Genomic DNA, 132,600 nt, shown 5'->3' on the forward strand with positions numbered 1-132,600 from the left:
CGACAACTCAAACATATAATCCAACATTCACATCTAGTTTCACATATACGTTCACATTCATATTTACTTATAAATCTTCATTCTTTCAATTAAATATTCACAACTACGTTTACATTCACCAAGATAAGTCTGTAGTATGCACGGCTAGCAGGAAAGAGTTGGTTTTTAGAATTTTGAGACAATTTCGTGCTTACGTCGGACGACCTGGGGGCCATTGTAAACAAAATCCAAATCCGCTACCACCGTATTCTTGTTATTCAGGAGCTAGCCATATATCATTTCTTGTCTCTGTACGTTCCCAGGCCTTAACACCGGCACGAGCGGCAACTTGATGGTTTTTTCTCAAGCAAACAAAGGCTATCTCGCTCGCGCGCACCACACACATCCATCCCATGCGCGTGTTTTCCTCTTCCGCAGAAACCGAAGTCGATCCGTTTCTTCGCCCCAAAGCAGCAGAAGCAGCAGCAGTAAAAGCAGCTCTGCAACAGTAGCAGCAGAAGCCGCAAAACCCCTGCCCGTCTCTGATCGGGCTTAGAATGAAGGAATAAGAGAGAGAGAGAGAGAGAGAGAGAGAGAGAGAGAGAGAGAGAGATGGGGGCGACCCTGTCGAGTCTGACGGAAGGGGTAGGGAACGGAGGATCATCGACGTCGTTGATGGGGCCAGGTCTGGGAGACATCCCGGAGAGCTGCGTGGCGTGTGTGTTCATGTACCTGACCCCTCCCGAGATATGCAACCTTGCTCGCCTCAACCGTGCCTTCCGTGGGGCCGCCTCCTCCGACTCTGTCTGGGAATCCAAGCTCCCCTCCAATTACCAAGATCTGCTCCAACTCCTCCCTCCTGATGACGTCCACCGCTCCAAGAAGGACATCTTCGCCCTCTTCGCCCGCTCCGTACCCTTAGACGATGGCACCAAGGTTCTCCCTCTCCTCTTCAGTATCCCCTTGGCGAATCTGCTTTTGGGGTTTCTTCTTCCTTTTTCAATTCTTCCAGTTTTCATGCTTTTCTTCCTCAATTCTAGAGAACAAAGATGATGGCTTTATAGATCCTCAATTTACAAGAATAAGGCAACTGATATATACATAACTTCAGAGAGGGAGAGTTGAATATCTATCTTCTGCCCTGCTCTTCACTATCTCTATTCATTTTGCTCCATTTGAATTATTCCATATTCTACTTTTTGTTTCGACAATGGAATTAGGGTTTTCTTTGTCCAGGCACCTTAGTTCTGTTATTAGTGTTTAATTCACCCTTTATTTGATTCCCACCAGAGAACAAAATATAAAGGGATTACAAACATTGTAATTTGTGAAAGGTTTGCTCAGGATCCTACCTACAGTTGGCTGCTTACTCCTTTCTCGAACCTCCACCATATACTTGGCAAATGGCTGCAATGGTCGTGACCATTGATCTTGTTAGTCACTACAATGATTGGCCAATGCATGAAAATCATGCATGATCAGGCTATGATAGGCAGCCTTCTCAGACTCACATTATTGCCATGTAAGTGGATAGGCACATAATTTGAGCAATGGCCCAGATTCAAATGGCATACTCTGCAACAGTGGCATCTTCTAATATGCTTCAGGTACCATGGTTTTGGAATATTATGGCCCTAACAATTTTTTGTCTGTCAGATCAACGGTCCTGATCCACTTACACTCCATCTGTGTGGACTGTATACATGCAAGGAAAACACACATGATTTTCTAGGCTTGTGGCCAAGCACTTTTATTTATTTATTTATTTTTATTTTCTGAATTTATAATCACTGATTTACAAGTCTTGTTTGGCAGTTTCATCTTTGTCGATCCTTATTTATGATGTGACTGCTTCTCCAGGAGGTTTGGCTGGACAGAGTTACAGGTGGAGTTTGCATGTCGATTTCGGCAAAAGCTATGTCAATCACAGGGATTGAAGATCGGAGATACTGGAGTTGGATCCCTACTGAAGAATCCAGGTTTGCTTCTGTCTCTCAAATAGTAACCATCTCTTCTAAGTAATGGGCCGGTATTTGAACTGCATAGTTCTTTGCTCCTGGTGTTACTTTCTGAGTCTGCAGGCTGCAGCACTTGATTGGACTTGGATATGTATACAGATAATGTGAAAGTTTGATATTGGAGCATCCGTATTTTGTTTCTTGTTACATTCTAATTTCAATTGTCTGTAACTATTGCTTGGGGAGACCTATGCCTGGTCAAAATGATGTTAGATAGTTTGTCTTCATCCATTGAATATGCCTTGCACAGGACCACAATACTTTAGCTGAATTGTATAATATGTTTTGTGGATTGCTTTACTTGATTACTAATATATATATATATATATATATATATATATATATATATATATATATATATATATATATATATATATATATATATATTTCGTGAGTATCATTTGGCCAGTTTTACCCCTGCAATTAATCAGAGGGACGGGCACCTTTTGATTTTGAAATGGAAAATGGGACGTGTGTGGCCCTTCAACTGAGGGCATTTTTGTCATTTCAATCCTTTCATGCGAGTGGTACGCTCCAGCCTTCCTCTTTGCATGTAGCCCACACATACTACGTCATATTAGGGAGTTCATGCAACAAAGGCTCTGTGGGGTCTGCTGTGATGACTTTGTCAGTCTATCTTGATTCTTTTGAGGCCTTTATTTATTAAAGATTTTAAATGATCTTTAAATAATTATGAAGTCATTAATGGTTTTCCATTTTGTGAGATTTAAGCCTTAGTAGATATTTAATAGGATATAAAAATTTCTTGGGGGATCTTTAATAAGATATATTAATATCTTGGGAGAATAAAAAGAAGGCAGAGATTAGGTCCATATATGTTTTTTTTTTTTTTTTGGGATTCTTTTTCTTAATTTAGGATAATTGAGTTGTAGATGCTACAGGGCAAGGAAGATTGACATAAAAAGCATTCTCTTGTACAAGGAGAAAACCCCATAGGAACAACTCTTTGAATTGTGGTGTGTGCAAAATTAGTTCTTATCTTCTTATTTTCTTCAAAAACTGACTTGCATCAAATTAGTGTATGAGCCAGTTTATCCATGGGCTTATATGAGATCAATGGGGAGCAATGAGAGGAATGTCACGAAGAATAATGAGGAGTTATGATTGTATGGAAGGTATGCTCCACAGGATTTTGAGTTGATTGGATATTTCGATAACGTCAGCACAAAGGTGGCAACATCTTGGAATTCAATATTAGTGGTTTTGAAGGTGTTTGGTTCATTCATGCTCATGTTAGAAGAAGTGAATGATTGGAGGATCATGACTAAACTTATAATGTAAACTTTGAGATGTCTGAGTATGATGAAGAACTTGAGAATGCTAATTAAAAAAAATCTATGATTTATTATAGGAAGTCTTTGAAGATTCGATGGATGACGTGCTTGGAGAAAGCGCCTAATCCAAGAAGATACACCCGAAGAACTAGTCAGTGGATTGATAGATGGATCTATTAATGAATCAACTCATGCATTAGTTGATGGAACATGCAATGAATCTACGGTTAGCTTGGTAGAGGAAGAGATGAACAACTCAAAGGTCAAACTAACGCATTCTATAATACATGTCAAGGTTGAAATGGACATTTTTGTCCTATCCCAAAGGCATGGAGTGCATAAATCGGAGTCCAACATTGATAATATAGGCAACACCACGTCAACGAGGGACCGATAGACTAATAATTCCATTACCATAGGAGCGGGTGCTGACTCGTAGAATGTAAAGAGCCTAAAGATTAAAGAAGAGGTGACATGATCTACAACGCCATCTAGTGTAAGTGATGCCAATCTGACATGTTGGCTTTCACCAATTAACTATAAAGTGGGATGATGGGGACATCACGCGCACACGCGCACACACGCCGCCCCCTACGCACGTACGTATGAAGGAGGGCTCCACCGTCGATCTGGCTCGATGACAACGTCCAGGGAGGGCCTCCTAGTTAGAAGATAAAATTTTAATTCAAAGAGTGGGCCTGATAGTCAAAAAAAGCCCATCATGGGATCTCATGATTGTGGCCCACTAGTCGGATTGATTTCATATGTTAGGTTTTGCTTATTATTATTATTTATAATATCATGAACGCTTTAGATTTCTTTGATTGTTTTTTATTCTAGTTTACTTCATCGCTAAGTAATAGGTTGCGCACATGGTGCGAGTTTTGGGGTATAGGGTTTTCCTATAAATAGGCACCCCTTGTAGTTCTTTTGATTCTCTTTTGATTCTCTTTTGATTCATTGAAGTTGAATAAAAATTCCTGCGTGGTTTTTCTGCTCTCTGAGTTTCTAAGTTGTGGAAAAATTAAAGTGGGTGCGAAGCCTTCCCTTTTCGAAGGGCTGAGATTAAAGTGGGTGCGTAGCCCTCCCTTTTCGAAGGGTTAATTACCATGTTGCGAAGCCACGTTTATCCCAATCCGCCCCTCCATCTTATTTCATCCTCCCCACAACTATCTTCATGTCAAATCCGTTTGTTTTGTAGCTGTTCATCCCTCCACAGCCAGTTTTCAGAATCTAGCCTTACAGGAGGGCTGAAACTTCGACGGAGCACCACGCCCAGACCACAGCCTGAATCGACGTGAGATTTGGAGGTTTTGCAGCCCCAGCCTGGCCGACCAGGGCCAAGAAGCCGATTTGGGAAGGCGAGCCATCATCGCACATGTGGCCAACCCATTTGCGTACATGCGTCAGCCCCGGGGCATCGTCTGCACACAGGAGATATTTCTGGGTCAGGTTTTTCTCTTGTTTTCCTCTTTTCATCCCTAATTTTATAAACCCTAACCCTAAATTGCCCTAAATCCCCAATTTCTATCTCTTTTCTCACTTTAGGGTTCCTTATTTTGAAATTGGTGAATTCCTTGGATTAGGGATTGATTGTCATGCATGTGTGGATGATTTCTATTTTCCTTTGAGTATTGTTTGGTTCATAATTTTATTGATCCAACCCTAACGTGTGTAGGCGTGGACTCACGTAGATTCCCCTTAATTGAATATTTGGACCTTTGTGTGGGATGTGGAATTTGTGTAATTGTTTATGAACTATGTGATCTTAAATCTGAAATCTTGCACATCATATCTAAATTTCATGTCCTACATCATGGGATTGATCTTGCCAATTTTAATTGTTTATCAACTTGAGGACGAGTTCCTTCCAATTGGCAAAGAATCATGCAAGCATGTACATTCGAAAGAAGTGTGTGATGCATATGTGAGCTCCAAAAGCCCAATTGGCAAATCATACAATCCATTTGGTGGGCCCCAAATGTTAAGTTGCACTTACAGATTTTTTAAGAGATGAGTATCCTAGTGCTTCTAGCTTTGATTCTTTGCGGTCATTAATAAAGATTTTGTAGGATCTTTAAAGGGATATTAAGTCATTAATGGTTTTTTTATTTTGAGAGATTTAAGTCTTAGGAGATTTTTAATAGGATATAAAAATATCTTGGTGGATATTTAATAGGATATATTAATCTCTTGGGAGATCTTAATAAGTTAGATGTAAGCATAACAAAATAAATAGAAGGGAGAAATTTAGGTCCATGTATGTGTGTTGTTTTTGGATTCATTTCCGTAATTTAGGATAATGAAGTTTTTTTTTTTTTAATAAATTTTATTATAATTAACGTATGTGCCTTTGTAGATGTTGTAGGGGCCAAGGAAGATTGGAATAAGAACAAGGGTGTGAGTTTAGGGAGAAAGCATTCTCTTGTAGAGGGAGAAAACCCTATAAAGTCATCTCTTTGAATTGTCGTGTGTGCAATATCCATACGTTCCCTCTTTTTGTTTTATTTCCCATTCGGCTTGCATTAGTCACCCATTGGTGAAACCATTCTAGGTGCCCTTCCTTTTCTCTCTCTGCGTGTGGCTCATACCTATGAATTGTCGTGTGTGCAATATCCATACGTTCCCTCTTTTTGTTTTATTTCCCATTCGGCTTGCATTAGTCACCCATTGGTGAAACCATTCTAGGTGCCCTTCCTTTTCTCTCTCTGCGTGTGGCTCATACCTATGTGTAGCCTCGGCCTCGCCCTCTTCTATGGCAGGTTTTTATTTCCATGGCACATGTTCGAATTTGTTTGACAAACCTTTCACCCCAAGTTATTACATATATAAAGCATTCTATATACAATTTTTATTTTTAGCGTTGTAGAGCATGCCGGTTGAATCCTTAACCAGCTTCTAAAGCCTCACCGATTCACCTTTTGGTGATAGGCCAATTTGTTATATCTAAAGCATCACTCTTCAGTATTATTCAAACGTTGTTGAAATGTCATCCATGCTTAGGCTCTAATTTGGATTGTAATCAGGGATGCAACATGGGTGGTGTTTTATTACTGTTTAGACTGTAACTAGGGAATAGGAATGTCTTTTGAGGTTGTATTCTTTTGTTGCTTTGACTTTTGTCTTTTAGCCTTTTTATAAAATCAAATTCATTGCTCTTCACAATTAAAAAAAAAGAAGAAGAAAGTACATGTCAATTTGTTGAAATAGATGGGTTGGCTTTATGCTTTGGGCCAAGGCGGCAACAATTTTCTTGTAGCAACAATAAAATCTTGTTGGTGAGGAAGGGCAGATGGGGAAGGAGAGGAATGACAAACAATCGAACAGAGAGGGATAGGTAAATCGATTGATCATGAGGTATGGGTTACCTTTTTTTTTTTTTCTTTTATTTTATTTTATTTTATATCTAACCTTCCATCGGATCCATTGATAGGCGGGCTGGAGATATTTTCGTATGTAGGTTTTGTTAGGGAGGTGGTGCTCCCAAATGAAAAAATGATAGGGAGAAACAAAAGCTTTGGCTTTGTCAAGACGTGCTTGGAGAAAGATGCGTTGATGAGGACATCATGCGCACACGCGCATGCACGCCGCCCCCTACGCATGTACGCCAGAAGGAGGGCCCCACCGTCGATCTGGATTGCTAACGACGTCCAAGGAGGGCCTTCTAGTTAGAAGACGGAGTTTGGTTCATTGAAGTGGGCCTGATAGTCAAGTAAAGCCCATCATGGGATCTTATGATCGAGGCCCACTAGTTGAATTAAGTTCATACTTTAGGTTATGCTTATTTATATTATTTAGAACATCATGGACGCTTTAGATTTCTTTGATTGATTTTTATTTTAGTTTACTTCATCGCTAGGTAATAGGTTGCGCACATGGCGCAAGTTTTGGGGTATAGAGTTTTCTTTATAAATAGGCACCCCTTGTAGTTCTTTTGATTCAATGAAGATTAATAAAAATTGTTGTGTTTTCTTGCTCCTTTCTGAGTTATGAAAACCTAATTGGGTGCGAAGCCCTCCCTTCTTCGAAGGGCTAACTACCGTGGTGCGAAGCCCCATCTATCGTGATTCGCCCCCACCTTATTCCGTTCATATTTCTCCTCCTACAAGCATTCCATCTACAAATCCATCAATAGTTGCAGCTGTTTTTCTCTACAATAGATTTCTAGAATCTGGCCCTATAGGAGGGTTGAAACTTCGGCAGAGCACCACGCACACACCGTGCCTCGGATCGAGCTGAGATATGGGAGTTTTGGGTCCATCCCTGGCCGACCAGGGCTAAGGTGGCCTTTTTCTGAATAGTGGGCCCCACACATGTGATTACACCCACGTGCGTCTGGGCCATTGTTGTTGTCCGCGCGCGGGAACTGTCTTTAGGTTCAGGTTTTCTTCTTATTTTACCCTATCATACCAGTTTTTCATAAACCCTAACCATAGATTGTATTATCCTTAATTTATTTGTCCCTTTTCTCACCCTAGGGTTCCTTGATTTGAAATTAGTGAATTCCTTGTATTAGGGATTGATTGTGATGCATGTGTGGATGATTTCTATTTCCCTTTGAGTATTGTTTGGTTCATAATTTTTATTGATCCAGCCCTAACATGTGTAAGCCTGGACCCACATAGATTCTCCTTAATTGAATGTTTGGATTTTTGTGGGGGATATGAAATTTGTGTAATTGTTTATGAACTAACGTGATCTTAATCCTGAAATCTTGCAGATTATATCTGAATTTCATGTCTTGCATCAAATTTGGTATCAGAGCTTAGGGTTCTTATAGGGGGAATGCATTAAATGTTTAGGGTTTAGTTGTTTATGTCTATTACGCATTAATTCTCTTTATATATGGCTGTTTAGAGGTCCATAAACCCTGATATAAGTTGCTGAAATTTTCTACTATACCCTTATTTGAATTATTTTAGAAATTAACTTAGCTTTCTATTTCTAGGTTTAGAAACTTTCCTTTACTGTTTTTTAAACTTTCCTTTTTCTTTTTTAGAAACTAACTTACTTTTTATTTTTAGAGACTTTCCTTTTTTCTTTGTTTTAGAAACTAGGTTGTTTTTTTTTAAAACCTTTCCTAATTTGTTTTTTTTTTTTTTTAAAAAGAGAATTTCCTAATTTGTTTTTAGAAACTTTCCTTTTTCGTTTTTTGAAACTAGGTTGCTTTTTTTTAGAAACTTACCTAATTTGTTTTTTTTAGAAACTTTCCTAATTTGTTTTTAGAAACTTTCCTTTTTCGTTTTTTAGAAACTAGGTTGTTTCCTTTAAAAAAAAAAAAAAAACTTTTAAAAAAAACTTTCTTATATTTTGACAACTATATTGCTGAATTTTGGTAGCACTGCGTAGTTTCCCTCATATAGAGTCTCATAGGATCATTTAGTCTCGTTTAGTTGCATATAGTTGTAGTAGAAAGTCCTTAGGTGGAGTTAGCAGTCGTATGCCACACGTACGGGTCATGATTTTGGCTTGCACCCTATACTAAATATGGAGCAACTGCTAGAGGCACTAAACAAACTGTCCCAGAAGATCGAGTTTTTCGGTAAGCGTTGGGAACAACATATAGACCAATGCTTTGATCAATTTGATGTGCGCATTATCCAACTAAAGGCCTCCGCCGGGACAAACCCTACCATTGGGGTAGATGTCCAATCTCAGGCTAAGGATGATAGACCAATAAATGGAGTTGACCAAGGAATCAGTTATGGGCGTGCACCTGTGCACCCACACCATGAGGGACATCAAGACCACTATTTTGAGGGGAATAACATGTGCGGCCTTGTGGTTGGAGAGAGTGCACCAAAGGCTAGTGTAGAGTTACCCACTGAGGCCATTCCGGTAGTGGATGAGTAACGTGATGTTTTTCCTGATGATTTACTAGAGTCTCCTCCTAGCAGGGATATAGAGCACACCAAAACATGGGACACCGTAATACCTATAGCCGAGTTTGTGTTTAATAGTTCTGTCAATAGGTCCATGGGTCTCAGTCCTTATGAAGTCGTTACTGATTATAAACCTGAGAAACCTATTGATCTTGTCCCTATGTCACTATCCCATAGGCCGTTAGAGCCTGCAAAGTCTTTTGTGCATCACATTCATTCATGGCATCAAGAAATCAGGCAGAAGATTACTACTAGTAATGAACATTACAAATTTTTTGCAGACTAGCATAAATGTTTCAAGGAATTCAATTTAAGGTACTCTGTAATTGTCTGCATTAGGCTCGAGCGGTATCCTCCAGGGGCCATTTGTAAGTTACACACGCGTAGTGCTGGCCCCTTCAAAATTATAAAATGAAACGGTCGTAATGCGTATGGGCCAAATCTTCCATCCTCCATGGGAATTAGTTCCACATTCAATGTGGAGGATGTAGTTCCATTTTAATGGGCCATTGATGTATTGCCCAGTCTTTCGCATAATCATCTTGATTCCCTAGACCTTTCCCTTGATCCATGGCCCCCTCCCGACCCATCTTCCCAGCCTCTACCTCCCATATGTACCCTTCCCGATCAATTTTCCCATCCTCTACGTCCCATACCTACCCGTCCTGGCTCATTTTCCCAGCCTCTACCTCCCATACCCTCTTCCCGACCTTTCTTCCCAACCTCACCTCCCATACTCACTCTTCTTGACCTTTCTTCCCAACATCTACCTCCCATACCCACTCTTCTCGACCTTTCTTCCCAGCCTCTACCTCCCATACTTAGCCTTCACACACCCAGAGAGGAAATAGAGGATATCCTGGACCATCAGATAGTTTCAACGTTGGACGATGGGTTTTAGAGGTACCTGGTTAAATAGAAGTCATGCCCAGCTTCAGACAACACGTGACTCACTGAGGAGGAGCTTCAGAGACCTGATCCTGACATCCTGGAGAGGTTCAGGAGTTTTATTTCGCCAATGGCGAAATCTTCGTAGTCAGGGAGAATTGGTGGGGACATCACGCGCACACACGCCGCCCCCTACGCACGTACGCTAGAAAGAGGGCCCCATTGTTGATCTGGATCGATGACGACGTCCAAGGAGGGCCTCTGATGCAGGACATGAAATTTAAATATGATATGCAAGAATTCAGGCTTAGATTAGACTAGTGCAGAACGATCACATAATAATTCCACATCCCACACAAAAGTTCAAACATTCAAGTAAAGGAGAATCTGCATGGGTGCAGGCCTACACAGGCTAGGACTGGATCAGTAAAATTATGGATCAAACAATGCTCAAAGGGAAATAAAAATCAACCACACATGCATAGCAATCAGCCCCTAATCCAGGGGATTCCCTAATTTGAATTTAAGGAACCCTAAGGTGAAAAAGGGGGCAAATAAATTAGGGATAATGTAATCTAGGACTAGGGTTTTTAAAATAGGTAAGAAAAAAAGGGAAAATAGGGAGAAAACCTGAACCAGGAACAGCTCCCGCGTGCGGATAGCGGGCACGAGTCGGGCGCACATACGCAGGATGTCGGCCGCACGTGTAGTGGGGGCTCGAATCCCAAAACAACTTCCTTGGCCTTGGTCAGCTAGGGGGGGGACTTCAAACCCTCCAAATTTCGTCACAATCCGATGTTTCGGTTGGGGCGCGGTGCTCCGTCGAAGTTTCAGCCCTCCCGCAGGGCCAGATTCTGGAAACTGGTTGAAGGGAGACAAATAGCTGCAAAAGAAGTGGATTTGAAGCGAAGCTGATCACAGGATGGATGAAATAAGATGGAGGGGCGAATTGGGATAAACGTGGCTTCGCACCACGGTAGTTGGCCCTTCGAAAAGGGAGGGCTTCGCACCCACTTGAATTTAGCCATTCGAAAAGAGAGGGCTTTGCACCCACTTGAAATTTTCCACAACTCAGAAACTCATAGTAGAAAAACACGTAGGAATTTTTATTCAACTTCAATGAAAACAAAAACTACAAGGGGTGCCTATTTATAAGAAAGCCCTATACCCCAAAACTCGCACCTTGTGCGCAACCTATTACTTGGCGATGAAGTAAACCAAAATAAAAACTAATCAAAGAAATTTAAAGCATTCATGATGTTCTAAATAACATAAATAAGCAAAACCTAAAATATGAACTTAATCCGACTAGTGGGTCATGATCATGAGATCCCATGATGGGCTTTACTTGACTATCGGGCCCACTCTCTTGAACCAAAACTCCATCTTCTAACTAGGAGGCCCTCCTTGGACGTCGTCATCCAGCCAAATTGACAGTGGGGCCCTCCTTTTCCTTGTGTTCATGCGGAGAGGGGTGACGCTTGTGCGCGTGATGTCCCCATCAATTCTCCCCGGCTACGAAGATTTCGCCACTGGCGAAATAAAACTCCTGAACCGCTCTAGGATGTCAGGATCAAGTCTCTAAAGCTCTTCGTCAGTGAACCACGTGTTGTCTGAAGTTGGGCGTGACTTCCATTTAATCAAGTACTTCTGAAACCTGCCGTCCGACGTTGAAACTATCTGATGGTCCAGGATATCCTCTATTTCCTCTCTGGGTGTGTGAAGTCTAGGTATGAGAGGTAGAGGCTGGGAAGAAAGATCAGGAAAAGTAGGTATGGGAGGTAGAGGCTGGGAAAAGGGGTTGGACGGGTAGGTATGGGACGTAGAGGCTGGGAAAATGGGTCGGTAGGTATGAGACGTAGAGGCTGGGAAAATGGATCGGAAAGGGTAGGTATGAGATGTAGAGGCTGGGAAGATGGGTCGGGAGGGGGCCATGGATCAAGGGATAAATCTAGGGAATCAGGATGGGTGGCGAAGGACCGGACAGAGTATTAGTGGTCCCCTGAAATGTAACTAGATCCTTCACATTGAATGCGGAATTAATTCCCATGGAAGGTGGAAGATCTACCTCATACGCATTGAGACCGTTTCCTTTTATAATTTTGAAGGGTCCAGTGCTTACGCACATGTAACTTATGAACGGCCTCTGGAGGATACCGCTCGAGCCTGATGCAGACCATCACAGAGTCTCTAATATTGAATTCTTTGAAACGTTCATCCTGGTCTGCAGAAAATTTGTAATGTTCATCACTAGTAGTGATCTTCTGCTTAATTTCTTGAGGTGATGAATGAATGTGATGCGTAAAAGACTCTGCAGGCTCTGACGGCTTATGGGACTGACACAGACAAGATCAATAGGTTTCCCAAGTTTATAACAAGTAACGACTTCATAAGGGCTGAGACCCGTGGACCTATCGACAGAACTATTAAACGCAAACTCGGCTATAGGTATTACGGTGTCCCATGTTCTGGTGTGTGCTATATCCTTCCTAGGGGGAGACTCATCCGGTAGATCATCAGGGAAGACATCACGAAACTCATCCACTACTGGAATGGGCTCAGTGGGTAACTCTGCACTAGCCTCTGGTACACTTTCTCCAGCCACAAGGTCGCGCATGTTGTACCCTCAAAATAATGGTCTTGATGTCCCTCATGGGGTGGGTGCATGGGTGCATGCCTATAACTGATTCCTTGGCCAACTCCATTCATTGGTCTATCCTCCTGGCCACCTGTCTGAGATTGGACATCTACCCCAAGGGTGGGGTTTGTCCTGGTGGAGGCCTTTAGTTGGGTAATGCGCACATCAAATTGATCAAAGCGTTGGTCTATATGTTGTTCCAAGCGCTTACCCACAGACTCTATCTGTTGGGATAGTTTGTTTAGTGATTCTTACAATCGTTCCATGTTTAGTGTAGGGTGCAAACCAACCACGACCCGTACGTGACTGCTAACTCCACCTAAGACTTTCTATGACGACTATATGCAACTAGATAGGACTAAATGATGCTATGAGACTCTGTATGAGGGAAACTACGCAGTGTTACTAAAATCCAGCAACATAGTTGGCGAAATACGGGAATAACAGAAAGTTACAGCAATGTAAATTGCTAACTCCCTGCTAACAGAAATTTCAGCAACTAATATCAGGGACTACGGTCTTCTAACAACTATATGTGATGAATTGGAAGCATGAAGGACTCAAACAAACCCACCCTAACATGTAATGTATTCCCCTATAAGAACCCTAAGCTCTGATACCAAATTTGATGCAGGACATGAAATTTAAATATGATATGTAAGAATTCAGGCTTAGATCAGACTAATGCAGAACGATCACATAATAATTCCACATCCCACACAAAAGTAAAAACATTCAAGCAAAGGAGAATCTGCACGGGTCCAGGCCTACACAGGTTAGGACTGGATCAGTAAAATTATGGACCAAATAATGCTCAAAGGGAAATAGAAATCAACCACACATGCATAGCAATCAGCCCCTAATCTAAGGGATTCCCTAATTTCAATTTAAGGAACCCTAGGGCGAAAAAGGGGGCAAATAAATTATGGATAATGCAATCTAGGACTAGGGTTATGAAAAAAAGTAAGAAAAAAGGGAAAATAGGGAGAAAACATGAACCAGGAACAGCTCCCATGTGCGAATAGTGGGCTTGAGTCGGGTGCACGTGCGCAGGAGGCCGGCCGCACGTGTGGTGGGGGCCCGTATCCCAAAACGGCTTCCTTGGCCTTGGTCGGCCAGGGGGGACTTCAAACCCTTCAAATTTCGTCACAATCCGATGTTTCGGTTGGGGCGCGGTGCTCCGTCGAAGTTTCAACCCTCTTGCAGGGCCAAATTTTGAAAACTGACTGAAGAGAGACGAATAGCCACAATACAAGCGGATTTGAAATGCAGATGATCGTGGGATGGATGAAATAAGATAGAGGGGCAAATTGGGATAAACGTGGCTTCGCACCACGGTAGTTAGCCCTTCGAAAAGGGAGGGCTTTGCACCCACTTGAATTTTTCCACAACTCAGAAACTCAGAGAGTAAAAAAACACATAGGAGTTTTTATTCAACTTCAATGAAAAAAAAGAACTACACGGGGTGCCTATTTATAAGAAAGCCCTATACCCCAAAACTCGTGCCTTGTGCGCAACCTATTATTTGGCAATGAAGTAAGCCAAAATAAAAACTAATCAAAGAAATCTAAAGTGTTCATGATGTTTTAAATAGCATAAATAAACAAAACCTAAAATATGAACTTAATCTGACTAGTGGGCTACGATCATGAGATCCCATGATGGGCTTTACTTGACTATCGGGTCCAATCTGTTGAACCAAAACTTTGTCTTCTAATTAGGAGGCCCTCTCTGGACGTCGTCATCGAGCCAGATCGATGGTGGGGCCCTCCTTTTTCTTGTGTATGTGTAGGGGGGGCGGCATGCATGCGCGTGCGCGTGATGCCCCCATCAGCCTCCTAGTTAGAAGACGGAGTTTGGTTCATTGAAGTGGGTCCGATAGTCAAGTAAAGCCTATCATGGGATCTCATGATCGAGGCCCACTGGTCGGATTAAGTTCATACTTTAGGTTTTGCTTATTTATATTATTTAGAACATCATGGACGCTTTAAATTTCTTTGATTGGTTTGTATTTTAGTTTTCTTACATCGCCAAGTAATAGGTTGCACACATGGCACGAGTTTTGGGGAATAAGGTTTTCCCTATAAATAGGCACCCCTTGTAGTTCTTTTGATTATTTAGAAGACGGAGTTTTGGTTCAAGAGAGTGGGCCCGATAGCCAAGTAAAGGCCATCATGGGATCTCATGATCGTGGCCCACTAGTCAGATTAATTTCATATTTTAGGTTTTGCTTATTAATGTTATTTAGAGTATCATGAACATTTTAGATTTCTTTGGTTAGTTTTTATTTTGGTTTACTTCATTGCCAAGTAATAGGTTGCGCACATGGCGCAAGTTTTACGGTATAAGGTTTTGTTATAAATACGCACCCCTTGTAGTTTATTTATTTATTTATTAAATGAAGATTAAAATTGCTATGTTTTCTTGCTCCTTTCCGAGTTATGAAAACCTAATTGGGTGAGAAGACCTCCCTTCTTCGAAGGGCTAACTACCGTGGTGCGAAACCACATCTAACCCGATTCGCCTCCATCTTCTACCATCCATACTTCTCATCTCGTACAATCATCCACGATTCAAATCCGTTCTTTATTGCAGCAGTTTTCCTCTCTACAACAGAATTCCAAATTCTGGCCCTACAGGAGGGTTGAAACTTCGGCAAAGCATCATGCACAAACCGTGCATCGGATCGGCCCACACGTGCGGCCGTGATTACACGCACATGCGTCTGGGCCATTGTTGATGTCCGCCCACGGGAACTGTCTTCTGGTTCAGGTTTTCTTCTTATTTTACCCACTCATATCAGTTTTTCATAAACCCTTACCCTAGATTGCATTATCCTTAATTTATTTGCTCCTTTCTCACCCTAGGGTTCCTTGATTTGAAATTGGTGAATTCCTTGGATTAGGGATTGATTGGCCAGAAGGAGGGCCCCACCGTTGATCTGGATCGATGACGACGTCTAGGGAGGGCCTCCTAGTTAGAAGACGGAGTTTGATTCATTGAAGTGGGCCCGATAGTCAAGTAAAGCTCATCATGGGATCTCATGATCGGGGGCCCACTAGTCGGATTAAGTTTATACTTTAGGTTTTGCTTATATTATTTAGAACATCATGGACGCTTTAGATTTTTTTGATTGGTTTTTATTTTAGTTTACTTCATCGCCAAGTAATAGGTTGCGCACATGGCGCGAGTTTTGGGGTATAGGCAAGGTGTCCCAAAACAGTTACGTATCGGCCGATACGTAATGGTAACGGTGGTACCCGTTACGCATTTCGGGGTCGTATCGGCCGAGTCCATATTCTGTGCACGTAACGGCCGTTACTGACCCGTAATGGCTATTACGGGCCTTTAAAAAAAAAAAAAAAAAACATACCTGTTTTCCTTTATTTTCTTCTTTTTCTTCTTCTTCTTCCTCTTCTTCTTCTTTTTTTTCTTTTGCGGCTATGGCTGCGGCCCCGGCTGCGGCCTTCTTCCTCTTCTTCTATTTATTACATCTATACCGTTCATCTATTTTCATAGATCATTTTAGAGCACTACCCAAAAAATGAATTATATCCAAGGATCATCTGGACCGCACCAAAAATAGCAGCGGAGATAATATTTTCACCGTAAAACAATTCGAAGGGCCCACGGTAACGTTTATTTTCTACCCAATCTGATTTGATCAGACCTGAGTGGGCCCCACCATGATGTATATATTTTATCCATGTCGTCCATCCATTTTGCCACGTCATTTTACATTAGGATCTAAAAAATTAATAAATCCAAATCTCATGCAGACCACACCATAGGAAACAGTGGTTATAGAATGCTTACCGTTAAAAATTTCTTAAGGTCCATTGTAATGTTTATTTTCAATCTAACCTATTAATTGGGTCACACTGACGTGGATGAAGAGAAAACACACATGTCAGCTTGATCTAAAACTTTTGTAGCCCCCAGTAAATTTTTAATGGTGAACGTTTAATTAGTGTTGTTTCTTATGGTGCAGTCCACCTGAGCTTTGGATGTGCCTCATTTTTGGGCTCATGCTCTAAAATTATTTGGCAAAATGGATGGACGGTGTGGATATAACACATTCATCACGGGTGGGGCCCAAAAAACTTTGACATGTGTGGTACACTTCACAATCCAAGTCCCGCCTAATTCAAGCCCTAAAAAATTGTACACGAGACATATTAACTTAAAATTTAGCAATTAAATTATGAACTGCAATTGCTAACTCACAATGCCAAAATCAAATTGTTTGAATAGTTTTAATTGTTAATTTGTGGACTTTTATTTTTTTAAATAGGGTCTTTTGATTTTTTTTCATGATTCACCATCCAATAAATGTCCACCAATTCATAAGTGGGATAATGACAATAAATTGCATGAATTTGAGGCCGAATTGGTGTATAGATTGGTCCTCCAAGTCAGCCCCAAATTGGCAACGCCATCTACCTGAATTTAATTTCATTTTTTTAAAGAACTATTGGGAGAAATGATATCAAGTTGTTAAGTATATAAATTAAATATTTAGAAAATTAAATATATAAATTTTGTAGTCAAATTCAGGTTATCTGGTTCATAAATTTATTAGACAGTCCGATACAACTTCTTACCAAAGAGTGGACCGTTACATCACCATAAACATGTTCCAATTTATAAATGAATGCATATTTGGAATGCTTAGAATATTCTGGATTTAATCCATATTTTTTCATATTTTTTTAGTAAAAAAAAAAAATTTGCACCGTTATGGGCCGTTACGCTCCCGTATCGCCGTTACGCCCCCGTATCCGTATCGGTTTCGGAGGGCACCGTTACGCCAACCGATACCGATATGGGACACCTTGGGTATAGGGTTTTCCCTATAAATAGGCACCCCTTGTAGTTCTTTTGATTCAATGAAGATTAAAAAAAATTGTTGTGTTTTCCTGCTCCTTTTCAAGTTATAAAAACCTAATTAGGTGCGAAGCCCTCCATTCTTCGAAGGGCTAAATACCGTGGTGCGAAGCCACATATATCGCGATTCGCCTCCACCTTCTTCCATCCATATTTCTCTTCTCCTACAAGCATTCCATCTGCAAATCCATCAATACTTGCAGCTGTTTTTCTCTCTACAGCAGATTTTCAGAATCTGGCCCTGCAGGAGGGCTGAAACTTTGGCAGAGCATCATGCACACACCGTGCATTGGATCGAGCTGAGATTTGGAGGTTTTGGAGTCCATCACCGGCTGACGAGGGCCAAGGTGGCCTTTTTTCTGAATAGTGGGCCTTCACACACGTGCGGCCGTGATTACACGCATGTGTGTCTGGGCCATTGTTGCTGTTCGCGTGCGGGAACTATCTTCCGGTTCAGGTTTTCTTCTTATTTTACCCTCTCATACCAGTTTTTCATAAACTCTAACCCTAGATTGCATTATCCTTAATTTATTTGCTCGTTTTCTCACCCTAGGGTTCCCTGATTTGAAATTGGTGGATTCCTTGGATTAGGGATTGATTGTGATGCATGTGTGGATGATTTCTATTTCCCTTTGAGTATTGTTTGGTTCATAGTTTTTATTGATCCAGCTCTAACATGTGTAGGCCCGGACCCACATAGATTCTCCTTAATTGAATGTTTGGACTTTTTTGTGGGATATGGAATTTGTGTAATTGTTTCTGAATTAACGTGATCTTAAGCCTGAAATCTTGCACGTATATCTGAATTTCATGTCCTGCATCATGCGTCCAAGGTAGTAGCTAATGATGGCATGGAATGGTATTAAGGGTGCAGAGGTCCGAGTTTGGTGCGAAAGCTCGTCAGGAGAAATCTTGGAAGACATAAGCCATCGCTAGAGGTTGGGTTGCAATAGAAATGATCCCTAACTGGTTACTGGAAGTCTAAGCCTATCCTCACAAATTATAGTCTAATGATATGGACTGATTGTGGTGGAGTTTGTAGGAGTTAGGATCAAGAGGCTTTCTCCTTGGGAAGGTTGGAAGGTTTTACAATTGTGGATAGAAAATTAGAGCTTGCAGGTGGAGGTGGAGATCGGGAAAATCTTTGGGCAAGGTTTGTTGGAAGTACGACCATTAAAGGTAATGAAGGTGTGCTTTCTGTTGGAGCCATTTGAGCCTTCTTTAGTTGGTAGGAAGAGGGGAGAACTAGGATGGTGGGGTAGAAGTCGAAGCTAAACAAGGACAGAGAAGTGGGAAAGGCAATGACAAGATTCTCCAATTTGAGGTGGCTGAGGAAGGATTACCAGTTCGCATGCTGTGTGGACCATCCGAGCTACAACTGTCCACATGGCGGGTTCCAATTGGAGAGATGGTCAGGCAATGACAAAGGATTCAAAACTGAGATGATGGATGGCTGATGTGTTGGAGATGGGGCCATGTCACCTCTCTGACCTAAGTGTCGAGTGCATGCATGTCACTTATGAAAGCAGGCTAGACATCTTGTTGGGAGTCCAACACTTATGAAGCATGAGGTTTTATGCCCTAGTGGTGAGGATTCAGACACGTGGTCGGGGAGGGGTGATGAGATAAGTTTGATGGAGGAGATTGCTTGTGTGAGGGGGATGGGTCTTCCAAGGAAAGTTGGGCCCGAAGCTTGATCTAGTTGGGCCCAAGCATTAAGCTGACTCTTTTGCGTGAGCCACAAGATGGTGCAAGGAAGACTAGGGAGGGTCCATCCTCGCATATAGAGAGGGCCCATTTAGTTATGCATCCACTCATTAGGCTTTTTAGGGATAAAGCTTCGTGCAACCATTGGGCATCTTGCATGAGATGAGCGAAGCGGTTAGAGAAATTCATCCTCGAGGCAGGAAGAATCATTCTCATTTAGGTTCCTTCAAGTGAGGAGTAGAATGTGGGGGAGCTAATCGAAGTGTCTCCATTGGCGATCCAAAGGGCTGACTCATTATCAACTCAGTGTAGCTCTAAGGTAGTGTAGGTGGAGAGTGTGGATGTTGAGTAGGAGGTTCGACTGCAAGCAACATACGAAGAAAGGCTGAAGGACCAAGCGAGAGATACAATGCAAAGGGCGGGTTGTGTGGTTGGCCTCTCCTTTGCTGGCAACAAGGAAGACTTTTAAGCTCCTTTTGCTTGGTTGGAAGAAAGGGATTGGGCGTTTATCCCGCAAGAAAAAAAGATAAAACGGATAGTGCATTCAAAGAGGCTCAAGAGTATAGTCAGGGTAACAATGGGAAGAAGGGCAAGAGGGAGCTACTGAATTTGACTTTGTAAACTATGATTGTCATAGCGGTATGCTTAGGAGTAGTTGATGCAGAACGGAATGATCTAACCTAATATGATGCCATGAAATTAAAAGACAGATTAACTAGAGCAATGGAACAATAAAATAAAGCCAATTTACCATAAATTCAGAAATTTCAGATTCATGACATGTCCAATTTCAAGCCTATGATAGTCCCGTAATGCGAATCTCATAAATTATTGATCAATCGGGATCTATGGGAGATAAAACCCCCATCTTAGCATAGGGTTAAATATGAATTCAATGGAAATCATATGTCTTGTAAGAGTTTTGATGTGTTAGGGCTGTTTAAAGGCTAGGGAATGTAGGAAATAGGTTTGGGGTATCTAGACTCTAGAGGAATTAGGGTTTGTAACATTAGGTTGAGGTTTTGGGAAGTTTTGGGTTAGGATACCAAATTTTGGGTTTAAGGGATTTAGGTTTTTGGGTTTCTAGGACTGGGAATATGGGTTTCAGGTTATGGGAATTTGGGATTTATGATTTGGATAGGGAATTTTCAGATTTTGGGGATTTGAGTTTGGAAAAATTGGGGATTTTGGAATTTAGAAATTTTAGGGTTAGGGTTTGGTGAAATTAGTTTAGGGGTTTTGAAGAGGGAAGCTAAGGAAAGGGAAGAACATTCATGATGAAACAAGGGGGCCATTGTACAAGGTTGTTCGTATGGACAATTGTACGTGCGTGTGTCCGTACGTCTGTACGGACAATAAAGGATGGCCGATTGTGGTCAGTTTGGGCTTTGGATGGGTTGATTTAGGTTTTGGATGGTAACAAAGAAAAAAAAAAGAAGTGATAAAGAAGGAAGAAAAGAAGAAGATGAGATAAGATGATATCTTGTTGAGGAGAGATAAAAGTAGAAAAGACAACTAGGGAATTGCTCCCCGTGGTTTTGTACCACCAATCCAATCACAGGATGAAATTTTTTGCCCAATCTCAAAGCAAAAGGAGAGAAATCTCTTTCATTTCTAACACACATAATGGCTAGGGTGGGGACGTCCATCCTTTTATAGTTTCAGAAAAGACCTTTTACAAAGAGGCGTTCTCAGATAAGATTCTCAATATAAAAACACCTAATGAATTAAAAGTTGTTCCTAACTCCCTAATCTCAACACAAATATGAGCTATACCAAAAATAACGAAACATGTAAATAAACTAAACAATTAAACTATTTTGTGGCCCATGCGGGTCCACGATCAACATGTTCGATGATGATGATCCAACTATCAGAATGGTTCACGGTCGAAATCCAATGGTCCAATCATCGTGTCCACTCGATCCAATAGTCCGATGTGTCCATTAAGCTCCTATATATAGCTCACATGCATCTTCTAGTGTGGGATCTTCAAAGATGCACGAACATGCATGTGGGGCCTTCAACGTGGGTAGGAATGTGAATTGGGCTAGGTGGGCCCCATGTAATGGTCGTCAAGCCATAAGGAGACCGACTCAACCTTCCTCCTCTGGTATGGTGCTCGGATGTCCTTGTCAATTCCCCTTAGTTGAGGAGATTTCGCCTCTGGCAAAATAAAACTGCGGTGACACTCGAGGAGATCTGGGTCTTGTTGTTGAAGCTCTGCCTCTGTGATCTACTTACTGTCTGACTTTGGTCTGCCCTTCCACTTGACGAGATACTCCTGGTAACTTCCATATCGTGCGGAAACCATGTGCTCATCTGAGGCGTCTTTTATCTTTTCTTTCTTGATAGGTGTGTATGGCAAAAGAGGTCGATGCTGGGAAGAATAGTCGGGTATAGGCCAAGGGTCACAGGACAGGTCGGGAGGGATATCATCAGGATGAAGGTGATAATATGAATAAAGGCTGATAGGTGTAAATTCTGGACCCTTAAAAGATACAAGATTTTCCACATTGAATGTAGATTTAATACCCATATTAGGTGGAAGATCTACAACATGTGTATCGTGTCCCAAATTACTCAATATCTTATAGGGTTTTACACTATGGACTTGTAATTTCTTAACGGTCCCTTGTCGACACCATTCAGGCCTTATATGAATCATCACATAATCACCTACCTGAAACTTTTTGAACTTGTGATGAGAGTCAGCAAATATCTTGTACGGTTCATTGCTCGTGCTAATCCAATTTCTAATTTCAACATGCGAATCATGGATATGACGTGTAAACGCATCTGCGGACTCTGATGACCTATGTGAGACTAACGCGGGAATAAGATCTATGGACTTCCTACGCTCATCTATTTGCCTTTTCAGATCCATTTCCTCTGTGGAACTCATTTGATCGTGATGAAGGTTTGATAGAGTCAATCCGGGGACAAGATCTAGGGCATGTTGAATGTTCCACACGGGTGTAAGCTCATATGGTATGTCATCTGGGATAACATCCCTAGACTCCTCCAATATCGGACTCACCTCAGGTGGTAACTCTATACTACCCTTGGGTGTAACCTCAGGTGACATCTCCATACTAACCTTAGGTGTGACCTCACTTGCCACTTGGGCATAATCCGTCAAATCAGCTTTAGTCTTCCTTTTAAACTCCTTGGCATTTATTATAGGGAGAGCCTCAAATTGGAATTTCCTCACATCTTCAGGATCACGTTTTTTTTACGTCCTCCTTTTTTGGGGTGCTTTGGGCGGGAGAGGATTCAGCTTTATCCTTTTACCCTCATGCATAAATGAACACATATTCAGGTGACCGAATAGTATCATATCATGATCATACAACCAGGGTCTGCCCAAAATGATGTCTCTTACATCCATAAGCAAAACATCACACTACATCATGTTCGTATAGGAACCAAACTGGACGGGAATGAGTCAACGCTGAGAAACTGGAATCAAAGACGCATAGACCCATGAGACTTGATATGGCTGAGGGTGAGGAACAATTATCAAACCTAAGCGATCCACAGTGCTAGCAGAGACCACATTGGTGCAACTGGTACTATCAATTGTCACCTTACAATTTTTGTCACCACATTTGGTGTTAAGTGTGGAAAATAGAATTCCTATGCCAATCATCACTTTCTATAGTCTGGCCCAAGGCGCGTCTAACAACTGCAAGTGGCGCGGTCTAAACTCCTTCAATTTCATTTCCCACTTGAGATTGGCCATCTTCCCAATTGCTGGGGTTTGCCTAGAGGGAACCTTCCAACTGGTTTTTGTGAGTGTTGATCTCATTCCTGAGGGCTGCCAGTTGGTGACTAGTGGTTCTATTTTGGGTGTCAATGGCCGCAAGATGGGCATTGATAGCTTCAGTAAGTTGTTCCAAGTTCATTATGGGTGGTAGACCAAAACCACGCCTAGTACCAGTGGGCATAAACTTAGGGACCTAATGGGGAATGAAAAATCTAAAAACTTAGATGCAGTGTGATGAGAATGGAAAGACTTCTAACCCTAGACATGACAGTATGAAAGCCTAACCTAGATGCAACATGAAAGTCCTATGCTAGACCTAGTCTCTGATACCAAAATTTGATGAAGGACGGAATGATTTAACCTAATATGATGCCATGAAATTAAAAGATGGATTAACTAGAGCAATGGAACGATAAAATAAAGTTAATTTACCAGAAAAGTTCAGAAATTTCAGATTCATTACATGTCCAAATTCAAGCCTATGACAATCCTAAAATGCGAATCTCATAAATTATTGATTTATTAGGACCTATGAGAGATACAACCACCATCCTATCATAGGATTAAATATGAATTCAATGTAAATTATGTGTCTTGTAAGAGTTTTGACGTGTTAAGGCTATTTAAAGGCTACGGAATGTGAGAAATGGGTTTGGGGTATTTAGGCTTAGAGGAATTAGGGTTTGAAACATTAGGGTTGGAGTTTTGGGAAGTTTCGGGTTAGGATTTTAGATTTTGGGTTTAAGGGATTTAGGATTTAAGGTTTCTAGAATTGAGAATATGAGTTTTAGGTTACGGGAATTAAGGATTTATGATTTGGACAAGTGATTTTCAGATTTTGGGGATTTGAGTTTTGAAAAATTGGGAATGTTGGAATTAAAAAAAATTTAGGGTTAGGGTTTGGTGAAATTAGTTTAGGGGTTTTGAAGGGGGAAGCTAAGGGAAGGGAAGAGCATTCGTGATGAAATAACAGGGCCACTATACAAGGTTGTTCGTACGGACAATTGTACGTATGTGCGTCCGTACATCCATGCGGACGACAAATGATGGCTGGCTATGGTCGGTTTTGGCTTGGGATGGGTCGATTTAGGTTTTGAATGGTAACAAAGAAGAAGAAGAAAAAAAAAAGAGATAAAGAAGGAAGAAAAGAAGAAGATAAGTGGAGATGATACCTTGTTGAGGTGAGAAAAAAGTAGAAAAGATAACTAGGGAATCACTTCTTGTGGTTTTGCATCACCAATCCAATCACAAGATGATTTTTTTTACTCGATCTCAAAGTAAAAGGAGAGACCTCTTTCATTCGTAACATGCATAATGGGTAGGGTGGGGATGTCCAACCCTTTATAGCCTCAGAAAAGACCTTTTACAAAAGGCGCTCTCAGATAAGATTCTCAACATAAAGACGCTTAACTAATTAAAAGTTGTTCTTAACTCCCTAGTCTCAACACAAATATGAGCTATACAAAAAAATAACGAAACATGTAAACAAAGTAAGCAACTAAACTATTTCGTGGCCCACGGGGGTTCATGACCAAGATGTCCGATGATGATGATCAAATCGCTAGAATGGTCCATAGTCGAAATCCAACGGTCCAATCATCGTGTCCACTCGATCCAACGGTCCGATGTGTTCATCAAGCTCTTATATGCAGCCTATGTGCATCTTCCTAGTGTGGGGTCTTCAAAGATACAGGAATATGCACATGGAGTCTTCGACGTGGCTAGGAATGTGAATTGGGCTAAGCGGGCCTCATGAAATGGTGATCTAGCCATAAGGTGATTGACTCAGCCTTCCTTTGGTATGGTGCCCGGAATTCCTCATTAGTAGCCCCCCTCGACAAGGAGCCCCCCTCAACAAGGGCATCAAGCAAAGGGACAAGTGGATTAGCTAAAGGGAGGGGGCCTAAGTTTAGATAAAGATTATGTAATCGAATGTCATTGGAGTGGGTTATCCCAGGAAGAGGTGTAATTGGGAAAATTTCAAGAAAGAAAAAAGAGTAATTGAGATGGCACAATGGTTCGTTAGGTGTAGGGTGGTTTCAAGCATGAGTGTGTTGCCAAAGACGCAATTGGAGCCTTAGGAGGTATCTTGGTTGTGTGGGACTCTAGCATGCGGTCAAAAGAAGATTGGTCAGAAGGAGAATTTTCGATTTGATGTATTCGAATGCTTAGAGGATGGTATGAGATGGCTTTTTTATGGATATGTTTGGCTCCAATGATTCCTCCGGAAGGTAATAACTTTGGGTGTATCTTGATAATTCCCGAGGCAAGTTGAATCTTCCTTTTGCATAAGGGGAGCCTTCAATATGGTAGGATTCCCTCACAGAAATATGAATGGAGCATCCATTTTGAGAAGTATGTGTGAATTCTCAGCTTGGGTGGAAGATAACCATCTGATTGTTTTCCATTAACTAGAAGTTCACACGGTTGAATCTCTAGTAAAATCTGGCAATGTGAAGATTCGATCACTTCTTGGCTTCATTGGAGTGGGTTGAATGTTTCTCAAATGTTGTTTAGTGGAGGTTGGCTAGTGTGGTGTCAGATCATGATCCTATCATCTTGGAGTCCTATGAAGAATCGGGGGGGCCAAAGTTATTCAGGTTTGAACTAGTGTAGTTGGAAGATGAAGATTTCACTCGGAAGGTAAATGATTGGTGGGTACAGTGTCATGTCAAAGGGTGGGCTGGTCATAGACTTATGGTGAAGCTAAAAAAAGTTGAAAAGGAAAATCAAAGATTGGGCAAAATCAAAGAAGTCCTCGATAGAAGAGGAGAAGGCTAGATTGTTTGAAGCTATAAAATGCATAGATGGGAAAGAAGAGTTGGGAGGTCTAGAGGAAGATGAGGTATTGGAAGATACACTCTAAAGATGGAACTTGATAGGATCCATTTGTAGGAAGAAATTAAATGGAGGCAAAGGTCTAGGACATTGTGGCTCAAAGAAGGTGAACCGAACACTAAATTCTTTCATGCCATAACTAGTTCAAGAAGAATGACTAATAAATCAGATTCATTGTGTATGAATCAATAACGAAAGAGTGGAAGGAGGAAATCTACAATGCTACTGTCAACTAGTTTTCCAACTTGCTTTTGGAGGAGCCATGGATTTGTTTGCAATTGGACAATCTCTCGATGAATCAAACTGAGGAGGCAGATGAAGCTTGGTTGGAACAAAATTGTGAAGAAGAAAGGTATTCAAAGCTATTCAAAGTTTGGGTAGTGACTAAGCTTTCGGTCTAGATGGTTTCTTGATAGCTTTGTTCACAATTTTCTAGAGGCGAAAGGGGATCTTTTGCCCTCTATGGCAGAGTTCTTTGAAAGGGAAAATTGGGGCATCATTCGCCCCTATTCCAAAAAAAAAAAAAAAGAGCATAAATTTTGAATGATTTTCATGCTACAAGTCTTATTGGAGCTCCATGAGTGTTGAGTGGTATCATTTTGGAAACTCAAGGAGCTTTAATTTTTAAGCGGTAGATTATTACAAGGCTCTAATAGCCCATGAGTGCATTGACTATAGTGACAAATTGAGGAAGCAAGGTCTTATTTGCAAATTGGACTTGGAAAAGTCTTATGATTATGGGCATTGGAGCTTTCCCTGGTATATGCTTGTCTGTTTGGGTTTTAGCACTAAGTGGTGCAAGTGGATATTAGAATGTATTAATTTGGCTCACTAATCCCTCTTGGTTAATGGCTCCTCAAAAGGCTTATTTAAAAGATCTGGGGGTTTGACAAAAGGGGATCGTCTGTCTCATTAGTAGGTTCAAGGTGGAGAGTGCTTACTTTCAAATTTTGCATTTGCAGTTTGCTGATGATACCCTCCTTTTTTGGCGAAGTAAACATAGACCAAATTGATCATGTAGAAAGATTTTGCATGAGCAATATCCAAAAGAGCAAGATGTTGGGCATTTAACTTAATGAGGTTGAAGTGGAGTCCTTTGTTTTGGCATTTGATTGTAAGGCTCTCCTTGCTGACTACAACAAAGTTATGAAAGAAGAAATCGAGTAGAGACAACGGTCGCGTGCTCTATGGCTCAAAGCATGGGATAAGAACACTTATTTCTTCCACAACATAGCTAGTGCTAGGGCCTGATCCAACAAGATAAATAGCATACAATAATTATACTAAGTAGAAGACAAGCAATATGTTTGCAATCACATAGTTTCTTTCTCTAGTACATTGCTTTCTGCCAAAAACTTGTCTCAACCAAATTTGGACAATTTGGACTTTCCTCAGATCTCTACTGAGGAAGTCTCTGCTCTTGAATATCCTTTCTCCAAAGAGGAAATCAAAGACAGTGTTTTCCCTCGGTGGAGACAAATCTCCAGGATTAGATGGATTCCTCTCGCTTTCTTTCAGGTCTTATGGGATTTGCTTAAAAAGTATTTACTGGATTTCCTTGTTAATTTCTACTCTTCTGGTGGGATCTCTCAAGCCATGGGTGCTTCATTGCTCTTAATCCCAAAAATTGAAGGAGCGGCACATCCCAAGGATTTCTAGCTTGTTATCCTTATGGGAGGCCCATACAAAATTCTGGTTAAAGTCTTTGCCTTTGTCTTCACTTGGTTCTCTCTTAGGTGATCTTTGAAGCTCAGGGTGCCTTTGTGGCCCACTGGAAAATCCTTGATTTTTACCCGATTGCCCATGAGTGCATCAACTCCCTTCATCAGGAAGGGAGGAGTAGCATTGTCTGCAAGGTTGATATTGAAAATGCTTACGATCACGTTGATTGGGGCTACTTGGCTTATATTTTTGGCTGTCTTGACTTCAACTTAAGATGGCGCTACTGGATAAAAAATCGTATCTCCTCGGTTTATTTCTCTGTCCTAGTAAAAAACTCTCCTAAAGTTCAAGTCTTCCAGAAGTCATAGGCAAGAAGCTTGACTATCTCCCTTTTTGTTCATCATCGCTGCTAAAGGTCTTAGCGGTATTTTGGGAAAAGGTGAGGAAGCTGGTCTCACTGGTGGGTTTAAGGTGGCCCATTCTAGCCCTTCTGTCTCCCACATTCTATTTGTGAATGACACGCTCCTCTTTTGTTACACCTCAGAGGCTGCAGTTATGAACCTCAGGAAGATAGTGCATTGTTTCGAGGCCATCTCTAGTCTCAAGATAAATCTTTTGAAAAGCAAGATGTTGGCTATTAACCTTTTTCCATCTTGTCTTTGCTGTTTAGCCAAGGTCTTTGGGTGTAAGGTAGGCTCTTTTCCTGCCTCGTTCCTTGGGCTTTCGCTTTATATCAGCAGGCCGGCCAAGCACTCGTGGGATGTGGTTATAGAAAGGGTCGAGCAGAAGTTGTCCCCCTTGGAAAGTCGGTATCCCTCCCTTAGAGGTTGTTTGACCCTCATTAAAGCGGCCCTTTCTAATCTCCCCTACTATTTTCTCTCCCGTTATTGGTGCTCGAAAGCCATTCTTATTAGGCTCGAAAAGCTCAGACGAGACTATCTGGAAAGGGAGCTCCAATGGGTAAAAATTTCACCTTCTCAGCTAGGCAGAGGTTTCCAAGCCATGCTCGGAAGGGGGTTCGGGTATACGGGTCTTGGCTATCTATAACTCGGCCCTCTTAGGTAAATGGATCTGGTGTTTTGGATAAGAGGCTGGTAACTATTGGAGAGAGAGCATTGCTTGCACATATAACCTCAAGGCGGGAGGTTGGTTTTCTAAACCTTCTTCCCTTTACAAAGCTGGAGCAGTGTGGGAAGCCATTACTGCCCTTAAGCCTCTTAATATCGGATGGCTTCTCTTGTCCTTGGAGACGGAACACGCATCCATTTCTGGGTAGACTGGTGGATCTCTAATTGGCCTCTCCTATCTCTCTTCGCTAGTTCGGCCAGAATGGCTTCCTATTATTCCATTTCTGTTGCTAATTGCTTCTCTAATAAAAGCTCTAGGATCTGGGGTCCTCCTTGTAGGTGGTCTTTGCATGTGTTTCAAACAAGAAACAAATGCATTCGCTTTGGGAAATTATCTTATTCAAATATAACATAGATAATGTATGAAGAACAATCGTTGTATTATTAATATTGAGTTCATTTACATCGTCGAATATCCCTTGATTCTGAGATAGATTATTTAAAATGCGGAAATTGACAAAGTTCGAATGTCGAATCTGAATATCAAATTCGACAGCATTTCAACTTGTAGTTTGATCATCTCTTTAAGAGGAATATTGTGCAGATTTGATCATTTGATCTCCCTCTCTTGAGCTTATATCCTTGTGTAAAAGGAGAACTGGAAATGGCGAAGATCGACAATTTCGGCAGCATAACAGCTCCAACCCTTACTGGCTGTATAACAGCCCTGTTACGTGGGCCGCCAACCAATATGGTTTGTGCGGACCCGCGCAAACCCTTGCGTTCTTCTTCTCCTACCTTCAAAATCTTCTGGAGCTCTGATCTTCTTCCAAAATCTTCCAACCCCCAAATGAGAGGGGGAGTGGGGTATTTATAGACCTTCACACATGCGAACCCTCGATCTTGGTGCCACGGGGGCCCACCATCCATCTGAACAACATCTTAATCGAACAACATCTTAATCTCTTTGCTCGGTTCGCACAACCAATAAGACCATTTGCGCGGATCACACAATCAATAAATCGTTTGCTCGGCTCGAGTAATCTCATAAAATGGTATTCTTTCTCATTTTTTCTTCTATCTTCTACTTTCTTAGTCTTTGATTTTTGTCCTTCTTCTTTTTATGCCTCAACAGATGCCCCCTTGATCCTTTCTTTGTTCTTCTGAATCAAAGAATCAAGATCAATCACAAATTTTCACTTTTGCAATTGTTTGCGCGGCCCGCGCAACGGACACTCAAAAACTGCACTCGGGCTTCATCCCTTATAAATACCAGCTGCCTTCACTCATTTCCCATTTCCCATTCCTAGTGAAGCTCTGTCCTTTTGCTATCTCCCCGCGCAATCAACATCGTTTGCGCAACCCGCGCAAACCCCTCTTTTGCAGAATTTCCAAACTTAGGAATTTTCAGACTTTCTTTTTCTGAGACTAGACTTTTTCACCATGGCCCGCACTAAAAGGACTTTCCGTATCATTGAACCTTCAACCGCTCAACCTTCTCATCAAGAACTACCAAATCCTCCGTCTTCACAAGTTACTGAACCATCACCATCTCCTCCCCAACCATCACGTAAACGTTTCAAAACCACTAGCAAACGTCCCGCCTATATAAAGGAACTCGTGCTTCCTGCCTTCTATTTCACCAATCGGATCGCTACACTGCCTTCTCCTATCCACAGGGCAATCTCCATGGGCGAGATTGAACGACCACCGAGACATGGTCGAGATTATGTCTGGGACGAGTGGCTAAAAACGACGACTCATTTGCCGACGATGAGCCAAAAGCCACCGACGAGAGAAGACACTCCCCCACCATCTAGGTCGAAGAAAACCTGTCGCAACAAAGCCGAGGAGTTCCAGGAGAAAATCAGAGAACATAATAGAAAGAAACTCCAGAACTCCTGGGAGTCAATTCAGGTGATCAAGGGTATTATGAAATTTAATAACCCTTATAAGCAAGGCATGGTAGTGTAACGCCCTGAAAATCGGGGTTGAGCATAGACTCAACTCCCGAGTTCCATCGCATCACTTATGCAACATAGATAATGATGATTAATGTTGTCCACGTTAGTGCCTTAAACATGAATGAGATTATACCAAAACAACATATCATACTCCAAAGGCAATTAAAGTGTATTAGCGGAAGACTGTGATGTGTATATAAACTGTACAAAAGTAATAGCAAGCCCTCAGAGTATGAATGTCACTAGGTTAAATATTTACAAGTTTGATTCAAAATATACAAAATCAAAATGTGTAATGTTCTCTATCCAAAACCCTGTGGCCCCGACAGCGCAACTCCAGGCCTACATAGACCCGCCAGAGAGTTGCATATAGGAGAACTCTTCCTCGTCATCGTAGTAGTCCGGCTCTGCCTCATAAGCATCGCCATCACCTGCAGCTAAGACAGAGTCTAGTTGGTGTGTACAACACCGTCCCAGAACGTGGGAGTGAGTGATCAACTCAGTGGAGCTATAAGGCAAAGGTTAATATGTTATCAATTTAATCAAGCAGTAATGATAAAGTAATACAATCAAACATTCCTAAGTACTCTGGTTAATGTAAAAATGATATGTATTAATGATGCATGCCCTCGCCTGCACTCCCTCTGCGATCTTCCTCTTACGGTCGCGGCATGCACCCCTTCCTCTATGCACTTCCTCGCCAAAGCACCGTGCAATACGATGCATGAGCGTGATTACCGAGTTTTTATTAGACCTTTTTATACAGCAGGATTGGGAAGCTAAGGTACCTCCCTTATATCAATTCCCAAATAATGATCCATTCTAGGGTCGTTAGTCCTAGCAAATCTCATACGATGTTGCGGTTCTAGGTCACTACAAAGGGCTCGTCACCTAATGAATGTAGGCCTAGTTTATACTCTAGTTGCTACGTAAAGGCTCGTCGCCTCAACGCAGTCTCAGAGTATGCTCGAGGTCACTCCACCCACGCCCCACCAACTGACAGTTTATTTTCGAAGGCTTGTCACCAACTCGACTGGGGACCACAGCCAGGCTGCGTCAGTGTAGGCCGACAGCTCGAAAATAGTGTTCCATACCACCATATTCGGCTCACGAGTTTGGGTTGCTCACTGGACACTACGGGGAGGCTCGTTACCCCAGCGTAGGCCGACAGCTCGACCACGGTGTCCCATACCACCATGCCCGGCTCATGAGTCTTAGCGGATCTTAGTACCAAGGTTACATGGGCTTTCCACCGATAAGTTTGGTACCTTAGGTTTAAACAGTAGCGTCCATATATGGTAAATATACATCGGGCCAATCGGGTTACTTGACAAGCTTGACTGGTACGAGCATACGTCGGACCGATCGACATGGAGCGCGTAAGCACTCCGCGTGGCCTAACCACTGTCGACTAGCAGCGTACTACTCGGATTCCTCGAACATGTCTGGTGTGGCGAAACAAGCTCACCCACTAACTCGGAAAACATTACCGATCGCCTGGACTACGTCGTAGCCCCAAACACATTTCATGTATATTAGGCATTCATATGTACTAGTCAAGCAGCATGTAACATCCAATTCAAATATACATCTCATACGAGCATTTTAACGAACACGGAGAGTATATATTATCATACATAGACATTCATCCATAAATCACACAGTAGCAAGATAGATTATATAAAGGATGTTATAACCATAGTTAAGGGAATCGAGAATCCTATCTCAACACCCTCATTACAAGCACTTCAACAAGCATTTTCACATTCAGGCATTTTATCAAACACTTGGACTACACATATTACATACATGTAATATATTAGCTATAACACATATTATAGCAAATCCTTCCACATAGGAGTTGCCATACGTACAAACATCAGGTATTCCCGATCAAAGCACAAATCATAAATCCATACTCATTCAGACATTTCAACAAACACATATAATGCATTTAAAATAAACATAGTTTACATATATGTGAAATGTACGAGAAACATTGTATCTAGGCATATGTGATAGCAATCAAGTCAGACATCAATCATTGCTGACATTGAAAGCCTTGAAAACTATAACCTAAACGTTTATAGTCCGCACCTTTCGCCAATAAACAAGTATCGAACTCAGTTTGTATGCCAAGTCTTTGTCTACGGCACGACGGCAACCTATATCATGAAATAGGTTAACTATTTCATCACTTACACTATTTGAAACCCTAAAACAGATTAGGGTTAGGTTTTCTTACCTAAGAACGGAATCAGAATCGCCGAAATAGCGATACGGCATCGGTTGTTAAGCACGTGGAGTGGCAGGGGAGAATCCCAGGAACAAACGCCAACACTCTCTCTTCTCCTCACTTTCTTCTTCTCTTTTCTCTCTCTTCTCTCTCCTAGGGTTAAGAATTCGTATGGAATGAGAGAGGGGTGGGTTTAGGCCCTTATATAGGCCCAGAATTGATGGGAATGGCCCCCAGGGCCATGGTATACTTAGGTTATAGCCAAAGACTGGCCATTTCGGTCCAACGGAGCACATCTGGAGGCCCCTTTTCTGCATGCAGTCGGACTTAAGCTCTCTGACATTGGATCTAGGCCAGGCTAAGTTTTCGGTCCGATCGGATTTACAGATCGACGACGGAGGACCAGTTTCAGTTCGACGGTCATCGGTACTTGATCAGGGCCACAGTGCACTAACATGTGTTGGAAATTTTCCCTGATCCAAGGGTGTAATTGGGTTAGATTCCAACGGTCTGAATCCTTAGATTAGGCCTACAAGCGAACGACTCAACTCACTTAAGTTTCAGTTCATTTCCTAAAGATATTCGTGTTTCTCACACACTTCGCTTGGGGCTCAGTTGTGCGTTTCTGGACACTATCTGGATTTGATTTCTGAGATGACTGTCAAGCCCAGTAAGGCGGTCATAACCGTATAGTTTCACGGTAATCGGACTTTCGACACGCGGTACAGGTCCGATACGGAGTTTCAAGATGCTCCCGAGAGCAACTGGGTTTTGAGATTGATTCTAGATTTTTAGGTAATGTAGCATTAGCGATTCTAATGGTTTTGGGTCTTGCAGTTCGTATAGAAAGTGGTTCAAGCTAATTCTACTGATTGTTCAGTTTAGTACTTAACTAAATCGTGCCATAATTACGACAGAATAGGGTCCTAGGGCTGCTCTACGTCCAAGGACGTCCATCGCCAAGCTGGGAAAAATCTGGGATGTTACAATCTACCCCTCTTAAAACCAATTTCGTCCCCGAAATTGCCTAAGGGTAATAAGGAAAGATTTAATTATTTCTTTTGTCTAAGTTTTATTGATTTAAAGTTTGTACGCGTGGTAGGGTATATTCTAGTCTGGTTCATTTTAGTCTACCCCCCCTTAAAAACTTATTTCTTTATCTCTTGCCCTTGTCTATTTGGAGTTTTGACGATGATTCCCATCTATTTAGAGTAAGATATTTGTTTTCAGTAATCGACCAACACGAAGTGACAACTGTAATGGGCTCGATCCCGATATATCGATCATCTACCTGACCAGGGTAGAAGGCTCATTGTATCCCTTCCTAGTCTTAGTGGATCTTGGTCTTCTGCTCGGTCCAAGTAGTGAGTCCATTGGCAGTCGCCCAAGATTGAGAATTGGGTCAAGCCGTAAATGCTTCGTAGTTGTATATTTCAGTAACTCTGTAGTCCGATCACTCTAAAAGCTTAGGGAACGCCCATCATTGAAAGGCTCAAATTTTCTATTTATGAGGTTGCCCTTTGGATCTTGGTTTAAGAGAGTCCTTGTTCTAATCTATGTCCAACGTAGGGGTTAATACATATCTTACTAGATCATCCTAAAAAAGTTTCCAATAGTACCGAATTGGCTAAGGCTTCTATTAAATTCGTCTTTAATACGAATTGGTTTAACACTTGAACCCTAATTGTTTTCTTTTCAGTAACTTCATTATTGACATTCTAAGGAAGGTCCAGCACCTATTCAGTAACCATTTAGTGACCCAACCTTCAATCCTGGGCCAGTGGAGCATGGGGCCCACCACGCTTCCTAGTTTGGGCTCATAATGTTCTACCCCCCTCATAGCAATTTCTAGTTTCAAGGGTCAAGAATCCATATCCTGATCCGTATGTCGGAACAGGGTGCAATTTAGGACTTATCCTTAACATGAACTGGGAAACGATCTCTCAATACTTTGGTCTTCCTTTCATCGATGATATGTACTAGGGCATTGGTACCTATTATCATAGAAAGGATCTAAAAATGATGGATGTTGTGGTTGATTTCAGGGTCGGGTGTGAGTTTGTGGCAAGATGCCTACTTCGACCAAAGAAGGACTTTTGCCACGGTCCCGACTTACCTTCTTTAATCAGATTTAGTTTAATACTGTAAGATAATCTATACATTATTAGTGCATAAGGAATTGGGACAAATTAGGTTAACGGGCAGACTATCTTTCTAAATTCATATGCACAATAGGTATGCCAGAATGGCCTGTGATTCGGAACCTAATTCCTAACTATCTGTTGCCCTAATTTGAATTTAACTGCGCTCGAGCACTGCACAGGCTCATACAAGCTAAGGAGGTCCTAGGGTTCACGTTATTAATGTATGGGAGTTCCTATACTGTCAGATTTTTTCTTTTAAATCTAGGAGTGGTTTATATAATCTTCATTCCCAAGGTCCTAGAGTGGTTCTATGCCCTTATCAGGCATCTTTAGTTAGTAACTTATTCTAATTATTTTTCTAGTAGTTCTTCATCAAGTCTACTTCATCTCTTTCCATTTTCACTAAATTTCATGTTGTAGAAAAATTCTAAAAGTTCTAGAAACAGCTGCTGTCCAAATGAATAAGTTTTGGACAATTGTCACAACAACCTACATTTATCTATATTAAAGTTTTTATTATATTTTTCACTTATTTTTATATGAAAATAGACTTATCAAGCTTCAATCTGGCTTTTGAATCACCTAAATCAGAATTATAACGAGGGAGAAATGATTTTTCGAAGTCGGACGAAAAGTGAAGAAAAATCGCTGAAAACGGGCCGCCCGGCCCGCTGGACTGGGGTGCACCACGTTCAGCGAGATGGTGCCGCGGTCCGCTGGAGCGCCGGGCGCGATGCGCCCCGGTCAGCGCTGTGGCGCCGCGCCCGCTTGGTGGTGGTTCTGCCACTCATTTTTTGGAACGGCCGTATCTTTCAATCCGAAATGAGTTACGCGACGTGCCATATATGATTTAGGGGTAGGAGAAGCTGATCTATCCAAATAACCTATTTATTTTGTGAGATTCCATAAGGTTAATGGTCAAAAACCCATTTTATTTATAAATTTACTATTTATAGTAAATTTTAGGTTGAGTATTGTTCTTCATCATTTAACCTTTACGATTAGTGTCTCATATGAACGTACTTAGAAAAAGTTGAAGAATAAGGTGGTGAAATGTGAGATTTTGAAGGAAAGGGGTAAAAAGAATTTTAGACTTTCGCATGGAGTACGCGCCTGTATTCGTGCCATTTGGATCCATTTCAGGTTTGGAATTCATCAACTAATGACTCAAACCGTCGACTAACGGCCTAGAGGCGACCTAGGTCAATCCACATGATCGAAGATATGTTGTGGACTAAATTATAGTATTCGGTCTTGCCTGTCTGCAAAAGCTTGGGATCCTAATGTCGTCTCTAAATTCCATCACTCCCTTCCTAAGTCAAAGTGCGTCAGAGTGCGTCATGTGGCCTATAACCCAGGTCCAGTTTAATCTAAATCATGCTCTGATACCAACTTGTAACGCCCTGAAAATCGAGGGTCGAGCATAGACTCAACTCCCGAGTTCCAACACATCACTTATGCAACATAGATAACGATGATTGATGTTGTCCACGTTAGTGCCTTAAACATGAATTAGATTATACCAAAACAACATATCATACTCCAAAGGCAATTAAAGTGTATTAGCGGAAGACTGTGATGTGTATATAAACTGTACAAAAGTAATAGCAAGCCCTCAGAGTATGAATGTCACTAGGTTAAATATTTACAAGTTTGATTCAAAATATACAAAATCAAAATGTGTAATGTTCTCTATCCAAAATCCTGTAGCCCCGACAGCGCAACTCCAGGCCTACATAGACCCGCCAGAGAGTTGCATATAGGAGAACTCCTCGTCATCATAATAGTCCGGCTCTGCCTCATAAGTAGCGCCATCACCTGCAACTAAGAGCCTAAGACAGTCTAGTTGGTGTGTACAACACCGTCCCAGAACGTGGGAGTGAGTAATCAACTCAATGGAGCTATAAGGCAAAGGTTAATATGTTATCAATTTAATCAAGCAGTAATGATAAAGCAATACAATCAAGCATCCCTAAGTACTCTGGTTAATGCAAAAATGATGTGTTAATGATGCATGCCCTTGCTTGCACTCCCTTTGCGATCTTCCTCTTACGGTCGCGGCATGCACCCCTTCCTCTGTGCACTTCCTCGCCAAAGTGCCGTGCAATGCGATGCATGAGCGTGATTACCGAGTTTTTATTAGACCTTTTCATATAGCAGGATTGGGAAGCCAAGGTACCTTCCTTATATCAATTCCCAAACAATGATCCATTCTAGGGTTGTCAGTCCTAGCAAATCTCATACATTGTTGCGGTTCTAGGTCACTACAAAGGACTCGTCACCTGATCAGTGTAGGCCTAGTTTATACTCTAGTTGTTACGGAAAGGCTTGTCGCCTCAATACAGTCTCAGAGTATGCTCAAGGTCACTCCACTCATGCCCTACCAACTGGCAGTCTATTTTCAAAGGCTCGTCACCAACTCGACTGGAGACCACAACCAGGCTGCGTCAGTGTAGGCTAACAGCTCGAATGCAGTGTCCCATACCACCGTATTCGGCTCACGAGTTTGGGTTGCTCACTGGACACTACAGGGAGGCTCGTCACTCCAGCGTAGGCTGACAGCTCGACCACGGTGTCCCATACCACCATGCCGGCTCATGAGTCTTAGCGGATCTTAGTACCAAGGTTACATGGGCTTTCCACTAGTAAGTTTGGTACCTTAGGTTCAAACAGTAGCGTCCATACATGGTGAACATACATCGGGCCAATCGGGTTACTTGACAAGCTCGATTGGTATGAGCATACGTCGAGCCGATCGACATGGAGCGCATAAGCACTCTGCGTGGCCTAACCACTGTCGACTAGCAGCGTACAACTCGGATTCCTCGAACATGTCTGGTGTGGCGAAACAAGCTCAGCTACTCACTCGGAAAACATTACCGATTGCCTGGACTACGTTGTAGCCCCAAACACATTTCATGTACATTAGGCATTCATATGTACTAGTCAAGTAGCATGTAACATCCAATTCAAATATACTTCTCATACGAGCATTTTAACGAACACGTAGAGTACATATTATTGTACACAGACATTCATCCATAAATCACGTAGTTGCAAGATAGATTATATAAAGGATGCTATAACCATAGTTAAGGGAATCGAGAATCCTATCTCAACACCCTCATTACAAGCACTTAAACAAGCATTTTCACATTCAGGCATTTTATCAAACACTTGGACTACACATATTACATACATATAATATATTAGCTATAACACATATTATAGCAAATCCTTCCACATAGGAGTTGCCATATGTACAAACATCAGGTATACCCGATCAGAAATCATGGCAAGCACAAATCATAAATACATACTCATTCAGACATTTCAACAAACACATATAATGCATTTAAAATAAACATAGTTTACATATATGTGAAATGTACGGGAAACATTGTATCTTGGCATATGTGATAGCAATCAAGTCAGACATCAATCATTACTGACATTGAAAGCCTTGAAAACCATAACCTAAACGTTTATAGTCTGCACATTTCGCCAATAAACAAGTATCGAACTCAGTTTGTACGCCAAGTCTTTGTCTACGGCACGACGGTCACCTATAGCATGAAATAGGTTAACTCTTTCATCACTTACACTATTTGAAACCCTAAAACAGATTAGGGTTAGGTTTTCTTACCTAAGAACGGAATCAGAATCGCCGAAATAGCGATACGGCAACGGTTGTTAAGCACGTGGAGTGGCAGGGGAGAATCCCAGGAACAAACGCCAACACTCTCTCTTCTCCTCACTTTCTTCTTCTCTTTACTCTCTCCTCTCTCTCTTAGGGTTAGGAATTCGTATGGAATGAGAGAGGGGTGGGTTTAGGCCCTTATATAGGCCCAGAACTGATGAGAATAGCCCCAGGGCCATGGTATACTTAGGTTATAGCCAAAGACTGGCCATTTCGGTCCAACGAAGCACATCTGGAGGCTCCTTTTCTGCATGCGGTCGGACTTAAGCTCCCTGACATTGGATCTAGGCCAGGCTAAGTTTTCGGTCCGATCGGATTTACAGATCGACGGCGGAGGACCAGTTTCAATTCGACAGTCATTGGTACTCGATCAGGGCCACAGTACACTGACATGTGTTGGAAATTTTCCCTGATCCGAGGGTGTAATTGGGTTAGATTCCGACGGTCTGAATCCTTAGATTCGGCCTGCAAGCGAACGACTCAACTCACTTAAGTTTCAATTCATTTCCTAAAGATATTTGTGTTTCTCACACACTTCGCTCGGGGCTCAAGTTGTGCGTTTCTGGACACTATCTGGATTTGATTTCTGAGATGGTTGTCAAGCCCAGTAAGGTGGTCATAACCGTATAGTTTCACGGCAATCGGACTTTTGACACGCGGTCCAGGTCCGATACGGAGTTTCAAGATGCTCTCGAGAGCAACTGTGTTTTGAGATTGATCCTAGATTTTTAGGTAATGTAGCGTTAGCGATTCTAATGGTTTTGGGTCTTGCAGTTCATATAGAAAGTGGTTCAAGCTAATTCTACTGATTGTTTAGTTTAGTACTTAACTAAATCGTGCCAGAATTATGACAGAATAGGGTCCTAGGGCAGCTCTACGCCCAAGGACGTCCATCGCCAAGCTAGGAAAAATCCGGGATGTTATAGGTCGTGATCCCACTGAGCCTTCACCGCCATCAGTCTATTCTCAACTTTGAACCGAGAGATCAAATGGACGGAGAGAAACTGGCCTTCACCAAATCCTGGTCATCGAGGGAATTGAAAATTTTGGAAGGTATCTTGCTGCCGAAGAAGCCAAGGCAACAGATTGGCGATATTCACTAGATGATCTTCCTCACCCCTTCTCATAATCCGCACAATTTATTCCCGACTCATTTTTTCCAGACGCTTCAACAATTTTTCAGAGAACGTCAATCGATTTGGAGTCCGGAAGAATTCAGAACGAGAGGCCTCCTGACTTCTCATGACTACTATCCTGGATGGGCAACAACGATTTTAGCCAAGCATTTGAAAATCTTGGTCAAGATTGATCTTTATAATGCGATAGAAGCTACATCGCAACATTTCTACAAGGAGCCCACCATTCTGAAAGGCTTCCTTAATTATTGGTGTCCCTCAACCAACTCGTTGCATCTTCCTGCGGGCGAGATGAGTATCACGCTCTGGGATCTTCATCGAATCGTTGGTCTTCCAATAACCGGGAAATTCTACGATGAGTTTGTGCCGACTAATGAAGAACTGACCTATATCTCCTCACCAGGCAGCGTTACTTCTATCTTAGAAACGACTACCGAACTTTTTAAGATGTCCAAATTCCCAAACATTCACAAGATTTCCCCCTTACAATGGCTTGCGCACTTCAGCAGAGCTCTCTGGTAATTTCTCTTTCTTGCGGACTAGCAATTTCTTATTTTTTCTAATACATACTTATTATCCATGTTTTTTTCTCTTCCCGGGTTTAACGGTAGCCGTTTGCGAGAATTGGAGGATCTTCGTGAAAATATAAAAGAACGTCCAGAGTATACTCTTGACGGGGAACTCGTGGCCTTTCTTGTGTACGGGCTGAGTGTAGTGGTCCTGCCCAGCTCGAAGTGGGCAGATGTTATTCGCCCAATGGTGTTTGTTGTCGCTGGTGCAATGGCTGAAGGGTTCAAATATTCTCTCACTCCTCCAGTCCTATGCTCAATCCATAGGGCTTTTGGAGAGATTGCTTCCCATGTCAAAAGTCCTTCTATCGACTCTTCTTCCACTTACACTCCCTGGCACTACTTCACTAGCTGGCTCGGCGTATACTTTCCTTGGACTTTTGAAGTTTCTGAGAAGGCTTATATTCACCCCTCCCGTATTCTACTCTGTTTTTTCCAGAAGAGAGCTAATGCGAAAAGATCTTACGATTGGGTCATTGATGCAATTTCTTCTAATGATAACATCAACTACATCCATTTCTGCCTATATCGCTACACAGAGGATGCAGATAAAATAGATACTATATCACTTATCCAATCCTGCAGTCTCCCATTGAGAGAGGGAGTAGAGTTTTGGAGGGAGCCATACTACTCGAGCCATTTTGCTCGTCAATTTGGTTTCGACCAAACATTTTAGAGGATTGCGGGTTGGTGACTAGGCGAATGCGGAGTTACGGGATAGGCCCTTACAATTGGGCTATGGTGTGGAAACAACTTTTAGGCGACTGAGTTGAATCTTCTTTCGTTATCCCGGGTTGCAATCACATCCCTCGTGCCTCATACAGTCACATGAGATGGTGGGTTCATCAGTCATATTTGGTAAATAAACACTCACCTGTGACTGAACCTATTTGGATTTTGCTGCCAAGGCTCAGAGGCCGTAAGTTCGAGAAAGGAATAGGCTTCGTGCTAGAAACGAGTCATGCCTCCTTTACTGGTCACCTCTGTGTTAAGATATCAGTGGGTGATCCCATTCGTGAACTAAAACCTTCTAGCACTTTAGAAGGGTGGATAGCTTATGGGGTCATCATGGACTTTGAGAAGGTCCCACGGGATCGTTCTGAGAGAGTGATTGAAGAGGTGACAGAAGTTCCTTCTCTGGCTCAAGAAAATGTTGCTGAACCTCAAGATCAATCGGCCCCTTCTCCTGCTCCTCGAACTGCTCACCCTAGTCCATCTTCTCCGATGACAAGGTCTCAGACACGCTCTCAAGCTTCTCTCCCTTCTCCTCAAGAAGGGGGTAACCGGGCTTCTCCAGCTTCTTTAGTCCCAGTTAATAAAGATTCGCAGCCAAGAGGTAGTTGGGCCTCTCCCTCTAAAGGGAAGCAAGTTGTGATCGAAGTAGTAGATGAAGAAGACTCAAAGGATGCAAGTTCAGCCTCTTCATCTGAAGGCACCCATTCTGCTGAGTATGAAGATGCTGAAGATGATGAAAACAATGACCTTGAGGAGGGAGAAGTTGACATCGATGGTGGGGAAGATGTCGTTGCAGAAGGTACTTTTATTGACAAAGAACATCTTCCATCAACTTCTGAAGTTCTTCCTGATTCCAATATTCCTGCGAAGACTCCTGCAGTGATAGAAGAAGAAGAAGACGAACCTCTAGATTACAGAGAATATGGATATTCGCCAAGTAAGGAATTTCCTTCCCCCCCTTTTTTTACAATCTTATATATATATATTGCAATAGTTATCTCATTATCATTGTTATATTTTATTTCAGGTGCTCATATTGTCAATACTAGGACGGGTGATACTCCCCCTGCGGATCTTCCTCCAGCTGCACCAGTGGTTTCACCGAGGGTCCCTTTGGTAGCTTGTGGAATCGTTTTTCCAATAGAGACCACTGATCTACCAACTCTGACTACTAGGGATTCGAGCATGGAGGCCAGAGCGCCTTCCTTTGCTGATATGTTGGGAGCCGGCCCTTCTTCTGTTCAAAAAATTCAACCTCCTGTTGCCCATACTTCTGCAGCAGGTATATATATCATTTGCTTTATCAGAATTTCTGCGTCCCCTAGCCTTGTTATCATTATTCTAATTTCTTTTCCTCTTTATATTATAGAAACTCCTCACAACGGTGTAGCAAGTTCTGACTCCGTAGCTACTGTCTCTGATCTATTATCTTTTGAGAAGGTTTCTACACATAAACTGCTTTTGATAAGGAATTCTAAGTCAGCGATAGTTCACATTTTCAAAGATCTTGAGCAGTGGTCGGATCTGGACATTGCTATTGAAATCCTGGAAATCATTGCAAGGATGGTGAGGATTAATATTTACGTCCTATGTGACTCTCTTCTCAAATTTTGTGATTCAATAATTTCTTTGGCATCAGCAGAAAATGTCACTATTGCTCCTGAAATATTAGAATATGGAAAACAACTAGCTCTTTCCAAAGAGAAAGCTTCCCTCATCACTTTTGCTATTCCTGAGTTCAATCAAGAACAGTCAACTCTTCAAGAACAGTTGAAGGCTTGTGCTGACAACAGGGCGGCCATTCAGAATCGCATAGCTCTCCTGAAGAAGGAAATCTCGCAATTGGAGTTGAAAGACCGTACGGAAGAATCAACTATGAATGAGATCGAAGAGAAGATGCGAATCAGTATTCAATCCGCTGATGCTAAGAAATCTGAATTAATAAAAAATGAAGTGATAATCGCATCTTTCGAGAACAAGTTCGCTGGAATTCCAGATTAAGCAAAAATTATTCTCGAAGAAAACTCAAAACACATCGCAACTCAAATTCAGTTGAAGGAAGATTTACAGAAATATCTGAGAATATTAGGAGTCACAGATGAGTTGTAGAGAATTTGTTTTGTTTGTTTTGTTTTGTGTTTTTTTTTTTTTTTTTAAGAACATGCAGCTCCTTTTGATCTCTAACTTATATTGATGAAAGCATGGTGATATTTTGAGATAGTTCACCTCTTCGTAAATTTCCAATTTATGATTCATTTTAAGCATATTCATTTATGCAATCGTCTAACATGATGCTAATATATATATATATATATATATATATATATATATATATAATATATCATGATTGTTAGTATGGGATTTCCTATATGATTTTTGTTTTGGTAGGCAGCAATAGATTTCAATTTAGTCAGATAATCACACACAGTTTAAGCTCTTGAGTAGTGGAGCAACGCAGTTTTTTAGACTCTTGAGTAGTGGAGTCGGGTCTCATGTGATTGGTCTCTGTTAACTCTTATGGGTTCACTGAACTTTTCACAGCCTGGTGAGTTCACAAACCGTGATCCATCAGAGGGGCCCAGTGAAGCTGAACTCGATTGGATTTACGCACAGGGTTGGCTGCGGTTACTCTCTAGAGTTCATGGGGCGCACAAGGCGACCTTTGGGGTACCAAATCCAGGGCTGCCAGTTCATCGACGAGTAGGTTTGAACCATTCCTCATGAGTTTCTATTGAAATCAAGCTAAGGATATGGGGGGGTCTTATGCATGGTTGGCCTATCTATGGACAATGGCCAAAGAGCGCACATTGTGGCCCGCATTTTCTTCGTCTGCAAGGTCGGACTCATTCACGGGAGAACAATTTCATCCGTTCCCCGTGACGCTGTCGGAAAGCTATACAGATGGCATTGGTATTACACGTGACTGGCCGTTGAGGACTTTTTGGCCTTTTAGTCACTGGCTCCATCCGCTGCAAGCATAGGTATGCATATGATGGTCTAGGCGGGCTTTTTAGGGCCACTGGCTTCTCACTGCTGTTTGAATAATAATGGCGATAGGCCTTATGCTTAGTTGGCCATATAGGCTTGGCTAGGCTGCCTTAAATGATAAGCTATCATTGCTGTCAGAATAATAGATATCTTGCTTGATACATCACCGCTGCTGATAATATCTTTGATGATATGTTTATGATAGTATACTGGCTTGGTGATGATATCAATTTCAGTAAGGTTCAACAAAGCTTGTTTGATGATGACAGCGATGACTGCGATGATTGCTTTTCTTCATAATAATTACTGATGTGTAATCTTGATATGCTTGCAAATTTCTTCTTTATTCATTCATCTGAAAAAGAATACATGGCTTCATTTGTTCTTGCCCCCTTTTGATATAGAAGCATTATGCTGATAATCTTCTGGATCAAAATTGTGACTATCTTCAGGGACGATACTTCTTGATGAAGCGTGCATTGACCGGTATACTGATACCCTATCCATCTTTATCTACAACTCTGTATGCTCCATTGGAATATACCTCTGTTATTATGTATGGCCCATCCCGTTTAGGCTCAAATTTGCCCCCTGTTTTGTAGTTCACCACTATTGGTCTTTTTAACATTAGCACCACGTCTCCTTTCTTGAAAGAGCAATACTTGACTCGTTTATCAAAGGCAATCGATATTCTTGCCTGATACAACTGTAATCGCTGCTGAGCTGCCAGGCGTTTCTCATTGAGTAGGTCCAGTTCTTCCAGCCTTATTTTTGCATTTTCATCATCTGTAATTGACTGATGCAATGCCACTGAGTGACGCAACTTGTGTTTCAATCGGGATGACCGCCTCCACGCTGTAAACCAACAAATACGGTGTTGCTCTTGTTGCTGTCCGGTGGGTAGTCTTGTATGCCCACAATGCTTCTTGCAACTTTTCGTCCCAATCATGCTTGTTTCCTCTTATTGTCTTCTTCAGTATCTTCACTATCGTCTTATTGAATGCCTCTGTTAAGCCATTGGCCGATGGATAGTAAGGTGTTGAGAACGAATGGTGAATACTGAATTTCTGACACAACTTTTCCATGCCTCTATTCTTGAAAGGGGTACCATTATCAATTACTATTTTCTTCGGGATGCCATGGCGATATATTATCGCGTGTCGGATGAAATTGACCACGTCTTTTTCTTTGATATTGCGCAATGCGATTGCTTTCATCCACTTGGAGAAATAGTTCGTTGCTGCCAGAATATATTGTTTTCCTTTGGATGAAGGCGGATTTATGGGACCAATAACATCAAGTCCCCAAGCGAAGAAAGGCCAAGAAGTAACTGTTTGATGGAGATCTTCAGGGGGCATATGTATGACATCTCCGTGAATCTGACACTCGTGGCATCGCTTTGCGTAATCTATTGCATCTTTAAACATTGTAGGCCAGTAATACCCCATTCGATGTATTCCATGAAATAAATTTCGGCCAGCTTAATGTGCCCCACATTCCCCAGAGTGAGCTTCTCGTAACATCGGACCCGCTTCTTGTTCATCTAGACAACGCAATAGCATCCCGTTGTAAGATTTTCTGTACAACACTTCACTACATATGATAAACCTGCTCGATCTCTGCTTGATTTGCTATTTTTGTGCTGAATCTTTTGGCAAGATATGATATATGAGGTAGTCTACGAAAGGTTGGCGCCAATCATCCACTGTCACTTCCAAACATGAGATAGGGAGCGCCTCAATGACTTCATCAATAACTTCTGAAAAGGGCAAGAATCTCCTTTCCTCTATAGTTACTTGAAGAGGACACCTGTTTAGACAGGACAGGGCCGATGCCAGACTAGCTAAAGCATCTGCCTTAGCATTTTCAGATCGCGGTACGTGCTTGATTTCAACATGGCAGAATTGCTCCAGTAACTGCTGTGATTTTCGACAATACGGCAAGAGCTCTTGCTTTCTTCTTTCAAACTCCAGTCGTCAGTTGATTTATAATCAACTTGGAATCTCCAAAAATCTGTAGCGTCTTTATCTTCATTTCTTGGGCAATTTCCATTCCAATGATGAGAGCTCGATATTCGGCTTCATTGTTTGTGCATGCGTTACCCAATGCGAAAGAATAGGGTAACAGATCACCTTGAGGAGTAATGAATATTACTCCTATGCTTGCTCCTGATGCTCGAGAAGCACCATCAAAATACATCTGTTACGGATTTTGCGACTCAGCCATCATAACCTACTCATCGGGAAAATCATCGCTAATGGTTTCACTTTCTATTACAGGATGTGCCGCCAAGAAATCCGCCACTGCTTGTCCCTTCACTGCTTCCGCCGGCTCATAAGTAATCGTATATTCCGAAAGTAACAGCATCCATTTGGCCAATCTTCCCGATAACATCGGCCTTCTCATTAGAAACTTTATCGGATTTGCCCTTGAGATTAAAATTATATCGTGAGAGGCAATAATGTCTCAATTTCTGTACCACAAATATCAGCGCCAGGCATTCTTTCTCAATTGGAGAATAATTGCATTCTGCGCCTACTAGAGTTTGGCTTAGATAATAAAGAGCTGTTTTTTTTCCATCTTCATTTACCTGCACTAGTAAGGCTCCCAGCGAATTCTCGGCCGCAAATATGTACAAGATAAGTGGCTTACCTTTTATAGGAGCTGTCAATACTGGAGGCTGTCTTAACAGTTCCTTTATTGAATCGAACGCGTTCTGACAGGCTTTGTCCCATACGAACTCTATTCCTTTCTTCATCAAATGAGAAAACGGCTGACATCTTCCTACCAAATTTGAAATAAAATGGCGAATATATGCTAGTTTTCTTTGCGAGCTTTTCAATTCCTTTAATGTTTTTGGAGGCGGCATATCTTGAATGGCCCCAACTTTCCCTGGATCAATCTCGATACCCCTGTGCCTGATGACGAAACCGAGAAATTTTCCTGACGACACTCTGAAAGCACATTTAGCTGGGTTTATCTTCAGCTGCTTCTTTTTGAGTCGACGAAAGACTGATGCCAGATGCTCGCGATGTTCCTAATGATTACCTGACCTGACCACCAGATCATCTACATAACGTTCAACATGCTTGTGCATCATGTCTTGAAATATAATTTGCATTGCCCTTTGGTACGTCGCCCCTGCATTCTTGAGACCGAATGACATAACCTTGTAGCAGTAAATTCCTAGTGAAGTTTTGAACGCAGTTGCTTCTTCGTCTTCGGGAGCCATTCTAGTTTGATTATAACCAGCATAGCCATCCATGAAGGACATGACAACATATTGTGTTGTACTGTCAATCAGCAATTCGGTTATTGGGAGAGGAAAGTCGTCTTTCGGATAAGCTTCATTCAGGTCTCTGAAATCAACGCACACCCTGATCTGTCCGTTTTTCTTCTTTATTGGGACAACATTCGATATCCACTTAGGATATTTGACCTCTCTGATAAACCCGACCTTTATTAGCTTTTTCACTTCTTCTATCAGAGGAACCAAGTCTGGGTGAAATCGTCTTTGCGCTTGCTTAATTGGTCTTTTGTCCTTAGAAATATTCAATCGATGCATTGCTACTGAGGGTTCCATACCCGACATTTCCACATGTTTAGGCGAAGACATCTTTATTTTCTTTTAGGAGTTGGACATATTTTGCGGCTTCTTGCTCAAGAAGACCGGCACTTATGAAGGTGTTTCTTGGCTCTTCTTTTGTACCCAGATTTATTTCTCGCAAACTATCGATCGTCGGCTGCCCCCCCTCTTCTATTTGCTTCGGAGCTATCTCAAGGTGCTTGACTATTTCAGGATCTGTTTTTGATAGTTGATCAACTGTGACCATATTCACTGAAGACTCTACCCCCAATCCTTGAAAATTTCCTCACCTCTTCTAACCGACTTCAATAGGGATCTGAATTCCTTTTTCATGATTCAAGCCATTAGGTTCTTCGTAATCAAAACCCATGCTCTTTATGATTTTCCTACTTGTCGGACTATATTTCTTAAGATCACGAGATGTTAGCTTTCCGTGATATAGATTATTCTCAACTTTTTCTTCTGTCTTTGCTTCTGAAGGGGCGTAGAATTCAATTGGCTCTGGATACTTCGCGCTGGCTTTGACATGAAATCTTTCCAGAACAGTCAGAAACGGCTTGTTTCTTTCAGCATATGGCAAGGCATTGTGTAATTCAACTGTAGAATTCTCAACTGTTTAGGCGATAATAACGTTAACAGCAGCTGTCCTGGTTGTCTCAGATGTTTCGGCACAAAATAGAACTTTGCTTCTGAAACTCCAGACGGTCTTGCCTTTTCAGATTCCTCTCTCATAACTTTCACATGAACATTTCCTAGGGCTTTGTTTTCATCACTCTTTCTCTCTTCTTTACTGGCGAATCCGTCCTAATAACTGGTGTCTGCAAAGAAGGCTTCGGCTTTTGTATATGGCTTTGCATCGACCATTACTTTATACTGTATTCCATTCTTACAGTACTTGAAACCTTGGTGTAGGGTAGAAGGTATAATACCGTATGAAGAACAATGTATGAAGAACAGAGATAATGTATGAAGAACAATCATTGTATTATTAACATTGAGTTCATTTACATCCTCGAATATCCCTTGGTCTAAGATAGATTATTTAAAATACGGAAATTGGCGAAGTTCGAATGTCGAATCTGAATATCAAATTCAACTGCATTTCGACTTGTAGTCTGATCATCTCTTTAAGAGGAATATTGTGCAGATTCGATCATTTGATCTCCCTCTCTTAAGCTTATATCCTAATGCAAAAAGAGAACTGGAAATGGCGAAGATCGACAATTTTGGCAGCATAACAGCTCCAACCCTTATTGGCTGTATTACAGCCCTGTTGCGCAGGCCGCGCAACCAATATGGTTTGTGCAAACCTGTGCAAACCCTTGCGTTCTTCTTCTCCTACCTTCAAAATCTTATGGAGCTCTGATCTTCTTCCAAAATCTTCCAACCCCCAAATGAGAGGGGGAGTGGGGTATTTATAGACCTTCACACATGCGAACCCTCGATCTTGGTGCCATGGGGCCCACCTTCCATCTAAACAACATCTTTATCCCTTTGCTCAGTTCGCACAACCAATAAGACCATTTGCACAGATCGCACAATCAATAAATCCTTTGTGCGGCTCGCGCAACTAATATCTCCTTTGCGTGGCTCGCGCAATCTCATAAAATGGTATTCTTTCTCATTTTTTCTTCTATCTTCTACTTTCTTGGTCTTTGATCTTTGTCCTTCTTTTTATGCCTCAACAGCATGATCAAAAAGTTGGATGATTTTCTAAACCTTTTGAAGTTATTACGAGGTGTTCGACCGTCTCTGGGGTTGATCTGGTCTTATAATGGTTTCGACAGATTCTCCTCCTATTTTCTATTCAAGCTACTCAAGAGTCTTTGCTTCACGGAGAACCAGAACTTTCGTCCTCCATTTGGTCGTACGGTGCCCACCTAAAGTGGTTGCATTTGTGATGAGGACATTCGAGCACCATACCAGAGGAGGGTTGAGCCGGTCTCTTTATAGCTAGACAACAATTATATGGGGCCCATTTGGCCTAATTCACATTCCTAGCCACGTTGAAGACCCCACATGCATTAGATGCATCTTCAAAGACCCTACACTAGGAAGATGCATGTGGGCTGCATATAAGGTGTTCTGTTGTGGTAACGGTGGGTGTACAGGTCCCCATTGTTACTGACATGGATACGCCCCATATCGACTGATACGGGGCCGTAATGGCTGATACGGGGTGTGCGACGGTCAATTTTTTTCTCAGAAAAATATGGAAAAATATCCATTAAATCCAGAATATTCTAAATATTCTAAATATGCATTCATTTATAATTTTGAACATGTTTATAATAGTGTAACTATCCGCTCTTTGATGAGAATGTTATATCGGGTTATCTGATGAATTTATTAATTTGATAAACTGGGATTAACTGCAAACCTTTTATATTTAATTTTCTAATTATATAATATCAATGATAAATTTAATAGAATGAATTTAACACCAAAACATCTCACATTTATAGGTTTGACAATTATTTATAGTATTGGTGTATTACATACCGCGCAAATTGCATACATGTTATTTCAACATATAGAGTCTAGAGACTTTTAGGCCCTATTATGTAATTTATATACCTAACAATTTGATATCATTAACTCTAAAAAAAATTGATATCATTTCCCCAATAGATCCTAAGAAGAAATTGGAATTGGATTTGAGTGAATAGTGTTGTTGATTTGGTTGACCACAAGATGTCACAAATCAGCCTCAAATTATGCAATTTATTAGCTCAATCCCGCTAATGATTGATGGACATTTATTGGACAGTGAAAAATGCAAAATATCAAATGGTCCTATTTCAAAAAACAAATGTCTACAAATTAATGGTTAAAATCAATCAAACAATACCATGGCAACAACAATCCCATAATCTAATTGGTTAATTTTGAGTTAATACATGCCTTGTGTACAAATTTTTATGGCCCTGTACCTCGATGTATGTATTGCATATACATGATATCCACCCGTTTTACCAACTCATTTTAGGACATTGTCCAAAAATGAGGCATATCCAAATCTCAAGTGGACTACTGGAGGGTGAGCCCTAAATGTGGGGCCACCTCAATGTTTTACCAACCCATTTTAAGGCATGGTCCCAAAAATGAGGCAGATCCAAATATCAGGTGGACCAGTAGTGGGTGAGGCCTTGAATGTGGGACCTGCCTCATTGTATTTGTTGTATATCCATGCCACCCATCCTTTTTGCCAAACTCATTTTAAGGTATGGTCCAAAAAATGAGGCAGATCGAAATCGTAGGTGGACCACACAATAGGAATTGAATTCCCACCATTAAAAACTTCTTGGGACCAATAAATGTTTTGGATCAAGCTATTATTTGGGTTTTCCCTTCAACCAAATCTATGTGACCTTATCAATAGGTTGGATGACGTGGATATACAACACATGCATTAAGGTGGGCCCCATGGTCAAGGAAGCACTAAAGTGGAATTATGGTCCAATTGAAAATAAGCCACGATGGCTTGTTTTGAATTGAAAAGAGAGAGAGAGAGAGGGTTTCCCTCGTAAATGACGAAAAGAGAGGGGGACTCCGATTGTGTGTGGACGTGGCAAAGTTCTGTGGGCCCCAACGTTATGTATGTGTTATATCCACACCATCGGCCATGATAAAAAAAATGATGATCCAATACTCAAGTGGACCACACCGCAGAAAGCAGTGGGGACAATGATGCCCATCGTTGAAAGATTCCTAGGGCCTAGCATGATGTTTATTTGCCATCCAACCTCTTCATAAGGTCATAAAGACTTAGATGATGGGAAAACACAAATATCTGCTTGATCTAAAACTTGTGGCCCCAATAGGTTTTCAATAGTAGGCATTCCATCTTCTTTTTGTGTGGGGTCCACAGGAGCTTTAGATTTGGTTCATTTTTGGGCTCATGCCTTGAAATGATATGGAAAAATGGATGGATGGTGTGGATATAACACATACATCACGGTGGGACCCACATAACTTTGCCAACATAACATCATGGTGTGCTAAACCATGTAATCCGAGACCTCCTTGAGCTTCGAAATTGAAGAGAGAGAAAGAGGGGGTCATAAATGGGCAGAGAGACCAAAAGAGGGAGAGACACATGACGGTCTCTCTCCCTTTTGAGTTTGAAACCTAGAGAGAGAGAGAGAGAGATGCATGGCTCTCTCTACCCCTTAAATTTCAAAACCCTAACCAGAGAGAGACGCATGGTTGTCTCTGTCCCCCTTTGATTTCAAAACCTTAACCCTGAGAGAGAGAGAGAGAGAGAGAGAGAGAGACTGCTGGTAGAGGAGAAGAAGGAAGAAGAAGCAAGAAGGAAGAAAGAAGAAAGAAGAAGAATAGTTTCAAAGAATAGGTCTCTCTCTCTCTCTCTCTCTCTCTCTCTCTCTCTCTCTCTAAGAAGATAAAAGAAAGTTTTTTTGGGAGGGGAAATGTTATGGGGTAACGGCCGTTTTGACCCATTAACAACCATTATGCTTCTTTTTCTCGGACCTCATTGATTCGACCACGAATCGTGTAACGGTCATGGTCGTTACTGTCACGTATCGGTCGTTACGGCCGATATGTAATTGATTTGGGACACCTTGACTGCATATAGGAGCTTGATGTGCACATCAGACCGTTGGATCGGGTAGACACGATGATCGGACTGTTGGATTATCATCATCAGACATCTTGATCATGAACCCCATAAGCTACGAAATGGTTTAGTTGTTTAGATTGTTTACATGCTTCATTATTTTTGGTATAGCTTATATTTGTGTTGAGATTGGGGAATTAGGAACAACTTTTAATTTGTTAAGCATCTTTATGTTGAGAATCTCATCTGAGAGCGCATTTTTGTAAAAGTTCATTTCTGAGACTGAAAGAGAAAAAGGGTGCGTGTGTGGAGCCCTAATGCCATTATTTTTTTTAAAAAAAGCCGTGTTTTATCTTCTTCATGCGATTTGAAGAATATTCCATGTGGTTTAGAGCTTGGGTGTGGTGTGATTTAATTCTCCATTCAACGAAGGTGCGATGCTTCCATCTATCATCTTCTTTTCTATCCAAAAATATGTATTTTCCCCAAAACTTCATCTCTCTTCTTCTCTTCCTATCCAAAACCATCCAAATCATCTTTTTCTTTAATTTTTTATCATCCAACTTCAACCCCAATTGAAATCAACCAATGTGGACCCCAAAATCCTAGCCAACGACCCATACGTGGGGCCATATGGCCACATTTGCAAGCCCCTAGGATGACTGTACAAACAACCTCTCAATCCCTTGATTTCCTCTTGCTTCCCTATCAAAACCCTTTGATTCTCCATCCCTAACCCTACTTATAGACCCTAACCCTAAACCTTAATTCTCTAATTCCCTAATTTCCCCAAATTCCTAAACCCTAAATCTCTAATTTTCTAAATTGACGCAAAATCCCTGACTTTCCTTCATTTAAAACCTTAATTCCCCTCTACCAATACTTAAATCCATCAATCCCCTTAACCAATTCATCCAATTTAGCCCTAATTTCATCTTTTCCCCAAATTCTAAAAAACCATAATTCTGAAATCCTCATTTTCAATGAACCATAATTTTCCAAATTTTATATTTCCCCCTTCCTAACCCTAATCATATAACCTACAAGTCAGTCCCTTGAGTGCGCTACGTGCCTATACTAAATTGGAAGTTCTATCCTTCCATTGGGCCCAATTTTAATTGATTTATGTGATTTCTTAGCATGCGGGCATATGATTTAGGTTAAATTAGATTTTATTTCCTATTGTTTACTCTTAGTTACGTGGTGGGTTAGCATTTTTTTGTTAAACGAATTACTTTATAAACTCTTTCATAATCTCCACGTTGCATGCTAGCATTAAATCACGTGTCCTGCATCAAATTTGGTATTAGAGACAGGTTGAGCATAGGATTTTTGTGTTGCACTTAGGTTAGAGTCACATCTAGGGTAGGAGTCACATCTAGGGTTATTAGAGCATACATTGCATATAGAATCTAGGATCATATTGCTGATTTTTGTTCCTAGTTTGGAGTGTCCCATTGCTGAATTTTCAGCTAGCATTTTCCACTTATACGATTGGTGTATTTTCAGTGTAGTAATCTCATGTTGTCACCTTGCTGAATTTTCAGTTTTAATTTTCAGATTACACTCTTGCTGAATTTTCAGCTTGGTACTCTCAGATTGTCATTTTGCTGAAGTTTCAGGGTAGTATTTCAGGTTAATAGCTTACTGAATTTTCAGATTAGTGTCTCTAGTGCATCCAATTTGATTTGTAGGTTGGTTTTGTCTGCCATAACATTACCTTAGGATCTAGGTTTTCCCCTAAGACTTACCTTGTATATGCCTACTTCTGGATGTGGTTTTGACCTACATCCCACCATGAATTTAGAACATATTGCTGAGCCCTTAATGTTATAAACAACTATCTGATGGCCATTGAGATGCATAATAGGACCACCTTGATTCAATTGACCACGACCAATGCGCGTGTCAATTAGCTTGAAGCCTTCCTTCAGGCGAACCCCGACACTGGGGAAGATGTCCAATCACAAGCCATGTATTAAATTGAAGGAATTGAGATTGTGCCACTTGCAATTATTACCTGCGCCTTAAGGCAAATTGTTAAAAGTGATGATTGGCACATGAATTCAATTTTCCACACACCAAGTGTAGTGGCAGAAATTGCAAGATGATCATTGATAGTGGTAGTTGCATCAATGTGGTCTCTGCTAGCACCATGGACTGCTTAGGTATGCTAGTCGTTCTTTACCCTCAGCGTTATCGAGTCTCTTGGGTTGATGTGTCTTCGATTCCGATTTCTCAACGTTGTCCCATTCCTATCTAGTTTGGTTCCTATACAGATATGCCATGGTGTGATGTTTTGCCTGTGGATATAGGCCATGTCATTTTGGGTAGGCCTCGGTTGTATGACAAGGACGCAACACTATTCGGTCACTCGAATACGTGTTCGTTTTTGTATGAAAGCAAAAGGATTGTCTTGAAGCCTCTCCTGCCAAAAGCACCTCGAAAAAGGAAGAGGATGTCAAGAAACGTGGTCCTGATGATGTGACCAAACTCCAGCTTAAGTATCTTTCTATAGTTAATGCGAAAGAGTCTGAAAGAGGGACAAACTGATTTGACAGTATATGCCCATGCGGCAAATGAGATCACCCCTAGGGTTATTATGGAGATGCCACCTGAGGTTACACTGATGGTAGTGTAGAGTTACCACCTAAGGTGAGTTTAGTATTGGAGGAGTCTAGTGTTGTTATACCAGAGGACATACTAGATGAGCTTACACCCGTGCAGGACATTCACGCGTTGACTCTACCAAACCTTTGTCATGATCAAATGAGTTCTTGGGAGGAAGTGGATCTGTAAAGACAAGTAGATGAGCCTAGGGCCCCTATAGATGCATACCCATGTTAGTGTTCCATAGGCCTTTGGGGTCTGCACTTGCATCTACACAACATATGCATGACTTGCATGTGGAGATTAGAAAAAAAATCAATATAAGTAATGGAACATACAAAATGATTGTTGACTCACACCATAAGTTGTGGGTGATGAAGTCATGATTGGAATATGTCCAAAAAGGTTTCCATAGGGAACCATAAAAAATTACAAGCCCATAGTGTTGGACCGTATAAAACCTTGGAGAGACTAGGTCCGAATGCTTACTTGATAGATCTTTCACCTAACATGGGTATCAGTTCCACATTTGATGTGGAAGATCTTGTACCGTTTCATAGACCTTCCCCAAACCCTCACATGAACTTTGATGATGATGCCCTTGACCCATCCCATAACCCATGATCATTACCTTACCCCTCTTCTTAAACATTTACCACCTATACCATCCATACCTACAAGAAGAGAGCGGATAGAGGATATCTTAGATGAAGTAGTAGTTTCCGCATGGCATGGAAGTTACCAAGAGTACCTCGTCAAGTGGAAGGGTAGGCTAAAGTTAGACGATACTTGGATCACAGGGGCAGTGCAGTGCTTAAGTGATGAGATCCTGTATCTCCTCGAGCATCATCGCAACTTTATTTTGCCAGAGGCGAAATTTCCTCAGACGATGGGAATTGATGAGGACATCTGAGCACCATACTGAAGGAGGGTTGAGTCGGTTTCTTTATAGCTAGACGACCATTACATGGGGCCCATTTGGCCTAATTCACATTCTTAGCAATGTAGAAGACCCCACGTGCATTTGATGCAGCCTCGAAGACCCTACATTAGGAAGATGCATGTGGGCTGCATATAGGAGTTTGATGGACACCTCGGACCGTTGGATTTGGTCGGCACGATGATCGAACCGTTGGATCATCATCATTGGACATCTTGATTGCGGACCCCCATGTGCCATGGAAAGTTTAGTTGTTTAGATTGTGTACATGCTTCGTTATTTTTGGTATAACTTATATTTGTGTTGAGATTAGGGAGTTAGGAATAACTTATAATTTATTAAGCGTCTTTATGTTGAGAATCTTATCTAAGAGCCTTTTTTGTAAAAAGGTCTATTCTAAGACTAAACAAGAGATAGGGGGGGGGGGGGGGGACCCAAATGATTCCATTCCCCATTCAACGGAGGTGCGAGGCTTCCATCTATCTTCTTTTCTATAAAAAAGGAGGTATTTTCCCAAAAACTTCATCTCCCTTCTTCCCTTCCTATCCAGAACCAACCAAATCATCTTTTTCTTCAACTTTTCATCATCCAACTTCAGCCCCAACTGAAATCAACCATTGAAGACCTTAAAACCCTAGCCAATGACCCACGCATGTGACCATATGGCCACATGTGCGGGCCCCTAGGTTGACTGTACGAGCAACCCTTTAATCCTTTGATTTCCCATTGCTTCCCCCATTAAAACCCTTTGATTCTCCATCTGTAACTCTATTTATAAACCCTAACCCTAACTCTAGATTCTCTAATTCCCTAATTTTTCCAAATTCCCAAACCCGAAATCTTTAATTTCCTTAATTGACCCAAAATTCATAACTTCCCTTTATCCAAAACCTTAATTCCTCTCTACCAATACATAAATCAATCAATCCCCTTAACTAAATCACCCAATTTAGCCATAATGATATATTTTTCCCAAATTCTAAAAAACCCAAATTCCAAAATTCCCAATTCCCATGAATCCCAATTTTCCATGAATCCAAACAGGCCCTTAGAATATTCCCATGTGGGTTGAGTTCTTGCATTTTATTGGCAACAAATCACTTTATCATAAATACAACAAAGTGCAAACGCTTGTTTTTAATAAGCAACAACAAATTATTAACAGAAAACAATATAGGAAAGTAGTGGCATTATCCATTAAGGTAATGGATAAGTGTCACCAGTATGCAAATATTTCTATGATACACCACCCTTCTCCAAAACATCGACAGCCCATGAATTAGCCTCATGGAGCAGTAAACTAAAAGAAAGAAAAATTTGACATCAGCCCCTTAATCTTGTTTACAGAAAATATCACTTCCTAGGAATTGGAGATTCCCTCCGCCACTTAAGAAAGAACATACTTGGGAATCACTCTCAAAATTCTAATGACTCCAAGACTTAGCCAAGGATAAACTGGTCTTAATTGTCATAATTCAGCCTGGTTGGAGTTGCTGACCCTCAAGGGACCGGAGAAAGCAATCTTAATTGCACCGTTAATATCTTATAAATCCCCTAGTCCTTGAGTACAAACACTCCCTAAGGTGATAGATGCATGTATCAACACACTAGTTCTGGACATGGCATCTGCTACTACATCAGCAAGGGAATTGGCGTCTCCAGCAACATGCCTAAAGGACCTGATGCTAAGCCTATAATCTGAGAACCATAACCTCTATGGTGCTACAATGGCTTCCAACATGCAACCAATGACAGTATATGAATCATTGTTGAAAATGAAAGGCTCCACATATATACTTTGAAAAGAGAAACACATGCTTTAATAACCTCAAAATCTGCCCTAGTTGAGTCGCCTTACTTTGACGGCCTCAAGAACGCCCGACTGGTGGATTAGTTGTCACCACTCATGACACCCCACTCTTGATGGTCCAAGATTGCCCGTGTATGACCTTTTGATGGTTAACTTCCACCTTTTGAAAATTACATTTTGGCCCTGCAAAGTCATTGAACATCCGACGCTTTATGATGAGGACATCCGAGCACCATACCGAAGGAGGGCTGCGTCAGTCTCCTTATGGCTCGACGACCATTACATGTGGCCCACTTTGCTCAATTCACATTCCTAACCACGTTGAAGACCCCGCCTGCATGTTCGTGCATCTTTGAAAACCCCACTCTGAGAAGATGCACGTGGGCTACATATAGGAGCTTGATAGACAGTTCGGATGTTGGATCGGATGGACACGATGATCGGACCATTGGATCATCATTGTCGGACATGTTGATCGTAGGCCCCCATGGGCCACGAAATAGTTTAGTTGTTTAGATTGTTTATATGCTTCATTATTTTTAGTATAACTTATATTTGTGTTGAGATGAGGGAGTTGGGAACAACTTTTAATTTATTGCGCGTCTTTATGTTGAAAATCTTATTTGAGAGTGCCTTTTTGTAAAAGGCCTTTAAAAGAGAAATGGTGGGGGGTGTGTGAAGCCCAAATGCCATTATTTTGAAAAAAAAAAAAGCTTTGTGTTTTCTCTTCTTCATGTGATTTAAAGAATACTCGTGTGATTTGGAGCTTGGGTTGGTGTGATTGCATTTCCCATTCAACGGAGGTGCGAGGCTTCCATCTATCATCTTCCTTCTCTCTTCCTTTCTATCCATAAAAGAGGTATTTTTCTAAAAACTTCATCTTTCTTCTTCCCACATGTGACTGTACGACCATATGTGCGAGCCCCTAGGCTGATTGTATGAACCCCTGAATCCCTTGATTTCATCTTGCTTCCCCCATCAAAACCCTTTTGATTCCCTATCCCTAACTCTACCTATAAACTAGTGCAGGCTTCCACTAGTTTGGTAGGCATGGGCATGGCTCACATTTGGAGAGGTCCCTCAGGATAAACTCGGCACGTAGTGTGCGTGCAAGAGGTCAATGTTTGATTTCAATTACACAATTTTACACCAATTGATCACATATATAGAATTGAAATCCCAAAATAGAGGCAATATAGATTACATGTGAATTTGATGAAATCAGTAACAAGATCGTTCACATAGGAAACAAATCAAATCATGTGTACAACAAACATTGAATCAAGTAGTTTCCAATTAACCAAACAAACATACATTAAAAACAAAACATGAAATTGATTATAACAGATACATCAAAGCTATTTTAACTATAACAGAGAGGAAACATGTTGGGATCACTCACCTGTAACTCGGTAATGTAGATTCCGTTATGTTAACCGAATTATTATGAATTAGGAGTCCCTAATACAACATATAAGTGAAATCATTTTGCTGATCATGTTAATTCATATGGAGCTCATTTTGATCGATCAATTTTCAAATTGGTGTCCACACGAAGGATTACACGTTGTCCAATTGAATCGCTTTAGATCCAACCCTTAACACAAGGTTTGTGATCACCACAACCTAATGTGGGACCTACTTGATCAAACTAAAGTGACTAACCACCATCCGTCGACACAAAAATGGTCTAGACATGCATACTTTATTCGAATTTATAATTATAATGGGTTCATCAATTTAGATTTCCAATTTCGGAATCGAATAGATCGAGTCGACGCACTGCCGATCGAGTCGACGCACTGCCGATCGAATCGACCACACTGCCAATCGAATCGACCACACTGCCAATCGAATTGACTCGATGACTTATCGATCGAATCGAAGGTCAAATCAAAAGCCTCTGGACTGGATTTGGTTTTGGCGAACCGAATTGAGAATTTGGGGATTTTCCTTAATCTCATTTTTAGAGTCCATTTGTACATGTTAGTTAGATCTAAACCAACCATTGGCCCTCCCATGATTGATTTGGAGAGAGGTCCATTGATCAACTTGATCTAAAGCCTTCATTGTCCACATCACTCAAAATTGCATGATTTGATATTAATTGTCGTCTGATCAGTGCGGGCCACCAGACAATCATATTGATATGATATTTAGGATATTAGTGTAGTTCGATCCCAAAAATCGGATGGACCGTCTAGATCGGGTCTTAAACGTCTGGTGACTCAACACGATATACAATACATGATTTATCTAGAATGTCCATATGATCGGTGTGGCCCATTTGATGATTGGATCAATCTGATATTCGGGGTCTCGACATATTTTGACCTCAGAAATCAAATGATCCGTGTGGATCTAATCCCACACATCAGGGCGGCCCAACATTATTCTTTATGCCAAATCTCAAAAGCAATTGTGCAGAGATATCTCTTTACTATATACACCGAGTAGGTCGATGTGATGAACGTGTGGCTAATCCAACCCGCTCATTGCATAGATCTCATGGGATTAATCTAAATTACAAGAAAATGAAATAAAAAGGATCAATCACCAACCTGAATCAAGCGTGGCTTAGGGTTTCCTCCTCTCTCTCACTCTCTCTATTAGGGTTCTTTTGGTTAAAATAGGATTCTCATGTATCCTCCCTCAAGAAGGAGACGTTTGAAAAGAGGGGGATAAGAGAGAGATCAGAGATAACAAATAAGTGAGAGATCGCAACTGACCTCTCATCTCTCCTCTTTCTTTCAAATTAAAAATTAAAAATTCGAATTAAAAAAATATTTTTATTATCGTTATTTATTTATTCATTTATATTATTTTAAAAAATAGGGTCATTACAGACGTGAATCCATCCATCCATCCATGCATACATACACTAATAAATCCTTCCATCAAATCCTTGCATGCATGCACACACACACATACATACATACATGTCTACCCATCCATCCATCCATGCATACATATACGAAATTACTAATAAATCCATCCATGCATACAAATACACATGTATGATCCATCCATCCATCCATCCATGCATGCATGCATAGACACACACACATCCATCTATCCATCCATCCAACCATCATGCATGCATACATGTATGATGATCCATCCATCGATCCAACTGATTTCCACCAATATATGCAAACATTTGAACCATAAAAAAGAACAAATTAAAAAAAGTTGATTTATTTTTTATTTTTTATTTTTGCATTTTTCGAAATAGATAAAAGAATGCCTTGGTTGTCAATAAATTTATGAGATGGTGTTTCTACTTTTGGTCATCCTCCATAGATGAATTTATCAGTTCTGTAGTTTGGTTGAGGAAAACTTTATCCATTTTGTGGTTTGGTTAAGGCGATGCCATTTCTCCTGTTCGAGCGTTCCTTTGATCACATTTCAAGGTTCTTATGCCAGTGTTTTGTCCATATATGCAGTCTTCACATTTATCATCAATGGAAGGGTGATGAGATTATGAGAGTTCATGATTTATTTGTACAATGTCTTGTTCACCCTTCTCTTGGGATTAGTTGGTGGGGTGGGGGAATTCAAGAAGATTTGATGAGTCTAGTACGAAATGATATCTCAACAATCCAATTTACTAGTCTGTGATTGAATTCCAAGAAGAGTTCATGAGAGTTCATGATTTCATGAACTCTCACATTTATGAGAGTTCATGATTTATTTGTACAATGTCTTGTTCACCCTTCTCTTGGGATTAGTTGGTGGGGTGGGGGAATTCAAGAAGATTTGATGAGTCTAGTACGAAATGATATCTCAACAATCCAATTTACTAGTCTGTGATTGACCAAGTGGCTATGATCTTTATTCTAATGGCGCAACTAATGTTGTGACAAGTGTGACCCAGATTTGGGGTTTCGTTAGTAGTCAAGCTTATCGTGCATGAGATTCCACCTTGTGATGGAGCGATCAACTTCTTCTCGTAAAGGCATCCCCTTTTTTAGCATCTATGTAGGAATTTTTTGGTGAAACAGAATTCATAAAACCTTTGCTGAAATAGCTGGGACATGGCTGTGATGAATAATGATGATGATGGTGGTGCTGTTGTTGATCATGATGATTTTCTTTTGAGGATAAGGATCCTCCTTGAGAATTGAATTTGTGCATATTGCTGGATAAGGATCTTGAGTTTACTAAAGTTTTAAACTCAAGATCTAGTAGTTACTTAGATTTTAAGGTGAACTGTACTAGCAGGTGTAGAAGTCCAACTTGCAAATATTGCTGGGTAATGTCAGTGCTTTAAATAGCCACACTATGCAGCATGTACCTTACACTACATAGTGTAGCTTAGCCTTAATGCTAAGTAGCTCATGAAAATAGCTTCAAGTCACGTGTAGCCATGCTATATGATAATTTGCATATGCCACACGCTACATAGACAATGCTACACACTACATAGCTCACATTACAAGTTATTTTCCACTATAACATTAAAATCATTTAATATTTTCAATGATTTGTTACAATTTTCTGTTTTCAATAAAAATTAGTTTATCTTTTCAATGCTTTTAGTAAATTTATATAAGTAACAATATTAAATCAGTTTCATTGTTCTTTCTTTACCTTTATACTTAATCATTGCCCTTTTCTATTACTTCAGGTTGGGTTTGGTTGCACCAAATATTATGAAATTTTGTTAAAATTTATTATTAATCAGTGTAATTTGGTGCAGAATATCATGAAATTGGTGCAACCAAGTGCAACCTTGATTAAAAATCAAGTAGCATGTAGCTTACGCTATGTGCGACGTCACTCATGCCTCACGCTTCAGAGGGGTGAATGCTACGCTATTTGCTATTTGCTATTTAAAACACTGGGTAATATATATTGACACAATTATACAAATCCAATCTTCAGTCATTGCAGAGTATCTTGTTGATTTTTAGTATGTGATTTAAATACACACCAGCTGCCTATGGTTACAAAATCACAAATGGCCTCGCCAGCATTATCCATAGGTTTAGTCTTCGCAGGGAATGATATGCTCCTTGTCAGTCTTCACAGGCCATGATTTGCTCCATGTCATCCATGTTGCTGCTTCTCTTCATTACAGTTTGCAACTGCACAAATCTTGATGCAGCCTGCTGGGAACCTCTTGGTGATTATGCTTTTTGGAGTCCAATGGCATAACAAGTAGGTCATTTTTTTTCTTCTTTTAATTGATACCAAGTAGGTCATTTTACTATGCCATTAGAAACTAGATCCAGTGTCCTTGGACCTGTGTTTGGTTGCCTCTTTCTGGATATGTTCCTCTCATTTTCCATGCTGATGAGCTATCATCTTATTTGAAGTCCACCACAAGGTTGTTGGATACGAATCCCTTTGTTGTTAGAGAAGTGGTTGCAAAGAATCGGGGCCTTTTGCATCCTGTGCACAACCCAAAGGCTGCCCTACCACAAAATTTTCGCTGGAATAAAGTGTTTTGTTATGCCCATCTTTTTGTACTCCAAATACACAACCCAAGTCAAGAGCATCCTGTTTGTTCAGTTCTTTGCACCGGGTGTTTCATGCACCAGTGGGGGAAATTCACATTGAATTTTTCTGAAGTGGCATTACCTGGTTGGATGTTAAGTGGGCATACTAATACATGATGGTAAATCACTGAGAAAAGAAGAAAAAATAAGCAGTCTGCTGGAATTCTTCTCCAAGCAAACCATACCAATGCTGAAATTTCTATCAACTCAAAGAACATGAATTCCCCTACCAGTGTAGGTTATTCTCTAATTTATTTACAAGCCCCATAACTAACTAGATAACTCCTCTTCTTGCTAGGCTAACAGCATCTTGACAACCATCTCCCAGATATACTAACCTTTTGATTTTTCAAACACAACACCACAACTGAAAATAGGTTATAAATTTGAAACTTCAAACTCAAGCCAATCAAATTGCTGGTGTTAACATGGCAATCATGCACTGCTCATCCAAATTTCCATCAATGTGTTTGAAAGCTAATTAGTTGCATTCTTGTAGACCATCCTGATTGCCAATTGACTTGTTTCTCTCAGTTCAATGGGTTAAGCTATAATTTTGGTAGTCACTGGTCTGAAGGCTGCTGCATGTCCACTAATTCCAAAATGCAAGTGAGATGATCCAGACCTCCATGCATATGTCACTACTGTTTTGGGGCCAGATATAGCAGGAAAAAGGATGCTATTGAATGTGCGTTCCTGCTTTTGGGATAAACAGGCCCATAGCTGCAGTTTCGTTATAAACTGACTGTTGTTCTATCAATGAGGTTAAAATAATCTCTAATTAATTAATTATTTATTTATTTTTGAGTTTTGTTGTGGTAGGTCCTGTGCTGGTAAACAAGGCTCATGTTCCGCCTATTTCCTTGGTTTGCAGGTTCCATGTTGTGGCCTTTCTGCAGCAAATATGGTGGTTTGAAGTAGATGGTTGGGTGAAATTCTGTTTCCCTGCAGGTATATACAGTTTGTCATTCAGGCTTCACCTTGGAAGATTTTCCAAAAGACTAGGACGGCGTGTCTGTAATTATGAGAACGCTCATGGTTGGGATCTAAGGCCTGTGCGGTTCGAGCTATCCACTTCAGATGGGCAGCAAGCATCGTGCGAGTGCTGTTTGGATGAACCTGAAAAGGATGATGCTAATGGAAACAACAGAAGGGGGAGCTGGATAGAGTATGAGGTGGGTGAATTTATTGTCGGTGACTCAGAAACAGCAATGGAAATCAGATTTTCTATGAAACAAATTGATTGCACTCATTCTAAAGGTGGACTCTGTGTAGACTCTGTATCTATTATACCTAGTGACTTGAGAGAGAGAAGAAAGAGGTTCTTGAGGTAGCTGCAGCAACATGGTATGCGGTTGATTGGATTAAAGTTTTCATTGATATTGAATTCCTGATCCCAGTGTGTGATTACGGCTCATCATACCTATAGAAGGATTTTTTATTTTATTTTTTGAAAAAGGATGTCAGTTTATGATGTTTAGATTAGTTCCAGTGCTTTCAGCTATTTTTTATTTTTAACACACTGAAATGCTGCTGCCAATGCATGTGTCCGGGACAACTTGTTATAGTCCGTTTTCTCACTATACATGATCCGTTTTTGTTTTACATTTTGTTCAGTGCATTTGGTTTCACCATCTTCTACCAGTATTCTAGTATTCTAGTCCTAGGGTTCCATTGAGATGCATTTATACCTTCACTAGCTACTAATGACCCAAGGCTGGTATCTTGCTGTGCAGCCAATGGTCTAAGCTCCCCTAACAGAAGAGAACCTAGGGAGGAAGCCAACATGATAGTGGTGTGGATGCAACGAGTGAAATCTATGGTATAGAAGGGCAAGGAGGAAAGACTAGTGTGCATGGTTTTAGGACTCGAATGAGTCTGGTGCAACTCATTTGACTTGGACTCGGTTGGATCCAATCTTGTTCAACACCACGAGTCATCCTGGACACAGCCGATGTCACGCCCCTAACTCAGAAATCGGATTCACAGGAATTCCGATCGCCAAATCTGGTGCCGACAGCCTTCGTAGTACCCCATTCTCTACTCCTGGCACTCATATGCTAGGTTCCGATCCTGAGATCGTATAAGAAGGATTTTCTAACGTACATTTATCTCATAAGAAGCATAACCATAAGTTTATCCAAATCACAAAAGCAACATCATCATCGGATATCCACTAATATAAATATTTAAATACAATGCTGAAAGGGAAATACATATGTCAAAATCAAAGCTCCAGAAGTCAGTGACATGCTCTAAACTCCACGCTGCGCTGCTGCAACCTAACATCACCTGCACGAATCTATCGTGCATAAGCTTATATAAAGCTTAAATGGTAGTGTAAGTGTGTGCATAAGGTAAGTACCAAGTATTTAATATAATGTCATAACCATATAATATCGGAAATACTAGTAAGATCATGAATCATACAATATCGGAGTAAGCAGAAATGCTGACAAGTTCATAAAGATATCATCAACTTCATTCAGGATATGTGATGAAAAGACATAGCAAGCCAATGTCATATACTGAGAAAGTAATGTAAATCGGCTATGTAATGCGGAAACATAATGAACCAGATATCAGATATAGAGTATGCAATATGATATGCAATTCAGAAGAGCTACGAATACCATCAATCTCATCTAGGTCATATAAATGCAGAAACATAGCAACTCAGAATACCATATGCGGAGGATGTAATGCAATATGTAATATGTGATGCGAATGAAATAACAAAGCTGCAGTGTAAATTTGGGATGGTAGTACCTGGTATTGCAGGCTATGGGGCTTAACACAAAGGATTTCTATCCAAACCAGTCTCATACCTAAATTTGGATAAATAGACTCAATGCGGTAAGCTCCTGATCTCAGGTTAGTTGCGCGCCCCAACCGAAATCCTGACCATTACGAAAGTACACATAACGATTAGTTGCGCACCACTAGCCCGAGTGGATAGTGAATAAATGAATGAATATAATGCTGAGTATACAACTCTTGCTCCATAAATTAGTACTGAACATCTCTAGGATCATCACCGGGGTCTAGTACACTCCAAGCTGCCTACCGCCCCAGCCGGCTGCGTAACTCAGCGAGTGGAAAAGACCTCACTACCCGCCTACCAGTAGTATACCAATGCCTACCCGACTCGTCGATAGCGGACCCATTTGGGAGCTGGTTAAACTCAACCAGCTTATAACCCCCTCACTCGGGCGGATAAGGCCACACCCCCTCCCAACTGACCACGACGCAGTAAGAGATGCGACCTACTGGTATTAGGCACTCGAGTGCTCATGAATCCACTCGGTCTATATGTTGGAGCATCTCCTGGCCTCGGAGGTTTAAGGACTTTTACCCACGGACATCCAAAGTGCTCAGATGCTTGAACCAAACATTTCTGGTGTCACATCTGGTCATCCACGACATGCCTGTGGAGGTCACAACCCTGATGTCGTTAGGGCGTATAGTAATCACAATCACATAATGCAAGATGCATGAGTCATGTAGTCCAACCATGCATCAATCCTGCGCATACCGTGTGCTTTTGTGGGATAACTCCGCCTATCAGGGAGTCCCATAAACCACATGCCCAATGACATATGCAATAGTCAATCACATCTCATAACAAACATGCAGATGATGCGTATGGGCATGTATCATGATGTTATGCTGTCACATACTCATAATCGGTATCAATAACCGACATCGACAATCGACCTGGATAATGTGGACATTTAACCAACATTGTCTCCAAGGAATGACCTACATAGAGCCTAACATATAGTGGACCCATGGCCTCACACAAGGGCCAAATATACAATACCATGGGCCTCACTCAAGAGCTTAATATACATCACGATGAGTCTTTCACATGGGCCTAACATACATCACCATGGGCTCCATCACCTAGCCTTCAAATGCATCAGAATAGGCCTCATCACATAGGCCTCATAAACATCACATTGGGCCTTAAATACGGGCTGAATACACATCACAATGGGCCTCAAATACGAGCCCCATATACATCACATTAGGCCTCGACAATCGGAATCAGCCTCGATAATGGGAATTGGAATCGGTCTCAACAATCGGAATCAGAATCGGCCTCGACAATCGGCCTCGACAATCGGAATTGGAATCAGCCTCAACAATTGGCCTCGACATTTGGATTTGGAATCGGCCTCAACAATTGGCCTCGACAATCGGAATCGGAATCGGAATCGGCCTCAACAATCGGAATCAGTAGTCGATCTTGAAGCAAGGCGGGGTCTATAGATAGACGGCCAATGATGGAACCAATAATATCACTGGGGCCCAATAATTTGGGTTAACCCACTAGAGGATGATGAGAATGGGCATAACCAGGCTTAAGGGAAGGTCACAATGTGGACCTTTAACCATCATTGCCCATCAATGTGGACATTTAACCAATATTGCTCCCAAGAAGTGGTCCACATAGGGCTGAACATATAGTGGGCCCATGGCCTCACACAAAGGCCTCATACACAATACAATGGGCTGCATACAATCTCAATGGGCCTTACACAAGGGTCTCATACATCACAATGGGTCGCATCACATGGGCTTAATGCACATCACATGGGCTGCATCACATGGGCCTATATACATCAGATGGGCCACGTCCCATGGGCCTCGAATACGTCACAATGGGCCACAACCCCACGGGCCTTAAATAATCACAATGGGCCTCAACGCATGGGCCCGGAATACATCATATTGGGCCTTAACGAATGGGCCACAAATACATCATATTGAGCCTCATACACATCACATCGGGCCCTTCCAAATGGGCCCTAAATACGTCACATCGAGCGCCAAATACATCCAACGGGCCTAATATACGTCACCATGGCCACGACCCATGGTCCTTAAATACATCATAATGGGCTACGACCCATGGGCCTCAAATATATCACAATGGGCCTCATCACATGGGCCGCAATTGCATCAAGGTGGGCCTTAACGGATGAACCACAAATACATCAAGATGGGCCTAATGGATGGGCCGCACCAATGAGCCACATATACATCATACTGGGCCTCACATAAGGCCCCCATACACGACATAATGGGCCTCATCACATTGGCCATATGTGCATTAATGTGGGCCTCACCAAATGGGTCACAAATACAATACATGGGGCCTCACCAAATGGGCCACAAATGCATCACATTGGGCCGCATATACATCACATTGGACCGCATCAGCTGGACCTAAAAACTGATGGATGGATATATATATATATATATATATATATATATATATATCATGGTGGGCCGCATGTCTAGCAGACTGGACGTCATAGATGAAATACATATAGCATGGTGGGCTTGTACGGTGCAGGCGGACCCAGCACATGCAACAAGTGGTCCCTGTGCCATCAAAATGGATAGACAACGTGGATATGAAATACATACATCGGGGTGAGCCCCGAGCTAGATGGTGCAAATATACAATACATTGATCATGGTGGGGCCACGTCAATCATGTGATGGATGATGTGAATATAGACACATCCATCCCAGTGCGCCCCACACCACAGAAAATAGATGGGCGGCGTTGCTGAAACAGATGAATGGCGTGGGTATAAAACATATACATCGCAGTGATCCCCACCGTCCAGACCACTGGACGGTGTGGACAGCATATACAAATCACGTGGGCCCCACCTGCTGGGCGACGTGGACACCTCATACATCAAGGTGGTCCCACATATCTTGTTATCGAATACAACAACTATATAGTTGGTGTGAGGTACTTCAGCCAAACTACTTCACGATGGGGCCCACAGACGTCACTACAACAGCTATATCTGCTGGTCACACCAGCAGATGGACGGTGTAGCAAACACACATCAAGTGGGCCACTGCACGGACAGTACAGGTACAACACGTACCATGGTGGGGCCGTACATGGCACCGTCCAGATGGACGGTGCAAATGAAACATATACAATTATGGTGGGTCCCACCAGATAGACGGACGGTGTGGATTTCTCCAGGTCACAGCAGCTACATAGCTGCTATGTAGGAGGTCAGCCAAGATGGGTGGGTCCCACGTGGTGTGGCCCACTAGAGTTTTGGATCTGTCTCAATCCAGGGCCAGACCTGGATGGACGGTTGGTTTCACGCATACATCATGGTGCAGTCCTCAGCACCACATCAAGCTCATCCAGCACCGTCCAACACTGTCTGGACGGTGTGGATTATACACAAGACAGGTGGGTCCCACCGTCCAGTTCACTGGACGGTGGATGGATGGTGTGAATATCACACATACCTCGTGATTAGACCCTCAGAACTTGCTGACTTCATGCAGTGGGACCCACTGCTGGACGGATTGGATCAAATACATCAAAGTACGTCCCACATGGATGGGGTCCACCGTCAGATGGGCGGTTTAGATGTAACGCCTACATCAGGTGGGCCTCACCGTCCAAATCCGCTGGATGGTGTGGATACATACATCGTCAAGGTGGGCCAAGTCCATGCCTTGGACGGCCTGGCCCCAACACAACTTCAGGTGGGCCACAAGCATCATCAATACCAAAAAGAAAAATGAGAAAAAGGGAGAGAGAGAAAGAGAGAAGAAGAGGAAGATCGGTTGTGGGAGGGACCCCGCTACTATGGGCCCCTCCTTGATACAAATCATACATCAAGATGGGTCCCACTAGGATCCAAAGGTCGAGATCTACTATATAAACACCCACCTTTGATCTCCTCTTCCTTCTTCCGCCAACACGATCTAGAGCTCCTAGCGGTGGATTTTAACGGTTGAGATGGACTTTGGATGGTGGGGATGGGAGGTAGGAAGGTGGGTCACACTAAGCTCTCTCTCATGGAGGTTGGGACGTGAGTTGCTTGGGAGAAATAAGAGAGATAAGAGATATGAGTGATGGGAGTACGTGTGTAAGGGAGAGAGTTGACTTTGGGGATGGGTAGTTGTACTTGGGGATGGGTGTGAGTGATGGGAGTGATGTGTACTTAATTGATATGATTGATAAGATTGATGTAATGGATTCTCTTGGGATTAGCAATGCGCGGTGTTTTCCTCGAACTGAACGCGGGCCCACATCTCCTAGCACGGGTATAGCCTCAGCGTACGAGACGCGGCATCGGAACCGTGGTAATGGCGCGGTCGTAAGGATATAAATATCGGGTCGAGCCGACTCTGATATACGGAACATGACTCGGGATCGCGCGCAAACACCAATAACAGATCGCGAGTCGCCGGAATTCGACCGGGAGGATCGCGGAAGCCTACGGAACGGTACGGTCTAGGATACGGGCTTTGCAGAGTTGGGCCGATCCACCCTTGACTCGATGTGAGCCCAGATGAGTTCGTCAGTCTCTGAACCATGCCTGTATGTGGTCATAGAGAACTATCCGACAAAGAAATCTTCAAAATTTGCTTTGGTTGGGTAATGGCAGGTTAGAGTTGGAATGAGAATGTGGGATGGGAGGAGGTTTTGATTTATCTACAGCCTCCCTAGAAATGGGCCTTTCCAAAGGGATGCCAATTTACATACTGAGTAACTCAGTACCCTATAGTGTACTGAGTAAACTCTTGTGGGGCCCACAGTGGGTGTATGTGTCAATTTTACCAGCTCATTTTAGGGTTTGAGCCTAAAATTTAGGCGTATCCAAATCTCAATTGGACCACACCATGGGAGACCGTGTGGATAATGATGTCCACGGTTTGAACCTTCCCAAGGCTAACATGGATGAAGGGAAAACACAAATATCTGCTTGAGCCAAAAAAAACCGTTGATGCCTCTGAGAAGTTCTCAATGATAGGCATTCAATTCACATTGTTTCTTGTGGTGTGGTCCACTTGAGTTTTGGATATGCTTCAATTCTGGGATCATAAATGTGCTGAAAAACGGATGGACAGTGTGGATAAGACTCATACATCACAGTGGGCTCCACAGTTTACTCCGTACCTAAACTGCGTCCTTTCCAAAGCTGTGCCTGAAATCTGAGAATCCTCTACCTGTATTTTAATGCACCCTGTGATACACCCAATTTCAGTTTCGTTGGCCCACCATGTTGTATGTTTGAAATACACTCCGTCCATCAGGTGATTACCTTATTATTTAACACTGTTCATACAAAAGATCAGCCCGATAAAAGAACTTATATCAGCCGTGGGCCAGGGAAGAAAACATGACAAATCCTCCACGTAAAGATATCGGCATCAATCAAAGAGAACTCCTACATATCGGGCCCAAGATAGGGAATACACGCAAGCTTTGGAACAGTCTCCCTTCATGAGGATTTTGAAAGCACAATCGAATCCTGGGTTGAAACGAAACCTCAAGACACAATCTTCAAGGCTACATAAAGGAGAATATATGATCATCCGCATCTCACCATTATGCCCCTCAACAATGACACCTAAAATATGAAATCCGATTGGGTACTGAGTTAACTCAGTAGCGCTCTTATCGTACTGAGTAAACTCAGTTGGGCCCACCTTGAATGTATGTGGTCTATCCATGCCAGCCATCAGTTTTTTCATCTAATTTAAGGGGTTGAGCCCAAAATTGAAGCATATCCAAAGATCAGGTGAATCATACCACAGGAAACAGTGGAGATAGTGATTTTCACAGTCGAAACTTTGCTAGGCCCCACAGTGATGTTTATTTGTCATCCAACCGGTTCATAAGATCATACAGACATGGATGAAAGGAAAAAACAAATATAAGCTTAATCCAACACTTCTTTGGCGCCCAAGAATTTTTCGACGGTAAACATTGAATTCAACTGTTTCCTGTGGTGTGGTCCATTTAAACATTGTATATGCTTCGTTTTTGGGATCAAGCTCTGAAATTATCTAGTAAAATGGATGGATGGAGAGGATAAAATACATAAATCATGGTGGACCTCACAGAGAGTACACGCTAAGCGTAGTGAGTTACTCAGTACACAATCCGCGGTCGTAAAATATTAGTTCCACATAATTTTGTCAAACACAAATAAATAGAAGAGAGGCAATAAGTGGATATATCATCCCCGCCAACACCAGAAATAATGCCCCAACGTGATCTTTGATGGAGAGGGCGGAAGCGAAGGGCACCAACTCAGAGAATTGGATAAGGAGCCACCAGAGAGATGCTCACTCCCAGAAAAGATGGCGGTATAGCTAGGAAGCTTGTAATTGGAGGGAGTGATACAGTGGATAGTAGGGGGAATATCCCAACGTGTGTTACAATAGTAGTAGGCAAAACATCTTCACTACTGAATCACAATAGAAGAATATGCCTCCTAATATCCTCAACAATAAGTTTTAGGAAAGTTTCCGGATTCACTTATTTTTTGCAATAAGTAGAAGAGTTTCTTTCTTTTCACACATGCCAAACAAGCACAGGAAAACAAAACTTTGCAATAAGAGAATAAACCTGGCTTGTTGTCATGCTATTGGTAACTAAGCCAACACTATTATAAGCACTAGTGAGAATTGGGTTACCTACATCAAGTTTAATATGCAAGCCTTTTCAAATCTAATGAACATAAGCGCAATTAAAGATGTTCACTAGATTCAATAACCACGGGATATGAAGTGCACTTAGTATTAGCATATATGATGCCAAAGCAAAGAAGCCTATCCTTGGTCTTTAATCTCCCAAGGAGAGCCAAGTAGAGAAATTATTCTTTGGAACATGGCGCCCCTTCGGAGAATACTTGACCATTTGGTGAAGGGGTGAAGGGACGACCCCGACTTTGTAGAGCCAGGGAAGGACGAGAGGAAGATTGAACGAGGTTGAAATGTCTAAGACCTGAAAATGGTGGTTGATGTGTTTGAATTGATCTGGACCTTGATGTCAATTCCTCCTTTGACTTGTCTCCTGGAATTGTCAAAGGGCTTCACATTCATGTTCCTAGATTTGAAGGAGGATGGCTCTATCCATAGATGAGCGTTAGTTTGTAGTACATTAGGATTGAGCCATTGTCGATTAGTACGAGTGGATTTGAAACCCTTGTGATGTACGACTATGTTCAATGAACGTCCATGGTCTGACCTTCAAGCAGTTCCCCATCAATGAATGTGATTGCTCGCAGTATGAGGAGTTGCCCGATTATAAATGTGACCATTTCGGGTGGTGCTTACTGAGAGATATGTGCATTGTTAAATGCTTTTACAAATATTTTTAAATGTATTTACGATGTGCACGGTAGTTTGCAAACAAAGATTTGGGCAGTGATTACTTTCAACTGAGTGAGTTATTATGTCGTAGGTAGCTTCAACCTTAGCTATAAGCCCTACTAAAGGTCCCTTGGGATCACTTTTGTTGTTATCTCTTCAAAAGTATCTCCTATTGAGGTTGTCTATCTCGACACATTCAGGGTAGTGCCAAGGAAATGCGTTCTTGTCATAGGGAGAACCACCCATCCCTAAAAAATTAGGGGGATTTGAGAAACTAGGAACTAGGGCCCAATGAAGGTGGCTGGAGAGGCCTTCCCCCTTAGTTATATTGGAGTGGATGAGCTAGAGGGGTTGGAGTGAGCGGATGGACTCCTTGCCTGGAGGACCAAAGGTTGGTTGACTAAATCACTTTGTAGGTACTGTTTCTTCCTTGAAAGGTAGTTGGATGACTGAAGCTGGGCCCTAATTTGGTCAGGGCATGTGACATCCTGACCGAGGAGGGTTCCCTTCCCTTGAAGATAATGGGTAGACTAGATGCTGTTAGGGAAGAGTAAGGAGTAGGGCTCTTGTCCAAGAGGAACACTAGCTAATTGGAGAGGTATCCTAATTTAACTAGGGTATGTGGCATTAAAGGTGGTTTGGGTGCCCTCCCTTGAAGTACAAGGGGTGGACTAGACAAGACAACGTTGGATTAAGATTGGGAGCCAGACTCCTATCTTAGAGGTAAATATCACGTAAGCAATTTCCTAGAGTCATAGTTTGTATTAGTCAAATGTTCCTAAGGTTTTATCTAACTCATACATTGAAGTCGTGTGGGTTTGAAGGGTCCCATGAATAAGGTTATTTGGGCCTGCATTGGAGTGACCGGACCCATGAATTGCGGCCCGTCAAGATGGCCTGGACTGGGCCTGAAATTGTACAATACCAAGGCCCGAACTGGGCCTGAACCTATTTGATCAGGCCCAACAGTTGTGGCCGAATACTCTGGCCCGAAACTGGGCCTGACCTTGGCCTAAATTGGCCCAATCACCTGGCTGTCCATTTGTGGCCCAGACTGGGCCTGGTTCAGCCCAGCCATCACTATTCAACGGTGGCCTAGTTACTGGGCTGGGCTGAACTTGTTTGGACCCAACCGCAGTTGCCCATTAGATGGCCCAAGAATTTAGGCTGGGCTGGACTCGTTCTAGCTCAACCGTGGCTGCCCACTGACGACCCAAAGATTGGGCTGGGCTGGACTCGTTCTAGCCTAGCTCTGCTGTCCTAACTGCGCATGCGGTCCAAAGGTGGCCCATAGCACAGCTTGGTGAGGCCCATTTTGATTCATGGCGTGGCCCACTGTGATTTATGGTGTGGCCCACTGAGTGTGCATCTTGGTGAGGCCCACTGTGATTCATAGTGCGACCCACTGAGATATGTCTCGGGTGCGGCCCACTGTGATTTATGGTGTGGCCCACTGAGTTTGAATTGCATGCGGCCCATCTCATGTATGATGGTGTGGTGGACTGATGGTCTGGCCCACCTGTTGTGTGGCTGAACTGATGGTCTAGCCCACCTCTTGTGTGGCTGGACTAATGATCTGGCTCACCTGTTGTGTGGCTGGCTCGGCCCAGAATCCTTGTCGTTGGTGTGTTGGACTAGGCCGATCATGCATTGGGCTGAGTTCGAGCCCGACGCAGCCCCAAAACTCTCTAGTGGGACAAGCTAGCCCTGCAATGGTCGGACTTATGACCGAGATCTCAGGTGTAACATCTGCCACAACCCACGGAGTTGGCCGGAACCAACTCCAACATACGGGGCTGGCCTTCTCGGTGCGCTGTTGGGTGGAGGCGGAAAGAGGTTTGCTGGTTGTTACCTGAATTGAGTCTGGTGCCAGTTGGGTCGACACGGCGTCACACATCGTTTAAAATGGCTCGGGTCAGCTGACCACAGTGGTGGCAGCTCCAACTGTGGGAAATTATACAGATTAATATATTTCTGTATAATGTGGAAACCAAAAAATTGCAAAATAATCTGAAATCAGGACAGGCTAAAGCACGTCTGAAACGCTGTTCTTAAAGTGTTATTTGCCCCTACTCAAGTGAATTGAGTATGCTGATAGGTTACAGGCAAACCGCTTCAAGGATACGACGAGCCTGGTGTGGGTCTGCATTCAGCAAACACGAAGGCCCACCAATTGGAACTCTTATACACTCTATCTGGCAGAATTACAATATAGAAAAAGTCTCAAAAGAGAAAGAAAGAGAAGAAATTTCTTTTGATTTAGACCACTGCACTGGTCAGTTCTTCAGCCACTGGTTCAAATGAACCGTTCTAGACCACACCGTTGGTCTGTTCTTCTAGCAAAGGTTCAACCCTTGCTATCTTGCTGGAACCACTGGAGTATTAGAGAGAAGTAGTGAGTTGTGTCTCAATTCGTCTGGGTCTGCTGGAGTGGGTTGAGAGATGGTTTGGAAACCCATCCAGACCCTCCTTTTATAGGCTATGATGGCCGGGGTTTATGGTCCTGGGAATTAAATCCCATGACTGTTTTCTAGCTGTTGGAGAAAACTAGCCGTTTTCTGACTGCTGTGCATGGGCCATTAAGCTGCTGCATGCTGACTAGATCTGATGCAACAGCTCTATTTTTCAGCCCTCTATATATTATGGAGGACTCTCATTCAGTCCTCTAGTCTCCCCTTCATCCAGTCATCCGCCTTAGTCACTTAGTTGCACCGCGACTCACACACATCTTGCTCCGGTTCGCTCAAGGTCGTGAAAGAGCGACCCTCTGCGACACGATGCGAACGTGCGAAGTGCAAAGTGCGCCACTAGCGCCTCTACAGCCACACTGCCTCACATGCCCACGCCCTCATACCGAGCCAGTGCCCGTGACCGAGATCGAGACCGAGTCCGAGACCAAGCCCAAGCGCGAGCGCGAGTGCGAGCGTGGGTGTTCCAGTGTTACGCACTGGAACACACAAGGTCCATAGTCCTTGGACTAGGTGAGTAAAATTATAATACTCCACTGTTTTCATTTAAACCATTTTTTTCTCTTCCCTTTCCCATGTGGGACTATTCCTAAAAACCCACAAAATGGTATTTTTCAAAACAAAAAATAATATATCATATATTATTTTTTATTATTAAAGTATATTTTATTAAAATCAATATTTTTGCAACACCAACTTGCTCCACCTGGAGCGACAATCTCCCCACCTCCCTCTCTTTTTTTCCTTGTTTTCTCTCACACTCTACCGAGATGTTGTCGGTCTACAATAGGTCGACTTAGTCCCAACGGACCCAACTAGACACAGTGCGGCACCGAGATTGCACCCACTCTCCCTCTCTTCTTCTTCTTCTTCTTCTTCTCTCTCTCTCTCTCTCTCTCTCTCTCTCTCTCTCTCTCTCTCTCTCTCTCTCTCTCTGATGCTTTCTTTGGTGCGAATCCCAAAGCATCCCAATGGCTTTTATAGCCGAGAGAGGACTCCAGCACATCTCAGCCAACGGTTGAGATTCAAACGCCTCTTGCAAGGGCCATCTTCGAAAAACTGCTATGCATGGGGTCCATCCGACCCTAAGGATGGATTCCCACTGCAATGGCCCACCAAGAAAGCAAATTTTTAGCCCTGGTGGGGCCCATCTCGTGATCATGGGTCGGATGGGTTAACGGAGTAGACGAAGTGACTATTAATGGCAAACCATCCTCTGAGGTATTTCAGTATGATCTGGTCTGTTTAAGCGGACCAAATGAGACTGTTGACCACTTTTTGGGCCTTTTACGTGCGTTTCATTTTATCTCGCGAGATGCTCCATATCTCGCTACCTTCTCGTGAGACAAGATGTCTCTTGCATCCAGCTCGTGCTGCCCTAGCGGGAGTGGCTGGAATCGTTCCACGTGGCCCAGGGAAGGGCCCGAATCGCGCCAACACCCATTTCCCAAAAGGGAAATGTCTCCCTTTGCGTTTTACGGTGCAGGAGGTTGCTCGGCCATTTTTGGCAATGGAGAGCGCGGTTTTCAAATGGAAGATGGATGGCTGGGATAGCAAGATCAGGCCGATCATGGGTTGCTCAAGCGGCCACAGATTGGCCCACCATCCCAAATCCTACCCACACGCAAGCTTTTGATCGGTTTCGTCCCAAAACCATCATCTCTATGCATGGGTCCAGTCTGACTTTACGGTTTTGATCGATCGGGCCCCATAAATCCAATGGACGGTCCGGATCATCTAGGTAGTGGCCAGGGTGGGCCACCTAGGGAGCTATCTGTCATATTCAAATTTTCGAGCAAGCGGGAGTATTTTCCGCTTTTTCAAGTGAAATGCGGGTCTTCGCTGGTCAACTAGTAAACAACATCTGGTGCACTTGCACTTCAAGTGGGATCCACCATGATGCTCGTGATAAATTCACTCCATCCATTCATCTTGGGAGCCCCACCCAGGGGTCCTGGCCCAGTTTGGGGCGGAACTGAGGTCCAAGTGGGGTCGTATCACACATCTCAGGCTCTTTTATGGCCAATACACCTCAATCCAACGGCCGGATTGGTTTAAGACTTTGTTTCAACAGTTAAATGGGAATTTGGAGTCGGTGAGTGCTTGGTTGGCTATTCATTAGCCCTCGAAGGTCGATCACTAGTGCATTGTCCCAATACCCTTCGATTAGATGATTCACATACTGCTTTAATTTGAGGTGTCAAGCTTACCCTCATGGCTGATGTAGGGCTCAACCAAGCTCTTAGGGCCCCTAATGGATGGCTTCAATGATGATTGGAAGCCCTATCCTACAGTACTTGAATTTAGGTTGTTCGTCAGTCATGTTTTGAAATTCCATGGTTACGGGTTTAAATGGTAACACCCGTGTACCAAAAGTGTGGGGGTGTTACATGAAGGAACTACTATAGTTAAGAAATCAAAAGTTCAAATCCTCACTACTAAATTTGAGGAAATTTGTATGGAAGAAAATGAAACTTTCATGGACTTCTATACGAAACTAAATGATATAGTAAATTCTATATGGGGTCTAGGAGATGGAATCCAAGAAAGCAAGGTCTATGCAAAAATACTGCGATCTCTTCCTGACATATTCAATTCTAAGGTTACTACCATTCAGGAATTAAGAGATATTGATCAAATGAAGGTTGAGGAGTTAGTTGGCTCTCTCCAAACATATGAGTTGAATTTTAAGGCTCTTAAAGGTAAGTCTATTGCTCTTAAATCTTCTAAATCTGTTTCAAAAGAAAATTGTACTAATTCTGATTTTGAAGAAACAAGAAATGATATGGCAATTTAGCTAAGAAATTTTATAGAATTTTCGAAAACAAGAAAAGATCAAATTTTCAAAGACAATCTGATAAAAGAAAAGGAAAATCTAAGTCTTGGAAATCTAAAACAAAGGACAGTCAATGTTTCAACTATCATGAATATGAGCACTTTGCGAATAAATGTCGTAAAAGGGATAAGTCATAAAGAAAGGGCATGATAGCTACTTGGGATGAATTATCTGGCTCTAAAAGTTCTTCTGAGTCTGATGAATCAGAACAAGAAAATGCAACCACAAATAATGTGAAAGTCTTATGACTATAGCCAGAGTCACCTCCTCAGATAGCTGTAATATATTTGACTATGAAAATCTCAAGAGTGACCCTGAAAATGAAAATAAAGATGATCTTCAAGACGCCTACAACGCCCTATACATGGAAAGTTGCAAAATTGCCGTAAAACTGAAAATTTGAAAAGAGAAATATGTTAAATTAAAATAACTTGAAAACAATGTTTTAGAAAAATCTCACCTTTCATACTATCTTGAAAAAACAAAATTAAATTTAAATTTGAAATCATCAGAGTTACAAAAACTCAGAACTGAAAATGAAAAACTAAAACTCGAAGTTTCTTCCCTTTTGAGTTCTAAGGATACTTGGAGATATGCCCATGGAGACCCAAAACTGAAAAAATTATTAACCTCATCTAGAAAATGTGGTGACAAGTTAAGTCTGGGTTATATCAAAAATGATTCCCTGAAAATCAAGAATACAACTCCTACATTTGTAAAAGGAGAATCCTCAAACTCTAAAGGTAAGAGTGTAAGAGATTTAAATCGAAATGATTTCAAAAACTCAAAACCCCTTCAAGTTCTTAAAATTAACACTAATACTATCAGCTATAGAAATCAAAGATATAATAAATCACCTTTAGCTAAAAAATCATGGACTTACTCAAAAACCTTCTAAAATTCAAATCAGATGAAATTGGAGTTAATAAAAAGTGGAGAAATTCTAACTCCTAAAAACAAAGAAAATCCAATGATACTCCTAAACCTATAACCATAATGAAATGGGTTCTAAAGGTTACATGTCTTGTTGCCCACACAGCTTTCAAAGTCATTAGTCACTTAAAATGGTACCTGGATAGTGGATGTTTAAGACATATGACAGGTGACAAAGCGATATTCACCAACTTCAATGAAGTAAACAACTGTTCACTTACTTTTGGAGATGGAAGCAATTGCAAAATCATAAGCCAAGGTACTGTTCAACTTCCTAACTTCCCTCTCTTTGAAAATGTATTTTATGTTGAAGGTGTAAAACATAACCTCTTAAGCATATCTCAAATCTACGATAACAAACATAGTGTAAAATTTTCAACTCACGGATGTGATATTACGAACAAGAAGGGTTGTGTGATATTAAATGGTCATAGGACCTCTAAAAATTACTACATTATTAATGACTCATACTCATCTAACTATTCATTTTACATGGTCTGATCAGATGAGACTGAACTATGGCATAAACATCTTGGACATGTTATCTTTAGAGATAATTATAGATTGAGCAAGAAAGATCACATTCGTAGCTTACCCAAATTTTAAAAAGGTAGAAAAAATTTGTGGCGCATGTCAGATTAGCAAGAAAATTAAGAGTACCCACAAGAAAGTGAACTCCTTAACTACAACCAAACCTTTAGAACTACTACATATGAACTTAGTGGGTCCAATGAGAACAGAGAGTAGAGGTGGAAAAAAGTATTTTCTCGTCATTGTTGATGATCTCAGCAGATTTACTTAGGAAGCCTTCTTAAGAGAGAAATCAAATACTCTCGATGAAGTCAGAAAAAATCTAAAAAGAATTCAGACTGAAAAAGAGGTACATGTGATCAAAATTAGAAGTAATCATGATACTGAGTTTGAAAATAGCAATTTTGAGAAGTATTGTAATGACCATGGTATATCAAATGAGTTCTCTACTCCTAAAACACCTCAACAGAATGGAGTTATTGAAAGAATGAACAGAGTTTTACAGGAAATGGTCAATGTAATGCTAAATAGCATAAACATATCGAAAAACTTATGGGTTGAAGCTGTTAATACTACTTGCTACATTATTAATCGTGTGTATATTAAAAAAGCTAAAGATAAAACAACCTATGAATTATGGTTTAATAAGAAGCCAACCGTCAAATATTTTCAAACTTTCGGAAGCAAATGTTTCATTTTATGTGATCGAGAAAATTTAGAAAAGTTCAAAGCCAAGAGTGATAAGGGAATATTCTTGGGTTATGCTCTAAATAGTCGAGCATACCATGTTCTTAACAAAAGAATAGGGGTGATTCAGGAATCTATTAATGTAGTAATTGACGATCACCTGATCACACGCACTCTAAGACAAGAAGATGATGAAGTCAACATTATATATAAACCTGACTCTTCATCTAAATCAGTTAATACTGAATTAAGATTAGTCAAAGACCATCCGACTAATTAGATATTGGGAAACCCTCGTACTGGTATTTAGACAAGAAGATAGTTAGAAAACATCTATAATTCTGTCTGCTTCACTTTTCAAATTGAACCGGCAAATGTAAATGAAGCGATACCGATGGAAGTTGGATATTTACTATACAGGAAGAGTTACATCAATTTGTCAAAAATGATTTTTGGTACTTGGTTCCTAGACCTTCTGAAAAACATGTTATTAGAACCAAATGGATCTTTAAGAACGAATTTGATGAAATGGGGAATATCATTAGAAACAAGGCATGACTGGTTATACAAGGATACACTCATATAGAAGGTATTGATTATGATGAAACCTTTGCACCAGTTGCGCACTTTGAATCCATAAGATTATTTATTTCAATTGCATGTCATAAGAAATTCAAAATATATCAAATGGATGTCAAAAGTACGTTTCTAAACGGTGATCTACATGAAGAAATATATGTTGAACAACCTAAGGGTTTTGAGGACCCCAAACTTTCAAATCAAGTGTACCGTCTTAAAAAGGCACTTTATGGTTTGAAACAAACTCCCAGGGCATGGTATGAAAAACTGACTAAATTCTTAGTTAAAACTTTATCATAGGTAATGTTGATAAAACCTTATTTGTCAAGAAATATAATGATCATATATTGATAATTCAGATCTATGTTGACGATATTATTTATGGATCTACATACACTAACTTGTCTATTGAGTTTGCAGATCTAATTTAATTCAAGTTTAAAATGAGTATTGTTGGAGAACTAAATTACTTTCTTGGATTACAAGTAAAACAACATGAAGATGGTATATTCATCTCACAAAGCAAGTATGCCTTGAATCTTGTAAAGAGATTTAGGTTTGAGAATGAGAAAAAGTTTGATACTCATATGAGTACAACTCTCAAACCCTCTAAGGATGAATCAGGTAAAAGTATAGACTTCCATCTATATCGGAGTATGATTGGTAGTCTTCTATACTTAACTACTAGTAGACCTGATATTGCTTTTAGAGTTAGAATATGTGCTAGATATCAATATGATCCTAAGGAATCACATCTAATCATTGTTAAACGGATAATCAGATATGTCACAAGTACTGCCAACTTAGGTCTATAGTATCCGCATGATACAACTGTACAAATTGTCGGATATTTTGATGTAGACTAGGCAGAAAATATTGATGATAAAAAATCTACCAGTGGTGGATGTTTCTACATAAGGAATTAGTTAATTTCCTAGCTCAGCAAGAAACAGAACTCTGTATCCTTCTCAACAGCTGAAGCTGAATATATCGCAGTTGGTAATGCTTGCACCCAACTGATATGGATGAAAAGAATGTTAGCTGATTATGATATTGCACAAGACACAATGACATTATATTGTGATAACTTAAGCGCAATTAATATTTTAAAAAATCTTATTTAACATTCTTGTACGAAACATATCGATATTCGAAACCATTATATTTGAGAATTGGTTGAGGATAGAAGTATTGCATTAGAATATATTCAAACTGAGAAGCAGCTTGCAGACATAATGACAAAACCGCTCGACAGGAATAGATTTTTCAAATTAAAGCATGATATTGGTTTGTGTACTTTTAATTAATTAATTATGTTGTTTATGCATTTTTACATTATATGTTTATAATGTTTAAATGCATAACGTATAAATAAATTTAAAATTTTAAATAAAAATATTTTTCAAATTTTTAGCCTGCGCGACCAGTCGAGTACATCCTCGACCAATCAACCTTCGACGGGTCGAGGATATGCTCGACCAGTCGAGGATCGCGGGTTTGGACAATAAAGAGGGAAAAATCACTTTTCTATTTCATTTTCCACCTTCTTCTTCAACTTGCCGTGGCTTCTCTCGACGAATACATCTCCCAATCTTTGTTGTAAGTGGTCCTTTTCTATTTTCCTTCTAGATTTGGGTTGATTTTTTCTAGTCTATCTTATAGTTGTGGTGTATTTGTTATTTCTAACCTTTTTGTAGTGGGTATTGAGAAAAAATCTGATCTAGACTCAACCCCTCTATTTTTCTTAATCTCCTCTTGTGCATTCGCTAAATGGAGCATCGTATTAAGCAGAAGGCAACTCGCAAGGGCCATGACGCTCCTCCTCTAGGTCGACTCCCGTTAGAGTGAGAACCCTAAGAAGCCTCTAAGAAGATTCGAAGCATGCTAGGGATTTCCGCACTAGAGAGATTATAATAGAAAGGATTGTGAATATTGATCACATTGCACCATTTCAGCTTGTGCCTATCCTTAAAAATATCGGTTGGGAAAATATTTTTGGTTGGGACGGAACGGCTTACCGTTCCATGGCGCAAGCCCTGTATGCGTCCATAAGCGACATGTCCCTTGAAAATCTTACTTTTACAATTAATTTTATAGAAGGGCCAATCACTATTGATCGCCACTTGATTTTGGCATTGACTGATATATCCATCAATGATGATGCCAGTCTCACCGATAGAATGTCTCATACTGAGCAACGAGCAATAACTTGTAAACTATGTCGCTTTGACGCTAAATGGAAATCTGGTAATGCTCTCCGTGCTAACCAGATGATTCCCAAATATCGCGTCCTCCATCGATTTTTTACATCCAATGTTTATCCAAGATTGGGGAATAAGTCTAAGCTTACTCGCTTCATGACTCGTGTCCTTCATTCTGTAGTTACTAGTGTTCTAATATGTCTTCCTTCTTTAATTTGTTATTTAATTTCAAATTCATCTTGGTCATGGTTCGATTCTATTCGCCTATCTCATAACTTGCCTTGCTCTTCATTGCAATCTCATCATACCTTCGACCAAGGCACCAGAGTCACAATTACCTTTTAATAATGTAAATTTAAACAAAATGAATTTGGAATTTCTTACGGGCCACCGAGATGAAGAGGAGGAGGAAGCGCTGGCACCAGAGGACACGACAATAGGTGATATATTTGCCGAGCTTGATGAGTCAAATGATCCAGCTGATCCAGACTTTCAACATTCTCAGGCTGATGATCATCTCAAATCCTAAGAGGAAAAGATTACTGAGTTGAAGGTCTCTCAAGACAATTTGGAGCAAAATCAGAAATCTTCAATGAAATATATGCGAAAGTACTTTCATCGCATTGCTAGAAGTTTGCACCAAATTGTCCTTCTATGCCTCCTCCCACTTCCTCTGGATCTGACTAAGTTTATTTTTGTTATTGGTCTGTAAAACTTAATATTTTGTGTATTTACTTGATGACTTTGTCTACTCTTCTAAACTCCTTGAATGCTTATTATCCTCAACTTGACATTTACATATGCTTACTTCCTAATCAATTCATATCTTTATGTCTTCTTCTATGGTTATTTGAATGTCTTATTTTTCTGATAGTAAACTATTATTTCCCTTGTTAAATTCTGACAAAAAGGGGGAGAGGTTAGTTTATTACTTGTAGAATGAAAAATGCATGATACATGAATATATGATTGATATGAATGATACATGATTATATAAGAATGCATGGAAGATTGTATGTCATAATACAGGGGAAGCTTAAATTGAGGGGGAGTAGTAAATTTTTCGCTAGTTCATCAAAGCTGCAACAAGCCTTCTACAACATGGGAACCAGAATATAAGACTTCATTGTAATTGTTGTAATGATAAGTGCTTTGTCACGAAATTAACAAAAGGGGAGATTGTGAGTGCTATAATGTGTAAAGCACACCTTGTTTGTAAAATTTCATTTAGACAAAACAGCTTATGAAGTGGCTTTCTAGTGTGGATCAAGATGGAAAGCTCAAGCTCTACCAAAGTTCAAGTCAAGTAGAAGATCAAGATGAAAAGTTCAAGTTCTACTAAATTTCTAATAGAAGATCAAGCTTCATCAAGAAATTCAAGCTCTATTAAAGAATCTAATAGAAGATCAAGCTCTATAAAGTTCAAGCATCTAATCTACTTCAAAGTTTAGTCCTTTTAGGTATTATGAACCTTATAAAACCTTAAGTTTAGGTACTTTCAAAATCTACTTTAAATAGGTTTTTATACTTATAGTTGGTTAAGGTTCGACTAGTCTAAGTTGTGGCTCGACTAGTCTAAAAAAATTTTGACCAGTCCTAGTACAAATCGAAGAAAAAATGGATTTTCTGTTACACCTTCAACCAGTCGAGGAAGTTGCTCGACTCGTAGAAGGTGGGCCTTCAACTAGTCGAGGGTTGCTCAACTTAAAGTCAAGCAACTAAATCAGTTTGGATTTTGTGCACACTTGACTAGTCGAAGACCATGCTCGACGAGTCGCACAGGGCCCTCAACCAGTCGAGCAAGGCTTTTGACCAGTCAAAGATTTGTTTTATCTTATCGCGCTAAAATTTGATAATTTGTTGGAACAGAATCTGATTCTTAGACAAGTCGAAACAACAACTTCTTTGCCTATAAATTGAGGCTTTCTCTCAATCTGAACATATAATTCAAGTCTATCAAATCCTTCTACAAGAGAGAGAGAAGTCTTTGTTACGCTCAAGCTATTGCACGGTATTTATTAAATATTTTTAATAGCTTTTTATTTAATTCCTTAATCTCTTATTCCGTCAATTTCATTTTATAAAGAGAGTAAATACTCTTCTTTTGAGATCTTAAAGGAATTCAAACAAGTAGTCAATAGTTTGAAACTATTTAAAATCATTCTAGAACCTTAAATCCTTGTTTATACGACTGAACATTGAATGATCTACATTCAAGAGAAGTGGTTCCACTACAAGAAAAGTGGCCTTTAGCGGCGGTTTTAAAAAACCGCCGGTAAATGTGGTGTTGTAAAGCCTTTCCTCGCCGTCAGGGACCTTTACCCGCAGTTGTGCTGGATGCCCTTAAATCAAAAGTTTTTCAGAAAAATGGTCAAAGGCTACGGATTAAATCCGTAGCTAAAGAACTTAGGGCTTCTAAAATTCCGTAGCCATAGAGAAATCTCTCTCATTTAAATATATATATATATATATAAACAAGAAGAAAGAACCAATTGAAGAAGCTCACTACGTATTTTCAGAAAATTGATCGAAGGCCAGAATAACAAGGCCAGCAGTGGCGGCCAACATCGAAATGAGGAAACCCATATACCAGTGTTCGAGCTCACCCACACGATGATTGTAACTCCAATCGATGCTCTGATCGTTATACTGAGCAAGAACCAATTGAAGAAGCTCGCTACGTATTTTCGCTCCTTGGAATCCTTCTGGTTAAACTGATCTGCACCTAGAGCTAGAAGTGCCCCTCGAATCCCGCCCACTCCCAACGCCACTAAGAAGATTGCACTGTAAAACAATAAAGCTTGGCCACCTTTCAAACACGATGACTTCTCGCATGGCAATGCCGGCCGCAGGCTCTTTTTATGTGCTTGGATTATGAGAAGTACATATCCCTGAAAACCCAAAATCAAATTATAGTTTTAAAGAAATCAGTGAAAATTACAATTCATTTTGTTTAGAATTCAGTTCAATCCAGATTTCGCCGTTTATGAGTGTGTTTGCTGTATGAATAGCTGATAATCATTATATAAACATTTCTACTTCGAGTAGGAAAGAAGAAAATCCCAAAAACCAGATCAGTAAATACTACAATGCTCAGTAATTGTTTAATATAGAAGTTCATTCAGCAAACCCATTTGAGGCCCATCAGATCAACAGTTTTGATAACGTATTTAGAGGCGACCAAGGTTCAAAATATTACAAGAAAGGTAGGCTTGGATGTGCCTAGTCATTAGGCCTTTGGGCTACTTGAGGTCTTTTGGCTCGCTTTGTTAGGAATAGACATAACTCAGCCCATGGGTCACCAGGAAGTCTTTTGGCTCGCTTTATTCTTTTGAAAGATAAACTGCAATCGAGTTTCATATATCAAGTTAACAAAATTTACTGCCTTGAGTATGCAGTTTGTGTAATGAGAACTAACCTGCAAATGATGTGTTTCTTAATCCTGCAAAAATGGCAGATAAAGAATTCAAATGAGCATATGTTAGCTATATTTAAAAAACAATAAGAAGAAGAAGATCAAAATCAGTATTAAAACACCAAATGAAATTTATTTATTTTTTTTAAAAAGGATTTTACTGGAAATCTCTGCATCCAAATCAAAAAGAAAAAATAACCCAATTGAAAATTCATCAAAAGGCAGAAAACCCCAATTCTGATAGAGCAATCCTATTGGATAGGTTAATTAGATGCCACACAAATGGTGGGGTGGGCCTCATGCCACACAGAGACTGCATAGATGTTACACAAATGTTTTAGGAATGCTCATTTTATTTATGAATGCTTAATTTTCGAATCTTCCTTGAAAAAGTGGTAAAACTTACAAGCATGGAGGACAAACTGCTACATTGCTGCCTAACTGGAGAGCTCGGACAGAGGTCGATTACTCAGCGTGCAAAGCTGCGGTAAGAAAATTTTCCCGCCAAAAATTCAAATGCATGTTAGATACTACACTGGTGATTGGATACATGTTGCCAAAAGAAAATGTATTGGTAAAAGAAGCAAAAAACCCCAGTCCCGCCTTTTTTGAGGCCGAACCAAAACCACCTCATACCAACAAGTGCAAACTCCATTCAGAAACATGCACAATTATATTAAAAAGAAAATACACAGTATTTTCATACATGATAAGAAACATTATTAGAGAAATGAAAATGAAACAGTATCCGAGTTCAAAGCACTACCAACAATTCAAAAACAGAAAAAGCCCCACCACAAAATGACAACAACAGTTAAAAGAAAAACAAAAATAACATTAGAAAAAAAAAAAAACAACAAGAATCTGACAATGTATAAACAGATGAGACTAATATGTGGATTTGCTAAACCATTAGCACCAGTGAAACCAAAAAGAAATCAAAATTAATGCATGAATTGGTATGTAAATGTTATATCTACTTTTGCAATTGATGTAATATTTGAATGTGGCCCATCATTTATATGATCTGGAATACACGAAGGGTGCAACAGTCAGACAGTAATGACGGTTGTAGAGTGAATATGGGTGCAGAAATCTTGGGTTTTATCTAGTAACTTAAAAGAGCAAACCTGGCATTATTAATGATGAGATGAAGCCTCAAATCACAGAAGGTGCCCCTGTTTACAACCAGATAGAATGTCACTAAGAAGTCTAAGATTGGTCTGTATTTTCCCAATTCCTTATAGGATTCTATGCATGTTCAAAAAGCAAAAGACACAATTTTAGAAAATGAAAATGAAAAGTATTGCTTGCTAATAATAGATACAACATTTCCAAATAACTTCATGCGCAACATAAATTAGGAACACAGATAGAAAGTTACAAAAAAATAATAATAATAATAACAAGGAAAGCAATATCTGCTAATACAATACTTTGATTGGAAACAAAAGCTGAAATAATGAAAAAGTGCCCTGGCTTACCAAACAATGCACTAATCTCATCCCATCTCTTCATGGTTAGGCACCCATTGGAAAATCCAAACAAGCCTTTTGTACTATTTTCAAAATGAGGGCAGTCATCAACTGTATTGCCCACATTGTACACAATTTAGTCTTGCAATGAGCCACCAGGATTTATTCTCATTGGATTGAAAGCTTAAATTTCAACTTAAATCAAGACGTTAGAAGTTAAGAACTAATAGCGCTTATGAAAACATATAGCTTGAAGAAATGCATAATTCCTCCTGTTGTTCTTCCATTCTAGTCACATGTGAAGCATCTTCCTCTTCCTCCAGTTGCCCTTCCATTTTAGTCATATTTGAAGCATCTTCCACTTTGGACTCTCCTGCTTCCTTCAGTTGTCCGTCCATTTCAATCATATTAAAATTTCATTGGTCTAAAATATTTCTGCAAAATGATAATAGCCTGGCAACAGATGTAACTGTATCAGCAACTTGATGAAGACCTAAATCATGTTGTTTGATATACTTCATCAACAGAAAAATAAAAATAAAAAATCAGCAACTTACCTCAGTAATCAAGTAAAGGTTTTCTTCTTGCAACACATCCTCAAAATTTGTAGACACCTATCCCATGAATTAGATATACCCTTTCATGGTGAGCCATGGGCTTAAAAATGAGGCCAATCCACAACTTAGGGGAGACATAAACAATGGTTAAGAGTGGATGCACATCCATTGAAACCTTCTTCTTCTTCTTTTTTTGTACAGCGGACCCAACGAGATGTAGTTTATACATCTAGGCCATTCATTGTGACTTAGATAAGGGGTCACAACAGATTTTAGGCTATTTCAAAACTTAGTTGGGCTCCAACAAATGCTTTTAAATGTTTTAGGCATGATTTCTCATAATTTCATATGGAGAATCCAAAAAAAACCAACAACAAGAAGAAAACTTACTGTCTAAGCCCAACCATGGAGATGTTTGCATAGGTCCCTTTGGCGAGCAATCTCAATTCCCAGATATGGTGGTCCCCAGCACTGATTTCTGAGTAGGAAGCTTCTTCAGCCATTGGATGAGGGACACCCATTTGGATGTAGATGCTATTGCCCCAACAGTAGGGTTGTTTTGAATCCAACAGCAGGCCACAGACAAATCCATCACCAGCATTAGGCCTGAGAATGGGAATTCTAGAATCAAGAAGCTGTAAAGTTAAAACAAACATGTTCAGACCGGTTATTCATTGAAAGTGTGGTTCGATGGCTCAGAGGCCCCTTTATGAAGGATTCAACATTTGAAGGCAGGGGGGAAAAAAAATCTTCTTTTCTTAACAAAGCATGGGTGGTGAATTAACCACAAATTCAGATATATTCCAATGAGAAAGACTCAAAAACAAGTAAACATATACAGTTATAAAATCCAAAACTGCAGGTGATGTAACCACATTACTGTTCTTCTCTTTGTTATGAACTTCCACTTGCTGAAAAGGGAGGGAAAAGAAAAGGAAAGCCAATGGTTTCAATGGAAATGTGGAATCGCCAATGGTCAGAAAGAGAGAGTTGTCTCTTCAAAAGGGTGGAAATCCCCATATCTTGGGTTTTAGAAAGGAAAAGGAAATGGACCATTTTTAGTAAATCTGAGGAAAAGGAAATCAATTTCCATCTTTCGCAAATAAGGGAAACCATCACATCTGAGGAAATTGATTTCATTTTCTCAGTTATTTATTTCCACCAAACCAAACAGCCCCTAATGGAATGGATGTGATAGGAAGTTCAATCGGAATATGTACCTGGAACTCAATGTGCCTGGGATTTTTTATGTACTTCTCCAAATAAACTCCATCATTACCAAATGCAGCTGCAGCTTCGCTCTTCACTTGCTGCACAAAAAGAAAGAAAGAAAGAAAGAAAAGACAATACAATGTGAATTTTAAAGACAAACATTAATTTATTCTTCAAGAGCTAATACAGGATTAGTTACAATCGAAGTGGTCAAGCAGATAAATTGAGAGATACATGGTAGAAAAGTCATCAGTAATACAGGCAATTACTGTGGCTATAGACAATAACCAAAAGAAGAGCTGAAAGAAAGCATTGACAACCATGCCTACCTTCTCCTTTTGCAGCGATGAAGATGTGTCTGAAACTCATTGAGCTTTCTCAATGATAAGTCATGTTCATCCACATTAAAGTGATTGGCCACAGCATCATTTGAATGGAAGTAACCAGAAATCTCTCCATTGATCTTTTCAATCTGTGCTTTTATTTCTGCAAATTGTTTGATGCGCTTCTCTTTCTTTATTCTCAGCTTCAACCAATGGAGCAACTGATGCAAGTTGTTCTTTCAGGGATGCTAACCTTTTCTCTGTCTGAAAATGTAAACCCATATATATTTATATATATATATATATATATATATATATTTGAGCTACAGCGAGACCAATGGTTCATGATAAACTCAATTCAAGTCCAAGCATTGAATTGTTGTTGATCCAATAACATATCAGGTGTTTTAACCGAAATGAAGCTTCCACTAACATGATCGTGAACAAAATAATGACCCAAGATATACGATGCAAGATAAATAGCTTGGTCTAATTAAAATACCATAACTTCTAGAGATCAGCATTAAATCAATGCATGATCAGACATCTAGTGATGTGCATTTGGAAATCTTCCTAGTGAATGAAGAGAAAAAGAAGAAAGAAAGAATGAGAAGGAAAAAAAAAAGAAGAATACATTCTCAAAGACATAATTCAATTGGTACAAAACTGGAATAATGTGAGATGTGCAGAAAAAGTTGTGGCTTCAATTTGAAGAGTCTGAACTTTCCGCTCAAGTTCTGATATATAATGGGCTTCCGCTCTGTCGAGAGAGCAACAAACTGACGATTTGCAAGAATCCTGCATCAAGTAACATCCAAAACAGCTCAAAGGCGAATTTCAAAATCATCAAACAATCAAAACTAAATTCAAGATAGGACGATTGAAACTTCAGCCCAAATCAATATTGTAATTCTAAATTTTAAGTGTTGGGATGTAGAACATATATAAATGATAAATGCCATATTTTGTAGCAGAAAAAAGATGGTTGACAAATAAAACTTGAATTTAAGGCACATCATACATTTCGTGTTTCAGTTCATCAACCCACTGCCTAAATGCAACTAGCTCCTCTGTCACCCTCACTTCATGGATCTATTATAAAAAAGAACTCACATTAGATCACATAAAACCACAACATCTAAATTACAGAAAAGAACAGAATTATGTAAATAAAATTACGATGAGCATCTCCCATCAGATCACATAACAGACACATAAATGAACCCAAATTGCCCAAAAGCATCCACAGGTATTTCACGTCATAATATCTTACCATTTAACAAGTAATGGTGTAAACACCACAACAATCAATCATCAAAAGCAAGTCAGTGAAGTGTGAAAGCCATACATACCAAGCAAAAGATAAAAAGAAAACAGAATTTTAAAAAAAATCCACAAAGCTTGCAGCAAGAAGCGATGAAACGCAGTCATACGAACTATTCACATTAGGAAATCCTGCTCCGGGTTTTCGTAAAACCGCAGCGAATACCTTGATATCATCTCTAGTGAGTTGATCACTATACCATCACAAAATAAACAAAAGACTCATTGTTAAGCTTAAAAATAAGATACCTTGGACACACTTAAAAGTACAATACAAACCTAAGACCAAATCACTGCAAGTTTTCAAATTAGAAAGTATATGATTTTAAGCTCTAGAAACTGCAAAAAAAAAAAAGAAAAAAAGAAAAAAAAAGACAAAAAAACAAAAAAAAAAAAAAAAAAAAAAATTTTATAAAAAAAAAAAAAAAAAAAAAAAAAAAAAAAAAAACATTAGCTTAAAACTGTAAATCCACACAAAAGAATACAATTCAAATCAAGCAACAGATCTCTGCAAGTTGCCAATCGAAAAATCTACCACATTTAGTTAAAAGAAGAAGAAGAAAACACTGATTTAAACAAACCCAATAACTAATAAAACAATATTAAGAGAAGCCTTTTTAGCTTAAAAGGGCTGTGCAATTCTCAACATTGTAAACATGATTTGCTCATTGATACCCTACTTCTGCATGTTAGGATGGCACTCACGGTCAGAATTGCTTTTCCAGTGTTGTCAAGCTTCAGTCCTGGACCTTTCATATCAGTTTCAAGGAAAAAATGTTTTCCTTTTACCGCTTCTGTCATTGCAATGTCTCTTAGTTCCTGCATGTTTTCCATGGTAATCTTGTCATTGTATTTCAACTTTGCCATCTAATGGCAACAGGAATAGAAGTTGAATGCCTATAGAGTAACTATTCAAATGGACTTTGTAGATTGTGAGCTGAATTGAGATTTACTTACTAGAGACCTTTCCCAAGTATCTTCTACCAACTTCATCAACACAAAGGAAATCAAGATAAATGACAAATCAATCGAAACTAAAACTGGAAGAAGATGGCACAACACCAACCTTCTTTTTGGGGGCTACAATAAGCTGGGCATTAGCATCTGCATATGTTGCCATGTCATTGACAGCAGAGTTCACCTTGTCCAGTGTGAGCCTCCCCCTCATATAGCTGCAATGCAGAAAAATTGAAACCCGGGATTGGTTGGGCAGCTTTGGCAGTATCTACTTAGTTGAAACATGCTGATGTGGAAGTTGAACTGCTTGGAAACATAAAATATGATGCCCTCAAATTGTGATAATAAAAATTCTCCCTTGTCAATTCAGCTTTCCCTGCCCACGTTCTGACCACTTACAAGGAGAAATAAAAAAGGCTGACAGTGTGCATTGTGCCCTTCTTGCAAAACTCGACAGTCTTTCTTTTCTCTGGTAGGTATGAGACAGTTAAGAATATATGAACAGTAGATGCTTTGTGATCAATTAACTCAAGTCTGAGACTTATGTTACATAATCACAGCAGTATTGCTGCTAGGCCCACTACATCTAGTAGACATCTGAATTCTCCACTCAAATCTACTGAATTTAGCCAGTGAAGAAGCTACTTGTAGCCTACCCTGTGAATTATCGCCAATTTATCCAACTGGTTTGACACTCCATGTTCTAGGAGTTCCATTTGGCACTTATACAAATCCTAGAAATTTAGCAGAACTCAAGCCTCTGTGGGAAAAGTGAGCATTCAATAGTATATGTAATGTATGTCCCTAATAATTAGATGCATTACGATAGATATCTTTCTAGGAACTCTCTTCACTTGTCTCTCACAACATTCTTAGAAATCCATCTCCATGTATATACTAGCATATAGTGGGGTTCACAGGGCAACCCATTATCAACAGTGACATATTGCCTTTAACTAAAGCAATTTCTTCCTTCTAACATTTAGTTGAAAGATCAACAAGTTGAGTATAGATTGGTTCTGGAGCAATTTGCTTCCACCACATACTCGAAAAATGGCTGTGAATGGTCCAAATAAAGGACATCATTGATTCACTATGATACTAAGACACCATCAAAATCACCGTTCAGATAAGGAATATTTACTCACGATGACAGAGAGTCAAGCTCCTCTGCAGTGATAAACCACTCTCCTCTGCACTGATAAACCAGCGAGGTGCTGATGCACGGCCCTTTTTCTCCTGCAGATAAAACAAATCAATGAGTGAAAAATAACAATGATACTTTCATCAGCCTAAATCAGAAATTTAAATTTTAAAATATTAATGTACCAAATATATCAAAGGTTTCAGCTGAAAAATGGGGGGAAAAGAAAAGGAAGAATGCAACACAATTCAGCAGACAATTCAACAGTAAAACCAATGGCAGAAAGCAATTTAGTGGCCAAATCGGATCTACAACAGAACAATCAGATTCAAACAATCCATGGCAAACAAATCAGATGAAATGCACTTCGAATTCTCAAATTACAGAAATAAACAGTGAAATATCAAGCAAAACAAAATCAGAATTTTCGCAAATCGAAATTGAATTCTGATACTAACCAATATGATCTCTTTACTTTAAGCACCCATATGTCTACCAATTAGGCCCACTGGATACGCATAATCCTCCAACCTCATGGGCCACCAATCCAAACAATGCAGTCTATTTGATCAATGATGGCCCACCAACTTCAACATCTTATGCAATGCATAACCAAATGTATGCTACAGGCTCATGGACTAAGATATCAGCATCTTCATGCAAATGGACCTCTGATACATGACTGTCTTCTCTTAGACAACACCTCTATACTAATCCACAATTAGGGAATCGACACTAAAAATCCCTAATTAGGGATTCAAAACTCAAAAATTCCTAATACACAAATCATTGCATAATGTACTTGAAGGATTAAAAAATGCCAAAAAAATGCCCAAATTGATATGAATTGATAAGGGGAGAGAGAGAGAGAGAAAGAGAGAGAGAGAGAGAGAGAGAGGGAGATACCTGATGTTGCAACAGAATGGTCCTTGATGTGTGGTAGATCGAGCGGAGAGAGAGATACCTGATGTTGCAGCAAAGGGCCGAGGAGATAGAGAGAGAGAGAGGACTAGGGTTTTGAGAGAGAGAAAGAGAGATAGGGATAAAGAGAGAGAGAGAGAGAGAGAGAGGGAGTGGGAGAGGAAGTGGGAGAGGGAGAGGCAGAGAGAGGGAGGGAGAGGGAGAGGGAGAGCGCACGAGAGGGAGAGGGCTGGAGATAGAGAAGGAGAGGCAGAGAGAGGGAGTGGCAGAGAGAGGGAGGGAGAGGAAGAGCGAGCAAAGAGGGAGCCGCAGAGAGGAATTAGGTTAGGTTTGTTTTTTTTCTTTTATATATAGGACCCTGTCAGCAGCCGTTAAAACTGGCCGCTAGCAAAGGGTTGGCCCATCGGTCGGCTAAGGTCGTTTTTCTTGTAGTGTTCTACGGCTACATCGATAGATACGTCTTCAAAGGAGAAGATAAGTATATATTTTTTTTGTATTTTGGTTTTATTGAAATATCCAGAAAATCTCATTATTGGTTTTCCTAAGATAGCCAAAAAATGTCAATGAGGGGTTTTTGTTTGTGATAGCCCGCTAAAATCACAACTGTATCAAGTTTTAAGGTTTTCCTGTGAAAACCATATTTATCGTAAAAGCCAATATCACGTGGATAGTGATTATTGGGAGTGGAGTAGGTGTGATTGTTTTAGAACAGTTGTTGACACACCGAACCACTATAATTCTTTGTATTATGGTGAATGCCTTTTATATTTATGTGATAAATGGTTGTAATCTCTTTAAGTTAAAGTGGTGAATGCTTGTAATAGTTTAGCTTTTATTGACTCTTGCTTGCTTTGGAATTTTGATTCTTACAAGTTTCGTGAAATAAGGTTGTCCTACCTAAACTTGTTTGGATGAAGGTTGTCCTACGAATCAGTTTGAATCAACATTTCAATACTATTGCAATTGAGACCTTTGATTTATTTATTATTTCTGCACTTTACAAAATTATTTGGCATAATCCTATTCCCCCCCCTCCAAAGGACTGTTTAAGCTCTCCTTTTCAGATGTCAATGGTGTGTGGGATTATTTTGACAAGCTTGCTAAAAACACACAATCATGGGACATCTCCCCTAGACCCAACACCACTTCGAAGCCTACTCAATCAAAGGAGAGGAGCGAAATATACTTGTTGAAAGAGAGAGATGATATTAATGCTAAAGTGGCCAGTCTCATAAGGAAACTCGAGGCCATGAAACTTAAGAAGGATAAGGCTAAGGAAATTGTTTGCGGTATTTGTGCTTGTGATATTCATACAACTGAAAATGGTCCAACAATACTTGCTTTTCAAGAAATATTGAATGAGAAGTCGAATGCCGTAAACAACTACCAAAGGCCTTTCAAAGGATTCACTTCAAACACATACAATTCAAGTTGGAGAAATCATCCAAACTTTGGTTGGAGAAATGGACAAACTGCTACACCTTAAGGAATCCCTAATCAATTTTTAAATAAAGGGAAACCTCAAGAGGAATTGGTTCAAAATCCCACACAAACTCAAGAGCTTATCTAGCAAAGTACTCTCCAAGCCTTACAAGAACTTACAAAGGTTATACAAAAAATAGACTCTCGTATTAGGGTTATGGAGAAAGGGATCCTTCCAGCTCAACCTATCCCAATCTTAAACCGTAATACGGAGTTAATGAACCATGCTCTTCAAATTCAATGGAGCAAGCCAAGTCTATCACCACTCTTAGGAATGGAAAAACAATTAACAAATCTATTTCGGTAAGGGCTGAAAAGTCTAAGGACCCGGAAGAAGAAACAGATGATAAACCTAGCATTGCTCCACATGGATTAAATCCAGAACCTCTGAGTAAGCCGATTGCTCCATTCCCCTAGCGGTTGATTGCACCAAAACCTTTAGCTAACTCTCAGGACATTCTAGAGGTGTTAAAACAAGTGAAGGTCAACATCCCTCTTCTGGATGTTGTGAAACAAATTTCTTCATATACCAAATTTCTGAAAGACCTATGCACAACCAAGAGGCGGCAAAGTATCAAAAAGAAAATTTTCATGACAGAAAAGGTGAGTGTTATCCTCAAACAAGATGTGCCACAAAAAATACAAAGATCCTGGTAGCCGAACTATCACCTGTATAATTGGGAATCACCAGATCAATAATGCACTTCTTGAATTGGGGGCGATTGTAAATCTGATCCCTTACTCGGTCTATGAACACTTGGGTCTAGGCGAATTAAAACCCACCCGGACCACATTACAACTTGCTGATCGCTCAGTTCGCATACCGAGATGGATGATTGAGGATGTATTTGTCCAAGTGGATAAATTTTACTATCCAGTAGATTTTATCGTCCTGGATACTCTGCCCATCACAGATATGTGCATTCAAATCCCTATGATACTTGGCCACCCATTCCTTGTTACATCTAATGCTATCATCAATTGCAGGAATGGGGTTATGAATTTGTCCTTTGGAAATATGACATTGGAGCTCAATATATTTTTTAACATGAGTAGATAGGTAGAGGATGATGACGAGGCCTACGACATTAATATGATAGACTCTTTCGTGGAAGATAGAGCTCTGATGACCTTATCCTCTGACCCTCTAGAGACGTGCTTGGCACACTCCTCCAATTTAGATGATAACATGATTAGGGAGACCGATGACATGCTTGATGCTACGCCGGTACTTGAAGTTAATCAGTGGAGGCCACAATTTGAAAAGTTGCCCCAAACTAACACTCTCGTGTCAGAGGAACATGTTTCCACTCGTGTCGGTGGTTTCCATGAATACTAAGTTGTTTTTCTATCGGCTAACCAACAACTACTATCGGTCTTTGTGAGGCCCGTATCCTAGCCCGAACTGTTCCGTAGGCTTCCGCGGTCCTCCTAGTCAAATTCTGGCAACCCGCGACACGTAGACTTCATTTGCGCGCAACCTTGCGTCACCTCCCGTATTCCAGAGTCGGCTCGACCCGAGACTTGTACCATTGTGACCGCACCGTCGCCAGAATTCCGAAGCCGCGTCTTGCACACTGATTCGATACCCTGGCCAGGAGGTGTGGGCCCGCGTTTAATTCGAGGAAAATACAGCGCGTTTGCAATCCCAAGAGAATCTCTACAACATGTCCCATCAATCAATCACTCAATCAATCAATCAATCACCTCATGTCAAGTACAAGAGCAACCCCAAAGTCAACTCTCTCCCTTACACACCCATACATGTCAAGTACATCTATCAACTCACATCTATCACTCACACCCATCACCTCTCTCTTACAACCACCCCCTTCTCTCTCTCTCTCACATTTTCCAAGCAACAAAAAATGGTCGACATCCAAGCTCTTCCAAGGAAAGAAAAGTGTGTGTGTGTGGCCCACTTCCCATCCCAAGATCCATCATCTTAGCCCTTCATTTCTCGTCATCTTCCATCAAAGTGAGACACAAGAAGATTGGCGTTCCATAGGACCAAGAAGATCGAACGGTGGGTGTTTTATAGGCCTAGATTTAATGCTTTGATGATGGGCCAAGTGAGGCCTACCGATCAATGGTATGGATCTCACTTTGGACCCTAGATGTGGCCGATGGTCCACCTTGATTCTCATGATCATTCCATGATGGGGCCATTCTCCATGGACCCCATCATGATGTTATTTCCCTTGCATAAATAGGGTCATCTAGACCTTCCATTTTGGTCTCTTTCTCTCTCTCTCTCTTTTTCCCTTGTTGATGGCCCATGATGTGTGCATTTTATCCAAGTCGTCCACCTTCATGGGACCCACTTGATGGACGTGTTAGATCTACACCATCCAAGCCATGTGGGCCCTACATTGAGGTGATAGGAAAACACAAGTATCAGATTGATCCAAATCAAGTGAGCCACGTCTATGTGGGACCCACCTTAATTAATATATGCACACAGCCCATCCAACGTCCCTGGACGCTAGACGTGGGCGTTGTGAAGTGTGAACAGATAGTGGATGTACTAAAAACAAATATATATATATATATATATATATATATATATATATATATATATATATATATATATATATATTAGCTTGGTTTAAGCTTTTGGGGTGGGCTGCTCATGCAGACCCCACCTTAATGTATGGGGCTGATCCACGCCGTCCATCCCGTTGTCCTGTTCATTTTAGGCGTTGAGCTGAAAAATGAAGTTAATCTGATTATCTGGCAGGCCATTTCATAGAAAGCATTGGTTTTTACCATTAAAATCCACTCTGATCTTTCTACACACCGAAACATGCCAAATGTTGGGCTTGTTTGGTCCGTCTTGAGTCCTAGAATCCAGTGGTTGGGATGGATTCTACTGATGCAGGCCCCACCTGGGAAAAACCTAAAGAAAACAAAAAATTAAAAAAATTTATAAAAAAAATAAGAGAGAGAGAGACCAGCAGCAAGCGCTACTGCTGCTGACCGTCCAGAGGACGCACAGCAGCGTCCTGCGCTGCGCTGGGACGTGAAGGGGGGCAGGGACAGTGGGTCCCAGCGGTGGCCCCACCATGGTGTATGTGTTTTATCCACACCGTCCACACCACTGGACGGTGGGACCCACCCACTTGATGTATTTGTTTTATCCACACCGTCCACTGTTTGGACGGTGGGGCCCACCATGATGCATTGCGTTGTATCCCTGCTGCCCAACCATTTTGAGATATCATTTCATGATATGAGGCAAAGAATGAGTCAAATCTAAAGTTCATGTGGTCTCCACCATTTAAAGTAGTGGACAGTGACGTCCACCGTTCAAACTTCTAAGGCCCACAGTAGTTCCCAATTAAGCTGATATTTGTCTTCACTTCATCTATCACTTTGTTAACTTATAAATAGGTTGGATCTCAAATACATCACGGCGGGCCACACCGTGATGTGTCCAGCCCTTTGATCAGGTGGACCACACCGTAAAGAAATAGTGGGATTTGAATGTCTACCATTGAAACCCTTTGGGGCCATGGAAGTTTTAGATCAATATGGGATTGTTTTCCCTCTTAATCCAGGTCCTTAAGACCTTATGATTAGGCCGGGTGGGAAATAAACTTTATGGTGGACCTTGTGATTTGTTTAATAGTGAGAACTATTATCCCCACTACTATTTGTGGTATGGTCCAAATGATCCTTCAATGTAATTCTTTTTGGGGAAGTGATGAGGCCTATCTTGATGTATTTGTGGCCCATCCGTTGAGGCCCTCCTTGATATATATGAGGCCCATGTGATACAACCCATTTGATATATTTGAGGCCCAATGGGATGTATATAAGGTCCATTGTAATGTATGAGTCCACCATGGTTTATGTAATGATGTTTATGGCGGGCCATGCCTTGGGAGCAATGATGGTTTGACGTCCACATTGTAAGAATAATGTTGGTTAAATGTCTGCATTATGACTCTCCCTAGGGCCCATTGATAGGCCCATACTTGTTGTGTGTAGGCCATCTAGGTCCATCTTCGTTGTAAGGATAGTTCGTCACCATATAACATGCTTAGTATAATTCCATGATTCATGCCATACGCACCATTAGGGGTGGGCATCGAGCCGAGTCGAGTCGAGGTGGGCCAAGCTCACCTTGGCTTGTCCATGATGTACTCGAGTTCGAGCTCGAGCTCGGCCTCGAGCTCAACATTGAAGCTTGGCTTGTTTATCAAAGTTGTCGAGTCGAGTTCGAGTCGAGCTAGTGGTTCAAGTCGAGTAGAGTTTACCTCGAGTCAAGCTTGAGCTTGTTGGGTGAGAAAGTAATGGATTCTGTTCTTGATCCTCCTCTATTGATTTAGAAGAGAAGCTAAATAAAAAAAAATTAAAGAAGCATTTTACATGACTCTCCACCAAGCGAAATTCATTTTTAGTTTGTCCCGGCAACCGAAATAGGGTGTAGTCCATCTTTTAGCAGTCCAAACAATCCATCTGTGTGGACCCTATGATGGAAGAATCATGGGGCCAAAAGCATCCTCAATTGTATGTTCTAAATTACCCATCATCAAGGCCATACTTTTCAATGGATAGGATTTTGAACAGACCTGAGACCACAAAAAAGTGGGACCCACCTGAATTGTTACTGTTCAGACAAAAGCGCAGTTTCTGTTACCTTGCAGATGATTCGAGGACTTGTAGCACACAACATATTCAGGAAGGATATGTTTATTCACGTAAGTGCTCCATGCAATATACCATTTTGGATTTAAGAGATCATCAACACCAACATCAAACTCTTCGCTGCTGGGGTGAAAGCAAAGAGATCCCACTTTAACTTTCTCCGCATTCCCCACAACTTTAATATATTTATTAATCGAGCTGAGTCGAGCTCGAGTTCGAGCTTCGAGTCGAGTCGAGTTGAAATGCCCCCTGGTCAAACTCGGCTTGAACTCAACTCGAGCTTCAAATAATTAGCTTGAATTGGCCTGAATCGGCCATTCAAGCCAAGTCAATCCAAGCTGACTCGAGCCGAGTCAAGCGAGTTTTTCGAGCTAGCTCGACTCATGAACAGCCCTACGCACCATATGTATGCTTGATATGAGTAGTGACTGATCATAGCATATGCCATTGGGAAGATTATTTATTGGACTCACTAATAAGAGTTACCCACATGAGCGCGCGGTACGCGCAGGATTGCTACATGACTGGACGGTGTGACTATGCATCTCGCATATATGTGACATGATCGTTGTACGCCCTAGCTACATCAGGGTCGTGGCCTCCACAGGCATGTCGTGGATGGCCAGATGAGACACTAAAAATATTTGGTTCAAGCATCTAGGCACTTTGGATGTCCGTGGGCGAAAGTCCCTAAACCTCCGAGGCCAGGAGATGTCCCAACATCTAGACTGAGTGGATACATGAGAGACCGAGTGGATACATGAGCGCCCGAGTGCCGAATACCAGTAGGTCACGTCTCCCATTGCATCGTGGTCAGTTGGGAGGGGGTGTGGCCTTATCCACCCGAGTGAGGGGGCTGTAAGCTAGTCTGAGTTTGACCAGCTCGAAAATGGGTCCGCTATCGACGAGCCGGGTAGGTATTGGCAGACTACTGGTCAGGGGGATAGTGTGGTCTCTTCCACCCGCTGGGCTGTGTGGCCAGGGAGGCGGCAATCAGTGTGAAGTGTACTAGACCCCGGTGATTATCCCGGAGAGGAATAGTACTGATATGTTGACTTATTGAGTAGGAATTGCATACTCATTCATTCATTCATTCACTATCCACCCGGGCCGGTGGTGCGCAACTATTTGTTACGTATACCTTCGCATGGCCAGGATTTCGGTTGGGCGCCACTAACCTGAGATCAAGAGTTTACCACATTGAGTCTGACTATCCAAATTTAGGTATGGGACTGGTTTGGATAGAAGTCCCTTATGATGGACCTCATAGCTTGTGATACTACGTACTGTCATCCCGACCTCACACTTCAGCTTGGTCATTTCATTCGCATCGCATATTGCATCCGCAGGCATATGGCATTTTGGGTTGTTATGTTTTCTGTACTTATATGGCCTAGACGGACTTAGCAGGATTTAAATATTGCATTGTACCCTCGACATCGGCTCTCTATGACTCCTCATTTGCATAGCTGATCTGTATTACGTACTCTGATATTGTATGACTCATGGACTTGTCAGTATTTTCGCTTACTCTGTTCTCGTATGATTCATGATCTTGCTAATATTTTCGACATTATATTGCGTTGAATACTTGGCACTTATCTTGTGTACACACTTTCACCACCCTCTAAGCTTTTTATAAGCTTATGCACGATAGATGCATGCAGGTGGCGTTAGGTTGCAGCAGCATTGAGCATGGAGTGTGCAGCAATCTTCTAGAGCTTTGATTTCGATATTTGTATTTCCCTTTCAGCACGGTATTCAAATGTTTATATTAGTGGATATGTGATGATGATGTTGCCTTTGTGATTTGGGTAAACTTGCGGTTATGCTTTTTACGAGATAAATGTACGTTGGAAAATCCTCCTTGTAGGATCTCAGGATCGGAATCTAGCGTATGCATGCTGGGAGCCGAGAATGGTGTACTACGGAGGCTGTCGTCACCAGATTCGGCAATCGGGAATTTCGTGAGCCCGATTTCCGGGTTTGAGGCGTGACAGTCTTAATCCAAGGACTTACGTACACTCTCGCCGGAGGCTCCCTATGGAGGTCAATACGTATGCACTCCTGTCCAGTGAATTTAGCCCTACACAAGAGTCTACGTCCTATACAAGAACCTATTCGAGTTTGGGACACAAACTCTACACCCAATCCAACACAAGGAAAGAGTGTGAATAAACTTTACAATTGACAACTTGTTAAATTAAGCCCCTTTTGTAGCGCCTTCTTGATATGCTTCTTCAATGCTCTCCTTTGCTTAAATCATCTTCTCAATGCCCCCCTCCCTGGATCATTGATGGCAATGCTTCAACTCATACGATCAAACCGCCTTACATATGATGCCCCGATGAGGTGACCAAGGTGGTGGGAGGATGGCGAAATCTCCTATAACTAATGGATAGTTGATTTCCTAAGGGATTCACCTAGATGGGTGTTCTAGAGGGTTTAGACAAGGATTTGCCAATAAGCTTTGCTCTAATCTCTAGAACAAGGTGAAGATCAAATGTATCATCATAATGGAGGTTGGAATCTTCATTAGAGTGGTAATCTCAAGGAAGATGACTTGAATCTCATACATTTAGAGTCATAAGATGTGAAGAATCAAGTAAGTTCTAATTGCATAAAAACTCATTATTTTGCCCAAGAATCGAATGCTAAATTTATATAAATAAATAAATAAATGTTTCTAACGGCTCTATTAATAAGATCAAAAGGCCCTTTAATGGGATTAAAGGTCCTTCGATGGAATCGAAGGTCATTTGATAAGATCAAATTGTCCTTCAATCCCATCGAGAAAATCTAGAAATTTTTTGTTTAGTTGTTGGACTGTTTCTTTGATCGGATCAAGTGATCATTTGATTCCATCAAAACTAATCAACTACCTTTCGATGGGATCGATGACCACTCAAAAACTGTTGTTTTGGGTTGTTCGATTTACAACAGCTTTACACCTTAGCCTAACTTATCATGTTTCAAAATGGATCATAAGGCAAAGGGATGATCAATCAAGGTTTACCTATTAAGGTTATGATCATCTAAAGGCTAGGTTGTTTTGGGTCTAAGGTTAGGATCACTAAGGCACCTCAATTCACTTGTTTCTTCAGTCCTTGATGTTGCAAGTCTTCATGTGTCTTCGGCATTCAACTTTTAAAGGCTCAACCAACCCATTGACACACATACGCAAGTGATTGACAAAAGGTGCACTAATATAAACATTTCTTTTATTTTCTATTCAAAGTCAAAGAAGCCATGCCGTATGATTATAGGAGTACTAAGTTCCTCCACATCTCCCCCCATCTTATTGGGCTGGAAAAGCTCAATGGTGGATTAAGTATCCTATTACAATTCACAACCATTGGTGGAAGCGATCCAAACTGTATTACCATTTTCGGACATTACCCCCTAGGCGTTTCAGAATTCGTTCATTTTTTAATGTTTTCGACTGAAAGTAAATCATGTGGACTATTTTTACCCAAACTTCACTTTTTCATCAAGGTTGGGCAAAGTTTCCTCCAATGATTGTGCTTTTACAAGGAGTTCATCGATCAACAAATTATCATCTAAAAAGCATTCATCACCAAGGAATTCGGTTGATTCTTCATTGTCAAGCTTCTAGTTCTCTTTGGCTGACTTGTGTGGATCAAGTTTCATAGTCACATTCATGTGTCACAATCATCTGTTCATCTTCAACCTATGGAATTGTCGGCGTCAACCATAATCACCTAACTATTTTTTTAGGCTTATTGTCCACCGTGGACAATTCTTTTCGCTTAGCAACTTGTTGTCTTTACCAACGCCCTTTTTTAGTGTGAGTCATCGCCGTTAGTGCACTTATTTTTGCATCTATTTATCAATCACATACATTTGTGTGTTGATGGGTGGGTTGAGCCCTTGGAAGTTGAAGATTGAAGACACGTGAAGACTTGGAGCATCAAGGACTGAAAAACAAGTAAATTGAGGTGCCTTGGTGACCTTAACACTAGACCTAAAACACCCTAACCTCTAGATAAAATCAACCTTGATAGGTAAACCTTTCTTTGATTATCTTATAGTCTTATGAGCTTTATTAGATCATGTTTAGATTGACTTTAGAAGTCCGGAGTTGCTGAAAAACAAACTGGTCAAACCAGCAAAACTCAGGGTGAGTTCGATCGAGTGATTCCTCAATCGATCTCGAGTGGTCGGGCTTGATATATTAAACTTGGCTAAAATTCTCTAACAAGTTCTTTGGATTATTATAGTGGGTGTTGATCATTGACGACCCTCGGTAGATCGGTCAATAATGACGAATTTCGCCCGTTATTTGACTGTTGGAACTTGATTCCTTCATATATGACATTCGGTTCTTGGGATTTAAATGGTTTTTGAGTGAGTTAGAAGCCCTAGTGTATCCCAATACTTTCCAATGCTTTTAGGCTCTCACGTAAATGGATTAAAGTCATCTTAATGTGATTAATCACTCTCATGAGCATTCTAAGCTCCTTATGAAGATAATCTTGTTTCCTTATATTCTTTAGAGGATAAACACCAATCAAATCGGTAAATTCATTGTCTTTTAACCTCTAGAATGCCCATCTATGTGAATCCCCATTTGAAAACCAACTAAGCCTTTATTTTGTATGAGATTCAATAAAACCCCTCCCATTATGTTGGTAGTCTCATTGGAGCATCTAGTGCAAGGTAGTCGATTTAAAGAAGCGGACAAAGACTGGCTTCAAAGATCAGGGGAGCACAAGAGAAGCTTATTGAAGCATGGGAGAGCATCGATCAAGCATCTCAAGCAAGATGTTACAGAGGGGCTCAATCCAACATGTAAGTTGTCAATTAAAAGAGTCCGCATACTCTTTCCTTGTGTAGGATTGAGTACAGAGTTTGTGACCTAAACTCGTGTAGGTTCTTGTGTAGGACCGTATCGCCACCAACACGGGTGAGTATGTGTGTAAGTTCTTGTATAGCCATGGTATCTTATTCCACTACACAATTTCAGGTTTTCCATCATCCTGATCGATGACAGCCGACAGAGCTTTAGGACGAAGAGAAACGTGAGAAGGTTCTGTCGATTGATCAATTTTTGTGTCCTCATGAGCTTGATCATCTGGCCAAGGAATATCGTTGGCCATCGCCTCAGAATCAGTCTCATCGAGTTCCATCATAGGATGTTCAAGTACGGTTGTTGCAACAACAATAGTGGTTGGTAATTCTGGTTGAGGTGGTGGAGCTGTTGCCATTATTATTTGTTTCTCAGTGACTGATAACTCTCTTGTCACTACATAAGTATAGTATCCCAAATTTTTCGCTCGAGTACATGCTCGTGCCCGAGAATTTCAGGTGTTAATAATGTAAAGATTTTAGATGCTTCAAAATCTTTTCTCGATATTCTTCCCATTTAGATCACATCCCATTACATTCACAAAGGTAACCATTCACAAGAGTGAAATCGACCGTATTTATTGTTAAATTAAAAGAGTTTAACCAATTATCAAATGCCCTCTTAATAGGAGCTTATTACATCATCGAGTTCGCAGTGGAATTATAAATAAATAAATAAAAAGAAACTAAATCATAAAACTATCTTCTTATTCAATCAGTATAATCCTCCATTGGAAGATAGTCTTCTGGGTCTTCGATCTGTACATCATGTGCATCATCTGTACAGTTGGAGAGGGTCAACACCTACTCATAGTGATGGTTATTCTTTAAAATTAACAATAATTTAAGAGATTCATAAAAGTAATGTAAGAGTTTTGATACGTCTCGTACTCCACCATTACGAGGGGTATCAGCATGCGCAAGCAACCTACATGAGATACATGCCTAGCAAAGTATGTGCGGTTCATCACACTTAGCGATCATCATAATGTGGAAAATAATTTAAGGTTATCTAACTCGCCCCGCATCCCATACTACAAAGATTCGTCGGCGTGTCCAATGTTAATGTGGATTTACGCAGACATCCCAAGGTGGCACAACACATGGATCAGATGAATTACATGACACGATTTGTTCATGGAGCAACTATTTGCAACATCCAATCCCGAAAGTGATGTAACATGCATTGCAAATTATTTACATCGATTTGTGCACCACTACCCAAAATCCATGGAATTGTGTGTCGACCAAGGGGGTTACTACGCGAACTGCATTATATCCACGATGGTTATTCGATCGCTAGAAGTGGGATTTCCAACATAGTACTTGCGTGCAAGATAGTGATATAGTGTTTTGAATTATGCATTAAAGTTCGTAGTGAATTCAGAGACTTGAATCATATAAGACAAGTGCAATCAATTTAGTTTAAAATTGTAAAGCTAAAGGAAAATAACCCTCACATAAATTCATAAAGATCACGCATAATTAACATCATGCCTCAACCATAATTCCTAAAGGATAAATAATTAATGGTGGTAAATTAAATATTTACAGGGAGGATTCATAGTAACATGGAAGCATGTGAAGGAATAGAATAAATCAAACCAACTTAAGTTAATGTAAGCTTAAAGGGATCCCTCACCTTTAATGTTTGTGTCTTCTTCAAGTGTGAGTATGTGTTGTAGAGTTGGGATCTTAACCTAGCGTTTAACAATCTGAATGGTTAGGTTCTTCTATAATTCGTCTTGGGTTAGGATACGTCTTACCAACGTAATTGCATAGCTATGAGATTAAGGGGCTTAACCTTAATTCATCTCAACTTGATGAGTCTACACCCGGATTTCCCGATCGAGTCGATTTGTTTCGACTCAGCCTTGGGTATCTTGAATCAAGCCGTTGGACAAAGAAGAAAGGAGGAAATCTAGAAGGAACTGGTGATGGTCTACCTCGGATTGAGCGTGACTCAGTGACTCGGCGAGTTGCGACACTCGTCTCTGGTCTCCTTCTCCCCTATGCTTACGGCTAGAGATTTCTTTCCTTTCCTTTCTTTCTTCATCCTTCCTTCCTGGTGCGGAGCTGAATGGTTGTTCTCCCCTTCCTAGCCTTCAGCACCAGTGAAGAACGAGTCCTGATCGGATGGATTCGGTTCTCCGCACGCCATTTACGCGTAGAGTTTCGCTGCTGGCCTGCGCGTGGGTCTAAAACCATGATGCGGTTGTTATGTTTGATCCGATCAAATTGCTGGGGAAGGTTTCTTCGATAAAGGGCCATCAGATGGGCGTCCCTGATCATCTTCTGAACACCTACTCTTGGTCCTACCATCCGACATTCAATCGGCCAGCCAACCTCTGTTTTAATGGCAGGTCGGTTCCCAGCCCTTCTTGGATTGAAACTGTTCTTTCGAACGGTCCGAGGTTGTCGTCCGTCGATTCCTGGCCCACCGGATTCGTGATCCGATCATGTTGTTCCTCGTGAACGCAATTTTCGAAGATCTTGCGAACGTAATTTCTGGGAACGTGGTTAATGAGAGGAAAATGGCGGAAGGCCTCACTCTCTGTTTTCTTTCTTTCTTTCGATCATCTTGGGTGGAATCGGGGCCCTTGTTCTCCGATTTTGAACGGCTTAGATCGGCAAGGATTGTCGGTGTGGGAGGATGGAAGGTCCCAGACCTTGTCGTTCGGTCCCATGTGGCATTCGGTTCGGTCGGACAGTATACCTGGCTTCGTCTTTCCTTCGGTGTAAATCACCGAGTTCTCGGATTGTGGGTGGGGGCCACGTCTGATGAACAGTTCGGATTCGATCACTTTGTAGTGATAGTGGGTCCCATCCTCTTTCGCAGGTTGGTGTCCGGATTGAAATCCCGAAGGCAGGAGCGCGAAAGACGGGAGAAGGCCTTCCTCTTCGGGAGAGTCCTGTTCAAACATTGTTTGACCGGCTCTTTAGTTTGGTGGTCCGTGGGTGCACTTAGCTTATACACCTGAATTTCTGGTTTTTTGGGCCCTACATAATGTTATAGCTGGATCCTCACCGTCCGTTTGATCATTTGATGTGTGTAGGTCTTTGAGTTCAGGGACGGGGTTGGCTCGAGGTTTAAGTGGTCTTGTTTCATTGTTCTTGGGTTTTGAACCGTGGCTTGCTTTGGAATATGACAGTGAGGTCTCTTGAGGCTGACTATGGTTTGTGATTTATTTTATGGTTAATTTAAGGTTACTTGTATTTATTTGTGTTGAAAAGATTTTGGGATATTGCAATAAGAGACTGAAGACGCGTAATAGAAGAAGAAGACAGAAAAAGAAAGTAAAAAATAACAAGAAAAAGTAAAACATCTACCTAAGCCAGAATGGCCAACAATGACTGAATAATCAGTCGATCATTAATTAAATTTTATTAGGATCACTGATAGGTATCGCTAGAGGCTGAGCAGAAGTAGGAAAGAGTGGTGGATTGGGCCAATAAGGTATTAGAAAACAGTTGAAAAGAAGGTTGGGATCGTTCAACCTTTTCATTTCTTTTTGCCACTTATTCTAGGCTTTATTATAATGAGCTTCCTTATGTCTTTTATGAGCCTCTATCATCTCCCAATAATACTTTGAATGTGATAGTCCCAGCTAATACTTTGCTTTGTAATACATTTTAAAGGCAGAGACAACCTTAGCTAAAGAAGAGATACCTAAAGTCTTCGACATAGCTCAACCGCATTTGTTGGTTGCTATTGGAGGATTTATTGGTGTTAGCTCGAATGGTCAAAGAAACATGAGGTTTAGTATAACGTCTCGGAAAAATCCGTACGAAGACCCAAGTACCACCTCAGACAGATATCACTAAGGACCAAATCCTTTAGAAATTAAACGAAGATTAATTAAGTGCTAAACTAAATCATCTGTCGAATTAGCTTGGACAACTTTAAATATGAACTACAAGACCCAAAGTTAGCAGAATCATTAATGCTACATTACCTAAAAACATAGGATCAATCTCAAAACCCTATTGTTTTCGGGAGCATCATGAAACTCTGCATTGGACCTGGACCACGCGTCGAAAGTCCGATTAACGCAAAACTATACAGTTATGACCGCCTTACTGGGCTTGACAACCATCTCGGAAATCAAGTCCTAATAGTATCTAGAAACGCACAACTTGAGCCCGGAGTGAAGTATATGAGAAACGCGAGTATCTTTAGAAAATAAACTGAAACTTAAGTGAATTGAATCGTTCGCTTGCAGGCCAAAATCTAAGGACTCGGACCGTCAGGATCTGGCCCAATTACACCTTCGGATAGGGAAAAATTTTCAACACATGTCAGTATACTTGTGGCCCTGATCAAATATCGGTGACCGTTGAATTGAAACGGGTCCCCCACAGCCGATCCACTAATCCAAACGGATCGAGATCTTAACCTGGCGTAGATCCATCATCAGAGAATTTTTTCCAGACCGTACGCAGAAAAGGGGCGTCCATATGTGCTCCGTTGGACCGAAATAGCCAGCTTTTGGTTATAACCTAAGTATACCGTGGCCCTGGGGCCATTTACATCAGTCATTGGCCTATATAAGTGCCTTAACCTACCCCTCTCTCATCCCATACGTTTGGGAAACCTAGGAGAGAGAAGAGAGCAAAGAGAGAAGGAAAGAGAGAAAGTGAGAGAGAAAGTGAGAAGAGAGAGTTCCTGGGTTTCGATCCCATCGCTCCACGTGCTGAATCATTCTGTCTGTATCGCTATTCCAGCGATTCCGACTCCGTTCTTGGGTAAGCAATCCTAACCCTAATCCGTTCATCCAAATAGAGAAACCAGTGAAATAGCTAACCTATTTTAATGTTTAGGTAGTTGTTGTGCCGTAGATAAAGATGTGGTGTACGAACTGAGCTCGTTACGAGTCCACCGGCAAAAGGTGGGGACTATAAATGTTTAGGTTATGGTTTTTCAAGGCTTTCAATGTCAATAATAATTTATTACTGGCTTGATTGCTATCATATGTGCTTAGATACGAGGTTTTCCGTATGGTATGCCTATATATAAACTATGTTGATTTATAATACATTCCATGTGTTTGTTGAAATGTTTGAATGAACATAGAATTTGGACTTGTGCTCGCCAGAATTATTGACTGTAAATACACGATTGTTGTGTATATGGCAACCCCTATGTGAAAGGATTTGCCATAATATATATTTTACTAATTTATTACATATGTGTGATATGTGTAGCCTAAGTGTTTGATAAAATGCTTGAATGAGGAAATGCTTGTTGAAAATGCATGTGATGAGGGCATTGAGATGGGATTCTCAATGACCTTATCTATAGTTATAATTCCATTTATGGAACCTATCGTATTATTACGTGCTTTATGAATGAATGCCTATATATGTTAACATGTTCTTTACGTGATCGTTAAAATGCTCATATGAGATTTACATTTGAATTGGTTGTTACATGCTATCTTGACTATCAAACATGAATGCTTATTGTGTTGAGAATGATTGGGGCTACGATGTGGCCCAGGCAATCGATAATGGTTTACGATCGATGGCCAAACTGTTTAGCTACAACGGATACGCCCGATGAATCCGAGTCGTACGCTGTTTGTCGACGGTGGTTAGGCCACGCAGAATGCTTACACGCTCCATGTCGATCAGCTCAACGTACGCTCGTACTAGTCGAGCTTGTCAAGCAACCCGATTGGCGTAATGTATGTTCACCATGTATGGACGCTACTGCTTGAATCTAAGGTACCAACTTACTAGTGAAAAACCCGATTAACCTTGGTACCTCGATCCGCTAAGACTCATGAGCTGGGCATGGTAGTATGGGACACCGTGGTCGAGCTGTCGGCCTACGTTGGCTCCTCAAAAATCGGGTCAAGCATCGACCCAACTCCCAAGTTCCAACGCATCACTTATGCAACATGGATTGTGATGATTAAATGTTGTCCGTATTAGTGCATTTAACATGAATGAGATTATACAAAAATAGCATATCATACTCCAGAGACAGTTACATTATGCAAGCGGAAAACTGTGATAAGTATATAAAGTATGTAAGTGATTGTGAGTCTCCCAAGTATGATCATGTTACCAGGTCAAATAGTTACAAATATTGTTTCAAAATACAAAATATCAAAAGTGATGGTCTACTACAAGTATAAGTCATGAAGCCCCACCGATCAGAACGGTCTATAGAAACCCGCCTGAATACCGCATATATGAGAATGCCTCCTCATCATCCTCAAAGTCTGGCTCCACCTCGTAGGCTGCGCCATCATCTGAAACTACAACAAGGTCTGGTTAGTGTTTAAAACACCGTCCCATAACGTGGGAGTGAGTGATCAACTCAGTGGAACAATAAAGCAAAGGTTAACATGTTTTCAATTCAATCAAGCAGTAATGATAACACAATACAACAATTAGGTCCTAAGTACTCTTGTTAATGCAAGAATGATATGAAATAATGATGCATGCCCTCGCCTGCGCTCCCTCAGCGACTTCATCTCACGATCGCGCATGAAACACTTCCTCAGTGCTTGACCTGCTACGCCAAACGCACACGTAATGCGGTGCATGAGCGTGATTACCAAGTTCTTATTAGTCCTTTTCATACAGCAGGATTGGGAAGCTAAGGTACCTCCCTTATATCAATTCCCAAACAATGATCCATTCTAGGGTCATCAGTCTTAGTAATTCTCATACGATGCTGCAGTTCTAGGTTACTACAAAAGGGCTCGTCACCTGATCAGTGTAGGCCTAGTTTATACTCTAATCACTATGGAAAGACTCATCGCCTCTGCGCAGTCTTAGAGTATGCTCGAGGTCACTACGAATGGCTCGTCACCTAGACGTAGGCTGACAGCTCGAATACAGTCTCCCATACCACCGTATTCGGCTCACGAGTTTGGGTTGCTCACTGGACACTACGGGGAGGCTCGTCACCCTAGCGTAGGCTGATAGCTTGACCACGGTGTCCCATACCACCATGCCCGGCTCATGAGTCTTAGCGGATCAAGGTACCAAGGTTAAAGGGGTTTCCACTGGTGAGTTTGGTACCTTAAATTCAAGCAGTAGCGTCCATACATGGTGAACATACGTCGGGTCAATCGAGTTACTTGACGAGCTCGACTGGTACGAGCGCACATCGAATTGATCGACATGAAGTGCATGAGTACTCCATGTGGCCTAACCACTGTCGACAACCGAAGTACGGCTCGGACTCATCAAACACGTCCTGTGAGGTGAAAATAACCTCAACCACCAAATCAGGGCCTGTTACTAATTGCCTGGACTATATCATAGTCCCAAGCGCATTCAACTTTAACAGATAATCATATGAGAAAATCAAGGTAGCAATGAATTAATAATTCAATTCATACAATCATTTGAACATATTAGGAAATACAACTTAAATATGAATTCACACATATACATTCCATACCTAAACAGACACTATAGCTTAAATACATGGAGGAAATCATACACATAATTAAGGTAGTTGAGAATCATATCTCAACAATCATATAAAGTATAATTTACTAACTACTAGTTCATTCGGACATTTTTACAAACACTTAGACTACACTTTTTAAACATACACGACGTATGTTGGCCATAACATGTATTGGGGCATATCCTTTCGCCAAGAAGTTGTTACACATACAACTAGTATAGGCATACAGCAATTAATCATGGCAAATACATTTTTAAATTTTATATGTATACGACCCTTTCTACAAATACATGGAATACATTAAACTCAATATAGTTCATATATATCTGAAACGCGAAACAAACATCATATTTGGCATGTGAAATAGCACCCACGTTAGTAATAAATCATTAACCAACATTAAAAGCCTTGAAAACCATAACCTATACGTTTATAGTCCGCACCTTACACCGGTAAACACATAACGGATTCGTTTTAGACACTTAGTCTTTGTCAACGGCGGATTGACAACCTATAGCATGAATTAGGTTAGTTATTTCATAACTTACACTATCTTAAACCCTAAAACAGATTAGGGTTTGATTTTCTTACCCAAGTACGTTGTCAAAAATGCCGGATTTGTGATACAAATAAGGTGGCTAAGTGCGTGGAGCAACGGGATCAAATCCCAGGATGAATCTTCAACTCTCTCTCTCTCTTTCTCTCTTTCCTTTCCTTTTTCTCTCCTCTCTTTTTTAGGGTTTAAAATTCGTATGGAATATAAGAGAGAGAGTTTAAGGCCCTTATATAGGCCCAGAACTGATGGGAATAGCCCCAGGGCCATGGTATACTTAGGTTATGTCCAAAGATCGGCTGTTCCGATCCAACGGTTCCGGAGGCCCCTTTTTCATGTGCGGTCGGACTTAAGCTCCCTAACATTGGATCTAGGTCAGGCTGAGTTTTCGCTCCGATCGGGTTTACAGATCGACTGTGGCGGACCAGTTTCAGTTCAACGGCCACCGTCACTCGATCAGGGCCACAAGTATATTGTCATGTATGGAAAATTTCTCCTGATCCGAGGGTGTATTTGGGTTAGATTCTGACGGACTGAATCCTTATATTTGGCCCGCAAGTGACACTACTCAGTTTACTTAAATTCAGATTTTATTTCTAAAGACATTCACGTTTCTCACACACTTTGCTCCATGCTCAAGTTGTGCATTTCTAGACACAATTAAGACTTGATTTCTGAGGGGTTTACCAAGTCCAGTAATGTGGTCATAGCTGTATAGTTTTACGGTTATCGGACTTTCGACGTGCAATCCAGGTCTGATGTGGAGTTTCAAAGCGTTCCCAAGAGCAGTCGGGTTTAGGGATGGATTCTAAATTTCAGGGTAATGTAGCGTCTATGATTCTGCACGGTTTGGGTCTTGCAAATCATATTTAAAGTGATTAGTGCTAATTTCATAAGTACTCTAGTCTAGTACTTGCTAATATTAACCTAATTTCTAAAGCTTTTGGTCTTGAGTGATTTCTGCCTGAGGTGGTACTCGGGCCTTTGTACGGATTTTTTCGAGATGTTACAATCTACCCCCCTTAAAGAAAAATTTTGTCCTCGAAATTAGTACCTTTTCGTACTCCTCAAAAATGTGAGGGTAGTTCTTTCGAACCTTGGCTTCTGTTTCCCAAGTAGCCTCTTTCTCCTTGTTATGTGTCCACAGTACCTTCACAAGTGGGATAACCTTGCTACGCAGCACTTGGTCCTTCCTATCCAGGACACGCGTCAATCGCAGTACATATGTAGCATTTTCACTCAACTGTACCTGCTCCCATTTGATAATGTGGGAAGGATCAGGAACGTATTTTTTCAGTATGGATATATGAAATACGTCGTGCATGCCTATGAGTGGTGTGGGCAAAGCAAGGCGGTATGCTACCGTCCCCACTCGATAAAGTATCTAGAATGAGCCAATGAATCGAGGGGTGAGCTTCCCCTTCTTCCCAAACTGGAGGACTCCCTTCATTTGGGAAACCTTCAAAAATACATGGTCCCCAACCTCGAACTCTAACGGTCATCGTCTCGTATCGGCGTAGCTCTTTTGTCTGCTCTATGCTGCCATAAGTCGGCGTCTGATAATGTCGATCTTCTCCGAGGTCGCCTGAATTAACTCTGGGCCAATCAGGCTCTTCTCACCAACCTCTGCCCAGCAATGCGGTGCCCTACACGGACACCCATATAGTGCCTCGTAAGGAGTCATGCCAATACTCGCCTGGAAGCTATTATTATAGGCGAACTCTGCATAAGGAAGACAGTCATCCCAACTGTCCTTGAAATCTAGCACACAGGCTCGCAACATATCTTTCAAAAGCTGATTCACCCATTCTGTTTGCCCGTCAGTCTGTGGGTGGAACGAGGTACTGAACTTCAACTTCACACCCATTGCTTCCTGGATAGAAGTCCAAAAGATAGATGTGAATAGCATGTCTCGATCCGACACGATCTCTAATAGAACTCCATGCAGATGCACAATCTCCTTGATGTACAACCTGGCCAACTCTTCTGCAGAGTACGAAACTCTGATAGGGAGGAAATGAGCCGATTTCGTCAACCGGTCCACAATCACCCATATAGAGTCATACCCCTTTCTCGTCTTCGATCGCCCTGAGATGAAATCCATAGAGATGAAGTCCTACTTCCATTCAGCAATGGGCATGGGCTGAAGCAGTCCAGGAGGTCGGCGATGTTCGGCCTTGACCTGCTGGCATGTGAGACAATGGGACACGTAATCTGCTATGTGGGCCTTCATGTTGTCCCACCAGTACGACCTCTTCATATCGCGATACATCTTCGTACTTCTAGGGTGCATCGCCATCTTCGAATTATGCGCAGCCTCGAGAACTTCTCACCTTAGATCATGAAGATTTGGGATGCATAGGCAGCCACGGTAACGTAAGCCCCCATCCGTACCAACTCTCCACTCGGCGTCTGCATCTTCACTAGCTCGTTTCCTCAACTCTAACAACCCTTCATCTTCCCCATGATCCTATCATCAATAAGTGGCCGCACATGAACGTGCGCGACGCTCTCGAACGGCTCCTCCATGGTGAGCTTCTGCTCGAAGTCTCGCACGAACTCTACCATACCCCATTCTGCCACCATTAGCGGAGCTGCAAACTCTATGGTCTTCTTGCGGCTCAACGCGTCAGCCACAAGGTTAGCCTTGCCCGGATGGTAGGAAACCTCGAACTTGAAGTCCTTCAAGGTTTCCATCCATCGTCGTTGCCTCATATTCAGGTCCCGCTGAGTGAATATGTACCTGAGGCTCTTGTGGTCGCAAAAGAGCTCGAACTCCTCTCCGTAGAGGTAATGTCTCCAGATCTTCAAAGCAAAGATGACGGCCGCTAACTCCAGGTCGTGCGTAGGGTAGTTTTCCTCGTGTTTCCTCAACTGTCGCGATAGGTAGGCAATAACCCTGTCCTTCTGCATCAAAACACCGCCCAAACCGACGCGAGACGCGTCCGTGTATATCGTATACTTGACCCCTTGCTCTGGCAATACTAGCACAGGGGCGGACGTCAACTTGTCTTTCAACTCCTGAAAAGCTGCCTCTGCCTTTTCATTCCAGGCGAACTTAAGATCCTTCCGAGTCAACTGAGACAAAGGTCTGGCTATCTTGGAGAAGTCCCGAATGAATCGTCGATAATAACCTGCCAGCCCAAGAAAACTCCTCACCTCAGTAACCGAACCGGGCTGCTCCCAGTCCTGAACTGCGGCTACCTTGGCAAGGTCCATGGCTATCCCTTCCTTGGACACCACATGTCCCAGGAACTTGACTTCCTCTTTCCAGAAGTCGCACTTCTTGTACTGTGCGAACAACTGGTTCTTCTTCAGAGTATCCAAGACTGCTCGCAGGTGTTCCTCGTGCTCTTCCCGACTCTTAGAGTATATCAGGATGTCATCAATAAACACGATGACGAATCGGAATAGAAACGGCCGAAATACCCTGTTCATCAGGTCCATGAACACGGCCGGTGCGTTCGTAAGGCCGAACGACATCACGAGAAACTCATAGTGTCCAAAACTGGTCCTGAAGGCCGTCTTCTGCACGTCCTCATCCCTGACGCGCAACTGGTGATACCCCGACTACAAGTCAATCTTCGAGAAATACTTTGCCCCCTTCAACTGATCAAACAAGTCATTTATCTTGGGCAAAGGATACTTGTTCTTTACCGTCACTTAGTTCAATCTGTGATAATCAATACATAATCGCAGAGATCCATCCTTCTTCTTTACGAACAACACGGGTGCTCCCCATGGAGACACGCTGGGTCATATAAAACCTGCATCCAACAGATCATCGATCTGTTTCCTCACACAGGGCCATGCGATAGGTCGGGAGAGATAGAGGTGTGGTACTAGGCACTAGATCGATAGAAAAATTGAGTTCGCACTGAGGGGGTAGTCAAGGTATCTTCCTGAACACATCTGAGAACTCTTAGACCACAGGAGTGTCCTCAAGTGTTGGACCACGAGCGTCCTCCAGCACGAAAGAATAACAATAAATGCAATAGGGCCAACTGACCTGTACTGGGAATGTAAAGGTCGTGCCCTCTGGTCCATAGGCTGTCACCACTCTAGTATCGCAGTCGATCTCTGCCTTCACCTCTGTGAGCCAATCCATACCAAGAATGACATCATAATGATGTAATGGGGTGACAATCAAGTCGAGGAGCGCTGTCCCGCTCCTTACAGATCTTGGTAGCGTCCGAGAAAGTCCCTGTGGCGGTAAGGATTCTCACCCCAACCATAGGACTAGTTTCCAACCCCAGCTGCTTGACTGCTGCCCATGATATGATAGAGACAGTTGACTCAATGTCCACTAATAAGAAGACTGGAGTACCTTGGATATGTGCTGTAACATTAAAAGTCATAGGTGGTGTAGGTGCTGCCTCTGATGCCTCAGCTGTAAGTGAGTGCACACGAGCCTACTGAAAACGGTTGAGCTGAGGTACCATAGGCCGTTGAGGCGGCCTAGATCGAGGTACGAGTGGCCGGAATGATGGATGAGATGGTGCAGACCATAGAGGTGGTGCTGATATAACCTGGGGAAGCTGGCGGTTGATCCTTTGAGGTGGTGAGAAGTCGCCATCTCTCATCCTGGTGAAGCAGTTCACTTCCGTGTGGCCAGGCCTCTTGCAGTAGGCACATCACACATCAGGTCACCTCACTAGGGCAAGTGAAGCCATCAACCTCGGCGGTGAGTCTGCACGCGTGGCCTCTTGCCGAGGAACGGTCTGCTCGGAAGATCCGATCGCGGCCTAGGAGCCATCGGTGCTCACATACGGGACTGCCTGTCCTGCTCAGCCCGCATAGACATGCTCACTAGCTCAACATATTCGGTATGCTAGCGCAACACATCTTCGAGCGGATCTCGGGTCGCAGACCCTCGAAAAATCACCGCATTCGCATCAACTCTCGGCCAATATCAACGGACTGTACTTGCCCAACTCCGTGAATCTGTTCTCATATCACAGTCATTCCTTCCTGTCGGAGGTGAAGGAACTCACTTTCCTTCTCGTGGCGATAAGTGAGGGGATAGTATTTCTCGTGGAAGCGGGTCTCAAAAGCTTCCCATGTCCATACATATCCCACATCAATAGTTCGGAGGACACTATCCCACCATAAGTGGCCTCCTTCTCGAACATGAAGGTGACCAACTCCACTTGCTCGGGCTCGTGCAGTGCACTGGCTTTAGCATCTTAGAGATGCGGTCAAGCCAATACTCGGCCTCCTCGGGTCTGTGAGTACCCGCAAAGGTAGGGGGCGGCAAGCGCAAATCGCTCAAAAAGGCCACTAGCACCCACATTCCCAGTAGGGGCATAGGTGATGTAGGTGGAGCCACGCCCATGCTCTGGGCAAAAATTCTCGCCATGGTGGTCAAAAACTGTTGTTGCTGCCTGCTGCTGCTACTGCATCAACAACATCATCTACTCCAACCTATCGGGAGGAGACTGACTGAGGTCTAGATGGCGTCGAAGAGGACGCACGGCTCTACTCTGGAACCGGTGGTACAATGTATGTAGGCCCATTGGTGGGGCTAATGGCCTACCGAGAATCCAGATGGTATCGAGGGAGACGGGCCCTAATCGGGTCCGTATGCTATCACTTAGGGGAGATGTGCCCGTCAAACGACTCGCCAATAGTGAGACGTGCCGTACTCCGTGCGGCCTTAGGTGGCATTCACTATACACAACATAGGGTGTAACCCGTGGTCAGATTCAACATGCCCACTAACTCAACCACACAAATTCACACACAGTTTAAGAAACTTCATGCATTTCATTTACCAAAATTGTCACAATTACATGAGATATAACATTACATGAATCATGACAGAAATGCATATGAGCTATTACAAGTAAGGCCGCAAACATTAAAACAAACTAACAAACACAAACACACTTTCGTAAATGCCCATTAACATTTAAAACACGGACATCCTAAAACAAAGAACAAAACAAGCTATATGGCAACGACATGGACAACTAGACATCTAAGTCTGGCGACGGAGGAGGGGCGCCCTTATCCTTCAGGCAACACAAGATAGCTTTCAAGGTGCGAGACACCTTCTTAAACTTGTGCTTCACGAGGGCTCGAGTATTAATGATCTCCTATCGTAGGGCAGCCTAGCCCTCCTCAAGTCGAGCTAAGCGGACTTCCCTAGAAGCCCGATCAGTATCATGCACCATTGCCGTAGGAGGGGAGCTCTTATCCGTGTCCTGAGCCTTCACTTCTTCTTCCTATTCTTCCTCTATCTCTTTTCTACTTTCCTCATCGCTTCCATACTCCACACTAGCTGTCTCGTCCTCACTCTCATCGAGTTGGGCTTGCCGCTGCTGTGGCCTAATTTCTATTTGATTGAGAATAGTTTTGTTGATGTAATGGGCCTGCACTGGCATTTTCGCCCCGAGTTTATAGCTAAACTCAAGTGCAATTTTGCATATGAGTTGGCCGAATGGGAGCGAATCAGACGCTCTAGTGGAGTGTACGGTAAGAACTATTTGTCACAGAACATGCGTAGGCACGCATAACTTCTCTCCCTGCCCCACTTGGTACAGGAAATCTACCATCAGACGGGTACACTCGCTGCGGTTGCTCCACCTGGGGTACATGTTGTACGTGAAGATATGGTGGAGTAGGCGAAAGTTGTCAGTCATATTGGTTGCTAGGAGGCTGTTGTTTGGATTTCAGTAGGCCAGTTGTCCACTAAGGAATCGCGTGTGGCGATCCCTTTCACGTGCACTCCTCAAATTCTTCTCGCTTGTATGGGTCTCGCCAAGCAGCATTCTCATGAGTCAGGCTATTAAGTCAGCATCAATTGTGGCCTCCCAATCTCTACCTACTGGGATCTTAAACTGCAAGGACTCTAGCGTAGGCTCTCGAAAGTGGGCGTAGAAGGCTCGGACTATGCCCACATTTACGCGGAACTCACCCTCGAATACGGGACCCCACCCGGGCTCGACCAGGCGGTCCATCACCAGATATTGTCCAAAGAGCCTCTCATCCACATGAGCTTCAAAAAGGACCCTACGACCATGAAATCTCCCATGAGACATATCCGTCAGAAGGATCCCTTCGAGGGGAGCCCTGGGATCAAGCTCCCGCTTGGTCCTTATCTCTCGATCGACGCTTGCACTTACGGTGGCCCCTCTCGGCCTCCTTGAACGAGTAGGGCGACTAGGCCCAGCTTCATACACAGGAGCCCTTTTCTTTCCCATGATAGAGAGAATGGTGGAAATCGAGAAAAAGGCCATCATAAGCTTGAATAGAGCCATTGGAGTGGAATGATATGTGGGGAATAGGATGAGTTGTTGGACTTAGAGGTATATGAGACACAAATGAGAGATTATTGCACTTAAATCGAAGGAAAAGAGAGAGATAGGAGAGGGTTTTGATGGAAAATGATGGAGGGGTGTGTGTATTGAAGGAAAATGAGGAAATGGGTGAATGGAGGGGAGATTTGAGAGAGAAACAAGAATTTTTGAAGAAAAAGGAGTGCTTGGAGGGGTAGGTTATGAAGAGAGGAAGTATTAGGAGGGGTTTAAACCAGCCCAACACGCATCAATGGGCCACACAACGCCTTGGAGGTGTTAACCGGCCGGGCTTGCGGCGCGCAAGGCCTCGTGGAATCTGCAAGGCCCTCGCCACCACCGGATAAACCGGCTATGGCTCACCGTTTGGGTGAGGTCCTCCTACCCTGGACCCTAAAAACGTGTGGGTCCCATCCTGCGTCTCATTTGGCCCCCGACTCCCTCTTGAGTCGTTTCGAGTCATTTCGAGTACTTTCGATGTACATTCGCATTTATCGATTGTTGAAGGTGGGATGGGGTAAATCGTGGTCTAAACCCGTCGATTGATGGTCTAAGGGTGATCCGGTCGTCTCAAGCGATTATGGATGTGTACAAACCCGATCTCGGCGATCATTTTCGGTAAATTTCACCAATTGGTGAAACTGGGCAACTTAAGCTTGTCTTTACATTTTTCTCGCACCCACCTATGTCTAAATGCGTCGCGCACGTCGTGTGACCATAACCCAGATCCGGTTTAATCCAAATCATGCTCGATACCAACTTGTAACGCCCGAAAATTGGGGGTCAAGCATCGCCCAACTCCCGAGTTCCAACGCATCACTTATGCAACATGGATTATGATAATTAAATGTTGTCCATATTAGTGCATTTAACATGAATGAGATTATACCAAAACAACATATCATACTCAGATATAATTAAATTACGCAAGCGGAAGATCGTGATAAGTATATAAAGTATGTAGGTGATTGTGAGTCTCCCAAGTATGATCATGTTACCGGTCGAATAGTTACAAGTATTATTTCAAAATACAAAATGTTAAAATGTGGGGTCCACTACAAAATATCAGCCCTGAAGCCCCGTGTCGATTCAGAATGGTCTACGTAAACCCGCTGAAATACGTATATAGGAGAATGCCTCCTCATCATCCTCAAAGTCCGGCTCGCCTCGCAGGCTGTCACTTGAAACTACAACAGGTCTGGTTGGTGTTTAAAACACCATCCCGTAACGTGGGAGTGAGTGATCAACTCAATGAAACAATAAAGCAAAGGTTAACATGTTATCAATTCAGTCAAGCAGTAATGATAACGCAATACAACAATCATGTCCTAAGTATTCTTGTTAATGCAAGAATGATATGAAATAATGATGCATGCCCTCGCTGCACTCCCTCGGCGACTTCATCTCACGATCGCGCATGAAACACTTCCTCGGTGCTTGACTTGCATGCCAAACGTATACGTAATGCGATGCATGAGCGTGATTACCAAGTTCTTATTAGTCCTTTTCATACGGAGATTGGAAAACTAAGGTACCTCCCTTATATTAATTCCCAAACAACGGTGATCCATTCTAGGGTTATCAATCCTAGCAATTCTCATACGATGTTCATTGCGGTTCTAGATCACTACAAAGGGCTCGTCACCGATTAGTGTAGGCCTAGTTTATACTCTTATCGCTACGGAAAGACTCGTCGCCTCTGCGCCTTAGAGTATGCTCGAGGTCACTACAAATGGCTCGTCACCTGATGTAGGCCGATTGCTCGAATACGTGTCTCATACTATTGTATTCGGCTCACGAGGCTGTGTTGCTCACTGGACACTACGGAGAGGCTCGTCACCCCAGCGTAGGCCGACAGCTCGACCATGGTGTCCCATACCACCATGCCCGGCTCATGAGTCTTAGCGGATCGAGGTACCAAGGTTAAAGGGGTTTCCACTAATGAGTTTGGTACCTTAGATTCAAGCAATAACGTCCATACATGATGAACGTACATTGAGTCAATCGGATTACTTGACGAGCTCGACTAGTACGAGCACATGTTGACTTGATCAACATGGAGTGCGTACGCATTCCGCGTGGCCTAACCACTGTCGTCAAACGACGTATGACTCGGATTCGTCGAACGTATCCATCGTGGCTAAATCAATTCAGCTACCCATCGTAAACCATTACCGATTGCCTGGACTACATTGTAGCCCCAATCACACTTCAAATACAATAGGCATTCATATGTGCTAGTCAAGGCAGCAATGAATCAATAATTCAATTCATACAATCATTTGATCATATTAGGAAATACAACTTAAACATGAATTCACACATATACATTCCATACCTAAATAGACACTATAATATAAATACATGGAGGAAATCATACACATAATTAAGGTAGTTGAGAATCATATCTCAACAATCATATAAAGTATAATTTACTAACTATTAGTTCATTCGGACATTTTTACAAATACTTAGACTACACTTTTTTTTTTAACATACATGACGTATGTTGGCCATAACATGTATTGGGGCAAATCATTTCGCCAAGGAGTTGTTACACATACAACTAGTATAAACACATAGCAATTAATCATGGCAAACACATTTTCAAATTCCATACATATACGACCCTTTGTACAAATACACGGAATACACTAAACTCAATATAGTTCATATATACCTAAAATGCGAAACAAACATCGTATTTGGTATGTGAAATAACACCCACGTCAGTAATAAATCATTAACCGACATTAAAAGTCTTGAAAACCATAACCTAAACGTTTATAGTCCGCACCTTATACCGGTAAACACGTAACGGATTCATTTTAGATACTTAGTCTTTGTCAACGACGGATTGGCAACCTATAACATGAATTAGGTTAGCTATTTCATAACTTACACTATCTTAAACCCTAAAACAGATTAGGGTTAGATTTTCTTACCCAAGTACATTGTCAAAAATGTCGAATTTGTGATACAGATAGGGTGGCTAAGTGCGTGGAGCAACGAGATCAAATCCCAGGATGAATCTCCAACTCTCTCTCTCTCTCTCCTTTCCTTTTCCTCTCATCTCTTTCTTAGGATTTAAAATTCGTATAGAATATAAGAGAGAGGATTTAAGGCCCTTATATAGGCCCAGAACTGATGGGAATGGCCCCAGGGCCATGGTATACTTAGGTTATGTCCAAAGATCGGCTGTTCCGATCCAACGAGCTAGTGGCCCCTTTTCCCCGTGCGGTCGGACTTAAGCTCCCCGACATTGGATCTAGGTCGGGCTAAGTTTTCGGTCCGATTGGATTTACAGATCGACCGTGGCGGACTAGTTTTCAGTCATCGTCACTCGATCGGGCCACAAGTACATTGCCATGTATGAAAAAATTTTCTTGATCCGAGGGTGTATTTGGGTCGAATTCTAAGGTCTGAATCCTTATATTTGGCCGCAAGCGACACGACTCAGATTACTTAAATTCAGATTTTATTTTTAAAGATATTCACATTTCTCACACACTTTGCTCGGGCTCAAGTTGTGCATTTTTAGACACAATTAAGACTTGATTTCCGAGGAGGTTATCAAGTCCAAATGCGGTCATAAATGTATAGTTTTGCGGTTATCGGACTTTCGACGTGCGGTCCAGTCCGATATGAAGTTTCAAAGTGCTTAAGAGCAACCGGGTTTAGGGATGGATTCTAGATTTTAGGGTAATGTAGCGTCAATGACTTTGCACGTTTGGGTCTTGCAGATCATATTTAAAGTGATTAGTGCAAATTTCATAAGTACTCTATTTTATCACATAATAATCTTAAACTAATTGCTAAAGGTTATGGTCCTGGGTGATTTTCGCTTGAGGTGGTAGTCCTTGCACAAATTTTGAGACTACACTGGGGCGACGAGTCTCCCCGTAGTGACCAGTGAGCAACCCAAACTCGTGAGCCGAATACGGTGGTATGAGATACTGTATTCGAGTTGTCGGCCTACAATCAGGTGACGAGCCCGTAGTGACCTCGAGTATACACTATAACTACACTAAGGTGACCAACCTTTCCGTAGTAACCTCGAGTATAAACTAGGTCTGCACTGATGGTGACAAGCCTCTCCGTAGTGACTTGGAATTGCCCATCGTATGTGATTAACGATGATTGACGACCCTAGATGGATCATTGTTTGAGTCAATGATATAAAGAGAGGTGCCTTAGCTTCTCAATCCTGCTGTATGGATATGCTTATCTAAAAACTTGGCTAATCACGCACATGCACCGCATTGCATGTGCCTTTGGCGTTGAAGTTGAGTACAGTGGGAGTGTTGCATGCTGCGATCGTGAGATGATGTCGCAGAAGGAGTATAAGCGAGGGCAAACATCATTATCACATATCATCCTTGCATTAATAAGAGTACTTAGGACATGAGTGTTGTATTGCTTTATCATTACTGCTTAACTGAATTGATAACATGTTAACCTCTACTTTATAGCTCTACTGAGTTGATCACTCACTCCCACGTTCTAGGACGGTGCTTTAAACACCAAGCAGACCTTGTTGTAGTTGCAGATGATGGCGATGCTTACGTAGCAGAGCTGGACTTTTATGATGACGAGGGGAGTTCTCCTACATGTAATTATTAGGCGGGTTTATGTAGGCCCTGTTCTAATCGACGGGGATTACTGAGATGCTGACTAGATGACATTACACATTTTGTATATTTTGAAAATTTTACATGTAATTAACTGACCTGGTAACATGATCATACTCAAGAGACTTACAATCACTTATATGCTTTATATACTTATCACAGTCTTCCGCTTGCGTAAGTCAATTATCTCTGGAGTATGATATGATATTTTGGTATAATCCCACTCATGTTTAATGCACTAATACGAACAACATTTAATCATCATTATCTATGTTGCATAAGTGATGTGTTGGAACTCGGGAGTTGGGCTCCTACTCGACTCCCGATTTTTAGGGCGTTACATTTAGGGACATAGCTTGGGAGAGGTCCAAGATCTGTAATTTTCTTAAGGACTAAGGGAGCCATTAATGTTGGCGAAGGCTGAACTAGAGGAGCTTCTTGGATAGGATTCGTCGCCAACACCTTTTGGCATTTTGGTTTGGGAATTATTAGATCAGTCACTTTTTATTGTTGCTGAAGGGAAAGTGGTTGCATTGGCCAGTGTCGTTTTTCTTAGTTGCGTTGTTCTCTACCTTGAGGATGTGGCTAACACGGTCTTCTTTTTATTGCCATTAATTGATGATTTCTTTTCGACCGACAGTTTCTTTGTCATTGTCAATAAAGGAAAGGGTCAGACGATGATAAGTTTAAATGACTCACTAACTAAAGTTCCATAATAATTTTTCTACTAGTCATGGAAAGTGACCATCTGATGTGGGCAACTAGAAAGAAGGGGAGGATCGAACACATAATTGATGGTTTCAAAAGTGTTATGGAGAATTAAGAAAGTACCAACATAGTCCATAATTACACATTGATTTGGAGGTTGATTGTAGGTTTTATGGGTGAGTGGAAGAGGAATGCATTGAACTAAGCTGATTTGACGAACAAGAATATTGGGATAATATTGTTCAACACCAACTTTAGCATTGACCACTGTCTCTACAGTGCCACTATAGGGAAGATCTTTGTAGATAAGATAACTTCCCAAGCTTTATCTTTGAGCATGACCATCGTGTAGTCAATTAATTCATATTCTTTCGTGAACCAATTTGGACCGAATTCTTTATCGTGAAAAGGGTAGAAAAGCAATTGGGTCTAGTTAGGCTGAGAGAGAGAGGAAGAAATTCATGTAATCCACAAATGAATGAGTGACTTTAGGGAAGAAAAATTTTCCAATGGCCGAAGGATGTAAAAGAACATGGAAGATGGATAGGATTCACAAAAGTAGTACTAAAGTATTCACAAAGCTACATTTGAAGAAGCCATATGGGTCCTCCGTTATGGTAGAAACTTTTGGTGGTTGCATGAAACATACTTTGATATAGGTGGTTGAGCACAAATGGATTGAGGGCTAGTTGTCGTCCCTGAGCTAGCACCTCGTCTAAGTGAACATACTCATTTGTGATTTGAATAATGCCCATGTAGAGCAAACAAATGCAAAGCCACATTAACCAAAATGTCGTATGCTCTCGATCATCAATTGTATCATGTGTCTGGCGATGGATTAATAAGAAGTTGGAATAAGCGTTGCCACTTATATCTAAAAGGATGAAGTAGTTCTTATCATCCTGGGCAAAGCTAGGATAGACTGGATCACCAAAATGAGGAAGGTGGGTGAAGGCATAGATGTTCATGATCATAAGACTCATAGGACAACATCTGAAGTGGATAGTGTTGGTTGATCGGCTCCAAAAAGCTGAAGCAGCCACAAGGAGAGAAGTGCCAACTGGATAATTGTGCAGAGAGAGGCCGATACATTCGTAAATGTCAATCCGTCTCCACGTATCACCATCCTGCAACTCAAGTATGTCACTCTGCCCATCCATTTATTGATTTCGACCAGGATCTTGAAGTCTTAAAAACATTCACCGGATCTGGAATATGATCAGATCGAATGAGGAGTGTTTCACCTAAACAAATAGGAAAGAAAGGTTCCAGTGATCAAATATGCTCATGAATAATCTCAAGTTGGAAAGCTGGTCCAAGTGAAAGGTATGCCATACCTAGGTCGATAGGGGTAGTAAAAATGTTGTTATCGATAAGTCCTAGAGAAAGAATATCTAATTCTTTCGTGAAACCTTCTTGGCTGAAGATAGAAGTAACGAAGGAAGAAGAAGCAGCCATAACCCGAGTACCACCTCAGGCAGAAATCCCTAAGGACCAAATCCTTTAGGAATTAAATAAGAATTAACTAAGTGTTAAACTAGATTACCTATGAAATTAGCACTAATCACTTTAAATACGATCTGTAAGACCCAAAACGAATAGAACCGTTAACGCTATATTACCTAAAAACTTACGATCCATCTCAAAACCTAGTTGCTCTTGGGAGCACTTTGAAACTCCATATCGGACCTGGACCGCGCGTCGAAAGTCCGATTATCCCAAAATTATATGGTTATGACCGCTTTCCTGGACTTGACAACAACCTCAGAAACCAAGTCCTAATAGTACCTAGAAACATATAACTTGAGCCCGAAGCGAAGTGTGTGAGAAACGCGAATATCTTTAGGAAATGAACTGAAACTTAAGTGAATTGAGTCGTTCACTTACAGGCCAAATCTAAGGATTCAGACCATTGGAATCTGACCCAATTATACCCTCAGATCAGGGAAAATTTTCAACACATGTCAGTGTACTTGTGGCCCTGATCGAGTACTGGTGACCATCGAATTGAAACTGGTCCTCCGCGGTCGATCTATAAATTCAATCAGACTGAAAACTTAACTCGACCTAGATCTAATGTCAGGGAGCTTATGTCCGACCGCATGCAGAAAAGGGGCCTCCAGATGTGCTTCGTTGGACCGAAACGGCCACCGTTTGGCTATAACCTAAGTATACCATGGCCCTGGGGCCATTATCATCAGTTCTAGGCCTATATAAGGGCCTTAAACCCTCTCTCTCTCATTCCATACGAATTTGCAACCCTAAGAGAGAGAAAAAAAGAAAGAGAAGGAAAGAGAGAGAAAGTGTGAGAGAGAGTTGGGGTTTTCTCTTGGGATTCGATCCTTATTACTCCACGTGCTTAGCTACCACTTCCGCATCGCTATTCCGGTGATTACGATTCTGAAATTGCGTAAGAAATCCTAACCCTAATCTGTTTTAGGGTTTCAAATAAAGTAAATGATGAAATAGCTAACCTATTTCATGTTATAGGTTGTCGTTGTGCCATAGACGAAGAAGCAGTATTCGAACTGAGTTCGTCACGAGTCTATCGGCGAAAGGTGCGGACTATAAACGTTTAGGTTATGGTTTTCAAGGCTTTCAATGTCAGTTAATGATTTATGATTGACTTGATTGTTGTCACATGTGCTTAGATGCAATGATTTCCGTTTATTACATATATTGTGAACTATGTTGAATATAATGCATTCCATGTGTTTGTTGGAATGTTTGGATGAATATGGAATTAGGATTTGTGCTTAATATGATTACCTAAGTGAGAGTACATGATTGTTGTACTTGTGGCAACACCCCGTGAAATGATTTGCTACAATATATGTTATAACTAATTTATTATATGTATGTTGATATGCGTAGTCTAAGTGTTTGATAAAATGTCTAAATAAAAAAATATTTGAAAAGAATTGTATTTAATAAGGATGTTGAGATAGAATTCTCGGCTACCTTATCTATATGTATAGTTTCCTTCATGTAACCAAAATTTTGAGTATAAAATTTATGGATGAAATGCAATATATGGTAATATGTGCAATGTGTTCGATGAAATGCTCGAATGAGATTCGTGTTGGGAATGTTTGTTAAATGCCTATATGATTATCACATGTCTCCATATGCTGCATTTGAATATGATTGGGACTACTACATAGTCCAGACAATCAGTAACAATTTCTGTTTGAGTGGCCGAGCTACTCTCACCACATTTGATGCATTCGGTGAATCCGAGTCGTACGATGATTGTCGACAATGGTTAGCGCTCCATGTCGATTAATTCAGCATACGCTCGTACCAATCGAACTTGTCAAGTAACCCTATTGGACCTACTATGTGTTCACCATGTATAAACTGCTTGAACCTAAGGTACCAAACTTACCAGTGAAAAGCCCGTTTAACCTTGGTACCTCGATCCGCTAAGACTCATGAGCCAGGCATGGTGGTATGGGATACCGTGGTCGAGTTGTCGGCCTACGTTGGGGCGACGAGCCTCCCCGTAGTGACCAGTGAGCAACCCAAACTCGTGAGCTGAATACGGTGATATGGGACACTGTATTCGAGATGTCGGCCTACGCTGGCGCAGCCTGGCTGTGGTCCCCAGTTGGGTCGGTGACGAGCCTTCAAAAATAGACTGCCAGTTGGTAGGGTGTTAGTGAAGTGACCTTGAGTATGAAACAGGCCTACCCCGGCGCAGCCTGGCTATGGTCCCCAGTCGTGTTGGTGATGAGCCTTCGAAACTAGACTGTCAGTTGGTAGGGCAATGGTGGTAGTGACTTAAACTTGTCTATCGTATGTAATTAACTAGGATTGATGACCCTAGATGGATCAATGTTGGGTAAGTGATATAAAGGGTAGTACCTTAGCTTCCCAATCCTGCTATATGAATAAACCTAAGTAAGAACCTGGTTAATCACGTGCATGCACCGCATTACGTGTGCCTTTGGCATAGCAGGTCAAGCACTGAGGAAGGGTTGCATGCCGCGATCGTGAGATGAAGTCACTGAGGGAGAGGAGGCGAGGGCATGCATCATTATTTCATATTATTCTTGCATTAATAAGAGTACTTAGGACCTGATTGTTGTATTGCGTTATCATTACTGCTTGACTGAATTGATAACATGTTAACCATTGCTTTATTATTCCACCGAGTTGATCACCCACTCCCACGTTACGGGACGGTGTTTTAAACACCAGCCAGACCTATTTTAGTTTGAGATGATGGCGATGCGTATGGCGGAGCCGGACTTTTATGATGAGGAGGAGGGTTTCTCCTATATGCACTATCAGACGGGTCTATGTAGACCATGTTATGATCGACGGGGTTACAGGGGATGCTGATTAGATGCCATTACACTTGTTATTTTGCTCCTTTGGAATACCCATGTATCTTCATTTTGTTCATTTTTTTAGTATACATGTATATATTTTACCTGAAATCATGTTCACACTCTGGATTACAACAGATTTATATATTTTATATATCTATCACAATCTTCCGCTTGCGAAATTTAACCGTTTCTGGAGTATGATATGTTGTTTTGGTATAATCTCACTCATGTTTAATGCACTAATATGAACAACATTCAATCATCATTATCTATGTTGCATAAGTGATGCGTTGGAACTCGGGAACTGAGCTTCTGTTCGACCTCCGATTTTCAGGGCGTTACAAGATGGAAGAAGAAGCAGCCATGGTGGTTGTAGCGATTCTGAAGGAGGATGGGGGATTTCGAAAGGAGAAGCGTGAAGAGCAAGGATCGTGGAAAGGCAAAATGGATCCATATACATCGGTCAAGGAAATGTGCATTTATGAGAGGATAATCATGATTTAGCGTATGACACGATTCTGTGCTACGTGTCATAATGACAGCTGTAAAAAAGGAACAAAACCATTATTCGATTTTCATCTCGGTGGGGCAGAAGCAATTAAGAGTTAACACGTGGAAAGATGGTCAATTGCACTCATTATACTAACCCACGAGCTATCATTACTTTCACCTTTTTGCCCAAAGGCGAAGCAACATGCCGGGGGGGGGGGGGGGGTGGGACCATTGTACCTTATTTATGACTGTTCCTTAAATAGCCAATAAGGAAAGGACACATGTCATTGCACGTGAAAGAAATAGCGTGTGAAAGATCTTTAGAGATATTTGGAGTGCTTTTCACAGAAGTACAGCTAGTGCTGAGCTGGATGATACACGTCATCTGATAACGAGGCACCATCGTGAAGCCCGAAAGTCGAAAGTATTCGAGTGGAAAATAAAGGTTAAAAGGACATGAAGAGTCATGTATCTAAAAGACCAACGTGACATCAATTTAGTTGTCATAGCCGTTGAAATAAAGAAGAGAAACACCAGAAAAGAAGTTACAACAGAGATCTATAGATATTAAGAAGTTCAACGGAACAAATCGTCTCATACCAATATAACAAACAAATCAACAGATACATGTCATTGCACGTGAAAGAAATAGCGTGTGAAAGATCTTTAGAGATATTTGAAGCGCTTTTCACGGAAGTACAGCTAGCACTAAGCTGGATGATATACGTCATCTGATGACGATGCACAATCGAGAAGCCCAAAAGTCGAAAGCGATCGAGTGGAAAAGAATAGTTAAAAGGACACAAAGAGACATATGTATTTGAAAGACCAACGTGACAATAATTTAGCTGTCATAGCCGTTGAAATATAGAAGAGAAACACTAGAGAAGCAGTTACAATAGAGATTTATAAATATCAGAAAGTTTAGTAGAGTAAATCGTCTCATACCAATCTAACAAACAAATCAAATTATCTTTTTCTTATCATATCTTGGCTCTATCGTATGAGTAGTGGTAATCCCTAGTCACAATCTAACAGTGGTAATCTTTAAAGCTGTAATCCAAGTCTATACTTTTGCACTGGACTATTCCTGATATCAATATAATCGCTTTATGTTTTAGAAAGGCATTTTACGGTTATCCCTTGTGATCGACTGTAGATATTTTTTTTCATTTGACTCTTTCTATTTATAAAAGTCCTTTCACACTAAATACAAGGTACAACCTATTTTTGGAGAAAGAATCCCATCCTCCAACAATCATCTAATCATCTTACAGTCATA

The 132,600-nt window shown here is 41.4% G+C and overlaps 3 protein-coding genes and 1 long non-coding RNA gene across 5 annotated transcripts; 2 read left to right on the top strand and 2 right to left on the bottom strand.

The window, feature by feature from the left end:
- Nucleotides 1–293: 293 nt before the first annotated feature.
- On the top strand, nt 294–64,734 carry LOC131234306 (F-box protein PP2-A15-like). Its single transcript, XM_058231088.1, has 3 exons — nt 294–915; nt 1,840–1,958; nt 64,006–64,734. The coding sequence occupies exons 1-3, from the start codon at nt 592–594 to the stop codon at nt 64,463–64,465; spliced, it is 903 nt and encodes a 300-aa protein (XP_058087071.1). The 5' UTR covers nt 294–591; the 3' UTR covers nt 64,466–64,734.
- Nucleotides 29,670–40,948, top strand: LOC131234307 (uncharacterized). The gene is made up of 2 exons (XM_058231090.1): nt 29,670–30,595; nt 39,601–40,948. The coding sequence occupies exons 1-2, from the start codon at nt 30,074–30,076 to the stop codon at nt 39,775–39,777; spliced, it is 699 nt and encodes a 232-aa protein (XP_058087073.1). The 5' UTR covers nt 29,670–30,073; the 3' UTR covers nt 39,778–40,948.
- A 21,411-nt stretch (nt 64,735–86,145) lies between the features above and the next one.
- Nucleotides 86,146–89,638, bottom strand: LOC131235263 (uncharacterized). Of its 2 annotated transcripts, XR_009166026.1 has the most exons (6): nt 88,981–89,638; nt 88,433–88,876; nt 87,355–88,126; nt 86,952–86,975; nt 86,733–86,876; nt 86,146–86,424 (listed from the first exon to the last, which is right to left on the bottom strand). It is a non-coding gene; the product is annotated as an uncharacterized LOC131235263 (long non-coding RNA). The 2 variants fall into 2 exon arrangements; XR_009166025.1 differs by having other exon boundaries at nt 87,355–88,876.
- A 1,275-nt stretch (nt 89,639–90,913) lies between these two features.
- LOC131235262 (spindle and kinetochore-associated protein 1 homolog) lies at nt 90,914–93,975 on the bottom strand. The gene is made up of 6 exons (XM_058232400.1): nt 93,944–93,975; nt 92,905–93,010; nt 92,796–92,825; nt 92,544–92,657; nt 91,537–91,607; nt 90,914–91,313 (listed from the first exon to the last, which is right to left on the bottom strand). Exons 2-6 carry the CDS (start codon nt 93,004–93,006, stop codon nt 91,154–91,156), a joined length of 477 nt encoding a protein of 158 aa, XP_058088383.1. The 5' UTR covers nt 93,007–93,010; nt 93,944–93,975; the 3' UTR covers nt 90,914–91,153.
- Between the last annotated feature and the right edge of the window lie 38,625 nt (nt 93,976–132,600).

The sequence above is a fragment of the Magnolia sinica genome, chromosome 19 (assembly GCF_029962835.1).
Source record: "Magnolia sinica isolate HGM2019 chromosome 19, MsV1, whole genome shotgun sequence".
In the NCBI taxonomy this organism is placed as follows: Eukaryota; Viridiplantae; Streptophyta; class Magnoliopsida; order Magnoliales; family Magnoliaceae; genus Magnolia; species Magnolia sinica.

Coding starts and splice junctions, on each gene's coding strand:
- LOC131234307 (XM_058231090.1), top strand. CDS start 30,074: ATGGCCCGCACTAAAAGGACTTTCCGTATCATTGAACCTTCAACCGCT. Junction 30,596..39,600: donor ACCCTTATAAGCAAGGCATG/GTAGTGTAACGC, acceptor GGGATGTTATAG/GTCGTGATCCCACTGAGCCT.
- LOC131234306 (XM_058231088.1), top strand. CDS start 592: ATGGGGGCGACCCTGTCGAGTCTGACGGAAGGGGTAGGGAACGGAGGA. Junction 916..1,839: donor CCTTAGACGATGGCACCAAG/GTTCTCCCTCTC, acceptor CTGCTTCTCCAG/GAGGTTTGGCTGGACAGAGT. Junction 1,959..64,005: donor ATCCCTACTGAAGAATCCAG/GTTTGCTTCTGT, acceptor CTTGGTTTGCAG/GTTCCATGTTGTGGCCTTTC.
- LOC131235262 (XM_058232400.1), bottom strand. CDS start 93,006: ATGAGGGGGAGGCTCACACTGGACAAGGTGAACTCTGCTGTCAATGAC. Junction 91,608..92,543: donor CTGGAAAAGCAATTCTGACC/GTGAGTGCCATC, acceptor TTTTTATAATAG/ATCCATGAAGTGAGGGTGAC. Junction 91,314..91,536: donor GATGAACTGAAACACGAAAT/GTATGATGTGCC, acceptor TACTTGATGCAG/GATTCTTGCAAATCGTCAGT.